The sequence below is a fragment of the Aptenodytes forsteri genome, unplaced genomic scaffold, assembly GCF_000699145.1.
Source record: "Aptenodytes forsteri isolate BGI_AS27 unplaced genomic scaffold, ASM69914v1 Scaffold289, whole genome shotgun sequence".
NCBI lineage: Eukaryota > Metazoa > Chordata > Aves > Sphenisciformes > Spheniscidae > Aptenodytes > Aptenodytes forsteri.
The window spans coordinates 3,470,619-3,589,713 of NW_008795025.1; the positions used below are offsets into that span (position 1 = coordinate 3,470,619).

At 42.1% G+C, this 119,095-nt stretch overlaps 1 protein-coding gene across 1 annotated transcript; it reads left to right on the forward strand.

Annotated features, from left to right (window-relative positions):
* The first annotated feature begins 7,365 nt into the window (after positions 1 to 7,365).
* XPR1 (xenotropic and polytropic retrovirus receptor 1) lies at positions 7,366 to 112,713 on the forward strand. Its single transcript, XM_009275882.1, has 14 exons — positions 7,366 to 7,413; positions 74,547 to 74,648; positions 81,006 to 81,229; positions 85,250 to 85,399; positions 85,821 to 85,904; positions 86,402 to 86,483; positions 90,046 to 90,233; positions 90,465 to 90,644; positions 94,995 to 95,160; positions 96,813 to 97,004; positions 109,360 to 109,526; positions 109,809 to 109,948; positions 110,745 to 110,966; positions 112,382 to 112,713. The coding sequence occupies exons 1-14, from the start codon at positions 7,374 to 7,376 to the stop codon at positions 112,440 to 112,442; spliced, it is 1,998 nt and encodes a 665-aa protein (XP_009274157.1). The 5' UTR covers positions 7,366 to 7,373; the 3' UTR covers positions 112,443 to 112,713.
* Positions 112,714 to 119,095: the final 6,382 nt, after the last annotated feature.

The window sequence follows — 119,095 nt, forward strand, 5'->3', positions numbered from 1 at the left end:
TAAGAGCGACGTGTTTATCCATCGGGGGGAGAGGTTACGGCCGTCCCCCAAAGCTTGGGACCGCTCAGAGGAAAAGCGCTGGGTGGCCAATTAATTGATTAGTTGTCGCCTGTAACCTTTTGGTGTGGGACAAAGGTCAGAAGAGATGCGAAGGCAGCGGGACCGCAGTCCGGGGCTGTGCGGCGCTCTGCTCCCGGGCATCCCCTGCGGACCCGGCCCGGAGTCCGGCCGCAGCCCTCGGCGCAGCCCTGCCGTCGGTAGCAGTCGTTTTTCAGCACCACCGCCAGTTCTCCGCACAGGCAGGCAGAGGAGGGGTGACTTTGAGAGGCGGCTCTCGGCCTCCGTCCGCGGCTCCCAAGAGCGAGATCGACGGGCGAGCTGGCTGGGCAGCACCCTCCACCTTCTAGCTGGAGGCCAAGCCTTCCCTTCCTGCGAGCCTTGCCCTGCGAAGGGCCACGGTCTGGTTTGGTAATGCTAACAGCTTACCCGAGTGACTCGAAACAGGACACTAAACCTGGCATCGATTGCCCTTTTTTTTTTTTTTAAAATAAGGCTAGTGAGGCTTTGTATCTCGCTGTTTCATACTTGATTTCAGGTGAACCGCTTGAATTGGGACATCTATGAACGCTGTTTACACAAAGTTCTGCTGCATTAATCATGAATTATTTGCAGAATACAGCTTTTCAGTTTTTATTATGCCAGCTTTCTAAAGGACACACTGATTGATTAGTTTCAGATTTATCATAGTGGTGCTTGACTTCAGTTTAACTAGATGAAGCTGAAGGTGGTTATTTGTAGTAAAACCATTTCCTATTTCAGTGTTAGCAGTAAAAGTGGTCGGTGCCAGTGATGTCAGTCTTTTCCACAAGTAATAATTAAGCTTAGACAACGGAAAGCTGATTATAGGAGAGCCATGATCAGCAAAACTTATTGACTGATTGAGTCAGTCAAAACCATACAACGTTTGTTATCATTTGAAGGCCTGTATTTTCTCTCTAGGACTATAACAGCAATTTATTTCTAGTATCCCTATTAATCTGTCTGCATTTGCAAGGAAAATCACATTTATCTTAGCTTGCTTTGTTATAATGTTGAACTTGAAAAGTTTTATATCTGCCCTTTTGACTGTTCCTTTGTTTTCCTTTACCTGAATAAAATAAAAACTGCAGTCGGATTTTACTTTAGAACAAAATCGTGATCTCCTTGAATTATGTGGAGAACTAGATGACCGAATAACACATCAGTCTTTGAGAAGGAGGAAATCCATTGTCTGGATAGAATAAAGTACCAGCTTAGTTCTCCATCATGTCTCCGGTGGGTTATCCATGCAAGAGTTGTTTTCTGTTCCTGGAAACAGAAAACTTGCATATCTTCCTAAGAGAAAGTTTGGAGGTGTGTTGGAGGGGAAGGCAAGGAAGAAGTAGAAGGGCAAAAGATTTGGCTGCGTGCTGACCAGACAGATGTAGAGGGAGGGTAAAGGAGACTCAGTGAACTATGACACCTTGATTAATGTGTGAAGAACTCTGCTGCTTATCGGCCACTGTTTTCATTATAGGAGGTTAATTTTCAGATGTTTTAACTAGGACGGTATTATTAATATTGTTCTCCCTTCCCCCATCCCAATTTAAAATAAAGGTAGATTTCAGTAAAAACTTCCTTCGAGTTGGTACTCTTTCTAGACTCCAAGTAATCTTCTCCTTGGATAGATAGCTTAATGTAGAGTGAATTAAAATAAAAACGCCACCCTCGTTTTTAGTAATAAGTTTCAAAACTCTTTGTTTCCCTTGTTGCAGCTGGCTGAATGTGAGTCAGCCTCCCGCTCATGCATATTACAGTAATGGAATAGTCTGGCATTTATTATTCAGTAACTGGTGGTCGTGTGGGTGCGGTGCATAAAAGGCCTGCACTACCTCGGTTTACTTGTTGATTGTACTTGAGGCAAAAAGCATACAGCCCTCCTTTGTCAAGAAAAATTCTGAGTTGTTGATTAGCAAACGTAAGGCCAAATGCTGCTTGTGTTACTTGCGTGCAATATTGCTTACAGCACGAATCATAGTAAAATTTTAAAAAATTATTTGTATATTTAATAGTATTATAATGTTTCTTCATCTGACAGTTTATATCTCTTCCTTCTTAATCAAAACAGTAATCAAGCACTGTTTTGGAGTGAGAGATCTTGTCGTGTAGGTTTTTAACTCTGAAAAGATTATTCCTGTTTCCAGGGACTTCCCGTGTCAAGTTCATGATGCTGATGAAAGGACTAGAAGATGGTATAGAAATTGCTTTCTTTAAGTCATGCTGTATCATAAAGCTTACATGTAGTCATCTTATTTTTCTACTCTGATATTTGTAGTTATTTCCATTGGAGAGCAGGTGACTCATGCAGTCAGGCATTCCCGAAGTGTGGTAGGACCCAGGTAACTTGAGATCCTCACCAGGTGACGTGTCTCTGGTTTGATGGGATGCACAGTGAATATGGCTGTGAGGAGCTTTGCCTCGCATAAATTGCCAGTCAAACTAGGAGGAGGGTGTAACCTATTGCTGATAAGGTCAGGAAGAAGAATGAGACTGTTGTGTTTGAATACCTAAAAAAGTAGTTTCACTTTCAGATGGTCTTTAACAATTTACAGTCCTCAAAGTTCTTACCATTAGCGTAATCTTTTCCCTCCAGCAAAAATCTGTTTAAGTATTATAACTGCTTGTAGGAAGTATGGAAGTTGCCCGGGCTTAGGGCAGATACTTGGTCAGTGGAAGAGCTTTGGAGAGAGAAAAATCCATTCGCTTTCTTTAAACAGGCAAAAAGAAGTTATATGTTGATAGCTATGGCTTAGATTCTTCTTTTCTTTCAGCGAAAGCTCTGCAGTGACCATTACCATCCATCTGCTTTTTAAGAAAGAACACTTGGCTTGTAGAAAAGAGGAAAAATGATGACATACGCTATTCTGTTTCATTCAGCTTTTCACAAAGACATTTGCCATGACTAGGTCAACATCAACATGGAGCTTTACGCAAACCTTGGTTGACTTGATTTGACTTTTCATTACAAATTTCCATTCTAAAGATTGCATGAAAGCATGCAAATTTTATGTCACATTTACTACGCAAACTGCATTCCCAACCAATGGTTTACCATAGAATCATTGAGGTTGGAAAAGACCTCTAAGATCATCGAGTCCAACCGTCGACCCAACACCACCATGTCCACTAAACCATGTCCCTAAGTGCCTCATCTACTCGTCTTTTAAATACCTCCAGGGATGGGGACTCCACCACTTCCCTGGGCAGCCTGTTCCAATGTTTCACCACTCTTTCAGTAAAGAAATTTTTCCTTATATCCAATCTAAACCTCCCCTGGCGCAACTTGAGGCCATTTCCTCTCGTCCTTCCTCTCGAGTCCACTAGTCCACTATGACCACCTGGTCATAGAAGGAGATCATGGTTCTTGAAACCTAAGTCAGTGCAAATTATCAGGAGGGCTTTATGTGAGGACCAGTGGCAATAACGTAATACACAATCCCAATGTCAAGGGGCATTTTTACTGTTGAAGTACCGAGTGTCATTATCAGGGTACTCCCTGGATGCGATTGAGTTTAAAACAATATATTGACAAACGCTTAATTTGTGGAAATGTTTGTTAATTATGTTAAACACTAAATATGCCAAAGTTTTAAACAACTTTGGTCCTGATTTCAACGGCTGTCGTCCAAAAACTTCCTATTTGTTAAAAATAATGCTTCAAGTTTCTGTACCCCTGCATTCTCTGTTGAAAGACCGCAGCAGAGGGGAGAGGCAGTTTTAGGGGGGTGTGCCAAGTCCGTGGGGTGCTGGCTGCCTCGCACACGTACCTGGGCACTCGGCTCCCGCAGCTGCTGCATCTGCAGTGGTTCTCACCGTGCAACTGTGCAGTGACCTGTGGATGTGCCCTGACCCTGGCAGTGGCAGTGAAAAGGTTTGCTCACCTTGTTTGAGGGGATCTGGCAGCATATCTTCTTATGTGAAGTTAGTAGCCTTTTCTCAGCCGGTTAAACGATTGCTGCGGCGTGCACTGCTTCAGTGCACTGCTTGTTTTAAAACCTTAAGTTTTGAACCATTCATTTACTTTCAGTTCCTTTGGTGTAAAGATAAAATATGAAAACAAACAAAATCCCATCTTTTCATGTGAGACAACAGAATTCTCTTTTTCACATAGTCAGTACTGAACAAATTAAGGTAACTCTTTGATGAATTTCAGCTGATGCTTTTTTGCTAAGAGTGTGCTTCACTGCATTTAATGCGCATTTTTTGATGCAGTGAAATTGTTGGGTTACTAGTCCTCTGTTTATCCACAAATCATGCTGCAGGTTTCCTTTGCTCTTGTGTCCGTCTCTGGAGTGCTTTTAAGAGAAATAGGGGAGTGTTGCTCTGTTTGCTCAGACTTCTAAAGGTAAGTGTATGTCTGGCTGATGGAAATTCGGTTAAGTTTTACAGTTGCCAGATGGCAGTTTTGTTTCAGTTAATCTGGCCTGAATTTGTTTATCTGGATGCAGAAGTCTGATGGTATTTTTAAAGAAAAAGTGCTTAATACCTTTGAAATTGCAGCATTTGGGGAAGAAGAAGAATCGGCACAGTTACTACAGGTACAAAGTTCATGGGAGAGATGGGTAAAAGGTATGAGCAGGTGACTTCCCTTTTTAAGGAGACTCTAGGTTTTAAGTACTTTTGCCTTTGGAGAAGAGAAACAGGTTGCTAAGTTTTAGAAATCATTTTTCCGAGACACAACCTCCAGCAGGAAGTAGGTGGGGAAAATGAAACTGATAGCTGAGGTAGCCTGCTTGCCTTCAGGGTCTCTCTTCCAGAAACAGGCTTTCAGTTTTTGGGAGGTGGCCAATTCTGCTCTTCAAACCCTGCTTCATGATAGGCAGTTCACACCCAGGCTTGCCACCTCCTGACACAAATCTGTTGTGCTATTTCACTATTTGTCCTTCTGGGTGTTAGCGGACGAGCTTAGAAGAGCGTAAGCAGTTTGAATGCTACTTGTTTAAAACAACAGTTTTGTTTGAGCATTTTAAGGTTTTTGTCCTTGAATTTGTTCACTGTTAAGGTTTGACAGTTGCATTTTTAAGTGTGTTTTCTTTCTGGTGCAAGGTGTATCACTAGCACAATTTAAAGTAAGGAAATAACCCTTTTTGTCTAGTTTGAGGGCAGAACGAGTAATTCTTAAACGTTTGAAGTTGACAGTGATGGATAACTTTTGGAAACAATCATTTCTAAAATTCTGTAATCTGGGGGACTAAATACTTCAGGTGTGAAGGCGCACTGAGCCTTTCACTTTCAGGTTATTGGTTTACTTATATAGGTCAGGTAAGCAGTAACAAAATCTGCTGCCCTGCAGCTGCCAGATTGTAATATGTCAGTCTGCATGGGGAGAGGTCTGTGGGATGATCGATACCTTCAGCTTTCAAGATTGTTTAGTGCAGGACCATTGGGTGTTGTGGTCCTTTTTAATTTGTTTTTTAAAATGACTGCTAAAACCAGAGGTAGGAAATACACTGCAGGTTTACCTTTGGGTGGGTTAAGGGATGGAGTTCTTACTACAGTGACTTTCAATTTGCTGTCTCTTCAGGTTTGTTTATGCTATGGCGTGTGGTTGTGGTTCATGGAAAAAGTTACAGCTAGGCAAGGATGACGAGTGGGATGAAAAAGGGGGAAGGCTTTTTGACTACTTAGTGTATGGAGGCAGATCATGCGCTGCTGGCCAGTGACTCATGGGGGGAAAAAGGACTGAAGCGGCCAGTGTTTGGGAGGAATTTAAAGAAAGCACTGAGTGTAGAGGAGAGCTGTGCTGCTGGAACGATGATCATTCAGCAATGGCTCCATTGGGAAAACATTTATGCAAGTGAACTTTGTTGAGACCTCTGTGGACTTGGGAATCAGACCTTTGAGAGATGTCTGAGCTGCCGGTGTAGCCTGCCACCTAGGATATCTTGTGATAAACAGACATGTCCTTTAGACCTTATATTTACTTAACAGGATCATAACCACCATGTTAGAACAGTGCTGAGTTTCCAGCTGCTGAGCTTGTGGTTTTTGCCTTGAGGGTATTAGGGAATTTGTTATTTAGGCTGTGATGTTTTGTCTGGGGGGGATGGGAAATGGACGGACACACAAGATGGTAAATGCAAAGGTGTAGGATTATAGAAGTACAGGATGTGTTGGGAAGCAGGCAGAAGAGACAGGAACTCGAAAGACCTGAATGACTTTTGTGTGTTAGACTTCTGTGAGTTCAAAAGTGAGGGAATAAAATCTAGTTTTTGCAGCAGCTGTGTGTGAAGCACACTCACATTCAGTATGTGCATTAAGATGCCCATCTTTATCAGGTGATGTGCGGTGTGTGTAAACAAATCACTCAGCAGTAGGAATGGGCCCTTCCTGGTGGCTTCTAGTTCCAAAATTGTGGTTCAACCTATTCCTTCAGCCATTGATCTGAATTCAGTTTATTTGATTCTTGCTTGCGCTTGTGATGTGAGAGCGAGCAAATCTTTAGTCTATGGCTGGAATAATACCAGCATCTTAATAACTGTCTTAAGAGGTCTTCTGAAAAGGAGCTGCAGGTGATGAGGTTTCTGATGTGGTGCCTCCCTCTGGCTCTGGTAATGGAAGGGGTTACTGCTGGGGTGCTTGGTATTTAGCTGTAAGACCACCTTGCCTCCTGGTCCTGCTCCCTGCACTGTTCATCTCTTGCACCAGCAGTCTGAGCGTGGGTGAGCGGCTTGGTCTGTGGTCTCTGGGAGGCAGCTCACGGTGCCTCTAGGCTGCGAAGACCTGGTAATAATTCTGGCTGGTGTTAATATTGTCCTTCAGTTTCTACCTCAAGAGAAGGCCATCACCCCTGGTTCCCTAATCTCCTTCGTCATGTTGTCTTCAGCTTTTAGAATGTACATGTATTTCTGTACTCCTATATAACAGTGATAAGAAATCCCTGAGGCTGCTTTTCCTCCATTTGCCTTGACAAACTCCTTTCTGTGTCATGCAACAGTTTTGTGGTTTGTTTGTTGTTCTTTTTAAATGTAAAACTTTTAACATTCTACCAACTGGGAAACATTTTTCCAAAGGAAGATGTTGAAAAATACAGTTGGAAGAATTTTTATAGATTAGTAAGGTAACAGGCTTTAGACAAAGCAGTCAGTAAAAGTGAACTTGTTTCTCTTGTTAACAGAAATACAGGTGATAGTGTTGACATCATGTTCCATAGCTTTCTGTGTCAGTCTGGAGGATAAAAGGGCTTTAATTGCTTTTGTTTTCAAACAGGCGTATCAAAACAATGTAACTTTTTTTTTTTTTAATACTAACTGTATTCCTTGTTCTCTCCCTCTCCCTTGCAGGCTTTGAAAGAGATGCTATATGCAGCTGTGGACCAGGCCCCTTCTATAGAAGGTAAGCAAATTGTAACTGAGAATCATGTTTTTCTTGGCATTGGGTGCTGGACACATAGTCCTGCTACTTTTCTGTCCTCAGTCCTCCTAAATTGGTAAACTTAATACACTGATGGGCAAATGCCTGGCCTTTCACAGCCTGCGTGCTATTTTTGATTGTTAGAACTCTTTGTCCTCTGTCATTAGGACAATAAATGTCTTTGTATAGTTTGGGACTTCAACAGCTGGATTTCTCTTGCTTATAAGGGCATTCACTGGTGGAAGTACTTTCTTCATCGCTTGAGAATAGATCTTTGTTTTCCTGTGACAGCTAGCCACTTCGGGAGATAATTGTGCTAGAGAGATACTTGTTCCTGGTTTGTTACTGGTAATTTGAACTGGAAGAGTCTCATCCTTTCGTTCCATGTCCTTCCTGAATGCTGTGCTGCCTCTTGTATGTGGAGATGAGTATATTTTCTTGTTTGCATGTGTTTATTGCCACTGAGTGTTCTAGATTATTTTAGTACAGCATTTGGTTTTAAGCTCACTGAATTCTGAATAGTTTGTTTAATTAAGTGATGATCTGTGCAAAATTTCTCAATAGAACCTTTTACTTTATCTTTCTTCTTTCTTTGGTTGTCTTTGAAGTTCTGAAAAGTTTTTGCCTTTATGTTGCTTCACTCCCTACTTTCTTGCCCTTCATGTGGATTTCAAACTGTTTTTTAACCTCCTTACCTTTATTATTTTCACTTTGGTTGCAGTACAATGTTAATTTCACTAACCTCTCTGAATGCAGCTCTGGGCTTCTTTCTTGCATATTTATAGAGCGGAAGAACAACTGCTGCTTCTAGTGTAGTCAGTTGGCTAACATGAATAATGCTAGTCACTATTAATGTTAGCTTATTAACTACTTTCTTTGTGTTGATTAGATTTGGGAAATGAGGTATGACATTGTTAAAACAATATGGAATATTAGTTTTTTGGATTTAACTCTACTTACCTGCTCTTTGATTAGAATTTTAAAACAAAACCTGCAATAGTTAATAGACTAAATGTGTGTGATGGGGCAATCTTCAGTTATACTCTTAAGAGGTGCAGTCTGAGCTGAAAACTTCATTGAAGCAATGCTCAGACAGGTATAATATTTAGGTGCAACCTGACACTTGGTTGCTCACTTGACTCAGCCTGCTAATTTTGTTAGATCAATCACCCTTTTCTTTAAAATGCAGGTCCTAGAACTAGATTTCTAAAGGTTATGGTCCTAGCATCATCTAAAATTTATGGGTTATCTTTGGAAAACTGAGGAAAACTTGCCAGCAGTACACTGGCAAAAGAGGAAAGTCTCGCTTTATTTTTTTTTTTTTGAGTGGCAAAATTGCTTAAAAACACCCGCAAACCTAGAGGACCTTTCTCCCCAACAGCATAAAACTAGTTTTCTAGCTAAGAGGAACTAAAGTGTTTTGTGTAGGCCAAATTAACTATCTTTATTAACTTCTATAGGCAACTTAGTAATGTTGTTCAAAGTCCAGCATTAGTTTTATGGAAGACCTGAGCATTTACAAGACTTTTTTTCTTCTTCTATCCATTAGTTTATTATTGACAATGGGAGCAAATGGTGTCTGTGCTAATAAAATTTTGTAGTCTAATGTTTGAATGTGACTTACTGGCTTTTGCTTGTGATACCTAGAATTTCAAGGTGCGCTTTGAGTTGCTAGCTGTAAAACTCCGAATTGTTGTAATTCAGAATTTTGATTTCTTTTTTTCAGTGGTTGCAGTATCTTGATTTCTGTAATGTGCTGTGATGTTTGTGTGTAAACTTATTTGGCAAAGGAAGAGAAGGTGAAGCATAAAATGGTACAATATTATATTTATGCTCTTCCAAATGTTAAAAGAATTTTAACTTGTGCTTCTGCCTCCTTTGATGCTTTCAAAACCTCAACCAAAGGAAAGTAATGACTTAACATTGTTCTACCTAGGAAAAGTGTCTTCTGTTCATTTTTTTTGGGATCAGGTCTCTTCCTCTGTACTGTAGAGAACAAAGTAATCCAAACTATTTTGAACCACTCATATTTAACTCTGTCTTGCCTGACCTACTTTTAAGTAGAGAGCAGCTATACTAATTCCTTCACATTTTGTTCATTAAGTGAATGTGAATATGTGCATGGTGGTTGGATTTTTTTAACGTTTGTTGTCAGTGTGTTCTCTCCCTCCCTTCTCTCTGTTCAGGGTCCGTTTTGCTTCTTAGTCTCTGGGTTCCTCTCTGAAAATTGTGTGTGGCTCAGGATGGGGCCAGGCTATTTGCGCTGGAGTGACTGAGCTGTCTGTACCGGCAGGTGTATTTGAGCCAGTGGATTCTTCTGCCGTTGCCCGTAGGAGTGCAGAGGTGACAGAGGGAAGGCAGGTGTCTTTCCATGAGCTGCAGCTTTAGGAAAGGCTTGTACTGGAAATGGATCAAGACCAGGCATTTCTCCGTCCCTGTTGCTTACTTCCTTCTCCTTTAAGACCTTGCTGCCTTTGTTTATAGAAACCTTAGGCCAGGGTTAGTGTGTGACTGCATACAAACTGTGCCCAAAACACTGCTCTAGTCCCTGTCAGAGGAGATAGAGCAAGTTCCTTGAACTTCGGGGGGGCGTGTAGCAGCTATTGTCAGGGGCTGGCTGTTGGCCTGTGTGTTTTCAGTTTAATATGGATTTTGTGATGGATACTTCTGTGTTATTTTGAGCTTAGCACAGAAACTACAGGAGTGTGCTTCTGAAACCCAGCTTCCCAGTATGAGCCTAATGTAATCTCATTTTAGACTGGTTAACTAAAATCTATTTTCTGATTGATCTAGTTGATCACAGACACACTGTAGAGGTGCACAGTTGGTTTTGATTTACCTTATACGTATTGTAAAGCTAATCTTCAGTTAATACATTGGACTAAAGAAAAGGGAGTTTTGTATGCCAAAGCTGAGGCTATTTCTAGTCCTTATTCTGCTTGGCTGGATGTGTAATTCAGGATTTGTGAATGAGTTTCTTAGATTTCTGCTGCAGGCTGCTTACCATATCAGTTGGTAAAATTTGTATACATACAGAAATGCTTTGTATTGCTTAGTAGCATGCTGGAAGCATTTTGGAAACTCTTAAAAAAAAAAAAAAAAAGTGCTGCCTAACCAAAGCATGTTGTAAGTAATAGGCAAGGCAGGTAATAGGTGAACCATCCATCATTAATAGCTTTTATTGGGTTTGTATTTAGGTAAACAAAGCTAACTTCAGAATGACTCTTAAGCTCTGCAACTGTGGTCCTAGTGCTATTTTAGTGGACAAAGTGTTGCTGGGAAGAGGATCTTGGATCTAAATTGTGCAGTTTTTACTCTACTGGTTATCTAGTTATATGGTGACCCTTCTCATTGTGCTACATTGAATCATACCTATGTCCATCTGCTTTTTCCCATTTTCAGGTAACAAACACAGACTGTTATGTTAAACAAAAAAACCTATAGATGTGAATAAGCAAAACCTGTCAAGGCAGAATGATAGGAGGACAATGTTTATAGCTGTCCCCTGACACTGTTGCAGGGTGCTTTGGATCCCTGTATTTCATGAGAGTTATACCAGACTGTATGCATGTCTCTTTTGGCAGCTGCTAGCTGTACACATGGATTTCTTTAATCTGTTCAAAGATAAAATTTTCTTCCCCTTGTCTGCCTACTTTGTAACAACGGTTTTCTTTATGCCAATGTTATTCCTCTAGATTCTTAATTTTTTTTTACAAGGCTTTCCCCTGATGAAACTGCACCATCCTTCCACCTGAACATCATCTGTACAAAATCAGTGTTTAGTCTGTTAATTCAATCTCATACGCATCACTGGAAAAAGTATCAAATGATGCTTGATTCCCAGGCATGACTTGCTTGAGTTTCTGGAAAATTCTTTGATGTGTGTTTGCTTTGTTAGCTGTTTGTTGCGTGATGCTTGCTGTCACTGGAGCAATCTGGATGAATTGGTGCTGCCATGATGTTCTCAGCTTTTGAGTCCTTGTGGCATGGCAGGAAGGCCTGCATGCAAGTGTGCCAGGTCATTGTGAGCAGGCAGCCTTTCTCTACCCTAAGCTACCTTTAGGAAGAAGCTGTGACAATTTAGAGGTGAAAGTCTAGTGTAGCGCTTGTTTTCTACGAGGCAGAATGTGCAGTATCGCAAAAGCATGAAATGCTGACCTCACCATGAGCATGCTGATTTATTTTTTTATATTCCTTGTTCCTACCACTGCTTCCTGTCCGATTTGTCACCTAAGTAAAACAGGTTACTGGACCACAGTTGCTTGGAGTCCTCCCGATTATTCTACTTGGTGAGCAGATGTGTCGGCATCTCCCCAAGCTCTTTACGATGCAGCTCTTCTCAGCTGCAGTGGAGATGAAAGTGTGGCTGTAAATTATTCATTCTGATTATCTGCTCGAATGGACAGGGTCCACTGTAAATATTATTTCCTAGAATATTTGTCTTTCAGATATTGAAATTTAACCTCCCTTTAGTACTTGCGTAAACAAACGTTGTTGTTGTAATATCAGATGGTACAAGAGTGTTCTGTTGTATCCTGTTATTATGGAGATTACTTATTCCGTTTAATCCCAATCCTGAATTCCAGTGGCACCTTTTGAATGAGAATCGCTGCTTGTTGAAGGGCTGTGTGGGGCTGGAATGGTGTAACAGCATAGGAGTGGGAAGTAGGGGTGCTTTGAGATAGAACTCAAACCCAAAATTAATAGATGATGTTAAAATAACATTTGATTGGTAGGGGCAAAGCTTTACTGGTAATGGAGATCCTCTGCTAGTACTTGTAATCTGTATGTTCACCTATTTACTTGTGCTAGATTAGAAAAGCAAGAGGTCCAAGTTTGGGACGTTTGGAGAGTGCTAGCACTGGCAGCGGGTCCCGTGTGGTTACACCCTTGTTTCTGCTTTCATTTGTAATGCAGTTACCATGTTAACTGACAGCTACAAATCTTTAGTTTAGATTTATTTCTGTTACTAAATAAATAAAATAGTATTCTTTAGGGTGATAAGTAATATTAGTGAATAAGCAGGGTGTGGGAAATCACATTCTTTTTTTCCAAAGGAAGCTATGAGGCTGACAATTTTTTGTTATATGCAGACATGCTTTGTAGGGTTGATCAAAGGCTTATGGTTTATATACAGATGTCTTCTTTTTATTTCAAAATAAACATTTATTTCCAATTGCATAAGCTTACCTTGGTAGTGGGTTGGGGTTTTGTTTACATGGGAATGCTTAGGCTTAAAGGAGTCTTCAACAGAACTGCTTCATGTCAACTACCATGAAGCAGCGACAAGCAGATGAATGCTTTCTTTATTTCACTATGTTGTTGCACACCCATAAAGGACATGGGGATCGGTGTCCTTCTGAAGGACGCATGCGACTGAAGGTTGGGGTCCTACACCCTAGATGCTGGCCCTTGATTCTGTGCAGATTGTAATTCAGTCTGGAGGCCTCCGTATTTATAAGTAGTGTGTAAACTAAAAAAAAAAAAAAAAAAAAAAAAATTCCCATGGCAGTCCTCTTCTCAGTTGGAGACCTGATGCCTGGTATTGGACTAGCTATAGAAAAATAGGTTATTGGGCTTGTTGAAAATGTTAGCTTCCAGAGCATGCAAACGGTGGACAGGAGGAGAAGCTGGCTGCGTACCAGCATTTAGAGAAGGGGGTGATGTCTGGTTTCTCTTACCCTAGGTCAATAAAATTTGAAAGGTAAACAGTGCATATGGTTGGAGCAGGGTGCAGAGTAGTGTGAGAGAACAGCTGGATGATCACTAAATATTTGGAGCACAGATGTCTAGATGAAAATGTAGTGTACCGCCTTCTCACGTAAAAGTCATTTTGCTGTCAAAAGCAGTACAGTGTTTACAGCAAGTCAGCATTGAGACTGACCGCGGTGCTTGCTTTGTACCAACGCATGCCACTTTGTTGATTCAGAGTAATGCAGACCCACCTACGCTGTTGATATAGTGACTTCCTCAGAGCTACAGAGGACCAAGTGATTGAATTCTGCTTAACCATTAATTAGTGTAACGTGGGTGTGGAATAAAGGTCAGGTAAGGTACAGAGCTGGAATGATTGAGAGCAACTTGTTGATAGTGCAGTCAACTGGCCAATATAAGTTTTGGTTCTATTATGTCGCATAGGCCACAAGTTCTCAAGTTGTGGCACTGGAGTATGTTCAGAGCTCTCTTGGCAGCAGGGAGCAGCCCTTGCTGCTGCCCCTGGGGCCTGGTGTGCTCAGGGTCCTGGCCTGCATGCAGGTGCTGGTTCTTGTGGGCTGCAAGTTCGTTTGTATTTTTGCACCTGGCTGTGAACCCTTTCAGCTGTTAGAAACCACTTGCTCCAGAAAGTCCATGGGCGAGTACCCCTGGTCCTCTCTGGGCTGGTGTGGGACCATGCAGGGTAACAAAGAAGGTTGTGGTGGAAAGTAGTTTAGCACACTGATTGTGTAGATTACTGATTCTTTCTGAAGGAAGCTTGTGATTGCAGTTGGTGGAAACACTGGACTTCCTCACACTTTCCATTTGCTCCATTCCCAGCTCCTGGGCTGATATGCTGCTTCATCTGTGCGCACAAACCGGGAAGCTCATGTTGTTGCTGAGCAAGCCTTTTTTTCCTTTTCCTCTGTCTTCTGATGCATTCTGGGTAACTTCCTCGGCAGCTCAAAGAGCTTTGAGGCATTCACGCTGGGTGAAGAACTTGAGTTCTAAGTGTACCAAAGCATATAGGTTCAAGGCAGGACAGTTAATTGCTTTGTAATTTTGTTCTGTACCCTTTTTTTTCTTTACTTAAGCATCCTTTGGTATTGAATACTAAGAACAATTAAACCTGGGATAATCAAAGAGCTGTATGTAGCTCAGGAGGCAATAGTGAAAGCTGGACCTGGTAGTCAAGGCTGGCCTATATGAAAGGGCTGCACCTAGAGGCAGGTTTCTTTTGCAAGTCTGCAAACTGCTTATCAGTTCAGCTGCAGAAGGGCTGTAGACGATTCCTTAATGATGTATGTAGGGTAACAGCAACATCAGAAATGCTCAACGGTGCCTTTTTTCGTCTTTTTTCCTTCCTGCATTTGCTTTCCAGTAACTTAAAAATGCCAATCTGTTACCTTTTTAGTGGTTACAGGAATTAACAGTGCTTGTAATTTAACTGGTATGTGCCAGGTTTCATGTTAGTGGTCAAAACTTGAGGGTTGGAAAGTAGAAAAAGATTCGCAAAGCTGGACGATTGACAGACAGCCAGGCCTTCAATGAAGCACTCCTGAGACAACAGCGAAACATCAAACGGCATTTTGGCTGGAGACGTGAAGAAGCACTGCACATGTATATACAAGAGGCCAGTATATATTGCTTTGTTTCAAAAAAAGACTGCACTAGACATCTTATCAGCAAGATTTAATGTGCGTGTAGGAGGAAGCCTCTGGGTTTCTAGTCATTCCTTTGGAGCTGTATTTGAAATAGGTGATTTGAATTATTAGACAATTAAGATTTTGGATGAGACTATAGCTACTTGGTGAATAATGCAATAGGAATTAAATTTGATTGGTTTCTCTATCTCTTTAAAAATGCATGCTGTGGGCAAGGGAATGAGCAGAATATCCCTGGAAGGAAATCTCATTCTTCTACATCGTAGCTATTTGTAAGATGCCTTAGAAAAATGGCCAACCCGCCAATACCCCATGGAGTCCTGACGTCTGTGTGATGCGGTGGAGGAGCAAAGGCTGTCCCTGGGCACCCTCCTGCTGGAGTGGTCCTTTCAGTTGTGTTACCTTAATCTGCTGTAAGGCCGCACCATGCAGTGGCTATCACTATAATCGTCGCTGAATGTGAGAAGGTCTGTCTGTTTGATTAAGTAATTTTAAAATTCGCAAGGATGTGGTGAAAAGTCAACCCACTCCTGGTCATGTTTCTTCTTCCGGAGTCCTGAAGTAAAAATGAAGGCTAGTTGCGTATTTCACCTGTTTTTTTGAGGGTGTTTTTTTTACGGTGTATCTGTAGCCTTGCAGCTTGACCCCTTTTTAGTAAAAGTAGATAATGAATTAATTTTAAAATGTAATTGTGCTTTTTGTAAATACATAATCTCTAGTTACAGCAGAAAACTGCAAAATTACAGCATCTTAATTTTACAAAGCCACAGTTCAAAAAAAATTGAGTTTAAAAATATGTATTTTATTCCATTTATTATATGGCCATTTAGTTAATATATTTTAGATTGTTTTATGCTACTTTTGTTGAGTGTGGTAACCCTTTTCCCCTGAATTATTACAGCCTAAATATAAAAGTCCGATCCTATGGTTCTGTTCCCCTGTGAACTGAGAAGGGATGTAGCTTCAAGAAAACTGCAGAGAGGTATAAAGGATATTTTACTAACGCGTAGTATGTCAGAGTACCTAAAGCTCCTTGGTTGTAAGGCAGCAGCACTGTGAATCAGTTGTGTATGTTCAGCTAAAAAATCACAGAGAAAACTGCATGAAAATACACAAATCTACTTTTTAGTAGTTACTGCTCTGTCTAGAAAGGTGACTGGCATTGCAGCGGGCACAGAGTGCCACTGGGATGGTGCAAAGCCCGCGGGCGAACACACCCCAGCCTGCCTGTTTGCGGGCACTGGCTCTTGCGTTGTGCACTCAGCAGCTCAACTTCCCCTCTGCAGAGGGGGAAGCCTTGTTTATCTCCTAGGAGACGGAAAACCAATTTCTACTTCCTGATGAGAAGCTGACAGGCTATTTGACTTAACAAGAGAGGCAGGCAGTGTGATTGGGAAGAGGGAAATTGCATGCCATAACATACCAATATAAATGCAATTTATTTTGCATGTGCTATATAGCTCCAGGCACACATTTTGAGGTGCGTGAGAATTTTTTGCATGCTGAAATGTGGGCTCTAAATAGCAAAAAGAGGCAAATTTGGCATCCAGACTGTGTTTATAATCTTGGTTTTATTTTTACTGTAATTCCTTAGCACGCTTTTATAAATGCTTCTAATATATTTGTGGGGCAAAGTGCAGAGAAGCTGAAAAGATCAGCACGAGTGAGCTGTTAACTCGGGATCGATCTTGTCCCACAGTTGCAGGCTTGTTCTGACATGTGGCCAAGGCTGCTATTCTGGTACCGCCTTTGCTGGTGTCCTGTCCCTGCGCAGCTCTCCAGGACAGCTCTGCTGAGCTCCTCGCTTCTGCTGAGACGGAGCAGTTCGGTACCAACTAACCTGCCTAGTTGTCAGTCCCATAATGTGTCAGCTATAGGGAAAAACGGGCATCATTGGTCTAAACCCCCATTCTTTGTTCTCATTGTTTCCTATTCCAGCTGATTGATCATTTATATGAGTTCATTGTGAATATCTTTGTATTTTTAATGCTGTGTATCAGGGCATCGGCAGCATTTACAGCGTGGTTGCTAACCTGTGAACCCAGGTATGCTTTTTAAAGGCAGCTCCCTTATGAGCACAGCTGTAGGAGTGAGTCACAGGCAATGTAGTAAAATGGGGTAATCATGAGCAGGATTGGCTGATGTACCTATAAAGTAAATTCTATAAATAGGTTAATGGAATTTGGCTTGTACTTCAGTGTTTTGGTATGACTTTGTCTTCCCTAATCAGAAGTAGCAATTAGAAAGCAAGGAAATAATCTGAGAGCCTGATATGGCATTCCATGTTACTTCATAATCTTTCACATAGGCCAAATGGTCCTCGAGCTCTGTGGCAATCCAAGGCAAAGGTTCAGTTTCTCCCCTGCCCAGCCACAGGAGAACATGCTTCTCTGTTAGAAGCCTGGGTCAAGGCTTGGTTCTGCTTGGACCTTGGTAAACACAGGTGCAGAAAAACATTTCTTTGAAGTTTTTTGTCTTTTTGAAGCCTTTAAGAGGTTACAATTCACTGAATTGCCTAGAGATAAGAAAGCTTCCCAGAGAGGGTAAAGGAAAAACAAAAGTCAGAATGCCTTTTGCGTGATCAAACTGGATTAACATCAGTGCTCACAAGTGATAATTGTGTATATAGAAGCTGCATTTGTGGGTTTCAGATGCTGTAGGTGATGCTCTTAACACACAATGTTCATTTATGGTGTAGTTTTAATTAGTAGGACGTCGATAAGACTTGTTTATTAAAATTTCATGTTTCACAGGGTAAGTCGGTAAAATATGGATTGTGAATTAAATTTTGAGCAGTTGGAGGCAGAAGGGTTAGAGACAGGATGCTGAGCTTGTAGGGTTTGCCACACCTGATCAGCCCCATCTGCTGTAATGATCCTGGCTGTAAGGTGACTGCTGTTTCTGGTGAGCACTTCAGATCCTGCAAAAATACCCCGTATCAGGTGTGAGTTTTAGCAATACATCAAGCAGTGGGGAGCCTGCCACAGCTTTAATACTGTTCTTTTCAGCAGATGTCTTCTTCGCGGTGAAGCCTTGGAAAGTGAAGGACCAAGAAGGATAGTGAAGGGAAAAGGTGAACAGGTTCATCTGTGTGCAGCCAACCTGCCAGGAGCTGGGTCAGGGCTCGGCCCCCGGCTCTTGGAGGGGCTGCAGTACATAGTGGAGCTTGCCAGGCTGCTTTTGGTTCCTGGCTCATGTTTCTGTGTATATGTGGACACTGTTCTTCCCCAGCTGGTGTCTTTGGCTCTGGTGTTAGCTGCACCCATGTCGTCTTGCAGTGGAAGATTAGTTTGCTGCTGTCGGTGTTAAATAGGACTTTGAGCTCGAGTTTCAAAGGCTCCGAAGGTACTGACAAAAGAGCTTTCAAATCTGCCCCTCCAGTTTTAGAAATCCAAATGCAGCTCAGCTAGAATTGATCTGTACCAATTTCCCTTTCAGTTTCTTCTGCTTTCAGCCAGCTCCTACAGATTCAATTCTGGCTTTTGTTCTCAGCTGATTGAGCTGGGTTGATGTGGCCGCATGCTAATGCAGCGTTCTAGATGGAGCAGATGTGCACCCGCTAGCTTTCCGGTTGAGGAGGAATTCAGCGTTGGAAGGTGCGTGATCTGGGCTTGGACTTGCCTAAGCACAAATCCGAGTAATGAATTAGTCATCAGACGTGGAATTCATTTCCCTGGGGACATGGAGAGGGAGGCTGGTACAGCCCAGCTGTCAGTCAGGAATTGCTGATGCAGGAACTCTCGCCAGCTGAGAAGGTTCCCCCACCCATGCTAATATAGTAAGGCTAGGTTGCCAAATCCTTTAGTTTGGTATTTCAGTAGTAGCAGGAATGCTTTATAGCATGTGCTTAAACACTTTGGTCTCTTTACCTAACTTACATAAAACTGTTAACTGCCTATTTTGAAACCAAAGGCAGCAGGCCTTAATTGTGGCAACTCTGCAGTCTCCTACACACGAGGCAATTTTACTGAATCCGATTTATGTGGTAAGCAGGGTATGCCGGAGGGGTTTGCCATCCTCCATCCATTTCAGGAGTGATTTCATGGTTATTGAGGTATATGGGTGATAATGGGGTGAGTTTGGGAAGAGATGTTTCTGCTCCATCACCTTCTTTTCCTTGGCCGCAATTCTCCTTTTGTTTTTTTTCCCCCTCTCTTGTTAGGGTTCAACTGTAGCATGTGGCTCGTGGTGGCTGGTCTTATGTACGATAATTATTTTCTAAGATGTTTGGAAGCTTTACCTATCGAGTATGGAAGAGAAATTATGACATTGTGTGCTCTTTTGTACATAACTAGATCGATGTCTGTTTGAGATTTTCACTTACTGTTTTACTCTTCAGAGTGGGTAAAAAAAGGCTAGTGTCGGTATTCTCTTCCTGCCTTATGAATTTCCCCAGCATAACTTCCACCTATGCTGATCCTTTGGAGAGCTGCCGTTATGCCTCCTAGCCAGTGCGTCAATTTTTCTGTTACTTTTGCTGGACAAACACCATATGCAATAGCAGATAAATGAGTGATTCTCTGCTATAGTGAGGGAAAGTGGCACAAGAACCTCAAGATTACGGTTGATACTGTGGGCTTTTGAATGTGGTTGGTTTTTTTTTTTTTTTTTAAATACTGAATAACGACGCCAAAGCCTTCCAAATACTAGCTTCCAGTTTGCCTTAGCTTTCTGGTACCTGAAGGGCTTGATTTTTATTAACTCCTATACTGAATTGTGCTGGAAGTGCAAAATTAAAATAACGCAGGGAGATTTATTCTAAATATTGTAAGAAGCTGGGATTTACGTGAAACTGCACTTTATACTTGCACTCTTTTTTCAGAATTTTTTGCAGTTACTTCAGCAAAATCATGTTGGAGTTTGAAAAAGGTCTTTTTTGTCAAAGCGTAGTCTGGAGAATGGAAGTGTTCAGCTTCTGGTGCTGTATTATCCCTTTATACCAATTATAGGAGATCCCACTTGAAATATTCTAATTTAAAAAAAAAAAATAGAAGGGAAGAAGCTTAGACATAGTGTTAAATACCACAACTTCCTTGAGTTCTCTTGCAAATACCCATCAGACCTTGCAGTCTTCACGTGGTTCTGCTGTTGTGAGATTTTTAAACGGAGGAAGTAAACCCCAAACCTCTCAGAGTATTAACCAATGTCAGTACAGGTTTTCATCTTTTAGGAGTAGCTTGTAACTGTAACCCAAAGAGATGGTATTATTTCAATTATTTTTTTTTCAGATGACAATATTTGGCTGTAATGGAATGGAGAACACTGCCACTTGAGTTCTCTTCCCATTCTTATGTTTACTTTTTCTAGCCCTTTGGCTAGGCTAAGCCAATATGTCTTGGACTGCTTGAGAACTGGCATTTTGTTATTCTCTGTTTTTCAATTTTAAATTTATTTACAGAAATTAGCAAAAATGAGGAAGTGCTTGAAGTACTATGCTTATTGCTTGAGTGTTGTGTTGTGCATGGTCAGAGTTGGCAACTTCTCTATTTAAAGTGTTTGAGTCTTAGTTGTGGGTTCAGATTTGGTTTGGGTCATCGTTTGGTCATGCTGTTCTGTTTTTAATCTTTCAAGACTTACACTGGTAAGAGTTTTTAACACTAAGTTAGACTTCAGTTCTGCTACTGTGTCAGAAGTGAGTGCAGCTGCTTTGCACTTCCAGCTTCTGGATTACACAGCATTAATTCCTTCTGTTTTGCATAGCGTTGCACTGGTCTTTGTTGGAAAGTTAATTTATCTAGATCTTCAGTTTTACATGTTGGAGCGTGACAGGAGGGTATTTGAACTGAAAACAAAGGCTCAAATGGCTATTTGAAACCTAAACAAAGCAGGGAGCATGCTGTCTGAGAGCAACTTGACCGGTTTTTATCCGGTGCCTCTCTTGTACACCATGCTTGGTGGAATTATTTGTTGATGGAGAGTTCAAAGTTCTGTTGCAAAGACTGTGGCTGTTTCTGAGAAAAGGTGGAAGAGAGGAGGCAGTGTCCTCTCCCTAGTTACGTAGCTCTGTGGTACACCGCATCTGCCCACTGACCTTAAATTAGTCTTCTGTGCTTTCCTTCAGTGTGTGGGAGAAAAATTATCTGTTCGGATCCTAATAAAAAGTGGCCTATTTAATAAGCGTTCTGTACATATATTTATTTACAAATATTCTTGATCTTTAATTAAGGAATCCAGCTCTGTTACTTGCTGCTTGGTGCTCACTTCCAGGCTGGGAAGTCTGCAAGAAGATCACCGACTGCAGAATTTGACTGCTCCATGCATCTGTCTGTTTAAAACAAGCAGTTTTGCAGCTGATCAAAGCGGGAGGATTATGCTGCTGCCGTGGAACTAAACTGGTGAGGGGGGATAAATGGCAGCTCTGAAGCAGGCCTACTTGAACTGACGGGCTCTTTGCTGTCGACAGGATAATGTGAATATTTTTTTTTTAACAGAGGTGTTGTTCATTCTGTTGGAATACTTACTCTCGCATTTCAAAGCTCAAACAACTGGGTTACTTTTAACAGAAAGCTGTATTGCATATAGCTCTATATGCAGTGCAAAGTTTATCTTCACCTAGCTGTAAGGAATATAGGGCATCCTCTGTGGATGTGGGTTTTCAGAACACTTTTCTTATAAAGAAAAGAGGGATTTTGTTTTGCACACATGTATTAATAGTCTGAATGTAAAACCTGCATGGAGACTGTTATGTCTGTCTTATTAAGCAGTATATTTATCCCAGAAGTGGAGAAGTATATGAAATTAGCAATATGTTATGGATTACAGTTGCCTCTTGTGCTATAGGTAGGCAGTCAGGTTGTGTCTTTTGTCCCCATATGTTTCTGGTTTTATAATTTACCAGATATTCTCACCTAAATGGTATTTATTTAGGTAGCTATATTCAAAGGCGGTCTTTTTGCTTTCTCTCTAATACTGCTTTTTATTCAACCACGGTGCACCTATATGTAGAGTAAGTATTTGTTATCAGCCAATATAATTTTCTTAAGGTAAAAAGAAATAGCTTTTAGAGCAAATAATTTTTTTTCACGTTCTGCACTTAAGCATTTTCATTTGTCATTTGTTTACAATTAACTTATGGATGCAAGTTTAAATTTATTTGCAAAAACCTAATTTTCCTAGGTTGAATTGAAACTCATGCAAGTCTTGAAGTTTCTGTGACTTGTTAATAATAAAATAAGTAAATGAATAGCACAAACTTTGATCTAGTGTTTTAAGAATTCAATCTGCTGAAATGCTGGCTGTCCCTGTCCAGAAAGAGCCAGCTGAAGAACTAAACCAGCTGCTATTAGCTGTGGGCTCTTCTTTGTGGACAGTGAGGTTCTCGTCTCTTCTTTTTCACTGTTATTTTATTTCAAGTTAGGAAACCAGTAAAAAGTTGAAGACTTTCCTGTTAAATCAAGAAATACGTCAACGTGTCAACTACAATCTGTATTCAGTTACTGCTCCTGTCAAATTGGTTACATTCATAAAGTACAAGTAGCATGTGTGACATTGGATCATTTTTAAAGGCAGATTTTGTTTAATAGTGTTCTCTTGTCATTTCATTTTTATTCAAGCTTTCTCCTTGCTGCATAGTGAGGAATTTTGACTGAAACAGGAGTTGGTGTCTGATTCTTTGGCAACCTGATTTTGAGTCTGGCTGTGTCTTCTTTTATAGACTACAATATTTCTTTTATATTTTTGGGGTAGCTAATTTAGTGTCTGGTAACTGAAGACGCTTGTATATTCCGTAAAACTTTAGTGCAAGAGTTTGAACTTGGATTATATGCAACTGCCGGGGAGCCGAGGAAGAAGAGGAAGAAGCAGAAAACCGTGGTTTCGTTTCTGGGCAAGGAGTGAGTTCCTGCAGAAGGCATGGTGCTTGGCAAGGGGAAAAACCAAGATTGATGGTGTTGAGCTGTTTCACTCGTGTTCATTAAATCTTGTAAAACTGTTGGAACCATGCCTCTTCCTCTTATAGAGGAAAATAAGAGAACGTGAGTAAGCTCAGAGCCTTTACTGCTCCTCCGGTACACTGTTTATATATGACATTGTTTTCCTTAGAATTGTTAAAATGGGTCTGCCGGATTACCTTAAAGGTATCTTGACTTGCTTATCTCCTAAGCACAAGTCTCATATCTGGAATAAGGTCTGTCCTGCCTTGCCTCTGAGGTTAAGTTAGCTAGTTTGGTGGATGGGCTGCTTCTTGTATCTCTTTTTACAGAATTTTATTGAAGTGTTGTTGGAAGTCTGGATATGGCTCTGTAGTACTGAAAAATGTAGGCTTTGACGTGTGCCTAATTAGGCGGTCGTCATTCTTAGCCCATTGCCTGTAAGTGGAAGCTATCGAAAGGGTGCACGTATGCTGGTGTATATTCTCTTAGAAACCACGAACCAAGACTGTAGAAAATGGATTGTGATTTTTGTCGTGATTGAGAAGCATGAAGAGATTTGCTGGTGGGTTCTGAGTGACTTGGAGGTTGTTCTCTTCTTAAATTTTTTCTGCTTCGTGATCATCTTCTGTGGCACTTGATCAGTTAAGCCACCAGTGTTCTCTGTTTTCCATGAGCTGCTCTCTCACAAGCTTTCCTCTTTGTTTTTTTTTCCCCCTGAAATTATCCTTTCAGTGTAGCAATTGGACTAATTTTGTTTTGTGAGCATCTTATGCTCGTCATCAGAATGACTGTTCCAGTTGTGAAGAGCATCTCTTAAATTATAGCCAGATTGCACCTCATTCCCCGATCCACTGCTGTAGCTGGTTTTGGTGTCAAAATTTACTTATGAACTTCATTTTAAGCTTCCCTAGCGGTTGGTGTTGGCAGACAGCAAGGACATGGTAGTCTGCTTATTAGAGATAGCAAGAGGGGAGTTTTGTCCTCCTGCCACTTCGTGCTCTGTATTGCCTGTTGGCAGCGGTGCGAGGCCTCTAGGTTTTGCATCTCCTGCTCTGCCGTGGGTCCAATGGAATTTCAGACATTTCACTGCATATTAGGATCTTAATTTTTTATATTTAAGCTGTTTAAGGTTCTATTTTACGTATTTAAAGCATTTCCTTTTGGGAGAGAGGTGTTGTTAGTTTGATTTGGACTCGGTGGTTAGCTTTAATCAGCAGCGTGGCATTAAGAACTTTATCTGAGTACAAGCTTGAGTATGGGAAAAAAAAATCTTTCTGGCTTCTCTCTGTTCTTGCTGTTTGTGTATGAAAGTGTGTTGGAGCTTTCCCTGGTGATACTGGTACTTCATCTGAGTATCTTGGAAGTGATTTCTTATAATAAGTAAATTTATCCTGTGGAAGAAACTTTAATCATCTAGACTTTTTTTTTTCATTACTTCCCCATACCCAGTTGGAAATTCATGAAATCTGGTAGAGGTTCCAAGACGCCCTTAAGGACTTGCAATGTTAAAATGATTCATTAACTGTTCTAATTATGTGACTTCTAGGGCATGCCTGTGTGCTTCAGGGCAAATAGGTATAATGACAAATACATGATACCTGGCCTAAATGAAGCTTCTCCTTACATGCATCTGGGCAGCTGGTGTGACTGTTAAGAATTTTAGCCCCCCAAAAATGCAAAATATAATGATTGATCAGATGATAATATATGGCCACTATACATGGGTGTCTTTATTTATTTGGCAGCTACTTATTTGAAGGGCTGAAAAGCTTGCCACAGGACCTTCTCCCAAGGGTTAATGGAGGATTTGGTTTGTTGATGTTCTGAGTGCTCCTTACTCTTGTTAAAATCGATAATCGATTTTTTTTTTTTTTTTTTTTTTTTACAGCTACAAAGGCAAAAATCTTTTCTCTGTGAAGCAAACAGAAGTAAACAGATCTATATTTTGATGTGGTTGATGTGGGCTGATACGAGCTGCTTTTGAAATTCAAACTGCAGGCAACTTCTGACATCTGTATTGCAGGTAGCTTCTCTGAGGTGGACTTGTAGATAAGGCTGTTGTGTAGGCCTCTTGCAATGTTTAATGTCAGAAAGCTGAGCTAAGATGTGTTATTTTTATTAACTTGAGTAAATTGAAGCGGTGATAAAAGGAGGTGATAATTTGTAAAAGTGTATTTTAAAGAGCAGTAGACCTGAGTCTTTCCATTTTAACTTCAGTTTCTGTTCAGGAGGGGTAAAATGTCATTAGCTGAAACCAAGAATAACAAAAGTTTAATTTCCTCACAGTAGAAGAGAAGCTCTTAATCTAATGAAAGCCATAATGTCAGGAGCAGAGAAACCAGCTGCTTGGGAGAAGTTGTATTTGATGGTTTGTCTTGTTGGTAATCATGCCAGAGTAGGCTGCTCATTGCTATTGCCAAACAGTGGTGGAGTAAACTTCTGTTAGGCTTGGGTGGTAAATGGCTTTCAGCTGTGCTTTGTCACTGAGTGCTGAAAGAAAGGCATGCTGGCAATTTAGAGTTTGTTTAGATTTGCTAAAATTGAGTTTTAGTGTATGTTAATTTGTTGTAGTATCAAGCATGTCTTTTGAAAATACTTGTTGGAAGGTTTCCTTTTAAGTCTGAGTGAGGAGGGAGAAGTTAAGTTGTTGATACATCTGTAAACTGAAAATAAACCTAAAATTGAACCTAAAAGTAACTGTTACTCTGTCTGGAAGTGATCATTTGGAGTCTTGAATGGTACCTACAGGGAGTAAAAGAACTGGTCCCATTGGAATTAGTATGAAATTAGAGCTTTACATGCAAATAAGATCTGAGGACTAAACACTGCACCACTACCACCCCATGCTAGTGGGTTATTTTTTTTTGTTGCTTTTTGTCCTCTTGTCACCCTGGAATAGAGAAGTCCCCGGTGACATTTTTCACAAATGCAGAGTGCTCTTAGGAAAAATGCTGCTGTTGGAGGCTGTAGGATTCTGGAGTGAGCCATGTGTTGTTGCGGTTTAGTAACCACAGGATACTTGAACAATAGAGAGAGGTATGTGGAAGACAACACACGTTCTCCAGTTGTAGGCCAGAACGGTTTTTCTTGCATTTCCTTTAGAGAAACAATCAGGCTCATTAAGATGATTAATTAATGCAGTTTACTGCCATTAATCTTTCTGAACACCAATATATGTAGCATGCAGTAAAATCCCTTAACATGCTGTGACCCTGTGCTAATTGTTAAACTCTGCTCTTCTTTGAGCAGCTTAGTACTGAGGTAGATGCACACAGATTACAATGGGGTAAGAATGGCTCCCTCATAAATTAAAATATTTAATTTGATAAAACAGATAATAATGCTAGCGCGCTCGCTCTTTGGTTGTTGAATGACTTAAGTGGAGTAGAGTGTCGTTAATGGCATTAAATGTTATTAAATAGGAGTGAGGAAGACATGATATGGGAAGGGAGAAAATTGGTGCATCATGTACAACCTTGGCCCTGTGTCAGGTTGATCCATAAGAGAACTCATTTAAAACTTGTTTATTTAAACTATTTATCATACAGTTCACTGGCTTCAGAAAATGAAGATGAGGGAAAAATGAGCACAGTCAAGGTTTCAGATAAACCACGGGTTTCATGTGACTGTGATTTGAGTGACCCAGTACAATGGAAATAAGTGCCCAACTAGACTTGCTAACTTAAGGCAGTCTTTCAAAACCTAGTCAAAATGCTAGTGAGAGCTACATACAAAGAAATTTTACAGAACCTTTTTTTTTTTTAAACTGTTTTACAGTGGTAGTGTGAATACCTACTTGAAGTAAAAATATGATGTGCCTAAAAAGATAGACAGTACCTGAACTTCAGGAAGAATAAGATGGAAGGTTAAGATGACTGCATTGACTAAAACATTGATGGAAGGCAATGCTCATCTCCAGAATGATGGATAAAATCCCATGCAGCTATGTTTTAGAGAAGTATGTGATTATTTTCATACTCCTAGTTGTATCAAAAGTGATTATTTACATCTTGTAAATTGATGTTTCTTGTTTAAATCTGCAGGGTATTCTTGATGCTGTTCTTCAGTTGATTGTAGAAACTAATTGGGGGAGAAAGATTTATGGCTACAATTTACTCATAATCTCAATATGTTTTCATTTGAGTCAATCTAGAGAAAGAGGTTGGCATCCTCTTGTAAGAAATCTATGTGAGCTCATAATTCAGGCCAAAAACCCAAACTAACCAACCAACCAACCAAAAAAAACCCCAAACCACCAAACCCAAAACCTCACTGTTTTAACATGTCTGTTTTAGACAAAAGGATATGAATTGTAGATTAACTTTTCAAAATCCTTTACTAAGGGAAGATTTCTGTTTTTAAGCAGATGCTATTTAGAGTGTGCAGTAGTGGTGAATTCTTCTTAGGGTGATGGCAAAGCTCTGAGTTACTTCAAGACTCAATAAATCTCTCCTTGAAGTAGTGCTGGTGTTGTATGTACTGTAACCATCTGGGTCATGTTGCTGGACATCCATGAGGACAGAGATCTGCTCTTGCCATGGCAGGAAGCCTGATGCTGCGATACAGTACTCTGTTTGAATCTGTCTGATGTTCCTTTGGAGGCTTTTGGTCTCTCTAACTTTCAGAAAACTTTTTTGAAACTTCTTCACACAGCTCCAGTTTCAATAGATATTGAATATTATTTGTCCAATGAAAGCCATCTGTTATCTGTTTTGGCACTCTTCAGTTAGTAGCGTTCAAAGAAAAAAAAATGCTTCCCTCAGTGCTGCGTTTTTTTGCTTTAACGTCTTCAAACAAGTTAATTTTGTGGTGTTCATCCATTTGCCCAAGTTTCTTATCTCTGCAATCCAGGCTTGAGGATTCACTTGCAGACCTAGTATTTGGGGATTTGGAAGGGAGAGGTTTGGAGGTAGGAAGTAGTGTTATCTCAATTATTGGTTACTTTTGCATTTCTTCCATTAATCTTTGTTTATATGATAAAACAGCTTAAAACTATATTCATTTCAATTGGCTGAATTGTGGAAATTGATTTTTGTGCTGTCACAAATGATGGCATTCTTATGCCACTTGGATCTGGTTGGAAGAGCTGGTACTTGTGATGGTGACGTAGGCTATAAGCAGACCTAATGGTTCTGTTCTTTGGACCCCTGCAATTGTGACTAGGCTTATTTGGTCAAAATTTCACCCTGTGCTGGTACTTCTCAACTCCTAGCATGCATTCACACAGTAAAGAATACTCTTGGGAGAATAACTTCCTGGTGAGACCCCCAGAACATGCTCAGTTGTAGGAGGGTACTGCATGTTCATAATATCTCTGCTGCCGTTATATTTTTGCTTAGTTTTTTTTTAACCAGAATTTAGTTACTCGCAGCTGTGATGATAGCATGAAAGTCTCACACTGGTATCAACATATGAGTAATTTTTTTACCACTTGTAAATAGATGCTGTCCGTGGTGGGGGATGGTGTTGCTTACACCAGGTCTCAGCTGCATTAAACTGTGTTAATGTTGTACATGGACTTATTCTTCACTAGATTCATCACAGGTATTTGTTCAGAACTTTTAGACTGTTTAATAATGTAAGTATGGAAGTATGGCTAATTCCAGGGTTCCCTTCCCTCAAATCACTGCTTTCTGTAACCCTTGGCTTTTAAGGCAATCTGATTAAAAATTGAGTCTGGTGGAGAGCAAGCTGATCTCCCTGGTGCTCCACCTGTGTGATATCGGTGAGCGTGGGCCAACAATGAGGAGGTTTTTTGTCTTATGACCACACTTGCAGCCAAAGTGAGTTATTTGAAACTAATAAGAAATGTTACCATCAAGAAGAGGATGTCAGGTCTTTTAACTTAAGGTATTTTCAGATTGGCATGAAATAATTGAGGTTTCTGTTAGGGGTGTGGGCAGTTTTTGGCAAAAGCCCTCAGAAATACTTGGGTGGTGCTGTTGTGCATTTGCAAACAACTTGAACTGGATACTTGTAACTTCGGGGCGGGGGGGGTGAAGTTAAAAATTATTTGGCTTCTGTGAAAGTGTTATTTGAGAATGCAAAAACTCTTCCCAGTCTAGAAAAATGTAGGATTTTTCTGCACTCTGCACAGTTACAAGTGAAGGGACCTTGTTCGTACTTTGAAAACATGGTTTGTTAAAAAAATTATTTGGCTTCTGTGAAAGTGTTATTTGAGAATGCAAAGACTCTTTCCCAGTCTAGAAAAATGTAGGATTTTTCTGCACTCTGCACAGTTACAAGTGAAGGGACTTTGTTCGTACTTTGAAAACATGGTTTGTATTAGCAACAGAGCATAGGAATCTCTGAAACTTTCTGAAAGTTTGGATCATGTGAGAATTTTCTGTGAGAAAAGAGTAAAACTGTTATTTTCTACTAGCAATTGAAACATCTTTCACTGAAAGATGAGTTTTAAAAACTGAAATGAACAACACTTCCAATGGGTTGCCTGAAATTTTAGTAACCTACTCTTATTGCTAGATTATTTTTTTATAGGTTGCAGGGGAAAAAGAAATCAAGAATAAATTGAAGAGCACTCTACACACTTTTTTGGTGTCTTAATTCCAGCATTTAAACTTAGAATTGAGGTTAAAGTAAGAATCCAGTTTGTTTTTACATGTGGACCATATGTGCTACTGTCTCTACAAAATGAGAGTGAAGCTAATTAACTACAGATGAAATACAGCACTGCTTGGGTAGGGGTTTATTGCCTGCTTTCTTGACAGCGTGAGGCTCATGATTGTACTCTCTCTTCTTCAGTTTTTGAGCATATGATCCTGTTTCCATAGAAGGGTGGAAGGCCTTAGTATTGCTAATTTCCTATATTTTTTTCTACAGAAAGAGGTGGTTGAGAGACTCAGACTATTTTTTTGTTTGTTTGCTGATAGCTGGGCCCACATGAGAAATCAGAAGTAACCTGTGGTAGTTCTGGAAGATGAGTTTTGTTTATTGCATTGTGGTGCTGGAGGGGTAATAGATATCCATGAGGAACCCGTTTCCATTTTTTTTTTTCTTCCCCCCCTATGTAACAGCGTATTTACTACTGAATAATTGCATAAATATGGGGGTAAGATATGTTCTGAAAATGTCACTGGAGTTTCCAATTCCTCTGTGATTTTTCTTGGTGGTTATTCACATATTCAGTAAGTTTTCTGAGCATCAGCAGGCTAATCCTACTGGAGATTAATCACCTCTGTGAAGTGCTGTATAGTCAGAGAATAAATTTGTTTCTGAGATATTTGGGCTGTTTAGAGTTGCCCACCGTATGCTCAAAGAGGAGTATTTGGTCATAGGTCTGGTGCAGGCAGACCCACAGGCTGTTTGTAGCCTGGGAGTTTGGGACTGATTATTTAGTGTAGTTTCAAACGCAGGGAACTTTAAATCTAAATTTGATTCCTACATAGAAATTAGACGTCTTTAGAAGTTGGAATGCATTCTTATGACAACTTTCATCTTATTTTAGATTAACATCTCATGAGGTCACTCCTCTTTCTGTTTTGAAGCTCATACTGCTGCAACATCATAATTAAATGGGATGCATTTTCTAACTTTAACATATATTGTTTGATGGGGTTTTTTTGAGACATCAGAAACTGGAATAGCTTAACATAGAACGGTAAGAGAAGAACAGATTACTCTTCATTGAAGAACAGAGGGAATTGAACCAATATTTATTCCATTTTTATAGCTGGTAATTTGTTTCAGGTCCATGTCTGTGAGCGATCAGCTGTATCTATCTGTCTTCTAGTTAAGGAAAGCTGCTGACATGATCTCCAGTTAATCACTGTGATCATTTGAGACTTGATAGCTGCTGAAATATTGAGAACATATCCTCTTTGTTATAACATTTGTAGTGATTTTTAGCATATATCAAATATTGCACAAGATACTAAAATCTCATAACTCTTTAAAGGAAGCCTCTCTACCTGGTTGATCACTTGGATTGGCTGGATAATGCAAGATAATTTGAAACGTATCTCTTTTTCCATCAAAAAGGATTATTTGAAAATTGGTCTTTTCTAGCCTACAGTGTCTGAACAGTTCTGATGCTTGAGATCTCCTCTTTGGTGATCAGACAGCACCTTCTTCAGTAACTTCTAGAAAACCAAGAAACAGTTGTGCCAAATACTGTTAAACCCCTTGTAAGAGGGGTCTTTGCCCTAGCTATCCTGCTTGGAGATAAAATTCCTACTCTAGGTGGGATGTATTGATGTTAATTATGGAGTGAAAGGAAGGAGGAGAAGGGAGAACATGTGCTATGGTCTGAAAATCTACCAAGTCTCGCCTCCTTTCCCATTTTTGAGATTTTTTGATAGTAGTTAGACCCCGTGTACCTGAAAAGGAGTAGACAAGAATTTCTCTAAACCCTTGGCATTTCTTGGTTCAGACTCTGAAGAAAGCTTTGGATTCTTTGTCTGGAGGTTCAGCATTTCGCATTTCTCGGGTGCCTAAGAGGTAAGGAGCTGAAAGCTGTTTTGGAGCCTTGGTGTCTTATTTTAGTATACTAGCTTGGTTACCACCCCTGCTATCCGACAGCCTTAATCCATCATGGAAACCTACCTGCCTCTTGGTTTTCAGCTATGCTGTCTTGTTATGAAGGATTATTTCTACTTGCCTGTGCCTTTGAATGTGGTGGCTTATGCTTTTTTTTCTGAACTTGAGTCACCCTGAGTCTTTTATTAGCTAAAAGTACTAACTGGTTTGGCTGGTGATACTGGATTGTGTGAATACCTGTGCTTCAACTGTTGTTATCTTAGTAGGCTACGGATGGCCTTTCATGCAATGTCTGTCAGAAAATGGATCGTGTGTATTTGAATCTGACTATACAGCCATTATTCTCCAGTTTCTAAATATTGATAGCTTATTACACAAGTCTTAAAAAAAGATACCTATTTCAGGAGCGAGCTGTTTCCTGAACTCTGGAACTGAGATTTTTTTTCCCCATGTTTCTCAAGGTGCGATTTTGGTGTCTGAGACCAGTGCAAGCTCAGACCAAAAGTTTTTCTTTAGAAGTACCTTCACGAAAGAAACTCATCTAAACAGGCTTCCAGCAAGTTTCATTCTCTCCCCTCTGCCTACTGCTTTGTCTTATTTGGGGAAGCTGCTGATGGGTTCAGAGACTTTGGGGCCAGGGGCGAGAGAGGTAGCATGGGAAGGCAGACATGCAGAAACTGGGCTCAAACGGTCACGCTCCCTGGGGGAAAAAAAAATCTCATTTAGACTCTTGGACAGTTGTTCGTTCAGTATCTGCATACTAGCTTATCTTCAGATCTGTCTGCCTGCATGTTATGGTACACCTTACTAATTGCTGTATTGATTGATTTCTAACAGCTAAGATAGCTGAAGTAGCTTGGTCAGCAAGGAAACGGGGTGTTGAATTTGAGACTTGCTGAAGCGGTAAGCATTGGTATGTCATCACCTATAGATGCCTACATTTCTCTAAGGAGATATCACTAGTGATACAAGGTGCATTATGTGTTAGTGACAATCACCCAATTAGGTTTGGCTTTGTCAAAAGGATACCTCGTCTGGAGAAATCTGCACAATTAGGAGTTTTTCAGAAAGATCCTATTTTATTTTTTTACGTAACAGATGATTCTGTAACATATTTTTGCAAGCATTTCTTTTTCAGGTCTAAGACAAATAACATTTTAAACAGTTTTAAACCTCATGAAGTTGAGTTTGGACAGTTCTGCAAAGTGAGCTGTTACTTTCCTGTAGTAATTAAGAAGAGGTCTCTGAACTAGAGAATAAAGGCATTTTGCGGGAGGCCTGTTAGCGTCATCTGAAGTTTTCTGTCTTCCCCATTTACCTCCTCTTCAGGGTTTTCTTTATTCTTTATTTTTCTTGTTCCAACCTCACAAACGCTCTCACAGAATAAAAAGTACCTGTGTGTTTTCATGGGGAATTCTTTCTTTAAAGAATTAAGAAGAGGCCTCTGAACTAGAGAATAAAGGCGTTTTGCGGGAGGCCTGTTAGCGTCATCTGAAGTTTTCTGTCTTCCCCATTTACCTCCTCTTCAGGGTTTTCTTTATTCTTTATTTTTCTTGTTCCAACCTCACAAACGCTCTCACAGAATAAAAAGTACCTGTGTGTTTTCATGGGGAATTCTTTCTTTAAAGAGCTGACACAGATGAGTGAGCATCACCCAGATCTGTCTCCTGCTTTTATGTACTTTTCTGATGGGTCACTGGAGCCTGACCTCACTTATGCTGGCCACTCGTGCTTTTAAAAAAAAATAAATGGAGGAATCTGAGGCAGTAGCTCATTCTCCAGGGAACTGGTATGACTTGGAGGATGAAATGAGATTTGGGTACGAGGTTGTGGCGTTCTTTAAACACTACAACTAGGCATAAAATAGTTCTAGCAGTCAGGATTTAAGAACAATTCACTTAGGAGAAAAGTGCAGAACAAAAGACTTATAGAGGCTTTGTTTAAGCAGATTAGTCAAACATTTTGTAGACATTTCCCCCTTTTTCAAGCACTGGCTGTTAATGTAGTAACCTCCCAAGCCAGGCCTGTATTTGAGGCTAGTTGTGAATCTGCCTCAGATTACGGTGGGGAAACATTCCCACTTATTCAGACTTGCATATTCAAGGTGATGGTCTTGACCGTGTTGTTTGATACGCCAGGCAGTGCAACACAACATAAAACAACAAAATGTGAGGTTCACTATGAGGGAGATCCGTGATGAAAACTCAGGTTTTTTTATTAAATTGTGTTTTTGTGCATAGTACAACACAATGTAAAATCATTAGTGTGACAGTGCAGCATATTAAGAAAGTTTATAGCTTTTTTCCCCAATCTTGCAGAGGTTTCTGCAAGACTGGAACACAGCATTTCTGAACCGATGCCGTGAGACCAGATGCTGTCAGAGTTCCTGATGTGGAGCAGTCTCTCCTGGCTTACTGCAGTTTTTCTTCTTATTGCCTGAAGACGTCTGATGCTGAAAAACTTTATGTAGAGTTTTATAATTGTTACCCCTTAGAAGTTGGTGACCTTCTACACTTGTGTCAAGATATACACGCACTGCTGTTTTTTTCTTATGAGCCTCTAAGGAGTGGGTTATGAATAATAATAAATTTAATATTCTAACCAAGAACTGCTTGTTGGTCAGTATTTAACTATCTCTTCTTGATACTTTCTTTATAATACTACTTTAGAGGATTTTCTTAAATAGTTGTGAAATAGAAGTGGAAAAAGAAAAGGTAATTTTCCTTTAACTTACAATGATGTTGTGCAAACTGAGCTACTTCAGAAGATCTGTGTGCTTATTTCTGAGAAGCAGCTGGTAAAATTCCAGGTTGAGCGAGTGAATAGAGAGCAGACATCGCTGCTGGTGTATTTATTGCAAAGTTGTTTCTCTGGCCTGGTGTGGTCTTTAACTTCTGAACATCTCTGGCCCTGTAATGTTGTCGTCTTGTCTCTGGTGCCAGCTTCAAAACTGCAACTGCCCAGTTTGTCCACCTAAGTCTCCCACCTAGTAATTTTGCTTCACTTAATTGGTAGAACAGAGTAAAAGTTCTCTATATTTGACTCCTGTTTACTTTAATTATAGTAAATTTTGTCAGAAATAAAATACCGCTGTGCTTCACATGTTATGAAGCTCATCACAGTGAGCTTCATGTTCTTCTATGGATATAAGTCACTGTTCTCCATATCAGCTATGAAACTGAATGAAGTCTTCTGAAGTCTGCACCTGCGTTAGTGCTGGAACTAGGAACCAAGATGTTGCCTTGAGAATTGGCAGCGCAACGTGGTTTTCATCTGCAAGATGTGACTGTTTACAGCACCTGTGAAAGCTGTTAGATTTGGTTATGAACCATGATCTTTTTGAGCCCAGATCTATGTACTTGAACCAAGCAGTGCTGTTCTTGAAGTTTGCCTTCTCTGTGTTTATCTGCTTTGTGTCTTAAGCCCTTGGTGTTTATGACACAGGAATTTCTTTAGCTCTTCAGGGAGTCCTTAACTGTCAAGTCAGCATTGTTGTAGAGAAACTGTGGACATGGGTTTGATAGCCTTTGTAAAGGATGGGGGTTGCTGTCTTAATTTCAGTTCCTTAAGGTTTTTTTGCTCACAGCTACAATCAGTTTGTTGCTCTACTTGTGCGTGCTGTGTACTTTTAACGGTTGATTCAGTAATGAATGCCATTTGTATCGCTGTTCTGGGGTATTTTTGTATTGTCTCTGTGCCTTTGGGCAGTGTGCCAGGTTGTCTTCAGAAGTGCTAGCATAGCAGGCCAGGCAGGCACCGCTTCTCCAGAACACCATTACCCTGAGTTACTCTTCCATGTAGTAACTGGAGGGATGATATTCCCAAGTTCCACCTGCAAAATATGAGCGTGTAGCAGATATAAGCATGCCTCTTATGATCCACTAAATGTGAAGAGCTCCAAGCAGGCTGTTTGTCTTGTAGCCCTCCACTTTGACACAGCTATTACTGCTACTGGCTTTGGCTAGTTATATAATTTTGTAATGCTGTTGTGGCTGGCTGTCTCACCTCCGTAACCAAAATGAAGGTAAATTATAGCATTCAGCACAGAAATGGATCAGAAGTTAACAATGCTTGTGTTTATAATGCAGTTTGAAATTTATCGTAGAGTCATAGAATGGTTTGGGTTGGAAGTGACCTTAAAGATCATCTAGTTCCAAGCCCCCTGCCATAGGCAGAGACACCTTTCACTAGACTGGGTTGCTCAAAGCCCATGCAACCGGCCTGGAACACTTCCAGGGATGGGGCATCCACAACTTCTCTGGGCAGCCTGTTCCAATGCCTCACCATCCTCATAGTGAATAATTTCTTCCTTATATCTAATCTAAATCTACCTTCTTTCAGTTTAAAGCCATTACCCCTTGTCCTATCACTACATGCCCTTGTAAAAGGCCCCTCTCCAGCTTTCTTGTAGGCCCCCTTCAGGTACTGAAAGGCTGCAATAAGGTCTCCCTGAAGCCTTTTCTTCTCCAGGCTGAACAACCCCAACTCTCTCAGCCTGTCTTCATAGGAGAGGTGCTCCAGCCCTCTGATCATCTTCATGGCCCTCCTCTGGACTTGCTCCAACAGGTCCGTATCCTTCTTATGTTGGGGGCCCCAGAGCTGAACACAGTACTCCAGGTGGTGTCTTCTATTTGAGATGTCGTGGTCCTAGTGTGTCGTATTGTTCTAGCTTGTTTGTGCTTATCCTGTGATCTAGGGATTCAGTAACACCAGTGTTTGGTATTGTACTAAAAGAAAAGTGAGGCAGGAGGCTTTTAAAATGGAAAACATTTAATCATTAACTATTGGAGTGGAAATGGATTGTGGCTCTAGTGGGAACTTTGTTGGTTCTTTTGCACATCATTACAGTGATCGTGGGTACAGCTCCTTGGGGAGATAGCAATTTAAAAAAAATTTTTTTTTCTCTGCATGGTAAGCTAGGAATAGCTGTGTCCTTGAAGCACATCTTGACTCTGTATGTCTGTTTTTCCCTAAAGCTTTTAGATCTTTGGTTCAGCAGCAAGAAAATATAGCTGCAGAAAAGGAACCCCTTAAGTTTGGGTTTATTAAATCTGTAATACTGGAGGGATGGAGAGGCAGACCAAATGAATGTGCAAGGGATTTGGCTATAATGAGGCCCTGGCAGCAGTGCGTAGCTTTCTTGCTGTCCTTCAGCTGTCCTTTGTGGACAGATGAGAGGGGCATGGCTTTTAGGTACAGATGGAAAAGCAATGTCTCATTTCTTGTTTTAAACTATTTCCCCATGACTATTGAATCAAGTGCTGTTTAGCCTTGAGTCACTCAGTAAATTCCACAGTGAATAAGACTGAGGCAAATAGCTACGGCATACTGCTGCTATTTATAACGTTATCTCATTGTCTGTGGGTTACATGAAGCCGTGTGGTATGAGGATTTGAAGGACATGGGTGCATGGAGACCCTTTAGAGTGTGCAGCATTTCAAAAGTTTGTGTTTATTATTCCAGCATAACAGCAGGTGTAGTTCCCCTTGCAGATTGCTGCCTGATGTCCAGGGCTGATGGGTAGGCAGTGAAGTGGTGACTTTGAAGATCTTTAAGTAATTTTGTCAAGGCTGAGATACTAATATCTTGAGGTGAAAAGACTGTTTCCCTCCACTCTCTGTAAACCTCAAAATTGGGAAGAAAGGTAAGGGGGTATCCAGAAAGGATGTTAGACTGTGACCTTTGGAAGTAGACCTTCACCAGACATTTCTTCATAAATATTTTTTAGTAAATTGTAAAGTGAACGGGCTCAGATATTCATCCAGCTCGTGGTACCAAGCTCCTGAGGGCTTCCACAGAGCATGGAAGAGGGTCCTCAAAATTTGGTAGTCTTTTTTTTTTTTTCTTTGAAACCACCTTAGGGAGTATTATGATGGACTTCCATCATCCAAATAAGTTCCCAGAAACCCAAAATGGAGTGGTGCTGGAGATGGAGTCTAATGCAGGTAAGTATCTGAATTGCCCTGAGAAAAAGTGTGTGGAGCTTTCCCTTTTGCTTTAAGGCTTTTTCTTTAATTCAGATAAGAGCTCCTTTCTGGCTTCTCCTACCTCTGCTCTGGCTGATGTAAGTCAAGCCAGAAATGGATGGCCACACTTGTGTCCAGAACTTCAGGCTTCGCGCTGTTCAGGATGCATCACGTTTGCTGTGTATCATCAGAGCACGTGGGTAGTAAAATTGGTGAGTCCATTGTTTTTGGGAAGTATCCTACACATTGGCTGCAACTTCTTTTGAGACTGCCGAAGAACCTGGACAAATGCATCTTCTTTCTACCTGGACAGGTTTTCTAGGGTAGGGGGGAAAACCCTTTGAGAAACATGGCATGTATCCATGGTGCTGTTCAAGCATCAAAATAGTTTGTCTTGAGAACCTTCTTCCTGAAACATCCTACTGGTGGTCTTATTGGGAGCTGCTTCTTTTCAAACACCCTGAGCTTTACATGAGGAACCATTAGTTAAAACTGTCACATCAGCTCTCCTATTGACCTGGAAAAGTCAAGTTCTCAAAAAAATGTTGTATGTAATTGTAAATATGTCCATGGCCAGGACATCCCATCGCTGTTGATACAGCTGTCACTGAAACCTTTTGTAAAAGCAGATGTGAAATCAATACCTGCAAGATGCCTTCAACTCAGAAGCAAACAAAGCTTATTTCTGGATCTCAGTCTTTTGAATTGGCTCCAAAATACCGGAAAGGGTTGGGAATGGGGAATTCCCAACTAAGTAAGTTTCACTGGAAAAAGAAACAGAAGAAATACCTTAAGAAACCAGTCTGTCTTATGCTACCGAGCATGACTATTAATTACTTCAGTGTGATGGTGTTTTCCAGATATTAGCCAAAAAAAAAAAAGTCAGAATTCCAGAGGCCTGCTGGAAGCCAGCATCAAGAATAGAGAAATGCCTTTCAATGAACTCTTCTATTGGAAAGGAATGGAAGAATATATACTTTTGTTTGGCTATGTTCCTAGAAAATGCAGGCTTTATTGGTGAAGACATAGCAGGGATGACCTTAGCAGTGGTTTTAAATATGCTATGAGGATTTAATCCATTGCATTCTTTGGAGGAAAGCATGTGCGTGCATGTATGCGTGTGCATGTATGTGCGTGCACAAAACTGTGTGTTTAAGCCCTCTGATACTGTCAGAGGGCAGAAGCATAGTTTGAGGATAAACCCAAAGAACAGGAAAACTTGTTCTCTTTCTTTCAGTGAGGCTGCAAATGCAAGTTCTCTAGCATGAGAATTCAAGGTCCAAGGGAGGCCTTAGACTTGCATTCCTTCACGCTTTGTGGGTATGCTTGCTGGTAACTGGCTGAAATTTGCAGAGCAGCTGGAGTAGGTGGTGTTTAAAAAAAAAAAAAAAAGATCTAATAATGTTTTTTTCTGCCCCTTCATAATTATACTGTTTTTCAATTTGGAACATATGAACTCTGAATGCCTTTTCTTGACTCTTTCGTCCAGCTAGGTGGTAGGAAGCTAGGTAGCTTTGTGGCCCTGAGAAGTCATCAGATGCTTCCTTTTTCTTCTGTTACTGGTTGTAGAAGAGGGTGACTATATTTAACTGCTCCAACAACCAAAACCAATTAATGCTGTAAAGTGAAGAGACTGACTTCAGATGTAAAATTTTGCAGCTAGTTATCTGAGAGAAGGGAAGAGGGAAATTCTGGGTTTTTACATACTGGGATGTGAATCCTATGTAAGTTGGGGGGAAAGGACATCTAATAGAAATGCAGAGAACAGTTCACGGTACCGGAGATAATTTTGTGAAGGGGGTTGGGCAGAGGTGCGAGTAGCTAATTGTCTTGTCCTTTGCAGACACGAATGACAAATGTCTTTCAGAGAGGCTGTCTTTTCACCTGAATGCTTGCAGGAACATGGTCTGTTGGGAGAGCAATTTTGTTGGAGTTGACATCGGAGCAAAAAATCTTTTTACCCTTAACGTGTGCTAAGTGTTTGGATTTCCTCTTTTGCAGTAAAGAATTGAGTTAATGCCTTGGCTTTCTCACTTTACTTTCGTTTTTGCAAGTGAAATGTGAAAGCGTTCACCGTAGTCGTCTTGTTATCAATCCTTAAGGAAGAGGAGGTAGGAAATCTTTTAATGGCAGCTGGATTCCAGGCACAGGTAGATTGTGAGGATGATGTTTGTGTGGGTTGAAGTTGCAGTTTATTTTTTCCTTTTTTGATGTGTCTTTTGTTACAGATCTGCTCCCATCTCCCTGGAAACTGAGGAATTAGAACAGCAGTCACAAAAGTAAGAGAGGAGCAGGTTTTAGGAAAAGGAAAAGCTTATTGAGGGCTGGGAGAGTTACCTGACCATATAGCTAGTATACACCTGAAAAGGAATATACATTAACCATGCATTAAATACAGCACTTGGTGCTGCATTTTTTCAGCTCTGAGATCATGGTGAAACTTTTTACCTTGAGCTTTACAGCTAGCTGATGGCAGAGTTCTGCTTTGCCTCCCACCCGTGTGAGAGCCTGCCTCTGTCTGCCGTGTCCTTGAATTCTCCTTGCTGTCTGAATACACTAGCAACACTTTACTGAAAGATCCAGGCTTATTGCAATTGAGATGCGAAAATGCATGTTCGGTGGAGACATTGAATGTTGTGGTGTATTGGTTATTTGAATACATTTTTTGAACAACTCTGAATGTTGTTGTTCTTATATACCAGACGAAGCTGTGTCAGAAAAGACATGAACTCCACTTGGAGCTGAGTGTTTAATGGCAGACTTGGGAGGATGCTACAGCTTTGTAATGCATAAGCGCTTTGTATTGATGTGCTGAATGTTCAAGGTGTGTGTGTGTGTATGGGGAATCTGTGAATAATTAACAAAATCTGTGTTTCATTTTCTTCTGATTGACTAAACATGAGGATTCAAAGTGGGTTCAGCACTCTGTCTGCTTGCTTTATGTTGATTTATCGCTTTGATTATTAATCTTACTAAGCTGAATTTTATGCGAGTTGTCTTTTGCATCCCCATGAAAGAACAAAATGTTGCTATAATAGCTACCCAACTGTGGAAATTAAGATCAAGAAATGATAACAACTTTCCTGCATATTATTTTCACAGTTTTGGCTGATGTTTTATCAAGGACAGCACACTCAAATGATTGACGAGACCCCTAGAAACTGACAGTACATGAAGATGGATACCAAACAAGTCCCTCCTGGTTTATCTACAGTCTTTTTTTTTTTTTTTTTTTTTTTTTTTTTTTTTTTTTTTTTTTTTTTTTTTTTTTTTTTTTTTTTTTTTTTTTTTTTTTTTTTTTTTTTTTTTTGGCTGATTGGCTGACAGTATTTTGTATCAAGCTGTGTGTTGCATGTATGGTGTAGGGTTGTAGTGAAGTGTGGAAATGCACAGCTGTGGATGTACCCGAGCTCTGATCAGGAGCTAGCCTTGATGCACAGGCCTTTATTTTGTACCTGAAGCAGAACCAGCTGGTGGAAGGGTTGGAAAAGTGAGTGTGGGAAGAACTTTACCATGTGAAAGCAAGGCTGCTAGGAAAAGATGGTGCAGTTGTGGTGTTGCTGCTCCTCCCCATCTGCATATCCTGCTTCAGACGGCTTATAGCAAAGATGGAGGAGGTGCAAAGAAGGACAGTGAAGATGAATGGAGGTGTAGAATGGCTTCTGCGTGATTGTGTTCATTAGCACTATTCAGCCTTGAATAAGAGATCTGATAGAGGTCTATGTGATTAAAAAGATGAAAGGTTTACTCTTTCTTCCAAAACAAGAACTAGGGGACATCAAATGGAAGTAGCAGATGCCAGATGCAAAGCAAAAGGAGGAGTAACAAACTTCTTTTCACAGGTCTAGAAGACGCTAGGAGTTTGTGAGCTCAAAAAATTCAACAAATTCCATAGGAGACAAATATATTTAAGTTCTAAACACAAAGTCAGGAAGCCCCTTAACCACAAATAGCTACTTCTGGAGAGGTTATTTAGAGGAAACTTCATTTACATAGTTGTCTTTCTTTGCATTCTGCCCTGGATAACCGCTTTTGGGTGGTGTTGGGGATGAGCTACTGGGCTAATGCACCTTTTTGCCTAACTTGGTATGGCAGTTCTTATAATACAGCTGGCAAAATGGGCATAACTTTTATAAGCAAAAGTGCTTCGTTGAAGAAGTTATTTTCTTAGGACATTAGAATAGATCTTGAAACATATCCACTCTGGATTTTTCATTTAGACACACTATTGGACAGAATTGTCTTGTTGCAGTGGAAGAGCAGGATTGCTTATCCTTTGAGTTCCTGTCTGAAGCCAGTGTTTTCCTGTTTTCTCAAGTCAAAGCATAATAGTTGTAAGAAGTCTTAATTATTGTAAAATGAGTTGTAGCAATCTTTGAGCATTTAGTCCAATGTTACTTTATTAGTGCACCTATCACTGTATGAAATGTAAAATTTGCTTGTTAATGCAGTGTCCTGGCAATACAAACCTCTGAAGATGTCCCTTTTTGCACGTTTTAATTTATACCTAGTCTTCCTTTTACACCTCAAAAAGGGGTTTAACTGCATCTGTTTGTTCAAAACAAAAAAAAAGTTGTGTAGTCAGATCTCTCTTAGAGTTACTGGAAGTTATTAATGAAAAGGGTGGGATGGTTACACCCCTTCTGCTTGCTTTAATTTAAAGAGAAGTATGGTGGGGCAGGTGTCAGTCCCTGCTTCTGTGAACGGTGCATTAATTCTACCGTCTTTTGGAAAAGCAACCAAGTAAATAAAGGCATAGGATTTGTCTGCAGACACAGGGAGGTTTACTCTGGGATAGGTTGTGGTCTGCATTTAGTATGCCTTCTGAAATCAGAAACTAGAAATTGCGTCTTTTAAAAGGTATGTTAAATACTATAGAAACTCTCTGATAAAGGTCACTTGACATGGCAAGCTTTCCTACCTTATGGACATGCGAAATTTGTCAGTCATTGTGGTTTGTTTTTTTCTTTTAAATTTTATTCTTTTAGCCTGAGCTGAAATTTCTTTGATAAAGTTTTATTTTACCAAGTAATCTTTCTACTGGCAACTAACTCAGGCAAACAGGATGTTTCTTAACAACAATCCTTTGTTAACAACAATCCATTTGTGTTTCACCTCTGAGGATGAACTTCAAAATCTAGTTTTGAATCAGCAGGTGAAAATGACTGCAGTGCTGGGCTGTGCTGGAGATGTGATACTGGGACAAGGATGATGGTCAGCTATGCGAAGCAGTAGTGAACAGTGCATATGTAGCGCCTTCCTCCCTTGGTTTTGAGTTGACCTAGATTGTGTGTGAAGAAAAGAACAAGGACCCTGTCATGAACCCTTATCCATGCTTTATGACAGCTATTTCTTAAGAGGATTATCTGTCTTTGTCATCTGTACTGAAAAGAATCTGTCCAAGTGTTTTGTTGTTTCCTGATCTCTGTAAATACTGCTCAGAAATCAAATGCACCCGTTTCCTCAAATAAATCCCTGTATTTTAGGAGTTGCTTAATGCGTGCTATCAGAAGTTCTTTGCTTCTGGAGAACAGTGAATTATTTTATTACAACATCTGGTAAGTGAGACATTGTCTATCATTTGAAGTAGTGCAGTTGTCCCAACTGGCTCTTCAGCTCCTTTCCATCCCCAAAGCAGGTCTTACTAGCCAGCCATTCTGCGTGTCATCTTACATGTTAAACAGCGAAGGGCTGCTGATAGTCTTTGTCTGGTCTGATTACATATATCTGATAATACAAAAGCTCTCTCTTAATGCATTGAGCAAGATGTAGGAGAGATGGCATGCCTGGCTTTAAATATTTAAAATATGCCCAAGTTTGTCCCTAACAGCTGTTACAGCTCTCCGTTTTAATGATGTAAGCCTGGGTGCTTCTGGCTTGTCTAATCAGCCACTTGTTAAAAAGCTGACTGCAATCAGGATAGCAGTGGCTGGCTTTGGGGAGCATCTTTCTTGATGCTGACTTACATGGATTAGGTAGTTATAATTCAGTGGCGCTTGCACAAAGAGATTAATGCGTGCTCATGTCTCCTGCCCAGCCTTTCGCAGCTGTTTGTCAGGTGGGAAGCTGCACTGGGTGAGGATGGTCTCTAGGGCTGCAGTGCACCTGCGTGTCGATTAGGATGTTGGCTTAACTGTTTAAAAGCTCATTAAAGTTGCATCTCCTGTTCTTAGTTCTTTCCTTACCCCCCTCTGGCTAGCTGTCCAGGCTTTTGTGAACAAACCAGAATTGATCATACCAATTAGCTAAGCCCAGGGGAGATTTTGAAATGTTAATGTATATATTTTTTCTTTGTTATTAGATAGCTCTTTGCTACTGCTAATGATTTGTGCTTCCTCGCTTTGATGCATTTGCTCTTCCCTTTAATAGTTCTCAGTAGACTGTTATTTAGGTAACATAGTGGACCTCAATGTTTGTTTAGCTTTAAATTTCTAACTCAGTATTAAACTGGTGATATTTTCAGCTGCTGTTAAAGTTCTGCTTGCCTTTTTCCCCCTGAATTTGTATGCACTTACCCAAAAGATGAATTAAATGTCACTTGCTATGCTTCTAAAAGTTGAATGGTCCAAATAAAGACTTTGTATACTCAGAAATAAGTCAAACTCCAAGCTTCTACAGGCTTTTAAAGGAGTCAGGTTGTTTGAGCTGTTTCTTGGTTATAACTTCCTTACCTTGAAACAAATCCAGTAAAAAAGAAAAACGTGAAGATTTGGTTAAGAGGCAGTGGGAAACTATAGTCTGAACCTTAAAGCTATGACTGTTACGTGTGTCTTACCAAACGCAATGCATGCTACAGCACGTAGCTTACCTCTTCTTGAAAAATATTTGTCTTTTTCCTACAGAATAAGCATTTGGTGTCCTTTTCTGACTGATTTCCTCTTTCTTGACCAAAGTTCAGCAATAACCTTGGCTCTGAAGAAATGGAAACTCAACAGAAAGTTGTGGCTTGACAATTGAGAATCTCAACTGATGTGGTGGTTTTGTAGTATTGACTCAATATAGCAGTTGTAATCAAAATAAACACATCTCACCCTGTGAAATGGATGCTTGCCTTGGAAAAGAGGATAGCAGAAATCAAAGCGTTGGTATTTTAGTCTTTACAATGCAGTCACACAGCACCTGAACAGTGATGTCATTATGTATTCAGTTTTCCTCTCCTGGGTATCACAAGTAAGCACATCTTATTTTAGGCTAATCTGACTTTTTCCTGTAAGATTATTAAGTATTAAAGTTCTTACCCATTTCTGGTGTTGGCAAAAGTCCCCAAATTCTGCATACTTAAGCATGTAGGGTCATCTTGTACCAATACCCTTCATAGGTTATTTTTGTTTGTTTTGGAAAAATACCAAACCAGTGTGGTATATTCCCAGTTCACACCTATAACATCATGGTGCTCTGATAGCTAGTTTGCTGAACTGCTGTATGTGTTTGTAATGTGAATCTGTGGATATCCAGGGTTTAATCCATTCTACCTTGATAACCAGGCGTCTTTTTAGACTATTAGTTTTTTATAGCAAAATGAGAAGGAAGGTGTTTCTGCTCTCTCTCTCAGTATAGTACTAATTCTGGAATAACCTCTGTACCTAGTTCCTTGGTGCTTTTTTTTGGGCTGCATGTTTTTGATGCGAGAGCAGATATTTTAACTGGTGAACTTTTCTTTTATCACTTAGGTCATGGCTTAGGTAGGTGGCTTGCCTAACTTAAATTTTCAAGGCACCCCCGGTCTTGTACTCTTTGCTTCATCCAAATGCACAAGTACTGCACGCAGTGCAGCTGACAGGTTGGCCAGGAAAAGACCCTGCCCGTGTTGCCCCTTGAATCATTCCAGAGCGACGCTGGATTCTGGAGGAAAGGTCCCTCCGTGCATGCACACTCATGCCTTCTGCTCCCTTCTCAGTATTAGGCAGACTTCCCATGTGCCAGCCCTTCTTTGGAGGTTAAAAGAGCAGCAATGTGTAGTAAAACTATCACAAGTTTGAGTGAATGTGTTAAAGGCCAAACCAATGGTGGGGGAGGAGGTGGTGGTGACCTTTATATTCCTAGGACCTAGCCCTTATGTTGCTCCTTGTATCTAAGTGTGGTGGGTTTTTTTTGATTTTTCGCTCATCCCCCAGATGAATTTTAGGTCTTTCTTCTATTCTGACTATTAACCTGGGTCATTCTACTGTTCAAACACATACACAAATACCAAATTTTGTGTTTGTGTATGGGGTGCAGTCTTTGATGGGAATACCACTTCCTGTGTTGCCACAGGATTAGGACCATAAAAAGTACTCTGAAAGCATCAGAAGCTTTCTCCATAATATATTTAATTAAACCCATAGTTTCCAGTATGCCTTAAACACACAGAGAGTTCCAACTTGTGACATTGTGATAATAAGATGACAGCTTTAATGTAGTGCTTTGGCTAAGCCTTCTCCTTCCCATCTTCCTTTTTGGTTTTAGGGGCTCTTGATGTTACAGCCTTCATATGGCACATGAATTCTTGGCAGAGTTTGCTCTGCTTGCAGTCCAGACTTCTACTGCTGTTCCTCTCACACATTAAAATGTTGGGGGGTTTATATTCAGTTTCTGTAGCCTTGTTGTCCCTTGTTAACCACAAGGGATAAATAGTTCTTGTTTTACAAATTTGCAAGGCTCTAACATAATTCTTGCATTAATACTGCTTGGTCGTGTCTCTCTTCTCCTTCAGTGATCTCTGGACATCTCCTCTTCACCGTAAGTGAGGCCCTCAACTCAACTCTGCATCTTTCTTCCCTTCCACCCCACCTTCCTGCAAATGGCTACCAATTTTTTTCCCAAAAAGTAAAGACCTCCTCATTGGTTGAAGATGCAAAGATTAACTCCAGAAGAGCCTTAGTTTTGCTAGTAGAAATGTGGAGTGTTTTCTCTGCTGTAGGGCAGAAATGGAGGTCACAAGGTGGCCATGAGATGAAAGTGCCCATCTTCCACGTTAACTAATTTAATTGGCAGTCTTGTTCTTTGGTTGTGATATCGCAGGCACCAGATGAGTTCGGTGCACTTTCTTCTGCCCCTGACACCTCCAGCCGTCAGGATTGGTGCCACATGCCTTGCTGGCCCTGCGCGGCGGGTGCGGGGGGTCTGAAAATACCTCCGGCAGAACAGTTCATCGTGTGTGGGGGTAACAAATGCATTAAAAAAAAATGCACAACATAAGGATTACTTTGGGGTTGGCAACTGTCAAGCAACTTGTGGAAGACTAATCAGGTTTGGGACACGTAAGTGTGGAAGTGATTACAGCTTTTTTTTTTTAAGCTCTGAGGCCCTCTTGATTTCACCTCCCGCCGGTAGGTCACAGGATTAGTTTGTCATCAAACACAATTCTACTCAAACTTGCTTTTTGCAAAAATGAAAGCAAGATCGGAGACTAAATTTCCTCCCTTTTGCTTGCTTCCACCAATGATTTTGTAGCTTGTAAAAATCTTCGTTGCCCTCAACGGTAGTTGAACAGCCCCCGATGTAGAATTGGCAGCGACTTGCCAGTGAAGTAAGCCTGTGCCATGCATACCTGCTGAAATGTTGATCCCTGCTTCAAAGCAGAGGTTTGTAAACCTGCAGAGGAGGCGGCTTTGCCTACTTCTAAAATGTGCTTGTATGTGGATTGACCTGCTGCTCTCAATTTTAGATGGAGGTTAAGGGATTTTTTTTTTTGAGACACCCCTCATCATTGGGTAGTGCCAGGCTAAGGGAGAGACATACTCCTCATTCCTCTTGGTGGGACTTGAGCTAGAATTTCAGTTAACAAAGCAGATTACTCCTTATCAAACCAGTTTTGTAACAGAAAAATAACATGGACAAGGAGGTCTCAGATGGAGATTGGTGCGATGTGCTGAGCCGGATCGGAGCTCTTCTCTGCAGCAGTGGGTTTATATGCATGCATGGGTTCACTCTCGGCTGTGTGGTGCAGCCCTGAGCAGGGATAGGGCTGTAATTTTAGGCTTTGAGAGATGGACTTAGCCAGGATTGCCATAGGTACTGTTTTAAGGCTGAGTACCATAAATATAGGCTTAAGGATAATAAAGTATTTCATGATCATTCATCTAGATAATTATTTAAAATATATGGGGGGTTTATTTCTGTAAATTAAAGCAATTAGATTGTGATTTTCTGTACAGCCTTGCAAATAGGCTGGTGAAGCCTGTCCAGTTCCACACACACTTATCTCAATACCACGTGTGTTATTTCAGTGTCATGGCAAAGCTTTTCTGTCCTGGAGATCTGCAGGCGGTGAGAATTCAGCCTTGCCAGGAGCACGGTGAAGTACTCTGCCTTCAGCTCTGGCTAACGCTGCCCACGGACGAAGCGCCTTAACGCTTTCCCTTACAAGAAACTACACTTCCATACAAGGGGTTTTTATTTGTTTCAAGTGTTGTGCTGGCTTTTTTCTTTATGACATAGATAAACATTCTTAATCATTAGAGTGATTATGATTTAAAACCTTCGGCTTAGATTTCTGAGCTGCAAGTTTTGATCTTAAATGAACCAATTTTTCTTCCCCTGTGGTATTCCCATGTTTGGGCAAGACACTTTGAAGTCAAGCAAATGCAATTTAACTTTGAAAACAACAATGATGTACTGTTCATGACTACAGTGGTACTCCAAATTCTTTTTTGATAAACAGAATGACATTAATAAAGGTGGTTTGCTGCTTTTCTTTCTGCAGGTACTGTGATACGTAGAGAAGCTTCTGTGGAGGGGAGATTGGGGAAAAAGAGAAGTATACAGTTTGCCTTTCTGCTTTAAGCATCTTTGAGACCTCCCAAATGATACCTTTTCTCCTTTTTTCTTCTGTTTCTTCACATTGAGAGAAGTCATAGAGCATGAGGCATATCCCTTTTTTTTTTTCCAAACCTTGACATAAAGACAGTATCTTCTCAGCAGAATAAAACTAGAGTATCAAGCCTATATTCACAGACCATTGCATCTATTAGGTTTCTTTGACATAACTAAAAGGCCAATGAGTAGTCTATCCAACGTCCAGGAATGATTTTTTTTTTTTAAGTTTCATTTTGAAATTTTGCATGTGACACTTCCCATGATGAAAGATGCTCCTTGCAGCTTCATAGAATAATGTAGGTGAAGAACCCTCTGGAGGTCTTTCGTCCAAGGCCATGCTCAAAGCAGGTCTAACTAGATCAAGTTGGTGAGGGCCTCATCTAATGGGGTTTTGAATATCTCCAATGATGGAGATGCCACCACCTCTCTGGACTCACACTCAGCTCTTGACCGTTGTGGTGAAAACATTTTCTCTAGTTGGGTTTTCCTGTGTTGCAGCTCTGTGTTACTTCTTGTCCTTTTACCTCCAAGCAGAGTCTGTCTCTGTTTTCTCTGTACCCTCTGATTACATAGCTGCAGACAGCAGTAAGACTTTTTTGCCATTCATCATCTTAATACTGAACAAACTCAGTCTTCTTGGTCTCTCTCAGCTTAGTTATCATGGACATTTTTGTAAGAGATGCAGATGATCTAGAGGACTTTTGGCCTTTCAGCTGCTTTCTTGCTTTTTGAGGTGAAATGAAATACTTGCTGGAATAGTACCAATTGGTGAAAGACTGCTGAGACTTTCTTGCTTGTTCCAGATTACAAGTCTCAACAGCTTTCCTTTGCAGACGTTGTATACCTTGTGTCAGACTTGCTTTGTTTGTAAACAAGTCCAACTCAAGAGGAACTCACTGACCTGCCAGACAGGTGGTTTGTATCCAAAATGACTGATTATTGCCACTTGATTTAGGCTGTACAGTTGGAAACAAGAGTTCTGCTGAAAGAAAAGGGTGTTCCGTGTAAGTTCAGACAGATTTTAGAGTTTTTTCTTTTTAGACTTGTATTGTTTTGACTGTATACTAATGTGTCTTTCAGGAGTAAAAGGGGAATGTTGAACAGCCAAAAATCTTCCCTCTTTATCCTCTCCTGACAGATGAGGCGTGCTTATTTATTTGTTAGGGCACTAGACAGCTGCTGAAGTGACTCCCATTGCCAGTGTGTGGGTCACTGTTCATGTGAGCTTAAGAAAACCCAAGTACTTAAGGATGCATTGTCCAGTCTGATATGCTTGCCATCAGAGAGCCCATTTTTATTGTAAGCACTGGAAGCTGGAGCCACAGTTTCACAGTACAAAGCAACAGCAACACTGACTTCAGGAAAGCTTTTCCCCCTCTACTCTGCTTGGGTCCGGTTATTCCCACTACTGCGTTTTGGCACAGCAGTCTGTGCAGCTGTGCTATGCACTGGAGCAAAGGATTTGATCTGGCTTAAAACCTTTAAAAAAAAAAAAAAAGACAGTAGTTCTGGTTTTGAATCTTTCTCTGCAGGAGCAGGGGAAGAGGGGAAGGAGGAGTTCAAGGGCGGTATGTGCTTGCTTTCTTAAAGTTGGGTCGGTTCCCTGATTCAGAGCTCAGCCCTGCAAATGGCTGGGCTGAAGTAACAGAAGGGCAGACACTGGACTGCAAGGAGGAAGGACTGGGGCAAAGACCTGGGGTGTAGAGGCTGGAAGGTCAAACTGGTGGTTATACCAGCTTCTTTGTAATGGTTGCATTTTCAGAAATAACCAGTTCAGACATCTGCCTACCTAGAGCTCCTTGCCAGTTGTGGTGTTAATTATATTTGCTTAAAGTTTATAATACAAGTTTATATGCAAACAAGGTGTGGGAGTTCTAGTATTTGCTCATGGTATGTTTTCCAGTTCAGAGCACTGTGTGCTTTTTTTTTGTAAACCTACATCTTTTTTCTTTTTGAGTACTTGACCTTAAATAATACTACTTTAAGAAAACAAAAACAAAACCCCAAGGCAAATCTTGTTAAATTTTGTAATTGCATCAATTGGATGCCAGCTTTTCATAATTTTTACACTGACGTACAACACTGCCATGGAAGAGACCTGCTCTAGCATAAATTCTTTCATAAATAAGCATTTCTGTCCCTGTGTCCATTTTCCTCCATTGCTTAATATCAAGAAACTGGTGTCACTTCCTAGGGGGTCCTGGTTTTGCTTCAGACTGCCTTGCAGCATGCTTTGTTCTTCTTGTTGCAAAAGCATAATAATTGGCTAATCTTACCATTATACTCCTATAGTCTAATGTCCTGCTTTTCTACTGTTTAACGTGCTTAGTAATGTCAACTTAGCTTTGAACTTATTAAAACACTGTGGCTTTTTTTTTCTAACCTTTTTTCCTCTCACTGTGATGTTAGTATATGCTCAGTATCCACGATACTTTCTCATAGTCCTGGTAACTCTCATCTATTCCCTTCCATAGAGGATTGGTCTAAACTATTCTCAGAGTTTTTAGTTAAAAAAAAAAGTGTTATATGTCTGTATGTGTATCTATCTATCTTTAGGAATTTATTCTAAGTGGTCTTTTACTCCTCATACATTTTCTTGATTGGGATACCGAAAAGATATTGAATGGTATTGAAAAGATTATTTGGCTTATTTCAAAATCAAACCTATTTAACTGAAGAAACCCCTGTTTCCAATGGGACACTCGCTCTTGCATCTATAATTTAAGAGTACAGGTGTCAAAGATAGAGGCGACTGGCTTAAGTACTTATCTTGAAACATGGATAACAAGACTGTTGTAGGTTTTTTTCCCTCAGTTGTCTGGCAGAAAAAAATCTGCACATAGTTACTGTAGATAAACTAGGCTTTTTAGTCATATCTGTAGATTTGGTTAGTCAATTTGGATGGCCGAACTAAATTGCAGTATCATTGGTCTGCTTCCTTCCCAGGTTTGAGAATGCATCAGATAAATGCTCCTGATAGCAGAGGAGGCTGTCGCTTCCATTTTTGAGATGGTCTGGTATCCTGTGATATGCGGCAAAACATGATTAGGGTGTCACAGGGGATTTCCACCTTTCCAGCCCTTTCCTGATCCCCATTTTCCTTTTCTCCTCTGTTGGTGCCATGTTTCCAGCTCACGGTGAAAACTAACAACTTCTCTTTCAGCTTTATTCAGGTGGCTTGAGATGTGAAATTCAAAATCAAATGAGGTCTCTGTAGTTAGTACTGAATGTTGTTTCTTTTCTCATCCCTGTAGGTTTAAATTTCTGCCATTGAGTATTTTACAGAATAAACAAATGGTACTGGCCTCATCTGACGTCTTTGGTTTTGTAAAGCTTTGTAGAAATGACTCTTTGAAGAAAGAACAATTCTGCAATTAGTAGGATTTTGCTCCGTGTTAGAGGTTGAAAATCTTGCTGGCAAGGAAACTGGGTCTGTGCCAGAACATGCTTTTTAAATATCCATATTCTGATCCTGTTTCCAAAGGCAATACTAAGAAAGCCCAACCCCTTTACTTGGCTGCTGGGAAGAAAGCGCGTGCTGGAAGGCATCCATCTTATCAGCTTGTGCCGTTTTCCTTTGAAGAGGCGTTCTTTGTCCTTTGCCTTTGAGAGCCTCCTGCCTCTCTCTTACGAGTGATGTTTCTTGCTTATTGTACCCCTCTTTGAGCTGCCTTGTTAGTGCACGGCTGAGGTGGCCTTTATGCAGGGGTGAGCCGGCGTCAATAGCTCCCTCCTTCCTCTGGTACATGAGAGCACTTCCTACTCATGCCCACTCCCGGTCCTCCCTTGTTCAGCTTTCAGAGCCTCCACGTGGCCTTCTCATCCACAGGGATGGATCATCTTTGCCTAATCATGGACCAGCCATCGTCACAGGCATGGAAACTACGTCCCTGGTTTTCCTTTGTCAACCCCGATTCTCACCAATGATCTTATGTGTGATCACCAGGTAAAGAGCTGCATGAATTCATAGCTTCCCCCCCTAGATGTTTATGGTACATGTAAGTATGTACAGCCATTGATAGTTTCTGAGAAACAGATGGACATAAAATGGCATCATGGGACTGGAATTTTATTAGTTATCATTGTTCTTGTTGTGCTTTGGAAAATGCATTAAATTTGAGATAACTAATGAGAAAGTGGTAGGAGAGCCTTTCCAGTGGCGGCTTTGCTGCCTGACTCCTGGCTGCGGCTGTGCCTCTGCAATTTGCTAGGCATGTTGGCCTTAATATATCCATTAATGTGATCTCCTCTTGGACAGAGCAAGCTGCTGGCTGCCAGTGTGCTCTGTCTACTGCTGTCACTTTCCGATTTTGAGGAGCATGAACCTGTGAGCCATTATGTCAGTAATAACCGTAGTCCTCTTTTTGAATGCTTTTTCCTGGTGAGCAGCCAGTTTTTCTGCAGACTTGGAGGATAGAAACAACATGGAGGGATTAGCTAGGTTGCTTGCACTTGCAGGAGGTATTTTTTCTGCTCTGTAGGACACATGCAAGAATGTGTAGTCTGCACGTGTTTATTTTCAGCCATACAGTAGCAATCCTTGCCATGTTTTAAAAGCTGAGTTGGAGTTGCTATATATTATAATATTGATGTCTTTCAAAGAAAGCTGCTAACTTGATCAAAGTAGAGCAAAGAGAAAACACAAGCTTGGAGCATTTGAGTTTACTGACCTCATTACCTTCTCTCCAGCACTTAAAATTAAGCTGTTCAGACAACAAACTTCCATCTTACTGAGATTGAGAACCGGTTTTGATAGCACGCTAAATTTGTAGTGTCTGCTACCTTCGGCCCTTACTGCATAAATCATAATGGCATCTTTACCTAAGCCTTAATTAAACCTCCAGATAAGCTGTTTTTTAGTGCTATTTACACATTCTGACCAGAAGAGCCTTACTTTCGTGCCAGTGTCACTGTTTCCCACAGATTTCTGAGCAGGGAGCAAATGTATCAGCTCATGTCCTTTCATGTCTCTGTCTATTTGCCATATGATTTTTTTCATTGTTACCAAGGCAACCCCTCCTACCCACCCCCCACAGGCAAGGTCTCAATACAATGTAAGTTATTGTCTGGAGCAATTATTAGGCTATTATTAAAGCACCATTGAAATATGTCAGTATCCCATAGGAATTTTAAACAAGTGGGAGCAAAGACAATAGCGAGCATTAGAGGGCTGTGAATGCATCGTGCTGCTGGTAGCTTGGGGAGGATGCTTGTAACCCTCCTAAAAGCATCTCATAAAAAGTATGAGCAGTCTTCCCAAATTGACAGAAGTCAGGACTTGCCAATGTGGAATAACATTGAAAGGTAAAAGAGGGGAAATTGTTACATCAGTGCTCTTTAGCCACGTGCCGCTCCTTCTCACATGGCTGCCGTGCACGCAAAACATCTTTGTGTGAGTTAAGTACAGCCCACTGGAAGATTCTGGAAATGGTAGTAAAATATCCGCATCCTACGTGGATGGGAGCATGTTCTTCGTTAGAAAGTCTTCTGCATTCGCAATCCTATTTGCGTGTCGTGAGTTTAGCAGTGAATTACCCATCATCAGTGATGGGATGTGCGAGAACTGTGCAGCGAGCAGGTAAAATAAGAGAAGAAAGTGAACCTTAAACTTATATATTTATTGATTGATTGATTATAGTATAGCTTTTCTTTTCAAAAAACCCCCTCTTTGCCCATTTCCCAACTGTGGGAATTCAGGAGATCTAGGAGCAGGGCTTGCCTTGCAGTCTCCTCTTACAGTACATGTTTCCTGCAGGTGCCACTGGGGTTGTATTCCTGAAGCCACTGCCGCTCATGCAGCCGTAACAGTCCAGCCTTTTCCATACCTTCCCTTGTCCTGTCACTGAATTTTCTTGTCACTTTTGTCTTGCTGATGCAGTCCTTCTGTTGAGCAATAGCAAAACTGACAGGGTTTTATAGCACCGTATTGATTTCATCCAGGAATTTCCTTCCAAGAACCTGCAGTGCTGTCATGGGTCAAAGATGTCACCAGCCTGATTTGGCATTTCATTTCTGAAAGTTGCCAGAAGAGGACTGCAGCTCACCGAGAACATCTTTGTTTCGGGCTGTGCAAATGTTAAGAGTAATTGTGAGTGCAGATGGAGAATCCATTAAGATTCTGCATATGCAGAAAAAGCAGGAAAGTTTGCAAGAACCTTATTTCTTGCTGTTGGAAAGTGAGACTGTTTCTGATTCTTTAGAAACTAATTTCTCTGGAAAGATTACTTTAAACTCATGTACATAAGATCCACCTCCATGATTTCCCCTTCCCACCTCTTGGGAAAGGTCTTTTCGTCCATCCCAGGCTTACCGCAGAAGTAGAGAGGTTTGCCTCATTCCTCAGCACTGTAATGTGTCACAATAGATACTTGGGGATGTCTTTGTCTGTTGTTTGGTGTTTCTCTTAGACTAGCGCTCAATATGATAAGGCTGTAATGCTTAGCCTGATGTATAACATGTTTCTCGGTTCTCTTTTATGGCTTTTCTGCCGTTTACTTCTCACATAGATTTTGTGTCCGTGGATAGCAGCAGTGAGGGATTCCCAGCTAGCAGAGACCCCAGTGCATCTGAATTCATCTGCTGGCAGCTGTCAGGTAAAGCCAGCGGTGGGGTTCAGTTTTACAGTTCCTGAGTCGTTTCAGTGCTTGCTTCAGCGCCACTTGCTGTTTTCCTGACCTCTGGTGAAATAAGTGATGTGAATTTTGTGAGCTCTGTGGTGGAGACCAGCAAAGAAAACAGATGCAGACACTTCCACTACAGCTGCTCAGAGCTTTTCTGTATTTTAGTGGTGTTGGAGGCAGCTCACCACTGTCTCCTTAATGAACGCTGCGGTGATGTTGAAGTTGTTTCACTGAGAATTTGTTAAAGACTTGTTAAAGGAAGTCAGACTTAATAGTTGATGGCACTGGATTCTGTATCAGCATATGTCTTTTGACGGCATTACAATTTCAGGCTCTGAAAATGATGTAACTATTTTACTATAATAAAATAATTACAATTTTCAGAGAGGAATCTAGGGCACTAGGCTATGGTTCATGAGAAACACTTGTTTTGGCAAACATTTTACCACTCAAAATAAAAAGCAACTATTTAAAATTACAAAATCTCTTTTTTGCAACACTATAAACCTTTTTTCAGTACTGACAGCATTCCTAAATGCGTATAGCTTGCCTGAAAACACCATCACCTCTATAGAACATCGTTTAATTCTTGTCAAATTTGCCTACTTGGAACCTTACGTTGTGAATATTTGAAATACATGCACATGGGCTGTTGCTGTTAAATCTTCGTTACTAGTGGTTGTAGAGGTGGCGCGTATTTATACTACATTTGCAGGGAGTTTATTTTCTGTCTTTCAGTGCTAATGAATCTGCTCATGAGGAGAGATACATAGTCTATGGGTATCCAAAGAACAATTCACAGATCATTTCTTTAGTATTAAACAACATGCTAATAAGGCATGCCAGGTTAGTGAATCCTTGTGTTTGCTTTTGCATTTTGAAATTAAAATGATAAAATTATTTAAAGTTGGCTGCAAAGATACTTTCTCATAAAATGTTACTTGCTATAAATTTCCTAGATTTGCTCTTGTACAATAAACACAAAAGCAAATATATCCATTAGTTCAGCAGCAGCCACTCAGATTGGTCTTTTCAAGCTTGTTCTTAAAAAGCAAGATTGATTCAATGATCAGTGACTTTTTGTATAGAGGCTGCCTGTGTGTAGTTGTATTTTGTGCCTTGTGGGTGTTCTCCTGTCCCTCAAAACAATCCAGTGTAATTGATACTGTCAGCTGAGCTGTGTGCTCGATGGCCGCAGCGCCAGGGCTGCTCAAATGCTGCCAACAGAGGACTCGGCTTGTGGGTTAGGTGTGGCTTACCTTGATTTTAAGGACAGGTACCCATGCAGCCCTTAGAAAGGGAAGGCTATTTTTTTTCAATAAATTATTACAGCTCCCTTTAAATATGTTTACGTTTTATTGTGTGCCTTTTGTCCTCACTGCCTTTGATACCTTGTGTTCTTGTGGTCTCTTGTAGTCATGCGATACAAAGCCTGTAGGTCTCGTGAATATCTGTGCTTTTTGGCTGTTTAGTATATTAGCACCAAATGGACCTTTCAGATGATAGGGCGATTGTAGCAGATGCTCAGCTTGGTCCTGGCTGCAAATTTGAAATGTTATTTAGACCCCTCCTCGGTATGAAGACTTTAATTCCATCCTAGAGGGTTTTTTTCATACTCACTTCTGCTGTTCAGCGTTAGGTGCATGTGACAGCCTGTAAATGCTTCTTAGGTAAACTCCAAAGTTGGACTCTTTCCCCAGAATGAACTGGGTGTGCTGTCTGAGTCTATCCGTTACAGAAAACGTGCTGTCTTTGCCTCCGGTGCAGGCTCTTTCCTTTGTGTCAGCAGTTCCTCTTCTAATAGTCTCAAAATTCATGGTGATGTTTTTCTGCATCTGGGAGGTTACGGCAGACACATCAACAGATACTTGGGTATGTTTGCATCTGAGACCCGGGACCCTCCTTTAGTCTTAAATGCATTTCTCCTTTACTCAACTGAATTAGAGATTACAACAATTGTGGAAGTTATCAGCTCTGGAGAGCAAAGATATGCCAAAGCTTTTGTTGCAGCAGGTATCAGTATATTTTTTGACAAAGAGTTGTTGGCATCCTTCTGGCAACCCCATCTTGTATTTCTGCTGAATTCTGACTGTTTTGTCATCTGCATGCTACCTGCCATGTGGCACGTTTCATATGCTTGTTTGGCAAACGAGAGGAAAATACATCCATGTTCTGCTTTAAAAATAGTGCAGCTGTCTGTAAGACCAGTTGTGTTGTGTTGTGGGATTGCCGTGATAACACTGTCTCTTAAGGCAGATTGATAGCTACAGAATTGCAGTTTCAGGGTGTGCGTGTGAATCAAGTGATAAAACAGCAAAGAAACCCGAAAATTAATTCATATGTTATATGTGAGTTTGCTTTAATCTTTTGGATTACTTTTTGGTTAAAAGTTACCATTATTTCAGGACTACAGCAAGAGAAGCTTTATGAAAAGCTGAGTTGACTCCAGTGGGTCAAAGAGGTGGCTGAGACCTGGCAGTCCTCAGGCAGGTTTAGCAGGAATAGAGGCCGTGTTTCTAATTCGGGGTGATGGAAACCAAACCAGAAGCAAATAGCTCTTGTCAGGGGTAGGAATAAGTGCAGCATCAGCAGCTTCCCTTTGTATTGCCGCAGAGTGTGGGCGTACAAGTGGTATTACTATCATGTGTACATTTTTCTGTATATTCAAAGCCATAGTGTTTTAGTGTTGGCAAACTTTAAGGTTTTTCAGTTTGAGAAATTTCTTTGAGGCTAGTTCTGTATCTCTCCTTCAGGAAGCTCTGTGTGCATGGATATGGACACTTTGCTTGTGTCTCTGGCTTAAATTTTTGCTTCATTCATTCCATCCTGTTCCTCCTAACCCATCCCTCTTTTCTTTCATGACTGTAATGAATTAATGATTTTATGTAAATCTGGTGTTTGATGGACTTAAGAGGTGTGCCCTGGGACTTGTTTAAGCTATCACATAAGAAATGCATCATCTGCTTTGTGTTTTCTGCAATTGCAGTCAGTTTTATTTTTCCTTTATTCCTTCTCCCTATTTTCAAATCTTTTTTTTTTTCTTAAAGCAGTTCTTTAAGCATGTTTAGACCATTTGCCAGGGTTTAAGGATTTAATTCTTTTTTCATCCTATCTCTCTGCCCCCCCCCCTTATTTTCCACCTTAAATATGAAGGAAAAAAAAGCAACCATCCCTGCATTACATACCTGATTGCTATTCAGTTCCCAAGGGAGAGGCACTGAGAGCTAAATGGAGGGGCTGGAGGTCTAGGCTCTCTGGTTAGATTCACTGAATATCACTAATTAGAGTGGAGTAGCCACTTACATATTTATTCATGTTTCAGAACAGTTGGTGAATCAATTGAGTGAATGAACTGGGGCAGCTTCAATGCTTCTCATGTGTGAATATGCTTAAAAGAAACCCCCAAACCTACTGAAGTTGGTTCCTTGTGGCTCGCTGGTGTAGACGAGCATGGCTGTAGCAGAACTTCATTTCCATGTGACTCAAGTCATGCTTTTTCCACTCCCCCTGTCTTCTGCTGTTGAAGAGGAACTGATTCCATCCTCCGAAATATTTGCCAAAAAACCCCCACTTCTTTTCTGGTGAGAAGAAAATAATGTCACTTTTAAGGCCATCCTCACTCTACTTGTAGTTAATGGATTAATTTGCCTAAAGCTTAAATTAAAATCCTTGCAGGAAATAAAATCAGGACAACAACAACTTGTGCCGATGCATTGCTGACAGATATAACAGCGCAGAATAACCTTGCAATACGTGGTGGGTTTTTTTTTAAATGGAGCAGATTGATTTCCCCGTAAACACCTTGAAGTGTTGCCTTTCACCAAAATTCTGTCTGAATTTAGCTCCTAATTGATAATAGCTCATTTACGTTTTCGGAGCAGGATGGTGACAGCCTCCTGGTCTCCCCTTGCTGGGAGATTTGCATTCCATCTGCTCTGGCTTTGATTAGCGGCATGCCGGCTACATGAGCAGTGTTTCTGGACGCTACGGTCATCTGTTGTGTTAAAATTTTTCTGTGAGGACATGACCACAAAGCTAAAATCACAGTTAGGGGAGCGAGAATAATGAGGTTTGGGTTTTGCTGCTGTTAGGAGAGTGCCTTATGGGCAGTGTGGCTTGAACGAGCATCGTTGGGTCCAGATTTCCCGGAGCACAGCAGAAGTTTTCAAACACTTGGTGGAAAAAGCTCCGAGTTCCTCCCTGCTTGCTGCTACTGCTGTTTTGAGTGCTTGCGCCTCTATTCCAGTTGTATCACCCATACTTTAAATAAGGAGCAGTCTTGTCTTTAACAGGTTTTGCAAAGAACAAGGTTTCAAGCCAACCATAACTTCAAAGTGGGCAGTATCTTGTTAACTGCTGCTTGGTAAAGTTGCTCTGTACAGCAGGGTCAGGCAAGGGACTGCCAGGGTTTTTTTACAGCAAAGCATGCTTAAATTCATTTACCCTTAACAGAGAAAGTGCTGGTGTGTAAGGTGATGCAAGTATGTTTAAAGGTCGGCAAATGTAAAGGTAGGATGGAGAGGGAAATGGGTCCCTGATACCTGAAATGTATTGTATAACTCTCCCCTCTCCCCAGCATCTTTAAAAGCGAGTCCAGCTTTTAATCTAGAACAGTGACACACTAAAATGTTCTAATTTAATTGTTTTTTGTTTGGGATACTACAGAGTAAAGCTGAGGTTGGTCATCCTAATCCTGAACTTGTGCTGTAACTTGGCTACTTTGGCTGGTTTATAACCTCTGTTGCAGAGTGTTTTAGTGTGCATCTGCCTTGTATCACTGGTGAGTGTGCCAACTTGAAGGTAAAGCAGGTTTCTTAGGGAAGATATCCATTGACAATTTATTCAAGTTTATAGAAAATACTGTTGTTCTGTCCATTTGCACAGCTGATACTGCAACTGGGACTTAAAATTCAGGGTTTTTGACACTGTCACAAATAGGGGTAAAATAGAATTAATTCTGGTGGCTCTGTAATGCGTTCTTTGAAATGTAAATAAGAGGTGACTTAGGAAGTTGGGCCATTTGGTTTTGTTGTTTTTTGTGGGGGGTTTTTTGTGTTTTTTTTTTACCCTCAGCACACTTAAAATTTGTGTTTGGATGCAAAACCTTTCTGTTGGCAGTTACTTCTGCAGTTTGTGTATTCCCTTCCCACCAGGTTTTGTTCTGTAAGCAATAGAAAATACTGAATAGTTTCTTTTGCCGTTTTATTTACCAAGTGCCAGCAGTGCTGTGCATTGAGCCTGGGGGAAATGTCGGGGGGAATCACATGCCTTTAAATCTTTCTTCTCATTTGGGGTGTAAAAATCCTTTTGAAAAGGATTCCAGTTCCAGTCTGGCAGGGATGCTCCAAGCGGAGATACCCAGCCCTTGTGGTTTCTGGCTAGGGACTTGTGCTGTGCAAAAAGAGAGAGATTAGCTTGGAAGACAGACAAACAAACAAGTGCAGTCCTGGTCTCTGTTGCATTTTAATCTTAAACTAAAATTACCCCTTGAACACAGTAGCTCTGTTGAAGAGTTGAAGTGGGCATAGGCTTTCAAATGAATCCCTTTGAAAGACCATCTTCTGTCCCCTTGAAGGAAGGACATTTGAACTGTAGCTTATTCCTTCCATGTACTTAAATCATAGCAAAACTTCCAATTGCAAAGTGGCGTCTGAGGAATGCTACTTTTACTTGAATTGGATTTAAACAAGCCCTTTAAGCGCAGGATTGAGAATAAGGGAAGGCAAGGGATGCTGCTTGAAAGTGTTTTTGAAAGAAACTAACTCTGACTTGTGGAGACCTGCACTGGAGAACTTCTGCTTATCTTGAATTTCCCGCAGTGTCTCCGGGCATGCTTCAATACATATTTTTTAATGAGTAGCAGGGTGGGGTTCAGCTGGGTGGCTGTGCTCATGTGTGAGGAATATAACCTTGGGTAGACTTTGTAATGCTGTGAGGATCCTACAATGTCTGTTGCTATAATAATGTAAGAATTAAAACAGAAGAATTACTGCCTTGAGTAGATAAGCAGCTACCTTAATGCTCATTTACTGGTGTTTGAACTAGGCGTGTATCATTTAAAAAGAAAAATGTTGTTTTAAATTGTGCAAAACGTTTAGGAAGACACTGATGTAAACACTGAGAATTAAAAAGCTGTTATGTTTCCTCCTTCCTAGGAAGTCGGAAAGAGCTGAACATGGTCTGACTGTAAAGGTCCCCTGGTAAAATCTTGCACAGAGCCACTCTCAAGCCCCATGTCATTTCTCTGAGATACCTCAGAAACATGTTTTTCTTCATCTGATAATTGCTTGCTTATTATCTTCTTGCTAACTGTTTGCTTTTAATAGCTGGTAAAATAAAAAAGGAAAAATGAATTTGAGTAGTGTTAACTCCCTGGGGAGAAATTAAGCCATCGATAGCATGTTTAAAGTAGGCTTGTCTTTGTACTGTGCGTTCGCTGTCCTCCATATGGGGAGCCTGTAGTTGGTTCTGCATCATTTCTTTTGTCTTTCTGGTTGCTCTTAATATTAATTGAAGTCTTTCCCAAGACACAGTTTTGCTAATCTTCCTTTTGTCGTTTCTCTCCTTCCCCCCCCGACATCCCCAACAAAAATGCTCTCATGTGTCTGTAAAGAACTTTAAAAGTAGCATTGTAATGTTGGTGGTCCATTTATTCACCTTTTTTTTTTTACCACCAGTATTAATGTTTCTACTTCTTCTCTTAACTTCTGAATTTTGTATGTGCTGTAATTGTTATAAGGATGCAAATAGTTTCCTGGAGTGATGGGGATAGGTCTCTTATCAGCTCCGATTATGCAAAATGTTTTCAATTAGCTGTAATTCCCTTTTCTGCCTCCCTCCAGACAAACACAACCAAGCAGGGCCCTCCTGGGACACCGGTGTGCTGCACAGGGGCAGGCTTTCCCCGTCTAAATTGTGTCCTGTCCCAGGAGCGTTAGGATCAGAAAGCACGCTCTGCTACTCCCTGTATTTTTAAAAAGTTGTAATGTTCTTAATTACACCATTTCCCTAAAGATTTTCAGTATCACTGCTGGCTACCACCAGTATTAATGTTTCTACTTCTTCTCTTAACTTCTGAATTTTGTATGTGCTGTAATTGTTATAAGGATGCAAATAGTTTCCTGGAGTGATGGGGATAGGTCTCTTATCAGCTCCGATTATGCAAAATGTTTTCAATTAGCTGTAATTCCCTTTTCTGCCTCCCTCCAGACAAACACAACCAAGCAGGGCCCTCCTGGGACACCGGTGTGCTGCACAGGGGCAGGCTTTCCCCGTCTAAATTGTGTCCTGTCCCAGGAGCGTTAGGATCAGAAAGCACGCTCTGCTACTCCCTGTATTTTTAAAAAGTTGTAATGTTCTTAATTACACCATTTCCCTAAAGATTTTCAGTATCACTGCTGGCAACCTACGGGAGGAGGTAGTAGCTCCATCTTGAGATTCTCACAATTTTGTCAGCAGCAATGGAAAACAAATGACTGTCCTGGACTGCAAAGCTTTTTCTCCCTTACTGTGCAAAGTCATAGCAGGTAGTAAAGTGCTTTGTCCAATACTGATAACTACCAAAGTGGGATGCTTTGTTGGATGGACTGACGGCTAAATGTGGAATGGCAATTTCTGTGGTGCTGGATGAGGCAGAGAACAGATGTCAGTAACTGAGCAAAACTTTCCTGTAAGCTTTGAGGTGGTTCAGGCTCTGAGGTTACCACCTCCATGTGCAGCAGCAAAGGAGAACAAGGAGAAAGCAGAGGAGTTTCCTGACAGAAATACTGGTCATATGGAGGATTTATTGAAAAAGGTTGAAGCCCTGTGAGTGTGGATGATGTTTGCTTAGGTAATGCAGAGAAGAGGTATGTGCCTTCTATGTAGTATGGAGAAGATTCCCCTGTTCAAAACAGTGTTGACTCTGTTTTGCCAAAGTACGTACTGAATTATCTGCAGCAGGATGAAATAACTCTGGGTTTAAATAGCTTGGTTCTTCAAAAGAAATATTTTGAGGCCCTCTAAACACTACCTCTGTAGTTGGAGCTTACCTTTCTCCCTGTTCTGCCTTAAACTGACCTTGCTGCTTGTTTTAAGCCTTATCTTGGCTCCTCATTCATACTCCTGCTGCTGTTTTCACAGCTGCCTGACAGAGTCCATCAGGGAACCGAGGAGGGTTGAGAATAACCTTTTCCAGCACATCGCTGTTAGATTGCACAGTTGCACCAGAGCAGCTGAGATTGCTGGGTGCAAGGACTGGCTCTCAAAGAAGTGTTTGAGTCCAAAGTGAGGTTTTGTAAAAACTAATTTGATGCCTCTTTTTCTGTGTTACTTATCAATCCAGAAGAATTGATGTGGATCCAGTTTCTGCAGCTATTTAAGCACTCCCGGAAGCCAGCAGCCTTTCTCGGGGGGCAGGCTGTTGGACTGCTGGGCTTGCTCTTGGGGCATATGGTTTTAATGCTGAAAGATGGCATTTCCTAAAGCTCCTGGAGTATGTATCCTGCTGGTGGCCACCTGCAAATCCTGATGAAGAGCAGAACTGTTTAGGTTACATGAGCCTCGATTCGGGCGAGTGTGGTAAGGGTGCACTGGCTGGCGGTGCAGCACAGGTGATGTGCTTGTCAGGCTGCATTTTCAGTGATGGTTTTATCACTGTGAAAATGTTGATAGTTTCTGGGCCTCTTATTTCAGCATGAATTAGCACTTTTCTTGTAGGACTTGCTCATGCACAACCTAATTTTTGCCAGCAATTTAAAAAGAAAAATAAAAAGTATATATACATACACACTGTAGAAACTGATATTTGGTGGAGGGAGGGAGAAAGAAAGCAGGGGAGAAAGCACTGAAAGAACAAGACTGAAATTACATTTCAAGATGATTCTGCCCTGCATTTATCTTTTTCTTCAGATGAGTGGGTGACAGGTTAAGTCTGCCGTGGCATGCATGCATGAACCTTGTTCAACCTTTTCAGTTCTTTTCTGGGGAGATTTTCTTTCTAGTTTGTACACCACCGTCATACCGAATGTCGTCTGCACCGTGGGGGCTGTGGACAAAGGAAAATGTCCACAGGGGAACGTATGGAAACTTGGACCCGTTGCACAGCCAGTGATGTGCAGAGCATCTTTGGTACAGATAAAACCTGTGAGCACAGGTGTCTTGGGAAGGCTCATCAGACCCAGCAGAAGACCTCCCTGTAAGGACACACATGGAGGGGACAGTGACCGGCCATCATGCCCAAGAGTACTTTGATCAAGGCATTGCCTATTTCAAAGGTCCCAGTACAGCCTGCATAGCAAAATGTTGCTGCAGTTGCTTGTGTAACACCATGTTGCAGTGAATTCTTACGTTACTTTGTTTTCCAACTTATTTCCTCTTTTAAGGATTTTACCTTTTTACGCTAAAATAACTATTTTTATTCCTATTCAAAATAGTTAAAACTATACTAAAATATCTCAAAAATGTTTTAACATCAGTTATGCTGGTGTACATTGAACTAGCCAGTTTGTATCCAAGGTAAGGAAGGCTTTTCCCCATAAATGCATCATTATAGAGTTTGAGAAGAAGGGAAGACTAGAGGCACACGTGCTGCTGGAGCGTTGGCAGGAGGTTAGGTGCTGTTGAGAAAAAGACCAAAGCTTGAACATGTTCAATCTGTTTAACTAATAATTGAGACGTTTGCTGTGTTCATATCAAGGGTACGGGCATGTGATTTCAACTCAAGTGACTTGTGTTGGCTTTACCAGCGTCTCCTTGTCAGCTGAGCTGTGGGGTAATGTTTTTAGTCATCTCTCATCACAAGATAGATGTGAGTTGAAGGGGGGTGATTTGATATTCCAGTTAAATCAGTCTAAGAGGTAGCTGCTGCCAGAGGGGTAATCTCCTTCTCACTGCCTCCTCCCTACCTGTGATGAGCTGTTTCAGAGGACTAAACCACAAGAAACTAGTTCATTGATCAATTAGGTTTTTAATACTTTTTAGTTCTAACGCTGAGTAGTTCTCTAAATAACAGATTAAATTCCTGAACTGGTTCACTGTGGGCTTGGATGAGCAGCAGTACCAGGGCAAGGGCAGGGGCATCGGGTGCGTGTCTGAGCTAGGACATAAAGGGCCACTTGCACTGCCTCCGAAATTCCCCATCACTCCATCTACATGCGATTTTAATGGGAAGGAAAAACAAGACTTTAAAAGTACACTTTATCACCATTCCTTTAACAGGATGTAATTGCTCAGTTTTGTTTTAATTTCTGTCTTGTGTTTTTGGTTATGTCAGATGTTCTGAAGGTTTTTGTGCAGTTTTAATGAGAAGGTAATTGTTATTGCTTAGTAAAATTCTGGAAATAAGACTATTAAAACTGGAGGCTCAATAAAAGGAGCATAAACAGTCATTTTATTATGAAGCTTTATCTCCTGGCAGAAACCTTTCTTGGTTGATTAAAATATTCAAAAGATTTAACTTAGGTCTTTCTTGATAAATATGAATACACATTAAAACAGATTGGAAAGTTTCCTCTTATTTCTCTTTCCATGCGATGAAGTACGACCTTCATTCAGGAGGTGGGGCAGGGAAAGAGTATTTGTGGGTTTTAGGGTGAGAGATCTCTTACTATATTCAGCACTAGAGTATTTGAGTTTCCTTTAATTGCCCCTTGCTGCTGCATTTCTAGTCCCCATGGTAGTTTTTTCTATCACTGATTTGGGGGCTGGCCCAAAGGCCCAAATCTATAGGACGGGGATGATCTTCCCCTCCCCTTTCTGGAGCATACATATGTATTTGTTTAAATGTCACTTGGCTAAAAGGTCAGGAGCTCTAGTATTTGTACTGATATCAGCAGAGGATTTGCTGAATTAATTGAGTTTTGCCAGGCTGAAGGGAAACGTGGGGTAGGTGAATATAAGGAAAAACTTCAGTTTGAACTCTGAGCACCTGATTTTAAATCAACAGTTCTGGTCTTGGTTTTCCATGTTGCTGTGTGCTTTTGTGACTTCTTTTGTTTTGCATTTGTCTATTTGGGTTAAGGACCAAGTTGGGCAACTTAGGGAAGTATCCTTTATTTCCATCCATGTGAATTAGCAGAAGGAAGGCTTTTCAGATTGTCTTGTACCTGTACAAAACACAGCTGTGCTTATTTACTTGAGGTCCATTCAGTGGATCTTAAAAGCATGAACAGATACTTCTAATTTTTTAGCTTGGTGGCCCCATCATTGAGGAGGGCGGAAAACTATAATTTCGGATGCAATGTTGCTCAGATTAAAGGCTAATGAAGATCTCTCTTTGCAGAAGGAATGGATGGCAGTGCTGAACTCGTCTCATGTAGCATCTGTCAGAGGTGTATGGGCTAGTTCAGACCTCTTGTCCATAAGAGGCTGGAATATCTCTGCATTACTTAACCTCAAACGTGTAAACTGTGATAGGGTTTTTCTGTGCAACCATAATTGCTGCTGTCTTGTCTTGTTTAAATGAAAGGCAGAACTCAAGGCAGCAGATCAGCAGCTTGAGGAACATGCAGGTGCGTTGTGTAACCATGGATCGTCCCAGTGTGATCCTGGTAATTCCACAAAGCTGCGGTATCTCCATTTGCATCGCCAGTTACTTGTCTAAACTGAGCACACGTGACCATTGTGTCTGGACAAGTTCTAGTATGCACTGAGTAACTCAACCCTGGTATTCTCCCTTCTTTGTCCTGGAGTCTGGTAATGGTCAATGTGAAATTTCATCTGGAGTTTTAGCTCTTGTTGACCGTCTTTTCTTGACCCTTAAGCGTGGCAGTATTTCTGGTCTAGCTTATTGGGAAACTTGCAAAAACACATGGTGAATCTTTACTTTCCTTCTTGAAAAGAATAAGAATTTAAAGGTTGTTCTTAACCAGGGAAGGCAGGTATTGAGAGTCCTGTCACTGAATGATGTCTCCTGGCATCCAGGTCTGTCATACTGTATTAACAATATTTTTATGGTAGGTTTTGAAATATTATTAGGCATTTGTGCTGCTTCTCAATTTATTTTTTTTTTCTGTCACAAGTTTCTGCCTAGCTGTCCTTCAAATTTGAGGTACCACATAGCCTCGGTTTTGTTATTCTACTGGGAATACTGATTTTCCTAATGGTACAGAAGTGAAGTATCGTAAAAAAGTTGAAGCATTGTGGTATAAGGACAGAGGGCAGAATGGAGGTATAATCCTAAAGCTGAGGCAGCACTGGCAGTTCCCAAATTCAGACAACGATCTAATAATGGTCAATTACAACAGCAAAACTGGGGACAGCTGGAATGTAAGCTTACAGAGCCTTGGGGTCTTCTCTACTCCAAAGCTGTGCCAACCTAGTTGGGTTTTTGCACCCCTCTTGTCTCCCCCCACCCCAGCTACTTGGGAAGTAGTTACTTAGACCCTCTTTCAGATGCACAGGGTTAAACTAGCCATGCTTTTTACATGTTTGCTGAAGGGTTAGAATCTTTTTCCTTCGAAATAAGAGAATTTGAAAAAGGTCAGCTGTGAAGCATCATTGCACAGATGGCTTTGCGGAGCCGTTGTCACAGTAATATGCATGTAGCAGCGCTTGTACCAGGAGAATCCAGCGACGGCACCACCACGCTCTCGCCTTAGTGACTTCCCTCTAATAGCTGACAAAGACTATTGCCGCCTTCTTTGTTTGCAAAATGACTTCTTATGAGTGCTAGAGACTTGTTTAAAGAAGTGAACCTGTAGAACAGCTGTGCAGCTACCCTGTAGACTGCAAAACCTCTGCGCTACAAAGCTTGTAGCCAGCCAGCTGGGCAACATCTGGCTACTGCATTGCCTGTTTTTTCTGCACCTGAAGTTCATACCAGGATGCTGTCATTGCTTTAGAATCTATGTTTACAGAGTCACAAATATAAATAATTTATAGTAGACACTTGTTCAGATATCTAGCTTGTAGGCACATTGTGGAAGTTGCTGCTTCTTTCCAGCTAAATAAACCATCTACAAGAATCTGGCTGGTTTCCCTGTAAGATTTCAGTGATACAATCTAAAAATAAGGAAGCAGAATTTCTACCAACATGAAAATAATAATTTCTAAAGGTATTTTGAAATAGATTCCATTCATTCTGGGTTAATTGGTAAAAACAACAAAATGGTGAACCAAACCTGAGAGAACTTGTGTTGGTGACCTGCAGCAGTTCTTCCCTCCTCCTTTCCCTACCCACACATAAAGACTGCGTGTGCAGGCAATACCAACCTCATTTGCTACCTGAGTGGTCATTTTTTTATTACTAGGTTTAGGGAAATAATTTAATAACCAAATCTAATTTGGGCTGAAGTATTCATTAAGTGGAGAGCTGACCAGCTCATCTGTGAGGGTTTAGAAAAGTAGGTATAGCCTGCTATGAATTTTCTTAGTGGATGTTTTTTAATTTTAACTAGTGCATGAAGCTTCTTTCTTGCTGACTTTATAGTATTTTAATTCGAGGTCCACTTTTTAGTTGATGGAATAAATTCCAAGAGAGATGCACTCCATTACATGTGTATGTACAATTTGCAGCTCAGAAGTTAAGGTGGAATAACACGAATGCAAATGTTCCTTATTTGCAAGCAGAGTTGGCTTCCTTCCTCTTCCTATAGCAAGAATATGTCCTAGGAAGAAATTTCTGTATCTGTACTTTAAGCACTTAAAAGTTTTCTCATACAGAATTTCATTTGCCACAAGGTTGGATGTGAAAATGCATGGTGAGTAATTTATTGGAAGCTTTCAGTGAGTGATACAATTTGCAACTGACCCAAGCGTAGCTTTCTGTTGTGAGGAAAGGAGTTGCTTTGTGGAATAACCTTTCCTTTGGAAAGGTTACCCCAATAAACATGAGGATGATGCATTAGAGGTGTAAAGGTAATCTTTGTCCTTGCATTTATGAACTACACAGTTTGATTTTTAGTTGTAAATTTTTTCACTGTACTGTATAAAAGGTTGGGAAACTGTACAATCCTGGTGCTGTAGAACTGTCAAGGCTATTAGAAAATTGTGATGATTGAGTAGATGGACAAGGCTGATGGGGGCAGTTTGGAGGCAGGTACATGTTTTCATTAGTGACCCACTTTTTTAGAATTTTGAGAGTGATAATAAAAGTGGCCTTTTTCTTTTTTCCCTAATGTGCCACTGAGCCTAGAAGTATAAGCAGTTACTGTCTTCATAGACCTGGGAACAAGAAAACTGTCTTTTAAATCTTGTTAATTTTTCAGAGCACAGTTCTGTTGTTGCAGACCTATTTGAGCCCTGCGTACAGGGCTTTTAGTTAGTAAGAGGCCAAGGACAGGGTGTGGAAAATGTTAAAAAGTTTAGTGTATTCAAAATGGTGCTGATGTTAAACTTGTGATCACCTGTTCAGTATGATTTGATGTGTTTAATGCCAATGTTGAGGGTTGTTTTTTTTTTTTTACTGAATAGATGGCAGAGTCCTCCAAATAAACAAAATTGCCTCCTCTCTGCCTGAAGTGTTGAACTACTCAGTTAAAACTTGTTTGTGGCAAACAGAAGGTGATTCAGAGAACTACACCTGTGCTGATCTCATAACAAAGCTAATTAATCTTTTTAAATTAAATGTCCCTTAAAATTCAGCATGATAAAGACTGAAGGATTTTTTTTTTAATGATTACTTTTAGAGGGCACTGCTCTAACAAAGAAAACTTTTACTGTCTGTTTTCTTGCATGGCAGTGAGTAAGCGGAGCTGCCTGGGATGCTGATTGCTTGTTTATATACTCCAGCTGCAGAAAATGAGAAATTAAATGAACAGTTCACAGATGCACTGAGAAATGAGTGCTTGGGACAGTGCAGAAATGTAATGTGCATGTTAATTTTCCAACTTCAGGTTCTTTTTCAGATATGCCAGCATCTGAACTCTCTGCAAACTAGAAAGTGTGGCGACGGGAGTACATCCAGACTGCTGCTGGTTTACCACTTGGCTTTGCAAGTAAAAGCAAGAGCCTTTCAGGCTTACTGTGTTTTTTATTCACAGCAGGCCATTGCATAGGAAGATGAGGTCGGGAAGCTGCAATATTGATCAGCCTGTCTTCTTGGCAACCTTGTTCATGGCAACTTCGTGGAGCTTAGGGTAAATGGAGTATTAGGGCTATAGAAGAAGAACAAAAGGAAGGTTACTGATGGCCCTTCTTGGCAGCAATAGCTGGATGCTTTTTAAAAACAGCATCTGTTGTCATGGAGCTTCTGAATCCAAGGCCGGTTTCCAGCACCGTGATTTTCTCATGGCAAAAAATGTTGTCCTGTCCTAGCCTTGGGGGGGAAATAAATAAATAAAGGCAATAGCCTTGGCAGCACTTGTCTATTATTGCAGCTAAATGACTGAACTGCAGTGGGAATGGGACCAAGGGAAACCTTTTCTTCACAGAGAATCCTGGTTTTTAAGGCTGGCATCCATCATGGTCTCCAAAATATCTTTTATAAGAAGGTGTTTGACATTCGGAGAAGGATTTTGAATAGTTTATATAGAACTTGCTTTCCTCTTGAGTCAGCGATGTTTTCTGGTTGAAATAGAGACCTGAATTCCTAATCTCAAGGTTTTTGGAAGGTCTTCCAGTAGTGGTTTGTTTGTGTTTTAAAGCCCATCTCCTTCTTCTAAACTTCAGATACAGTCAAACAGTTTAACACACTTATTTCCTGAAGTAGTGGTCAGTAATGTACAAAATAAGATATTTATTAATTTATTTGGCATTGATTATGTTCGTTTAACACTACGTTGCTTTGCTGAGCTTTTTGCTATCTTAAAAGGTGATACTTTGATTGTGTAGAAGTATTCATGCTTGACTTCATGGACAAAAAGTATACTCCGCTTCCCGATGAGATTTTTTTGTTCTTGGATAGTTCCAGTGATTGAAGTGTAAAAACTTGCTTGGTTTTACTTTTGCTTTGTGAACTTACTGAAACCTTCAGGTCCTTCCTTAAGAGTCAGCTCTGTTTTGATACTGCCTGATTACTGTTATTTGAAGAGTTTCAGGCAGCTAGTGAATAAAATCTCTGCATATTAAGTATCGCATAATAATTTCTGTTGCTTCACTCGCCTGTTTGTGTTTTGTCCGCCTGCGCTAGTCCTAGATCCTGTTGGATCAAGGATTAGGGCTCTCGCAGGCAAGTTCAGATTGGCCTTGCTGGTAGGGCCTCAGGGTAGGATGTTGCAACTGCTGTGACTCCACTGTAAGAAATTACCAGCCCCAAAGCAGAGTTATTTTCTGTCCTTCTGGTGTTTTAGGCTGCCTGCAAAGAGGGATCTGTGTTGAGGCACTGAGCCGAGCAGGAGCAGTTGAGGCATGCGCGCGTGTGGTTCTGCAAAGTCTGTATCAGGCCAGTGATCTCGAGCAGGGGTGTAATGACACCTCGGGGCTGCTGAGGCTTTTCTTCAGCAAAGAAGAGTCAGAGCCCTGTCATTTCAGGGTTTCTTTGCACAAGGGAGGGAGCCCTCATCCTTGGGAGTAGCCACGGATCTGCAAGTATAATCATCAGATAATAAAAGGACCCCGGGAGCCAAAACTTGGAGTTTGGAACAGCCTTTGGAGCCCTTGTGAATTCTTTTCTACAAGCCCTTGGATGGTGGAGTTATAAACACCAGTCATCTGTGCAGGACTGTTTTTTGTTTGTTTGTTTTTTTCCCCTCTGTTTTAGTCTTTAAAGTGTTGTCAAACTCCAAAAGAAAACAGACTTCTTCCAATGTTGCCCCTGCAGGCTTGCATTGTGTTATTTGCTCTTTCTGTACAACCCCCCTAAAATGTTAATATAGTGTCTGTAGGTTTATGGTGTTTAATATCAGTGCCACAAACATAAAAATCAGGAAATTCTAAATGTTAAAAGTTTATATTTAATATATATTAATACTACTTTGAGGTAGTTTTTACCTAGAAATTAATACTAAAAGAAAAAGATATTTTTTGTTACGACAGTCCAGAGTGTTTATCTGCTAGTGAGTAAAACTTTTCTGTAGATACTCGTCATCTCAATTTAATAACATGTATTTCAAAATCTAGTGGTCAGTACAAAATAAGATATTTATTAATTTATTTGGCATTGATTATGTTCGTTTAACACTACGTTGCTTTGCTGAGCTTTTTGCTATCTTAAAAGGTGATACTTTGATTGTGTAGAAGTATTCATGCTTGACTTCATGGACAAAAAGTATACTCCGCTTCCCGATGAGATTTTTTTGTTCTTGGATAGTTCCAGTGATTGAAGTGTAAAAACTTGCTTGGTTTTACTTTTGCTTTGTGAACTTACTGAAACCTTCAGGTCCTTCCTTAAGAGTCAGCTCTGTTTTGATACTGCCTGATTACTGTTATTTGAAGAGTTTCAGGCAGCTAGTGAATAAAATCTCTGCATATTAAGTATCGCATAATAATTTCTGTTGCTTCACTCGCCTGTTTGTGTTTTGTCCGCCTGCGCTAGTCCTAGATCCTGTTGGATCAAGGATTAGGGCTCTCGCAGGCAAGTTCAGATTGGCCTTGCTGGTAGGGCCTCAGGGTAGGATGTTGCAACTGCTGTGACTCCACTGTAAGAAATTACCAGCCCCAAAGCAGAGTTATTTTCTGTCCTTCTGGTGTTTTAGGCTGCCTGCAAAGAGGGATCTGTGTTGAGGCACTGAGCCGAGCAGGAGCAGTTGAGGCATGCGCGCGTGTGGTTCTGCAAAGTCTGTATCAGGCCAGTGATCTCGAGCAGGGGTGTAATGACACCTCGGGGCTGCTGAGGCTTTTCTTCAGCAAAGAAGAGTCAGAGCCCTGTCATTTCAGGGTTTCTTTGCACAAGGGAGGGAGCCCTCATCCTTGGGAGTAGCCACGGATCTGCAAGTATAATCATCAGATAATAAAAGGACCCCGGGAGCCAAAACTTGGAGTTTGGAACAGCCTTTGGAGCCCTTGTGAATTCTTTTCTACAAGCCCTTGGATGGTGGAGTTATAAACACCAGTCATCTGTGCAGGACTGTTTTTTGTTTGTTTGTTTTTTTCCCCTCTGTTTTAGTCTTTAAAGTGTTGTCAAACTCCAAAAGAAAACAGACTTCTTCCAATGTTGCCCCTGCAGGCTTGCATTGTGTTATTTGCTCTTTCTGTACAACCCCCCTAAAATGTTAATATAGTGTCTGTAGGTTTATGGTGTTTAATATCAGTGCCACAAACATAAAAATCAGGAAATTCTAAATGTTAAAAGTTTATATTTAATATATATTAATACTACTTTGAGGTAGTTTTTACCTAGAAATTAATACTAAAAGAAAAAGATATTTTTTGTTATCACAGTCAAGAGTGTTTATCTGCTAGTGCCTTATCAAGACTGTAATAAAATTTTAATTTTTCCTCTTCGTAGTAATACTAACCTTTTTAGTTTATAGGACTGCATGAGAATTCAGAAACTGTAACTATGGGGGGTATGAAGAGTCTGCTTTACTTCAGCATTAGGACCATCTGGGACAGATGATTGACAGTGCTAAAATATGTAATTATAGTGTGGATTCCTTAATTTTTACTCATTAAACTACTTTCTTAATTATTAGAAAATTCATTCTGTCTTTGAAATTCTGCACTTCTGGAGATGCTGCACTGTATTCCTTATAATAACGAAGTGACTGAACTGCTGCTTTAATTGCAAAATTTGACTTGAATTACAGAATTGTACTTAGCTCTTCCAAAAGAGTTAAGAGTCCCAGAGCAGTGTGGGAGAAGTGCAGATCTGATCACAATCGCCATAATTCAGGCCTCTTCCTTTAAACTTTGCTTCCGAGAGAAAGTTTTTATTTTCCCGGAAGGAAGAAGGTCGTTTCCACGCAGTTTCCCATTTACTCGCTGGGCAGATTTTAGTTTGCTGTGGTGCTACATTTGTATTTGAAGGGTTATAGTGATGAGAATGGTGGCTCATTCATGTAGGGAATGATGGCTGAAGCCAGTGAGTCCTCCTGGCAGGTCAAATGAAGCCTTCAGTTAAAAGCTTGGCACTTTCCTTCTAAATAAATACAATAGCTTGCTAATCTGGGATGAATACTTTTCATGGCCAGCTTTGTTCTTCAAGAGCAAGACCAGTGCCTGTGGTAGGTTGCATACCTGTATACCATTCCCAGCACAAAGCACGCTGCAATGGTGGGAGTGGTGGAGAAGCTCTGGGGGAAATGACTGACAAGCTGGAAAGGGCATGGCATGAACACACAGCACTGATGGTACTTTTGGCTTTCTGCTATGGTAAACCCAGGGAAGAAAAAGCAAACCCCCATGATAAACCCCAATCTTTGTTAAAGAGGTTTGCTCTCACTAAAGTTTGTATTGGAGAACTTGCCAGTGCCCAAGACCGGAGAGCAGAACAACTTCTGGGTGGATAAAGGTAAGAATTTAACCCTGACATAGAGCGATGGTAGCGTGTCGAGGGTGGTTATGCTGCTACTTAACCTACTCTTGTTTTGGCTGGAATATCTTTTCCTGATCTGGCTCACCACATGGTTGCAGAAGTGATGTGTGAGGGAGGAAGGCAACCACCCCTGCAGTGGCTGTGGGGCTTTGTGGTGGGTAGACATGGCAGCAGAGAGGTGGCTTCAGGGTGCTGTAGGCAGCGGAGTGGGCAGGCGGGGATGGAGCGTGGTCTTCCCTTTCCACTGGTGTGCAGCTTTAGGGTGGCTGGCTTTGTGATGGTAGGTGAGATGCCTTTTCAGAAAAATTCCTGTAGGTATAAAGAGCAGTCTTGATCCAGGATGGCTCTACAGGTGCAGTCACGCAAGCTGGGTTAGGAAGTGGAAATGAAGCATGGGAGATCTGCAGTAGCACTTGGAGGATCAAAAAAGATGATGGAAACTTTGGTCAAGGTGCAGTTCTGCTTATGTGGGTTTTTCCTTCTCTATCTTGGTGCAATTCCTTTTACAGCCAAGTATGTGTTCCCTCGGACTCCTTTGGACTTGATTGTTCTTTTTTTCTCTGCATGACAAAGAAGGTGGATTTACTCTGAAAAAATATTTCCATGGCAGCCACTTAGAAAATTGTTCCTATGTTCTTCTGTTACAACTTTTTTTGTTCTATTTTGTTTTATAGACACAGATGAGGACACAGTGAAAAGGTGTTTTGCCACGTTTGAAGAGAAGTTCTTCCAGACCTGTGAGAAAGAACTTGCCAAAATCAACATTTTCTATTCAGGTATGGTGCTTATTTGTGTATATTTGTGGAAAATACAGCAACACAAAAAGAGTCTGAAGCTCCCAAACTTTCAGAATAACCACAATGGTCATGCAGGTCTACCATCAGGTGATTGTAGGGCAGGTTTATATGGGAAACCGCTCTGGTTTTATCACAAACGTGGAGCTAAACCATGGTATTTGAATGGAGGGAGAATGAAGGGCAGGTGACTTCACCGCTTTGCAATAGCATCCTGCTGAACTTTATGAAGATGCTCTTAAACTTAAGTGGCAGCCTACATATAGGGCACAGTTTCTTAGCTTATCTATGGTGACAGTCTCCTGTGCATGTTTTAGGTGTGTAAAGCTCCCTAGCTGGTGTTTCCTGAGCTTGTGCAGGAATAGCTATCATGGACTTGCCTGTGTGTGGTAGCTTGACTGTCTTGATGTATCCAACAAGTTTTTAAGCACTTAGCTCTTACTTAAACTCTTGCAACTTTCTGGAGTACATCAGCCAGTAGCAATTTGTCATTGGCTGTGTATAAAATCCTGTTTAGTAAATTGAGTAAAAATGTAATGGTGGTAAGAGTAGGAATTCCTAGGGGTCATATGTCAAAGTGCTATAGTTTGTTGTTTTCCCTGAGAAAATTTGCTTTCCCACCCTCTGTTTTGAAAATAAACTTTAGAATGGGATAATTGGAAAGTCACCCTGTAATATTGCTACAAAAGGCTTAGTAACTGTGTGCTCTGGTTCCACCCACCATTACACTTCAGCTGGTTTTCAGCCTCTTTTGGTAAGGTTTAAAATGGGTTTTCAACTAGGAAAGTGTTTAAATATGGATACAGTGATGCATTGACTTCTGCTATATTTCTCTTAACACATTGATTTATTAACCTGATGCTATAAACAGGCTTTTGCAGCACAATATGGTAGCCTTTTCTATTTCTGGTTTTAATCTGGTAACAAAGACAAAGTTGAATTGTGCAAAATATTTTAATAACCATCAGGCGATGACTTTATTGCTAGCTATTTTATTGCTAGCAGAATCTGGGTTGTGAACATGAGAATAGCTGAAAGCATAATAGATGCAATAAACTGTGCACTGCAGCTTGCCTCTGTTCAGCTTCCATGTAGGGAAGTAAACATCTCTTGGGCTGGCTGTGCCTGCTCTTCTGGCTCCCTGGAGTAGTGGTGTTTTGCTATAGCCAGTGGGTGTCAGGACAAGGGCAAGGGGCAGTCTGTAGGTCGAAGCGATAATGTTTAGGCTAGCTGGGTTTTACACTTTTATAGGTATTTTTCTACATGCAATTCATATGTATCTAACTGTCGTGGTTTAACCTCAGCTGGCAACTGAGCACCACACAGCCGCTTGCTCACTCTCCCCTGCCCCGGTGGGATGGGGGAGAGAATCGGAAGAGTAAAAGTGAGAAAACCCGTGGGTTGAGATAAAGACAGTTTAATAATTGAAATAAAATAAAATACTACTACTGATAGTAATAATAAGAAGAGTACATAAAGCAAGTGATGCACAATGCAATTGCTCACCACCCGCCAACTGATGCCCAGCCAGTCCCCGAGCAGCGGCCCCCCCGGCCAGCTTTCCCCAGTTTATGTACTGAGCATGATGTCACACGGTATGGAATGTCCCTTTGGCCAGTTTGGGTCAGCTGTCCTGGCTGTGCCCCCTCCCAGCTTCTTGTGCACCTCCAGCCTTCTCAGTCGGTAGAGCATGGGAAGCTGAAAAGTCCCTGACTAGTGTAAGCACTGCTCAGCAACAACTAAAACATTGGTGTGTCATCAACAGTATTCTCATCCTAAATCCAAAACACAGCACTGTACCAGCTACTCGGAAGAAAATTAACTCTTACCGCAGCCAAAACCAGGACACTCACTCAGAACAATTGTTCTCAGTTTTGTTTCCCTGTGAGACCTTCTGTTTCTCTCCCAGGTCTGAGGTAAGGCTTTTATGCTCAGAAACTTGTCTTACTTTTCTAGTTATATCAGATCCTGTGTACTACAAGCTCAACTCTGTGGAGGAAGTTCTGTCAATTCAGATGCACAGATTATAATTTTCCCTAATGAGGACCTGCTAGCACACATGCACCCACATATATGCGCCCATTCCAGCATTGTTTAAAATGGCATTAATATTATAGGGTAGGGTTTTTTCAACTTGCTGTCATTTCAAGAAGTTATAGGAGAGAATACGTGTAATTTGAAAATCTCTTGTGATAAGATTAAAATAAGTCTTTTATTTGCAGAAGAGCGACATGACTTTAATAGCATGGAAACCCTTTATTAGGGTTATTAATGTTAAGCTACATCAAGAAATGTTCCATCAGTGGTTCCTCTTCTTGATCACGTCAGAAATATGTCACATCGGACCCTATTGTAACTCCAGGTGTGTGTTGGCTTGGATTATGACCTGGTACATCCTATTCATTATAGGCTAATTATATGCCTTATTACACACTTGTCTTTATGACAATAAATACTGTCCATTTTTAAGAAAGCAAAGCTTTCTGTTGATCTCCTCTTCATTTCCTTGTTGTCTTTCCCTTTGCTGAGGGATCCTCAATGAGTGTTGTCAGGGATTGCCACAGCATGGACAGCCCTGTCCTCTTGGGATGGGCTGCTCCCGGACCCCAGCTCCTCCCTGGCTCCCTGAAGCACTGGGGGTTGGAGTGCCTGCTGCAAAATGTCTCTGCCTTTTGCTGTGTGCTCAGGTTGTCGGCTCTCATCAAACGTAGTCTTAATTCCCCAGACCATTATCCCAGCTCAAGAGGAAGGAAAACTGCCATTAACTAAATCTGATTTGATAAACAGTTTGTGATTATTTGGACTACGCTCAAGAAAATCTATACTCAATTGAAAGAAAAAAGAATAGCAGTAAAGTTTTCAGATGGTTCTAGTAGAGGAATGCCTGTTCAAGTGCTGAAGTTTTATTTGTGGACAGTTTTGGTTTGTGTTTGGGATTTTCTAGAGGGGAGGTTTGTTATATTTTAAATTAACATCATCATCTGCCTGGGCTACTGTTTAGCTAGTAACGTTTTTGTGGTTAATTTGGGAGCTGGTTTTATTATTTGTAGGAAGCCGCAGCTTTAACTTGGTAAGCAAAATATTGAACATAATATGTACAAGTAGGAAAAGGAAGGAGTGCTAAAAGAGCCTGCCTAAAACGCCCAGAGCCCTGAGCCAGGTAACTGCGAGGAGGTATGGGCTGTTCGATTACCTCCTGTCTGGTGAAACAGGTTTTGATCACAACCATGACCATGTAAACTGGAACTTGAGGGGAAATTTTACTAGCTCCTTGGTGTGATAGTTTTTTTTTCATGATCCTTATGTGTGAACTTTTCTTTAAACTTGGAAAACAGAGTCAAAACCAACTTGGAATTGCATAGTTGAGGTGGTAACTCTTTAGACGGTGGTTTTTAGTCAGGATCTAGAAGCATTTTTTGGGCAAAGCTCCTTCTTTATTGCAAGCACTTTTGTGGAAGTCTGCCTCTGGTTTTAGATTTCTCCTTAGTCTTTGCTGTGAGATTACACTAGAGCTGAGGACTCAGTGGGCATCAGGTAATGCAAAATGCTGCAACGCAAGAAGAGTGGTTCCAGTTTCTAAGTGTATGCTGCTTTTTTCTAACTCTTTTGAGTGGCATATTTTTTAAAAAATCACTTTTCAGAGTGCTAAATTAGTGATAGCAGTAAATGTCTTTTCAAGTGTCTCTTTATTTTGGAGTATGTTGCAAACTGAGAAATTAATTTCTACTCTGCTTTGTCATTTCCCTAGGCAATTCCCTAGGAGGTTTTAAGAATAGCAGCGCACGTTTTGTCTTATTTTGCTTCTGCAACGAATCTTGATGATAAAATAATACCTTAACAAGATGAAATGATTTGTGGACTGGATAACTGGAGTCAGTGCAAGAGAGAGGGCAGGAGGGAGAAGAAGGTGGCAGGATTGCCGTTTGTTGGGAGTGGCTGTCAGGAGTGGCAGGTCGTTATAGGACTGGGTCAGTTGCCTTTAAAGGCTCATCCTCAGAGGGCTGTGGTCCTCCCCGATGGACCACTTTCTGCTGTATAGAAGACAGCACATGACTCGTTTTCAGCAGTGCATAATTAAGAAGAAAGTTTGTATTTGGCGATGATGCTTTTTTATGGATGTTGCTTTGTAAACAGATAGGAAAATTGCAGCAGCAGTTTTGTAACTATTTCAAAGCGTTGACTTTTCTTTAAATAGTGTGTTACTAGGCTGACGGATTTTAAGATTTTTCTGTACATAGGGATAATGGAACAATCAATTGAAAGATGTAAATTTAAGCTCTTCCATATTTAATAATTTGATCCAAAAGAAAGCTCAGTGTATCACAGATGGTTTAGTATGATGTTTTGAATATAGAGAGTGAACTTGTGAGTTTTATTTATATGAAGGCTTTTGATTCTAACAGATATCTGTTACTTCTTCCCGAGAGAGTTCCTAAAGTGAGGAGAGATTATTGTTTTTGCAGTCTGACCTTGTGTGTGTTAAATATTATGTGGTTGTAGGCTGTGAGCAGACAATTCTCACTGTGGGCTGCATTGCCTCTGTTCAGTGGAGTCCTTGCAGCTGTAGAAGTTGTCAGAGAGGAGCTGTCCTTTCCTTTTTAAAACCTCTTTAATGAAGTTTATGATCAAGAAAGCTATAGACAGTTTCAGGCTCTTCCGTACTTGATTTTTCTGTATCGATCCCCGTTTTCTGTTTGGAAAGGCATTTTCCTTCTGGGAAATATCTTATGCAGAGCACTATAAAATTATTTACAGAGGAATTTTGCTCTTCAAATTAACCAGAATTGAATAAGACTGAGGAAAAGGTCAGAATTGCTCCCATAAGAGTAAATCTTACTTCGGGGGGGGAACGACTGAGAATTACCGTTAAGTTGTAATGTAAGATACTAATGAAGAGAATTAAATTGACAGCCAGGAAACTGTCAGGCAGAGCTTTGGGTCGTGGTTTCTGGTGCAGTGGTGTGTGTCCTGCTGGGAGGAGGTGGCTCCAGCTCCCAGCCGTCTGCTCCAATACTGTGAACCTGCTCGGCATCTTCCTTGCCAACGCCAGTGCCCATGGTCTGCAATGGTGCTTATCAACAGAGATGCCAAAGCTGTGACTGAAGCTGTAGGGGGGGGGGGAAGCCTGGAAGGAGCTAGTTGTACAGAACAAAGAGAAAGATAATTATGTCAGTTATGTTGTTTTTAGCATAAACAGATTGTTATTTAGCCAAAAAGGTTATTTTCTGAAAGTATATAAAGCCGCATGTTTAAAGAAACACCTTTTTCATACTTGAGATGTGAGGAAGAGAGACCGACTTGTTCTGAAAACACATCAAAATGATATTTAAATTCAGGTTGACTGTTCCTTTAATCAGTAAATAGTGAGACAGTGCTTCTAACCTGCGTGAGCCTAAACTGAGGAAAAGAGGGATAAATTATTACAGCGGATCATGTACAGCAGCAAGTAGTGTTGTAACTCCTGATCAAAGCAGAAGCTGTGTTTGTCTGTCACCGGGAGCTTGGCAGAGGGGTTGCGTTGCTCTCTGAGCAACAAAATTCAGCGTCACATTTGAAGTGTAGGGTTTTTTTTTTCTTTGATTTCCTTACTGTCATATAAAAAGATAGTAAACACATAGTCGGTAGTGGGTGCACAGATATGAAAAGTGCTTTGCTTACTAACTGTCAAGTTTCATAATATTGTCTAACAGGTTTTTTTTCTAATGCCTTTTGTGCATTTTCTTTATTTGAGAAAGGTGAGCAGCTTTCCTTTGCGCGCAGAGTAGACGTGTGGTCACTGCTTTGGTATTTGGATGAGACCCTATCTGCCTGGCTGCCTCCAGCTACAGCTCTGCCAGTGTGGGGAGGCCTGACCCTGCGTCCCTGTGCTGGTTTATAGCCCCTAGGTACAGGCAGCAGCTGCTCAGGTTGGGCTTGTTCCATCCATAACAGATATTCGTACAGTCCTGGAACAAGCATCCTCTAGAAATCAGATCTGGGGTGGAAGTCGAGAGGTCTGAGTTCATGTCTAATACTGCTTTAGTCTGTGCTGAAGGGACAGCCCCTTGATTTTGACTATATTAATTAAGACCTGTCTGATGTGACAGCTTTTTTTTTGCAGAACATGTGTGTTTTACATAGGAGTGCATTAAAACCCTTAACGAGAAGGAGCTTCATAAAAAAGAAATATGCAGAGTGTTGAATTTAATGCTTAGTGGGGGAAGGCCACGCAGTAGGTTATTCAATGCAGTGCTTTCTACCTACAGGCACATTATTTGAGGAAAAGGTATAGTGCTTTTTACCGGCTCGCTAGGCAAATTGCTATCCTCTCATCTGACTTTTCCCTTGCCTTGCTAACAGAAAAGCTTGCAGAAGCTCAGCGCAGGTTTACTACTCTTCGGACTGAGTTACAGTCAACTTTGGATGCACAGAAAGAAGCCAGTGGGGCTTCCACACTGCAGCGGCGCAGAAAGCCGGTCTTCCACCTGTCCCATGAAGAGCGTGTCCAGCATAGGAATATCAAAGATCTGAAATTGGCCTTCAGCGAGCTCTACCTCAGCCTCATCTTACTGCAGAACTATCAGGTACCTGCAAAAAGAGGTGGTTTTACATAGCCCCGTGTGTAAATGTCTCTGTGCTTTGTGTATCCTTGAGTTGCCTCATTCAAGCCAGTTTTTTATTTTTTTATTTTGGGGTTCTAAACATTTTTAAAGAAAAGGCAGATAGCTAGCAGCGTATGTCTTGTTGCTTTTTGTTGAGCTAGAAACGCTAAGCTGACCTGCAGAAGGACCTTCCTTCTTCCTTTTCTGGGTTGGCTGAACCCAGCACCCTTGGCCCCAGGCACGGTCAGGACACGAAGTCACATCGGGGCCTCCTTCTTCTGTAGTCTGTTGTTCTGTGCAGGGGTGGAGCTGGCAAGTTGGGGAAGAAGCTCTTTTATCTAATATTTGTAATGAAACTTGAAATACTAACGTACTGTTTCCTCTTGGTGTTACCATGGTAGTGACTGTGACCTTGCTGTATCAGAATTTCTTGTTAAAACATCCATTTAAAAACAAAAAAAAGTTTTTAATTCTGTAGGATACAGGCTAGTTTGCCTTGAAGTATGAAAAAACAAATCTTTAGTTGTACTTGGATTTCTGGCATGAAAGGGCATGGTAAATACTGCAGATGTTGATTTTGTTCCAAAAATCTTGAAACAAAAACCTGAAACTGTTAAGATCTTTTTTTGCTGGGCTAGCTCTTCTGGTGTTAAATACTCTGAAATGCTTTTATATGTCTTATTGTGGGGGTTTTTAGCTTGTTAAATAAGAATGTTTGAACTTAAATTCTTTAACTTAAACTTGCTACATCTGTATTTAGATCTTTACCAGCCTTGTACTGGAGAATTTTACTAAACAAAATTCACCATCAGAATTACTTGAAATCCACTCTGCAGTATGGACAAAACTTAATTTTTCCAAAATTCTGAGTGTTTGTACCTCTCCTAAAATGATGTTATATCCTTGAGCACATGCACATATGCTGCAAACACTTACTCACTCCAGTTGCCTCAACTGGAATTACCTTGCTTTAATACTGGGTTTCCAGGTTGGAAAATCTTGGTCCAACTTTTATTGGAAAAAGCATCAGACTGCCTTCAAGGGAAGCTCTCGGGGATATGTTCAGACCACCTCTTATGAACATTATAACTACTTATTTTCATTGGTTGAACAGACACCCCTCTGTGAGTCCTGAACACAGGTTTTATAGTTGCAGAAACTATTTATGGCTTTCTCAATAAAGCCCTTTAACTACTAGAGATAGTTTCTAGTTCAAAATCCTGGGAAAGGTAGAGTATCCTTTGCTTTTCAGGTATGGAACGAGGCAGTATTACCTGCTGTGATTTCTACACTCTTAAAAAAAGAAAGCTTTTACTGTTGGTTACAAAAATCACTTCTGAAGCTTGATGAAGAATTTAAATAGGGGATGACATAGATCATTCCTTTGAAAAATCTTTTCCTACTCTGCATCAGTGAAGAAAGGCATCTTGCACGCTTATATTTTTACTTTTTGCTACCACAACTCCAGGTCCTCTGTATGTATACTAAATGTTGATGTAAAACCCATCTGGATTTGATAGCTTTCACAGTTTTCAAAAGGAGCAGAGCTTCTTTCTACAGCATAACTTCAAAGAGAGAATGAGAAAAATTAGTTCAAATTGGTTTTGAAGTTGAGGACAAGGAATGCAAGTACTAAACCAAACATAAACCTAAATCCCAGAGTACTACTCTTAATAACTTTTGAGCTTAGAATATAGGAACTAGGACTATTCAAGGTCTTGCAGTTTCGGAGAGGGAAAAACAGTAACCTAGTGGGAAGATGACATAGCTGAGGCCTTCGTGTAGGAGATAAAGTGAACTCACCAGCAAATTCCTCAGTCTGTTAGGACTGAAGCAAGAGCAAAAGTTGCATGCGTTCATTCCTAAGGTACGCAAACCAAACATCAAGTGAAACTATAACTTGTCTCCAGAGCAGCTGTTACTTTTTTAACTTACCAATGATTAAACTTCTGATAACATTGACTTCTTGTTAACAGTAATATATAATTCTAGAGTATGTACATATATAAATAAATAAATCTATTTGAAATACTGTGTTTTAGAACAAACAAATCTTGAGAAATTAACTAATAGTATATACTTATATATAATATAGTACACTTGTGGGGCAAATAATGGAGGCTGAATCAGTCTTGTTAAACTGCTGTGCATTTGCCTTGCTGGTGCATTTCCTGATACGCTTGTATATGAGCAAAGATTTTTGAGTCCACTGTTTGATCCTACTTGATCTTGGCGTAATATTATTGTGTAAGTTGTGCTGTTTGTTTTTTTTCACCTTTAGTGATAAAGCATACCATTGGTTGATTCACTTCAATGGCTTCGATTAGTATCCAGCGGAAATGGAAGTCAGGCTTAGAGAAAGCCCCTTGCGAAATAAAAGCATCACAAATAACAGGAAATACAAAACAACTGACTGCGTAAACGATGTGTGACTGTTTTGTTTCACAGTTCCATCACTGTGTGTTCCTTGTCAGAGCACCACCATAACCAACAGTGTTTTTATCACACACTTTGGGGTTGCAGAATTTTTGCAGCCAGAGGATGGAACGCCACTGGAGAGGTTCTAGGGTGTCTGGTGTAACTGTGACTGACCTGCCAAGGCACACCAGAGTTACGCTGTGATTGCACACGTGGCAGATAAAGCGATGTTAGTTCAGGCTACAGAAAAATCTCTGACCAAAATCATCATTTTGTTGCATCTTTTTAATTTCAAATTTCCGACATAGTGATCTGCTCTCCCTGGGGTGGAATGCTGGCTTTTCCAATAGAAAGTAATTAAAGTCTCTTGTCTGCAATAATGCAGATCATTAATGCATTGGCTTCCTGCTCCTGTCTCCCTAGCCTCATTTCCCCACCTAAATGGTAGGGGTCTGGTATTAAATCACTCTAAGCATAATTAGATTGAAAATAATTTCAGTGAGTAATTGGCGCCTCTCCCCAGGGCATTGGATTTTGCCATTTTCTCTGTTTTTCTTTCCAAGCTATTTTCTAAGCTTTTTTAGAAGTGAATCTTGCCATGGTCCGTCTGCATTCCTGCTGTTGCTTGAATGAAACGTTGAGTCTTTCAAGTGGCGTTTTCTGTATAATGAAACACAGGATTTCAAATGCATCTTGTCACAGCAGTTGCCTGCAGTGTGATGAGCTTTGCCTATCTTAGTTACTGTGCGTTAGAAGAGTGTTGGGTCAGGGCTCATATATAACTTGGAAATCAACTGTTATTTCGTGTTTTAATGAACAGACTAGAGAGTTACATCTCCCACGTCTGCAAGCCTAAACTAGTTTTGCAGTCATCGCGCAATGTACTCTGTGGAAAAGGATGCTGTTATGGGGATGCACTTGTCTCAATTTAATCGGCAGCATCTAAAACTTTCACAAGTTTTCTGTTGTGCAAGGGTTTTCCTTCTATAATGCACTTATCTGGAGAACTTGATTTGAAGCCAATGTAAAGTTTAAAGAAACTGGAAATCGGTAGCCTAGTTTCAGAAGGGAAAACACCTTGAAGGACTGGCAATGACTGTGGGAGTTGGGGCAAAATATAGTCTTTTTGAAGCTTTGTATTTTTAAGAGCTCACTACAACTGCTGCTAATCCAGAGGCCAGTTGCCAAGTTGCAGTACCTGGGACGTATGCAGTAAGGTATACCCAGATAGAGGGAGTGTGTCTTGATACAACTTTAAGCATACAAGTTTTGAGTATGTCGCTTCCTGCATTAAGGAGGAAAGTGGCAGTGATTTGGCTTTTCAGGGAATATGAGGTTTAGGTAGTTCCCTGCAAATAAGTTACCTCTCTTTATGCCCTTGAGTCCCACATTTTTTCTGTTATTTGCAACGGATATATATTGCTTCTAATAAACTAATAACTCAAACTTCCTGTCAATAGATGCAATAATTTTGATTCTTCTTATTAACTATTCCTTTTTTGCTAGTGCTGGAAATAGAGCCATTTAACTTTCTTGGGAGCTGACTGAGGTTAAAAGCCAGTAACTGTTTTGCCTTGTCTGCAGAACCTGAACTTCACCGGCTTCCGCAAGATCTTAAAGAAGCATGACAAGAACCTGGAGACGGCGCGGGGGGCAGAATGGCGGGTGGCCGAGGTGGAGGTGGCACCCTTCTACACCTGCAAGAAGATCAACCAGCTTATCTCCGAAACAGAGGTAAAGATGCTAGTCTGGGCACTGCTCCTCTTTTAACTAGAAAACAATGTTTTCTTGTTCACTACTGATTCCTATAAAGTTTTGCCCTCTCTATTGCTTGTATTCACCACCAAGCCAACTATTATTTGATTTTGAAACGCCACTGATTTCTGGCACTGCTTACATGAATTTGGGTATGTTCTCTTCAGCTGGTAACTTTTCACTCTGAAAACCTCACGCAGTGTTAGCTTGTGCTATGTAATAACTTGATGCAGCGTGGTGAGCTTTTTGTATCTTTGTTACCGTGTATTAGAAGAGTATTTGGCCAGGGCTCAAATGTAACTTGGAAATCAACTGCTTTTTTTTGTTTGTTTGTTTTAATGCAGTACTGTGTACTTATCATTAGAATGAACTTCTGTGATGTATATCTTTATCTCCTTAGGAAGTGGTGACCAATGAGTTAGAAGATGGAGACAGACAGAAGGCTATGAAACGTTTGCGTGTTCCACCCTTAGGAGCAGCTCAGGTGAGAGATCGAAGCGAAGCGAAGCTGCTTCTCCAGCTTGTCAAGGAGCCAAATTAGATTCAACATTTGAACAAAGTAGTGAAAATGATTGATGTTGAGCATGCTCCACAAGTTGTGAGGGGGGCACGGTCACATAATCTGCTTTAGTTCTGGAAGATGTGGAAATAGCTTACTTACTATTCCTAATGCATGCAGACAAGGGATGAGATAAATAGCAAAAGGAAATTTGTGCTGCTAATAACATATGCTTAGTGCTTGTGTGGTCTGGAATATTTTTCAAAGGGCATTGAGATGCCCAAGCTCTGTTTCAACATGGCAACAATATAGGCAAGAATATTATGCAGCATTTTCAGTTAAAAAAACCTTACTTGAAGAGCAAGAGTGTGATCAGAGATCAGAACATTGTATCCCTGATTTTAAATTTACTCTGCAAATTAATCTGACTTTGCTGATAACCTATTTACTCCGCCTTAATTCCACCGTTGCTTTGTTCACAGCCTGTACCAGCCTGGACTACATTCAGGGTTGGATTGTTCTGTGGGTTGTTCATTGCACTGAACGTCACTGTCATACTTTCAGGTGGGTATCCTTGGCTGGGCCCAGCTGGCTGCCATACCTTGGTTTGGATATTTTCTCGTCACTTAGTGAGCGCCTGGATCTGAACTGGGTTGGTCAGGATGTTCTGGGTTAAATCAGCCTGAGTCAGATCACACTTTTGTGAATTATTAGTTCTGCTCAGTAACAGGCTGTGGCTTTTCTCGTGTTATATATGTGGATTTTGGACTTTGAACTTATTATGGTTTGTTCTCCTGGTTTCCTCCTTGGTCTTGGAGGGATATTCTGGAGGTGCAACATCCATGTATAAAGACAGATTTCTGTTATCGTTCTGTGAACACACAGCCCTCGCCCACCTTGAGAAAGGTGCTCGTAGAATTTTAAGTTTTGCATGGCACTGACTCCATACAGAGAATGAGACCAGGCATAGAGCCATGTGATCACCATGCCACTTGGGACATTTTCATGTAGAAATTTCTAGGATTTCAATGCCTGGTGCCTATTAATGGAATTAATTGAATTTTTCTTGTTGGCAGATTTTGGCAAGATTGTTTAAAAGCTACAATAAATGATTGCCTATCTTGGGTCTTGGTTTTATTCTGCTTTGTGTCTTCTGCGTTTGGACTCTGATTAGAGTAAAAGCCATGTTAGTACTGTAGATCCAGATACAGTGCTTAATCACAAGCAGCTTTACTAATTGTGTGTGTGATTTCAGTAGTGTTGTAACTTGCTTAAGCAGTACAAAGGAAAAGGCTTAACAAATCAGCGTATGAGTTCTTGCATTAGGGAAAGCCCCTGTCTGTGTTTTTGACTTAAAAGAATTTTTAATCAGATGTTTCTGTAACTGGACCCAGTCATCTCTTGGGATAAAATTTCTCTGTTTGAGAAGTTGTTTGCAGTCCTTCCCGTTTGGTGTTGCAGTGGTAGAGGCAGAAAGTTGACCCATCTGTGTGAAGGGTCCATTTAATGTGTAGAAGCTGTTTTTTATTCATCGTATCTTTTTTTTTTCCTGTAACTTACATGCTTGATCTGTGTGAGATGTAAACATGATTGAAACCAGTTGTTTGCTTTATCTCTCAGTATTAAGAATGAAAAAGTGAAACAGTTGTGAGAATGAATTCATAAAAATTATTATATCTCTAAAGCAGAATTTACAAAACTAGTGTGAATAATAGGTACGTTTGTATCAGCAGACATGATCTGATATCTGTACGTTACTTCACATATTGGACAAAAACTGTATTCTAACTGCAAAGTGTTTTGTTTTTAATTGGATATTCCTTTGCTAACCTCTATGCTACTTTTGCCAAATTGTTTTTATGATTTGATTGAGTAAGATAGGGTTTTAGTGTTGTATGTGTAGAATCCATGAAACAGCATTAGAATGTGACTTCTGATAGTAAACCACTTCTGTATTGCCTGATTTTAAAACTAGAACAGCAACATTTTACAGAGGTGAGTTCATAGTAACTTGGGGTCTGTTAAAGGCCGCAAATGCTACAGGTGGATCCCAGGAGGGCGTCACCCTAAAGAGGACGAATTTTGAGGCCTCACTGTTTCTGTATCAGCTTTCCTAGGTGCCAAGCTAGTGTGTAATTGAGGTTGAAAGTTCATGGAAATGGGCGTGTGTTCTATTAACCAGAAACTTGTAAGATTTCATGCAAAATCTCAAGACTATTGCTGCAGCAGTGCCCTGTCTCTTGTTTGAGAATTAGGCTGCGATGCCATTGGGCTTGTCACCAGGAGCATCTTCTTCTCTAAGCACCTTGTTCAGAGCCTGCGCTTGCTGAAGGGATGAGCTGATTGAGTGTCATGTACTTGCTTGACTCTAGGAGGTGACTTCGCTTGTATTGGAGATAGGTGGAAACAGTATATGAATGGAAAATCTCTTTGCCTCGGGGCTGTAGTACAGAGCCCTGGACTGGGTCGCACCATTTTGAGACCTCATACACCTTTGCTGGGCACTTCCCTGCAAGCGGGGTCCTTGAGGGTCTTCAGTCAAACTGCTCGGCTGTAGTGAAGAAAATGGTGCAGTTAGGAAACATGAAAAGGGAATCAAATCTAGCCTTTACACTGCGGAAGCTAAACTAGATAGGGTCTTCATATCAGAGGAGAGAATATACAGAAATACTCTTAGCTTCTGTGTGTTAGTATCTCAGCTGCTTGTACTGTTCAGTGTCTGCTTTTTCTCCAGAACCAGCTGCTGTTCCACACTGCGATTATGGTCCTCTACCACCCTGGGAGTCCAGAAATAAGATTAGCGGGCATTAACTTTGGAAGTCATATGCTATACTGTCATATTGAACTGTGTTCACCTCAGGATGAACCTTTGCTTGGGTGTTCTGTCTCGAATAGCGCACAGCACATCTGTCCTATTCTGTCTGGTCAATTCTTATTCAGCATTTTTGGGGCTACTCTGTCCTGTTTGGAAGCACCTCCCTTGGTTTTGTCTGCAGGCATTTCAGATTAAAATTTGAAATACTGCTTTTGCAATTCCATATTTAAGAGTCATTTCTTTCAGCTTCTTCAGGGTGTCTGTCGTTTCTGTCCAAAATTTGACTCTATTTTGCCTGAATCCAATAGTCTCTTTAAGTTTTAAATTTAAAGCAACCATTCTTGAGTCATTGTTGCTTGCACAATTTTCCTCCATAATTTTATGTAGTATAAAGTACAGATGCTGAACACATGAAACTTCTTATGGATATGCTTTCTCTGAAGAAAAGTTTGAAAAACTTGGGGCTGTAATTTAGACAGGAAGGTTTGTGGGAATAAATTCTCAACATCAATTCTGTAAAACTGCGTGTTCTTTTTTTTCCCCTCTTAAAAAGCATGTGGGTGAGAAACATTCAATGAAATAGAAAATGAGGATTCAAATAACTGTACTTTATTTGTGCTTTTCTCATAAAACCCATATTGGGCAACCGGGGGACAGTATTTTGCAGAGACGCTTGTGCTAGAGAAAGCTTCTGCTGTATAAGGCTGCTCACTGTTTGCAATTAAGCAAATTTGTTTCCAAAACCCTGAAGACTGAACAAAGGAAGCAACAGGCTTTCCAGTATTGCTGCCTTATGTTGGGTTTTCTGTTTGGGTGCGGCTGGATATTATATTGCTAGTTATGAATATGTATTACATTACAGTTGTATTGAGTTCAGTGATTAGGCGCAGTTTAGCATTGTTTTAAATGCTGTAAATGGTGCTTCTTGGTTTTGTGGGGAGCTGAAGTATTTGTGTATCTGTCTGTTGGGATTTCATCTCCATTAAACCAGAACATTTAAGTGCATATAGTCACAATTTATGCTAGTGCTGAACCTTGTGCCTGTAGTGTGACACAGGGGACTTAAGATGCTGCTAATGACCCGACTACACCAGCTGGAGAGTGCATTTTCCCCAGAATACTCCTAAATCCTCTGACAGGCTAGGCAAAAAGCCCTCCACTTGCTGCAATACACAGGTGTGTACGAGCGCACCCTGTTTTCATGGGGTACAGCCGAGCATCTGAGAGCCAGCATAAAGCAGCAGAGCGCAGCTTTGCTTTGTGACAGGACTTGTGCTATCACTAAGGTCGTTTCATTTTTGTCTTTGCCAGGTGTGGCTTTTATAGATGGACCAAATGTGTGGCCACTGGTAAGAATCTATCGAGGTGGCTTTCTCCTGATAGAATTCCTCTTTCTCCTGGGTATCAACACATATGGCTGGAGACAGGCTGGAGTGAATCACGTCCTCATCTTCGAACTCAATCCTCGCAGCAACTTGTCCCATCAACATCTCTTTGAGGTAAACAGAATAGACTGTAGGAGTGGTTGAGCAGTGCAGTGTATCGGGAGGATAAACCCTGCGCCGTTTCCTGGCAAGGAGTTCTAACACAATTAGAAGAGGAAGTTGCGGAAGTCTGATTAGATTACAGCATTGAGCACTGCTCTCCCTTTTCTTATAATGAGAATTCATTGTAGGTTTCGGGGCTATATTTTCATAAGGTATCTATGTGTTTTTTCTATCTTTCTGTAGATTGCTGGTTTCCTGGGGGTTTTGTGGTGCCTGAGCCTGCTGGCATGTATATATGGTAAATTCACCTACATCCCTATGCAGGTGAATCCACTCATCTTGTACGGCTTCATGTTGCTTTTTCTCATCAACCCTACCAAAACCTTATATTACAAGTCCCGTTTTTGGCTGCTCAAACTATTGGTAAGTCTCAAACCTGATTTAAATCAATAAATTTTTAAAAATGCCGTAGCTGAGCAGTAGCAGTTAAGTATATACAAGTGTCACTAATCTTCAGGAAAGAGGGATGCTTATACCACTGTGTATTCATCTTTTCTTATTGAGAATTCATTGTAGGTTTCATTGTAGGGGCTATATTTTCATAAGGTATCTATGTGTTTTTTCTATCTTTCTGTAGATTGCTGGTTTCCTGGGGGTTTTGTGGTGCCTGAGCCTGCTGGCATGTATATATGGTAAATTCACCTACATCCCTATGCAGGTGAATCCACTCATCTTGTACGGCTTCATGTTGCTTTTTCTCATCAACCCTACCAAAACCTTATATTACAAGTCCCGTTTTTGGCTGCTCAAACTATTGGTAAGTCTCAAACCTGATTTAAATCAATAAATTTTTAAAAATGCCGTAGCTGAGCAGTAGCAGTTAAGTATATACAAGTGTCACTAATCTTCAGGAAAGAGGGATGCTTATACCACTGTGTATTCATAGAGCAGACCAGATAAGGTATTGACTGCAAATGGTTGTTGAGTATGGGTTTACAGAAGCAACTTCTGCTTGTCTGTACCAGTCTGTCATTACTTTCCTATTGCAGGTAGCTACTTGTTAATCTTCCTATAGACAGCTGTATACATACTTTTGCACATACAGAAACACTCATATCTTTGCTTGTTTGTTCCTGAATGCAGCGGAACAGTTTGGTTAGGGTTACAGTGCTCTAAGGCAAAGCTGTATGGATGCTCCTCAGCCCAAACTGGGAGAGCACCGACATTGAGAGGGTTCACTGGTGGAGAGGGAACCTTTGCAAAGGTTACTGCTTATGAAATTATGTTCATAGGTGTGTGGGGGGGATGTGGTTCAGCAAACCTTTTTGTGGTCTTAAGCAGAACTATTTATTTTTGACCCAGCTCCTCTTTTCCTGGTAAGATAAATCTGGTAAATGGAATGTAAATACATGTGCTACTTCAGTGTTCCAGCTATAGGTGGGAGCTCCAAAAGAACAGTTTTCAAACTTGTTGGATGGCTCATCAGTTTCTTTCCAAATGGCTATTTCACACGTTCATCCCCACCCTGTATGCCCTTTAAATTGACTTTAATCAAGATGGTTCCCTCGATACCTTGTTCTTGCTGGAACTCCTCTGAGAGCATCAACCAGAAGAGGGTTTGGCTGGCTGATGTTATTCGTAGAATCATTTTAATGCCAATTAAAACAATTAACTTTATCTGGAACATGACAAAGATGTAGAATCACGCTTCAAGCGTGTGCGTGCAGGTATGCACGCAGCTAGTTAACCTCAGTGCGCTTACCTCTTATTTGATTCGCTAGCTTACTACTATTTCGGTTTCTTCCTTTTTTGCCTTCCAGCATTCAGCCATCTCTCATAGATGTACCTTTAGTCCCAAGCCTCATTAGTCTTACTGCTGTCCTTTGGTGCTAGGGGAAGCACTGGAAGTGCTCTAACCATGTGAGCAGTATCTGTGCTAATTTACTTTAATGTCTTAACCGAGTAAGATTCTCAGTCTTCACAGGGCTCTTAACTTCCAGTACCTGCTCTATCCCAGCTATCTCTAGACTGTGCTGCAGTCTGTGATACAGACATATCTTTGAGCGTGCATAGGCCAATTCATCCCAGGGTCTCCTGGGGAAAAAAGCTTCATCAAAATGCAAGATCACCTTAATGGTGGAAAATGACACAGTACATCTGACTGTGTGTTATGCGGAAGGGGGAAGGGTTAAAAAAAGGCCATTAGAACCACATAAAGAGTAGCTGTTAGGCTTTTCTAATTTTTATTGCATGTAATTGGCCGGCTGGGTGTATTTTATTTCTCCTTGCAGTCGCCAGCAGCTATCTGGGTGAAAGGAGGTTTAAATAGTGCAATTCTTAGAACTGTGCTGTTCACACCAATTTTGGTTTGGTGAGCGCTTTTCTTCGCATGCTTGATATGTTTCATTTCCAGCCAAAATGAAGTCTGATATATCGGGTGTAGCAGAACATTACTGGCACCTTCAATTTTTCTAGAACCAAATCAGGAGTGTACTTCAGTGTGTTTTAGCATTTCCTGATGGATCTAGGAGGTTTACTGCATCCATCTGTGATCATCGCCAACTGCTTGTTGGTACTCATGAGAGGGATCTCTTTTGATAATCCCTGAGGGACTGCAAGTTGCACCTGAATTGATCTTCCTCTGAATGAAAAAAATGTTATTTAGCCAGTAGTAAGTTTAATTCCCATGCCAGGCTCTTCTTTCTTGCCTACGTGGCATCCTTCTTTGCCCTTTTGCTGCTGGATGAGAAGCCCACAAGTGCACTTGTGTAGGCAGAGGAGAGCAGCTCACCGGGAGGAATTGGATCCAAGCACAGGGGATAGCACAGCGTCTGCATGCCCACGCTCTCTGCAGGGCGCCGAAATGGCAAAACAACTGTACGGAGCCTGTTTGCGAGAGGTAAAAATCTAGGAAGTGTTTAGCTCCAGCTCAAATATCTGCTATCTCAGCACCTATTAAAACTGCAGTAATCAGCACCAGGAAGTTTGTGCTTGGATTGTGGAACTCTTGATATATAATTGCAACTAATTACTTGAAACTGAGGTTCAACTCCAGCTTTTGGTGTTTTATGACTTTATTCTTGCGGTCCATCTTCACTGGAGGATGTTGCAGACACTTCTCAACTGGGAAGTGAGGAGTTGCCTGTGGTACCTGCCAGCAGGCAGAGCCCTCCACTGCCAGCATCCTCTGGTAGCTGGGCTGCAACTCCAGCTGTGCCGGGGCAGCGTGCGGCAGCAGTCGGAAACCACGGTGTCTGACGTGTGGGGTTAGGAGGGTTCAAATGGCAGCTTAGGTTCTTGAGGATAGTTGACTGAGATACCAGTGCCTTAGCTAGGTTGTGGACATATCTGCTGACTCGTCGTCTGCTGTAACCTTTAGGTGGAAAGCTTCTACTCTCTTAAAAGTTTTATGCTGTCATCTAGCAGTGCCTAAGCGTCTCTCCCTAAATTAAGTAACAACATGGATTTTATTAATTTCTTCTTTTTTCAGGGAGATCTATCTGAAAAGCTGTTTTCACATTTCTTTCGTTTTAGTTAGTCTTTGTTTCCAGAAAAAAAAGGTCTATGATGAAACAGGTAAAGATAGTATCAGGGAGTGTTGGTAAAACTGAGGAAGGACCTTTTGAAAAGGAAGGTTGGCGTGGCTTCTCTGACCTCTGCAGAAGCTGTTCTGCAGCTGGACTGCTTTGACTGAGGACAGACCTCCCAAACGGCTGGCCCTGTTCGAGCCTTTGTAATAGGTGCTGTCCTACCTGAGTGTAGTGCTTTCTGAGTCAAGATCCACATTTGCTGTTTAGTGCCACTAAGTCTTAATCCCCTATTTGGCTTTGAAATTTAGGACCAGAGCCTTAAATTGGCATTACAAGCTGATGGGAATGTGTCAGTCCCTTCCTGGGTTTCTGTAACTGTGTACTCTTTAGGTTCATAAGGAGAACAATATAAAAGATCGGTGTTAGCCTGTGTTTTCATTAATTTAAAGGTTCATAAATCTCTGAACTACAGGGTGGTGCTGGTGCTGTCTCTCTGAGAAATTGGCCGTTAGTACCTATAACTAACCAGGTAGAAAGAGTTGTAATCAAAGGTAATGGACCATGAAAACTGTCTGGTTTGAAAGTAGCAAAACTGCTATTAAGGCTTAGAGGGAGGGTGGACTGGGATTGAGAGGGAGTCTAATTGACAGTCAATAGGATTTCTTCTGCCCTTTCTTTAACTCTTTCCCTGCTAGAGGGCTTGGGAGATCCAGGAGTAACAACCTTCACTCTTACAACTTCTAACACAAAAGAACAGCTAATGTGTTAAGTAAACCAAGCCAGGATCAGATTAATGGCCATGCTGAGGGTCTATAATCTAAGTGACATTAAGTGTGAGGGAGAAGGTAAGTGTGGAAGACGTCAATAGACATGACATAAATGCCTGAAAGAAAGCGTTGATCAAAAAGGAGCAATGGGAGAAATGGAACTGTGTAGAGCTCTTACGCAGAGACTGGGAGTTTCTGGGAAAGAGCTTGGTTGGAGGAGACTGCGCTCTTCTGCCAGTAAAAAAACCAAAAAGATGGGGAGGGGACATGAATAGTTGCATACAGGAGGAGGAAAGCAGGAATGTATTTGTACTAAAAGTGAGCAGACTTTTTTTGTCAGCAGGAGTGAAAGGTCAGCAATAAATCTTCAAGCATTTCTGTTATTTCCGTATTTGTTCAATGCTGTGATGTCCTGCCACTGCATTTAGATGTCTTTGACGCTATGTCATGAATTATTCCTTTTTTTTTCCTGACAGTTTCGAGTGTTCACTGCTCCCTTCCACAAGGTAGGCTTCGCAGATTTCTGGCTGGCTGATCAGCTCAACAGCCTGGTCGTGATACTCATGGATCTGGAATACATGATCTGCTTCTACAGCTTTGAGGTTCAGTGGGAGGACAATGCTGGACTTCTGGCAAATACAGGTGAAGTAATGCTGATGACCCATGCGAATGTGGTCAAAATGACCTGAAAAACACTGAGCAAGGCAACTTCATAATCATCTATCTGTTTTGAAGAGGGCTACCAATGACATAGGAAACTAAAATAATTGGCGTGTCTTGTAAACACAGCATTAGAGAGATTCTCCCCTTTCTTACTTCCATCCAGAGAAATGGAATTTCACATCAGTGTTTATTTCCTAATCCAGTCATTTGGTCTGACTTGTATATTCAGCAAAGAATTTAGTCACAGCACTTCTTGATTGGAAAGAGAAATCAATTTTCCTGGCATTGTTGTTTTATTTCATAGTGGTTTAACCATGTATTTGCTTTTAGCCTGTTCCTGTTGCTCAGCATGAAAATGAGTTGCATGAGCTTGGTAACCACAATTTTCTGTGTTGTAGCCTGCTTCTTACAGGCTCTGTTACAGTACCCTAAAGCAAGAGAGGATGGAGAAACTTCCTCAGAGCTTGTTAGTGCCACCCCTTATTCAATTAGAGTTGATGCTGTGGCGCCAGTGTTGTGCGTGCTCTGCCTCTTCTCTCCTTTCTAGCCAGAAGAGCCGCAGAGTTGGCATATGAATTTTGACTTTGGCCTTCCCAATGGCAAAATAGTACCTGTCTTCTCCTGGATTGGGCTGTTTTCTTTCCATTTTAAGCAGTGACTGCTGGCAAATCGTGTTGTCTGATGGTTTTGACACTGTCTGAAAGAATTTGCAGTATGCTTCAATAAGCATCAGTGTTCACTTTGTTCTTCCAATCTGTCTGATCTTTCTTTTCCCTTTAAGACAGTGTTGCAAGTAACTTTATTTTTAATGAATAAATATATATAAAATAAATAAAGCAACTGAGTGGATAACAACTTGTCCTCCTACAGTCCAAACAGTGGAATGATAGTGCTGTGCTTTGGGATAAATATCAGCTAATAACTTGTCTCCATTAGTCTGAATAAGAAACAAATGTTTGTTAGTCAGTGGGGTGTTTGGTTTAGATGTGCTGAGCGAGACAGCATAAGAATATGGCATGCTTGGAGGTTCCAGGCAAAGCTGGGGTTTTCCTGGTCATTTCCTCAATAAAAGGCTTTCAAACATCAGGGATGTGACACAATGTCATGCTGATGTAATTGTCTCTCACCCCAGCTGTTGAAGCTAGGGCTATGCCCTGGCTTTGCTTTTTATTTTTTAAGCCTTTTTGAGCTGTCCTGCAGAGTTTGGAAATGCTCTCCCATTTATGCACAAAAATTCAGTGTCAAAGGCCTTTTGTAATTCCATCCTTAATTCGATTGTTCACAGTACTGCCAACAGCACAAAATAAATTTAATAATAGACTATTTCTAATCTTCTTGCATGTTAATTATACTGGCAGCAGTGAAAGAGTTAGATGATGATCTGTCTGGATCTGTTATTGATGTCATGTCACCTGAATACCTCCTTAATGGAGTAAAGGGAGTCAGGATACTTTGTGGTGATGAGCTTCTCGCTGTTCTGGATACGTGTGTGTGCATACATGTGTGTGCCTAAGTACAAGACATTGATGGGGAATTGCTTTCACGTCAAGTGATATTACTCTTGCAGAAAGGAAGACGACAGGAGTTCTTAAACTTACTGACTCTGTGTCCCTGAAACTTTTTTCTTGCAGATAATCAGATTTGTTACAGCTACTCCTACGGAGTGAGAGCAGTTGTCCAGTGCATCCCTGCTTGGTTGCGGTTCATCCAGTGCCTGCGCCGTTACCGTGATAACAAACGGGCCTTTCATCTGGTTAATGCTGGAAAATATTCCACCACCTTCTTTGTGGTGACATTTGCAGCCCTCTACAGCACTCACAAAGGTATTGGTTATTTTGGAAAATCCTTTGCAAGTCATGGGATTTGCTTCTTACATGGCAGAAGCTCAGAATTTGGCATCCCATTGGAGCATGAACTTTCGTCTTTTGGCACCTGTGAAACATCTCAGTGGAAAGGCAAAGGCCTGCCTAGCTTGCAAAGAGTATTTTAAGATCTTCTTTTAGGTATTTTTCACGTATGTGGTCTGCTTAGAACTGCATTTCAGGAGTGTGAGAAAGAATTTCCAGGTTTCTCTCTCAAAAAGAAAAAACTGAAATACCTCTCAGTTTTTGCCGTGAAGGGAGGTGGAATGGGAGATATATGAGGAAAGGAATAACATAGGAAATGCTTCTCCCTTGGCATTCGTGAATAGCTAACCTGGATCATCTGAATGAAGTCGGTCCATCATTCCTGAACAGGGGGAGATGTGCACAGTGCCAGGAAAATGCTCTCTCTGGATTTTTCTGTGTTTATCCATGTTTTTTCTGCAGCTGGTAGGGAGTTGTTTCCAATCCATTTAACTGCAGATTGAGCTCTGATCCCTCAAGTTCCCCATCTCCCTGGAAACGACAATTACTCGATTCTGCTCTTGTTCTGAAGAAAAAAGCTTTTAGTTTCTGCACTTCAGGCAGTCACCCTGCCTTTCATTGTTCTGAAGTCCTAAAAGCTGTATTCTTTTATTTGAAAATATATGCCTTCTATATCTCCAGAACTTAGCAACCACACATGCTCGTGAGCAATTACTTATCCTGAAATATGATTGTGGTGGGGCAGGGAGAAGTGTTCAAGGCATGCTTCTAGTTAACATGCTGTTTTTATGGAGGGGTGGCAGGGTTATTAGAAACCTTCCTGTGGCCAAGAAATGGCTGATTTGACATAGCTGGGCCTGAAGTCACACCAATAATGCTTGTCAAGCCTTGCATTTGAATGGCAGGGAAGTGCACTGGTGCAAGCTGGCTGAAGGCTGGAAGTCAGGCGCTCTGTATCTGGAGGTACATGCAAACTGGTGTGGGAGCATCAGTGCCGGATGCAGCGCCTGGCCCCTCTGTGCATCTCCTCCCCGCTGCCGTGTCCCCAGAGCTTGCTCCCGTTTTAATTTGTTTGCTCAGTGACATTCTGCAGCTCTTCAGTTCCAGCCCTGCAGTCCAGTTAGTCACCGCTGCCAAACCCTGAGATGAGACACATACAGATTGCCTGGCAATAGTCACTGCTTATAAGCTTTTATATACAGTGCTTGCTTTGGGAAGGCTGACTGATGCTTCTCCTTCCCGGGGGGGGACACTCTGGCAGAGCCTTCTGCAGGAAGGTTGGGGTAGGTTTGGAACCAAGAGGAAAACCAGCATCTGTCAAAATGTCCTGCTGAAGAACTTGATCTCTTCCTACTCCCCTTGAAGTTTGCATCTGCGCCAGTACTGCTGACCCTTGTTCTCGTTGCTGCCATACATAACTGTTGTCTGCTCTTCAAGTCTGGCAGGGAGTGGGTTGTAATGAGGTGTTTATGAGCCAGGCATGGGGCTTGTTCCAATTGCTGAGGGATGTTCGTGACTCCCAGCTTTTGTCTGTCCGGTTTTGTTAGTGGGAGTCAATAGCACATAGTTGTTGGTATCATACAAAAAAATTTGGAAGCTTCACGGCCTTTGGAAATTACATGTTAGCACCGATTTTGTAAATGTCACAGTGTTTGGTTAGGGTTACAGGCTTGTAGCGATTTTTCAGAGGGCTGCCTAAGACCTTGCTGTGTCTTCTCAGCCCTGTAGGCCTATTCCCATCCTGCCATAAATGCACTTTCTAATATGCTGTACCTGTTAAGAATCCAGTTTTATCTATGTGCTTTACATAGATTCCCAGTTCTTTTTTAACTTGGAATGAGATGGTCTATCATCAAGTTGTTGTGATGTTACTGTTGAAAATAGACACACTGCTCGCCCACACCTTCTCTGTGTCTGCCTAAGGATGGTAGAGACAATCACCGATCTCTTACCTACAAAATATCTGTTGGGGGCTAGCTGCTTGCTATTGAGAAAGCAAGCACTGCCCAAAACAAGGGTCAAATTGGTAAAGATCCTTGCTCCTTAGACCTGCTCTAAATTGCAGTAAGTAACGAACCTGTTAATTGCTGTGGTAACAAGAGTTTTATTTAAACAGTCTTTCATGCCTGTGTTTGTAAGCCTATGACTTATACCTCTGGAATGACAGCTTTTGGCTGCCAGGACAAGAGGGTAATTGGTGGCCTTTTCTTGGAAGGTCAGGTAATGTACACCAGTGCCTGTTCTCCACTTGGGTGTCCTGGGGACATCTCAGCCCTCTGTAAAGGCTCATCTTCCTCCCTTGATTTGAACGTTGAATAATTTGTAGTGGCTCTGTAGGTTTTTAGCTTGTGTCTGCCAGCTGTGTGAAGATGGACTGTGTGGCTAGGGGGGTTTGCTGGTGTTGAAAGCCAGCTAATTCATACAGAGTGCACTTACGGTGTTGTTGTGCTGTGTTTTCATAAGCTTGTTGGAAAACAGCTCTAATTAAAGAAATGTTCAAATGCTACCTTATTATGTTTAAGTGATGTATGCTGCTTCTAGTCAGATGTGGTACTCCCTTCTCCAAACCTGCTGTAGCAAAGGATCACCCCCAGTAACACAGGGTACTGTTGGCTCTTGACTAGTATCTCAGTTTCCCCAAAATACCACTGTTTAATAATTCATATTGCTCAGGCAGTGCATGATTCTGATTCTTTCTTCCCTTAGAGAAGCTGTTTCTTTATTTTTTTTCCGTTTGATTTAGATGCAGAATGCAATTTTCTCTAGTTGCAGTTGGGATGTTGGACTGGTAAGATCTGTTAGATTTTCTCTTCCAAACTGGCAATCCTGTTGTCCCGGGACTTAGACCAGTTTTACAGAGTTAACACCAAGCTATCATCTCCTGAATTAGTGAAGCTGAAGCGAGAGACACTACCCCTTAACATAAAACCGGAGCAGGCAGCAGTTGCGTGGATGAGTGCCGACTCAAGCTGCCCACTTCACCATGGCTCAGAAACACGGCCATGTTTCAGGGACAACAGCAGCAACCCAAGGGCAACTGTTGCTGAGCTCCCAATGGAAGAATTCTCAGTATTTTTATATCGCTCAAAGGAATGGGAAGCAAAGGCCGCGTTCTGTAAATATAGTCCTGCAGAGTATATTTGCACAGGCAAATGAGGCATATCTGTAACTCTAAGCTACCTAGCAACTGGAGTGTGTGCCGCCAGTCCCTGCTCGCTCGCAGCACGGCCGAGCAGAAGCCTCTGCCCCCGGGTCTTTCCTACCCTTGCTTTAATTTCCCTGGTAGTGCTGAGCAGCCTTGCCCCAGAGCTAGCCAACTGAGTATTATATTGCCTTATTTAATCCCTATGGAAACCTAAGTGGTGCTGGGGAAACAAATGATTAAGCCCGAGTCTGCAGCAGAATATTTGCCCCAAGTGCAGTGTTATTTTGACACACAACTACTTTTTGCCGTGTTTTCACTCTGCCAAAAGCAGATGCGCTTTCCTTGACAAATGCACCAGTACAGCTATTTCCACTTCAGTCCAGCTTCTGGTAGCATTCCACGGGGATCCCCTCTTGTATAAAGTGTGCTTGCATTTAACAGGATATGCTGACATATCTAAAATAGCCAGCCTGGGTTTCATTCCTCACTCAAACCTGGTTCGCCTTTGTAAGACAGGATTGTTGTATTTAGGTGTTCGGCTCTTAAGAGAAACCGTGCAACTGGAGTTGTGTTGTACTACTCTGAGTGCTGGTCACTTCTTAAGCTTTATGTGTGATTTATGCTCCAGTTTCATTCTTTGTAGAATGAGATGCTTCTTGGGTTTGCTACTGTCTCAATTTTCTCTTACCTTGATGCCTTTGGCTCCCATGGTGTCATCAAAAGTATCTGGCTCACACAGAATATAGATCTGGCTTCTGTGCTTGAAGAACTGAGGTTCTCAACTCAACTCTTCCATCATTTTCTTGTTTTGTGGGATTTGCTGTTTCAGCGTAAGTATTTATGTGTTTACCTTGGTTTTTTCAGGAACGTGTTACTGAGCTTAAGTACAAGTACTGGGTTAAAACTGGCTATGCGGGATTTTATCCTTTAACTGAAGGGAAAGATGGTTTATGCAAGCTTTCATTGTCTGTCTGATTTACACACCTTATTCAATGAAATCACTGTGGTCTGGGTAGTATCCAGCTATTTATTAACCTCTAAATTATTCCAAAGTTAATCCGTGTGGCCAGGAAACTTGAGCAAGTGTCTCTTCTTCAGTACTGCTCCCACGCCCTTTCCAGGTGCTCCAAGTGAGACTGCTGAACACTAGCTGTCATCAGCTTGGAAGTGCCGTGGAGAGTCTTAGGTTGGTCTAAGATAGTATAACTGCCACATGCTTTCTCATTAAACAGCCCAGGAAATTGACAGTAATTAAAAATACAGAAGTTAACTAAATAGGGCTGTCTCTAGAGTAGTGCTTCTGTCTGTGTTCTCACCATCCCTTCAGAAACAGGTTTCTCCTGATTAAGTGAGGCATAATTTGTTTGTTTTTTTTAAAGGCTGAGAAAACTGTGAAACTCCTTGCTTTGCCAAGGAATAGAGATGTGAACTGTCAAGGCAAGAGTCATTCTTCGATTAATGGGCTTTTGCAGGAAGGTGTTGGACCATCCCTTACTAATAGAGAGGTTTGACCAGGTCTGACCAGATGAAGATGAATGGGAAATGTGCTGCTTTTTGAAAATATAGTGGAAGATTTCCGGGTCTTGTAACTGCTGCTCACTCCTCATTAATCACGATGGCTTCAGCTGTTACCGGTGGTGATACCGGCTGGCGTAGCCGACTTCACGCTGGAACGGATCGCTGGTTCTCCCATGGTCTGGCCCACCGCAGCTCTGCTGGGGAGGGGTATGACTTCCAGGTGGAGGAGGATGATGCACGGCAGGAAGGAGGAGAGGGTGGTGGTAACATCAAACTGTTGCACTGAGAGCTGCAGGAGGATACATGACTGCACCTTAGCTCGGCTCTTCTCTGCCGGCTGAAGTACTGAACAGTGGGTTGTGTCACTTAGCCCTTGTTGCTACCTTATTAGAAACTGCAGGGTGCAACCCCTGTGGAGCGAATTTGTTGGTAGGTGGAACAAAATTAACTGCGATCCTAAATGGTTACAGTAGGAGACAAGAACAACTTGAGTCCCAGTTCCCAGTGAGAACTGGGACTAAAATGACTTTCACAGAAATCAGACGTTGGTGCAGCAGCTTATAATACCTCAACTGAGAAATGTCATTTCATTTCTAGAGCACGGGGCAAGGCAAAATAAGTGGACATATAGAATTCAAGTACAAATTTTTTTTTTAGAAACGAAATTAAAAAAAAAAATTCATGAAAGAATGAAACAAGTAGCATTTGTGAGATCCTGTTCCCTAGTTTATCCCTTGTGTGTCGGTACAAGATCTCCCATCTCTCCCTCTCTTTCTCAGCACTGGAAGAGCTGTCAGTACTGTGGCAAGCCAGATCATTTGATTTAGGTGTCACAAGAACCTTAGAGAGTGCTTGGATTGACCTCTTGAAGTAAAACAAAGTTTGTAATGGGATTAACTGGCTTCTTTCTTAATACTTGCATTTTTCGTGTGGCTTGCCTTAGCACAGCATCCTGGCAACTCCATCAGGATGATTATTTGGAGCCAAAACGTGCAAAGTCTGTCACATTGCTGTGAGCTAGGATGAATTTTTGTCTGAAACCCTGTCATCCCATGCCCAGGAGGCCTTCAGTAATGAGTTGTGTTCATTAGCCAGTCTTTCTGATCCTTTCCGTCAGAGCAGCGGCGGTGTCATTAGTGAAGAATTGGAGGCATTGCCATGGGCAAACGTTTCCATCCTGGCCTCTGACCTCCTCCCAGCTTTGACGTGGGTCTCTGCGGCACCCTGAGCGAGTCTGGCTTCTCCACACTGGCTTGTTAGCTCCTCTAATTGCTTAGACACCTGTCCAGGTGATGATGCTTCGGGGTCGAGCCGGGAAGGGTGAGGAGCACCCCAGCAGGGCTGCGGCAGGACCACCCTGGCTGGGCTGGATCAGCCAGCAGGAGCTCGCTTGCTGGCAGCCTGTGGTAAGTGAGCATGTAAGGTGAGATGAGACAGCAGAGATGAGACAGCAGCCTGTGCTTGGCGGGGGGCCTGGGAGGAGGGGTTGTTAGGCAGAGTGATTTCGGGAACTGCCACACCACACCCAACGTCAGCACAAATGAGGCATAAAATCCCACAGGGAAATCTTCCCATGCTTTGTAGGTCTCAAATGTCAAGCGGGACATTCCCAGTGCTGGCAGCCGCGCCGTGGAGGAGGGAAGATGAGACAGCAGCCTGTGCTTGGCGGGGGGCCTGGGAGGAGGGGTTGTTAGGCAGAGTGATTTCGGGAACTGCCACCACACCCTGAACGTCAGCACAAATGAGGCATAAAATCCCACAGGGAAATCTTCCCATGCTTTGTAGGTCTACAAATGTCAAGCGGGACATTCCCAGTGCTGGCAGCCGCGCCGTGGAGGAGAAGCAACCTTAGCAGCCTGTGCTTGGCGGGGGGCCTGGGAGGAGGGGTTGTTAGGCAGAGTGATTTCGGGAACTGCCACCACACCCTGAACGTCAGCACAAATGAGGCATAAAATCCCACAGGGAAATCTTCCCATGCTTTGTAGGTCTACAAATGTCAAGCGGGACATTCCCAGTGCTGGCAGCCGCGCCGTGGAGGAGAAGCAACCTTGGCACCCTGCCGCTGAGTGATTCATGCATTCAGTTCTCAAGACTGCAGCTAAGAGAGATGGATTTTAATAGCTGGGATTTGGAAAGTGGACTAATAGGTTTTAATACACTTTTGTGTTAAAGGTGACTGGAGAAGTGGGAACACTAATGAATAAGGTGTAAGTAAAAACGGTGGCCTACCGATACCTCATTTCATGGGCACTTAAGAGGGGTAAGCCTGACCTTTTTTAATGGAACATTTTAAGAAAAGCAACTGACTACATCGCAAGCGATTTTCCTTTCAAATGTATGCAGGTCTGGAGCTCTCTGGTGCTGCAGAAATCTAGGAGATGCAATCATCCAACAATATTTTTTTTAATTTTGATTTTTTGTGGTTGCTATTATATTTTGAAGGAATCTGCTCTGGGATCTCAAAGCACTATAGAGGTAGTAGATGACATTGTGTGCCAATCCCTAAATTGTCCAATGAAGGCCTTGATTACCATGCTATTTATTTCATATTGTGAATCCACATGTTCTTATTAGTGAGACTGCTGGCAAACGCTTAGATTGGAAACCCCATCCTTCTCAAGGTAGCAGTTAAACATACCCCAAGAATATTTCTCAAATGCTAGAGAAGCCACCAGAAGAAGAATCAGATCAAATCTCAGTTATGACTGATATGCTTCCTCCTGTTTGCAATTAAATCACATTTGTTTGTGAGATACGAGTAATGAGATTGCTGCAATGTCTTGAAATTAGACACAGTTGTATCATCCTACAAACCAAATGCAAACCTGCAGAGTGTTTTTACTCAAAACACGATTTGGGGATTTCCCTGCTCTACAAATGTAGAATCTAACTAGAAGAAGAAACGAGATGTTGCCTCCTGACAGTTCTTCACTGCGCTGTGTCTTGCTGCTTCGCTTTAAATTGTGCCCAGAGGCTATAGCAGAGGTTTGCAGAATCTAACGGGAAGGTTGTTCATACGAAATGGTTGGTATTTGACAAAGCCCATCAGTGCACGATGGCAAGTCCTCCGTGTGCTCCGCTGGGTTATTTGCCTTTTTACTGCATTAAGTCCACTGTCATGTCATGGCTTTGCCATTGATCAGTATTAAATAGTGGTACGTGCTGGCTGAGCAGAAAGGCAATGCTGCTGCTATTCCCTCATTAAGATGTACAATTACTGAGGGAGCGGTAATACTGCACTTCGATCAGTAAGGTGTTAGACAAATGCTTTGGGATGTCATTCTGATGGCAGTTCTTATGTAGATAAGTCACTTCTGGCTGTCACCCCCCTCCTGTTGTGTGCTGGAATGGAGTTACTGGGCACATGTCATCCCTGGGCTAACTGGGTGCCAGAAAGTATATGCTCGGTTCTCTAGTATCTGTGCTTGGCTAGCACACTGTAAATATATACTTCTTTGTTTTGGTTCCACTTAAATCTGTGATTGAAAAGCTGGTCATCAAAGGAGACTGAATTTGGTGTGCCTTGATCAAGAGGGTTTTTATTGATGCTGGAGGCAGAACTGCTCGGGCTGGGTCAGTTTTGTCTCGTAGCAGGGCTTACCTGACTGTGTTTCCTGATAACCTCATGCTTCTTACAGCTTGTATCACAGCTTTCACCATCAGCAGAAACCACAGCCAGCTGCAGTGGCTGACACACCAGGAGTGCTTATCGAGGGCCATTGTGCTCTTATCCAGACCTTCAATAATACATGGCATTGATTTTTGCTGTGTTGAATACTGTATAGTGTTTACATTCCCCAGAATAATTCAGCAGGGTAAACAGATAGTATTCTTTGGAAGTAAAGTCAATATTAACAGCGTTCAGGATAGTATTTGCTGTCTATCCTTGATGGAAAGCAACCTTTCTCTTGCCTGTGTTTAGAAGGGGCTATAATTTCTGCAGAGTATTATTCTCTCAGAATGCTAGTCAGATATTGTGTCCCCTGGGGCTGGGTTTGGGATCCAAGATATTTTTGCAGGCAGTAAATTCTGCTGCTGCAAGTGCCTTTGGCTATTTTCTGGGACTGTGGCCATTCACAGCTTCAGTTCAAAGGTGGAAGCCCTCCATTATTTATCTAGTTGACCTTCTGGGGCAATTTGTAGGTGTATTTGTGCAGAGTATCTACTAGAATTGCATTTTATAGGGTAAACTGAGGATGCTAATAGAAATTCTGTGGTGAAGGTTGCAAACGGCCCCTGTGGTACGCTGCTTCCCATCAACTTTGCAGCAAGTGGAGATAGCATGGCACTGCGAACTCGAATAGCCTCTGATGTAGCTGAACACCTCCACGTTGCAGACTTGCTAAGGTACTGAAATCTGCCCATCGGCAGGGAGGGTAAAGCTGCGCCTGCAACTTTACATGTCGAGTTTTGTGCTGACGATGTTTTGTCCTGCGCGTGCTGTTTTGAATAACTGTAGCTTAGGAAGTTGCTACATGGTGGTGCCCTTTGGAGCATCGAGTAGAAAGGTCCTTCACCCACCTCTGGCTGGGTGGACTGGCAGTTGTGTGCCAAAGGGTTGCTGCAGTCCATGGGATGTTGAAGACTTGGTCTTTTTTCCCTCTTGGAGAGGTTGAGATCTATCAGGTGTCCAGAGTGCTTCTCTCATCCTGAGACTATCGCTCTCTAATGGTTTTTGGTGGTTTCTAGCACATCATTAAACAAAGAAAAAACACAGGATGAAACAGTTCCTGCTTAAATAGACCCTGACATCATCATACATATGCACAGCTATGTATTGCTACTGGAAAAACTGGCAGGCGAGGAATAGATGGAGCCTCTGGGCAGAATATGAATGCCTTGATTTTCTAGCCCCCTGAGCAGCAGTGAAGAAGGCCACTAGGACCAGCCAGTGGAGATTGAGATATAATTGCTTGCCTAGAGCAGTAACATGTTTCTGTACAGCAGCTGAATACCAATGAGGACAGAAGGAAGGAAGGTATCAAACAATTGCAGGCAGGAGGAAAAGGAGGATAAGAGATTAAAGGAAGGGACTCAAAGGCCAAGGCTAAAGACAATAGGCTAGTTCTAATTAGAGCATTTTACCAGGGAGTGATTTGTTTTTTTAATGAATTTTTTCAGGAGCTGAATGCATTGCAGAGCCAGTCGCTGAGAAAGCGAGCAGGAGCAAGGGGCAAGCAGCGTGACCCCAGGTGCCACTGAAAAGACTGCTGCAAAGATAGGGGCAGGGAAAGGGAGCTGAGGCCATGATAACCTAACTAGAAGCAAGCACATCCTTTTGAGGTTGATGAGGTTAATGCCACAAGTTTTCTTACTTGGGCCTTTTTCTTCCCGGTACTCCTCCTTTTTGTAATTGCACACAATAACCTTTAAGGCAATTTAGGTTTAAGCAGCATGAACCTTTGAAATCACCTTCCTATGTAATTGCCAACTTAGGATACAGTTTTGTTAGCCCCTTACGTGGTTTGACATGGTAGTCCGGGGCCAGGCTGTCCCCTCCATAACCAGAGAACTCCAAAGGAGCGCCCAGCAATGCCGCTTTGCTGCTCTTCAGCCCTGCACCTGCAGGGCATGGCTCATGCCAGGGATGTGGCCGAAGGCGTGGCAATGGATGGTACTGTCTGCACTGCCTTCTCCATGTCTGCTCCATGAAGATGTGGAGTAAGACTCAGTTTATTTGAATTCTGTCCTTAAGGAAGACAAAAAAGGTAGCATGACCTAACCTTCAAGCCTAAGCTACTGATAGGAAGCATGCAGCCTCACAGGGTAGTTTGGAGTGTTTTAGATGCTTTGAAAGCACTTAACCCATTAACTACCTCCTGAATTACTGTTTAGGATCTGGTAGTGGGAACTAAACATGGAGATGTAATGAGCTAAAAATAATGTTGGAAAGAACAGGCTTAGTGTCTCTGAGTCACTGAATGTCAGCATCTGCCTTTTCTTCCTGAAATAATGTAGTTGAGGCTTCAGAGGAGCTGGTGGGGGAGAATAAAATCTTGCAGTAGAGCCCAATTAATTGCTAAGCTCTAAAAAGCTCACCTGTGTCCCGTTTAGTGGCAGCTGCACTTTAAAAATGGATGGGAGAGGTGGTTTCAAAGCAGCAGGATTAATGTACCTGGGCATCAGAGCACGTATTTTGCAGGACTTCTGTGCCTGCTCCTGGGTGACGTCGTGGCTCTCTGCAGTGGCAGGTGATGCGATGCTAGACCTGTCCCTGGGTAAAGCCAAGCCTTGGGAGGATGTGGGTTACTGCTCAAAGGCTTCTAACCTTGCACAAAAGCAGGGAAGCTAGTCAAACCTGAGAGCTGCAGCAGATCTCGTGTCCTTTTCCTCTGCTGATGTGAAGCTTCACTGCAGACAGGCTTTGCTGCCTAAGTGGCTTTAATAGGTTTGCTTTAGGGGGTGTGTTTTGAAAGGAGAATGAGTGTGTGTATTTGACCTATATCCTGCACATCATGTCCAGGAAGCCTGAAAGGCGTAATGGGAGGAATGTACTCTTACACGATGCCTCTCATTTTCACCGTCATTAATTTTATCAGATTGCTGCATTACACTTATATTGTAAATGTTAGAAACAAAAAGGGAAGGAGAGGGCAAATTGCCCGGTTGCTCCCTCTGTGATCAGCTTCAGGGATTCTGTTGTTTTAAGGCCACATATATGGAAAACAGTGCTGTCACTTAGCGTGGCATTGGGTTTGGACTGGAAACATTATGGCTTTTTTGTACTAGAAGTGTTATTGGCTTTGTTAGAAAGAATCAGTGAATGAGCAATTACAGTGGCTGCACAGAAAGGAGGAAAGAATCCTGACAGCAGGGACATGCAAAGCGTCTCAGCCTTGCAAAGCATTATAACGTGTTTTATTTTTATGAACTTTATGACCCAGATTTGCTAATTAAAAGCAAACAGAATTATCAGATGTTTGTTTTTACCCAGCTGACTGATGTAGGGAAATCTAGCTGAATTGAGAGAGCAGCATAACCTTTTCAGGGGAGACTGGGAAACAACTTAGTTGCAAAAACATATCTGCAAGTGAGCAGACTTTGGTCCCACAGTCCTGTGTTTCACAAAGAGGAGTTCTGTATAGGCATTTAAAACTCTGTACTGAGCCTTCTTCAGGATTTGTACATACATGTTAATGTATTGCCACCTTTTTGCTTATTTTCCCCTGCCACCACAACCTCTGAAATGGCTAGTGGAAATTCCTGTACTGCCCATCCTCTTTCAGGCTTTTAGTGCACTAATTCACAGTTGTTTATATTTAGACAAACTAAAATATTCTCTTACAAAACCCTCCTAAATGAGCACTGCCTCAGTGCTTTTTTCCTTTGTACGAGCCTGTCTCTTTTGTGAAATATGACCCTCAGCTTCCACCTGCTGTTCAGAGTTAGAATGGCAGGACTACCACGAGTTTCAAGAAAATAAAAATATTACTGCAAATTTCAATCCCAAGTGCAAAACGTTGAACGAGATGAAAGTGGAATTTAAATGGCAATATAAAGCTGGTCCTGTTAAGGCTTTTGGTTTGGTTCAGATTAGCTAGCCTGATTTTCCCGGAACTTGAATAAAAGGGGTGTTATTTCCACTGATCAAGTCAGCCAATTTGTAGCTGTTTTAAGAAGCAATCTGCTTTAAGTTGTACAGAAGTATGCTGTTCTTCTCTTTTCCAGCTAAAAACCACAGTGACACCCAAGTGTTCTTCTACCTGTGGATTATCTTCTATTTCATCAGCTCTTGCTATACCCTTATTTGGGACCTGAAGATGGACTGGGGTCTCTTTGACAAAAATGCTGGTGAAAACACCTTTCTTCGAGAAGGAATTGTCTACCCACAGAAAGTGAGTATACAGTCTGCACTTACCTTAGGAAAGGCTTTTAATATTTTAACAAAACTTGCTGAGTTTAGAGCATGTTGAAATTGGCCACTGGTGCTTCCTGAATGCTATGTGCTGGGATTTTCTAGCAGTAGAGTTCATTTGTTTCAAAGAGATCATTTCATACTGTTCACTTTTCTAGTGGTTGAGCAGCAAATTCTCTATCTTCCTGAAGGCCTGAAGAGGTCTGTCTTCTGTGCAGAACATGTACGATCAGCTGTCCGGTTTGTCTGTCTTGTTCTTCAGGCATACTACTATTGTGCCATTGTAGAAGACGTGATCCTGCGTTTTGCGTGGACCATCCAGATCTCCCTCACTTCCATGCAAATCTTTCCGTATGCTGGGGACATCATTTCTACTGTATTTGCCCCACTTGAGGTATTCCGGTAAGGCTGCTTGACTGAACAGTTCCTTTCTCTTTTACATTTTGATTACTTGTATAACGTCAGCGTGGTGGGAAGTGCCTTGCTCTTTGGACGTGGAAGGTACCAGTCCTTGAAATGGAAGACTAGGTCTAACGGGAACATTTAATCCAAACAGGGTGCTGAGTGAAGAAAGCTGTAGAGGGCTCTGCAGCAGTGCGGGGCTGGGTCCTTCATGCTGCATTTGCAGTTTCTTCTGAACCTAGACCTGATCTTGAGGGTTTTGTTATTACTAAATTTCTCCTTAAAATCACCTTGTTGAAATTTCCAGATGAACTTTCACTTGATTCTCAGGCTTACAATTATTCTCAAATCTCCGCTGCTTTTCCAAACACTAATTTGGATCCTGCAAGGTTTCAGGGCTCTTTACACACTTGTACTCTAGCTGGAGACCTACCCCCACAACTTCTCAAGATGAGTAAAAGCCCTTGAAGCTGAACCTCACTCATGTAGATGGCGGAGGTTGCGTTTCGCTTGTAACGCCTGGTGCCTCCATGCTGTCCAGACTAGGGCTGTCATCGTTAGGACAGTGAATGAGCCTGACAGATCTGTTCTTCTCCAGAGAGTTGGAAAGATGTTGTAGCAGGTGCTGCTGTTAGTCATTTGCTGTTTCTCCGTACTCCCAGTGTGTTCCCAGAGGCACTTTGATCAGTGAGAACAGTCAGTGGTATCTAGGTGCGTGTGCCAGTGCTTTGCTAAACACAGGCAATGCCTGTAAAAGTGGAACCAAATTGATAATTTTCACTTTTTCTCCACCTAGACGGTTTGTGTGGAACTTCTTCCGTCTGGAGAACGAGCACCTGAACAACTGTGGTGAGTTCCGTGCCGTGAGGGACATCTCTGTGGCACCGCTCAACGCTGATGACCTGACGCTCTTGGATCAGATGATGGACCAGGAAGATGGTGTACGAAACCGCCGCAAGAACAAACAGTGGAAGCGCAGCCAGAGCGTGTCCTTGCGCAGACCTCGTCTTGCTTCACAGTATGTTTTGCCTCGCCTCTAGCGCAACAAACCAAATCATGTGTTAGAGCTGTTGTTAATGCTTGGTGGCCATTTATGGACTGGGTAGTCATGCGAAGATCTCAGCCAAAATAGTCATTCAAAGGGAGGACGTGTCCAATTAGTAGATGAATATTTCTCTGCTGGAGGGTTGATCCATCCTTTACATCATCTTGGGGTTCTGGTAAACCACTGGAAAAGGGAGTTCCCTTTACAAAACTTCCCTCCTGCAAAAAATAGCCTGTAGCAGTTGCCAGAGGTTGTAAATCCAAACCTGGAAGAGAGGTTCCCATAACTGTCCATTTCCAGGCTTCAGACCACTCCAAGATTTCAGTTATCATTTGGTTAAGATTTCCTATGTGAGATCTCAGACCCTTTCCTCTCCCAAATCTAAAACCATGCATTTTTTCTTTCCACCCCGCCTCCTTACAGCCTAGACGTTTCCCCACCTTGCACCCCAGCCCTGAACCTGTTGACTGCTTATCTTCACTGCAGTGCCCATGCTCTGAGCATCACAGGGTGCTCCAGTGTTCAGGCATCACTTCTGCTCCAGCAGCACAGCTGCTGAGCCCTGCCCTTTGGCCAGGAGGCAAGCTTTGGCTCCCTGGGGACGCTGAAGCACAGCATGTCAGGAGTGTTGTGCAATCCCTGCAGCACATCCCCCTGTTGCATCACGACATGGGAGGGGTGGATGGGAGGAAAGGAGGCCGTGGCTGTCACGCAAAGGGTGTGCTCTGGCCTGAGCCGCAGCCCTTGGGCCATGCTTGTCTCATATCCGTGTTGGCTCAGAGTACATGGATGTGACTGATACCAACAGTCTTTGTGCGGCCGCTAGAGACTGAAAAACTTCATGCAGAGAGGATGTGGGCCAAAGCCTGGTCGAATTCCCTACAACCATGTCCGTTTACCCCTCAGACATGCAGTGAACTGAGACATGTCAAGTGTATTCCAAAATAAGCTGCTGTATCTTTGTGCAGCCCAATTACAGATTGAGCAGGTACACTCCTTTGGATTTGCAGTGCCTGCTGCCATGGTTTTGTGGAGTTTTGTGCGGAGGGGTGGATGGATGCACTGCACCCAGCAGTGCCGCAGAGGTCCCCGGCTGTTTGTCGGCGCAGCCCGCAGAGGGCATTGTCCATGCGTGCAAGGTGGCCGGCGTGGTGTGGCGTGGGCAGAGCGGTGGGAGGAGGATGCTGAGGGACAGCTGGGGCATATTTATAAGGCTCTGCTATTCCCAGTGAGAGTGGGAGAGCGTGAAACAATTCCAGTGGAGGAAAACAATTCCTCTTTGTGGAAGAAAGATTTCCAAGTGCACTGCGGTTTTATTGTCTGCATGTAGTAATGGGAATTTCTTCTCCCAGAAACAGTGAGTGTCTTCTGTTTGGTTTTTTTTCCAGGTCCAAGGCTTGTGACACTAAGGTATTGATAGAGGACCTAGCGAATGAAGCGAACACATGAGATGGCCACGGTCTCTTATTCCGCATCCTTTGTTTTCTCGTTCTGTTCCCCTCTTCCCCAAGTAACCCGATCTCTGGTACAGTTCCAGCTGAAAACAGGAGAAAACACTGAACATGTTTTCCGAGCTCTTCCAGACCAGATCCTATGGACTCCAACAAGCTCACTGTGTTTCGTTTCTTTTCTTCTGGGTTAATTTTAATGTTCTATTTTAAAAAAAAAAATAAAATATTTTACTTTGTTTTGCCAATAAAGAGGACAGTTCAGGAAAGAAGGATTGTTTACAGTCTCAACAAGGACATACAAACCTATCTGGATAACGAAGCATCATAGGGACTCCCTCATGGGACAGTGCCGAGAGCACACTCAGTTTCTGCTTGGCCCGGTTTTGACTGGTTGAAACCGGACTTAAGTTTTTTAATCTGATTTTTTTGGTTTTGTTGTTTTTTTCTTCATATCCAGCGCTGAGGCACTGGCTGCACTTGCAGGGAAAGTGCACTTAGAGCAGTATCTTCATTCATGAAGCTACTTTTTAATTTGATGTAACTTTTCTTATAATTTTTTGGAAATATGATGTATCTGTTGCATATAGTTTTCACATTATTTATGAAACTTAACAACCATATGAGAGTGATTTTGAGTCCTGTGCAATGAAGGTTGTAACAGTAAAACAAAGCCGGGAATGTAGATCTAGATCTCCAGGGTTGTGGGGTTATGCCCTGCAAATACCCCTCTTGTGAGTCAACTTGCACCTGTGTTTACCTTTTCTCTCTTTCTTTCTTTTCAATTTTATTTTATTTTAAACCAAAGTTTCTCTTCCTGATTTTTTTTAGTTGCTGCTACTGCTTCTGGGCATGTCTCTTGTGCTGGTTCAACACCAACTTTCCATGCAGCTGTGTGAAAGTAGTGCAGATGATCCTAAGGCCCTTTTGAAAGGAGAGTTGGGTCCTACCAACGGTGCAAAAAGCTAGGCGAACAAAGGCTTCAGAACTTCATTCTCCAGATCAAAAAGTATTTTTCAAAGCCTTAATAATCCTTAGATGGCGTGCGGGCATCCCATACTGAGCCAGGGACCTTTCCTGGTGTTCTCCTGCAGCCCGGTGCAGCAAAAGTGGCACAAGGCAAGGAGGTGATGGTTCCTGTGGGCGGGGGGGTGTTTAGCAGACTGGGGTTCAGGAGTGGTGGTGTGTTGGAGAGCTGTCAGGGAGCAGGGAAAGGACTGTGTTGTGCCCACCTGATGGTGAAGGTGAAATTGAAAACAGGTCTCCTCGTGGCTTCTGGTTTGGCAAAAAGCCTCTGTCGGGCGCTATCCTGGTATGCTGCCCTGTGGCTCAGCTGTTACTCGTGCCCCTTGCCTCATCTTACTAACCCAGTTTGGGAAGTGCGATACCATTAAGCAGACTCGGGTAAAGGGCAGCTGTATTGCAGAGCAAATTATGTTGGAAGAGCGATGCTAACTCGATGGTCTCGTTCGTCTCTCCTCCTGTAGGAAAGAAAACATGGGGGCCCGCAGAGTCCCGCTGTCCTTCCCCTGGCATGCCATGTGCTCCCTGCTCTCTTGCAGCAGTGCCGGTGGGTGAGGGGAGCTGGAGCTGAACCTCGCAGCCAGGACTGCTGCCGCTGGGTCAGGTTGGCATGGCCGAGGTCCCTGGGACTGCTGCCTTCCCCCCTGCCCGGCTCGTGGGAAGCTGTGGTGCACAGCTAGGACCGCAAGGGGAGGGTGAAACTCCTGAAGTAGGATCCTCGCACTGATGTCTGTCTGTTGACTTGCCTCTAGTTTGGGCAATGGAATTGCAGGAATCCCTGCTCAGCTGCTGTTCGGTGGTTATTGTTTTTTAATTAGCTAATAGCATGGTTTCTCACACGACCAGTACATTGCATTTTTCTCAGTTTGCCTGCTGTGCCTCTTGCCCAGAGGAACTGAAGAAGGAAACTTAGTTCTCTTCATTTAATCTGAAATAGATTCAAATTCAGTGGTGGTGAACCCATGCCAGGCCAAGGGCAACAACCTGTAACTACCTACACTTCTATAATGTGCTCTCAACTTATAAAGAAACTATGATGGACCTGCCGGGAGATGCCTCTGCTCTGTCAGCGGTGTGCATGGTGGAGTAGCTGGTGTGTCTGTTGTGGTGCTCCTCCTCACAGCCCCTGCAGCATCGGTCTGCTCCAGCGGGAGGGCAGCTGGACTAGCAGGGGTTGTGCTGTTCATCCTTTCGGTGCCCAGGAGCCCGTTTTCCCATATTTAGCTCCCTTAGGTCTGTTCTTACTTAAACGGAGGGTTCCTGTTCGTATGGAAGTGGAGTCTGAGATATAAAGCCCCTTAAAATATTTCAGTTTCCTGATTTGCATTGCAGCAGTTGTTGCCGTGTCCAAACCTTGCGTAGGTGTTTCCAGTGAAAGCGGTGGGAGACGAGTGAAGCCATACCTACCTAGGGGTGTTTAGAGGAGGGCAGCCGCACCGGGGGGGCAATCCAAAATAAACCAGTACTGTTACTTAAGCAAGTGGTTCTTTACAAAAAGAAACAGAGTTTACTGGTAATTCATCCTTTCAGAGGGAAGGAAAAATACAGAGACACGTTTTGAAGTGATGCCAGTCCCCTGGGAGCACTCTGCCTTCCTCAGCTGGGCTGGGGAGAGCGGGGCATGGGCGGGTGGCCCGCGTCCTGCCTGTCTGCCTGCTGCTGCGCCATCCAACTGTCCACTTCCCAACCTGGAAGGGAGGGTCAAGTTGCGAGTAATTAAATTCTTATTCTGTAGTTAACCCAAATCCTTAGGGGAAGCAAGAAATTCAGTCTGTTCGCCTGCTCTGCTCCCTACCCTGCTCTTTCCCTTCCCTTTTTTTCTGTCTTTGTTGGCAGGAGAAATGAGAAAAAGGGGAGGTGGCGTGCTACAGCTAGCAAACGTTATCTCATAAAATAAAACATCGTCCCTTTTGGCAGTGAAGATGCTCTCTCGGGGGAAAGGAGCCTGAATTCCTAGAGGCATGGCTTTTAAAGGCTCCCAGCTCCCCAGCGCCACGTCTGCCCGTTCCCTCCCTCCCAGAGATTTCTGAGAAATGAGGCATGCAGATTCCTCCTGCGAGCGAGCGCTAAAGCCGGGATGGCTCCGCGTCTGTGAGAACATCTGGCCAATAAAGGGAGACCTAATGAAGCAGAGCAGATGGTGAGAGAAAATAGCCCCGTCGCTCCTTGTGAGCAGCCTGCGCAACGGGAGCAAGGGGAGCTGGGACAGTCCCCGGGTGGCTTCGTTTCATAAGCGGGCTTTGCTAATGGGTGCTTGGAAACGTTCCTGGAGGGAGGACAGCAGGGTGACAATCCAGAAGTATGGAGAGCAGAGTTAAAAGGAGCTGTGTTTTTTTTTTTTAATCTGGTGCTTTAGTTGTTGGGATGTAGCTGGATGGAAAGTGGAAGCTGAGACAGGTCTGTGCTCTGGCCACCACGAAGCAGTGCTGGCTTTTGGGAGTTGAGCTCTCCCTCTCCTTGCGATTCGGTGCAGAGGTTGTCGGAGGTTGCGGTTGTGTGCGGCTCTGAGGATGGTGTGGAAGCTGCTTTTGTCTCGCTGAAACCCTTGCAGATAGTCCCGTCTAAGGGGATGAGATGCCACAGTGTGGCTGGTCACTTTGGAGATTCCCTCTGAACTTGCTTCTCCATGCTGATTCTCTGCTGCTTTCCATCCTTCCTGCTCTTCCAGGGATTTTCGGGTTGCAGGGGGGTAGGATTTGCGGCATCCAGAGTTTATTTGCTAGCTGGAGTTCCCTGCATGGCTTTGGGACCGTGTCACCAGAAAGGCCAGGTCCCCCTGCTTGGGGAAGGCAATGCCGTGTGCTGTGGGTGTGCGCTCCTGAAAGGGCAGTGAGGCAGCGGCAGCAGGTTTGGGCTTTACAGGCTTGGCAAGCAGGAGTGGGAGCTGCTCCATCAACGGGAACAGATGCTGTGCCACCACATTTTAAGAGAAATGCGTTTGCAGCGCTCATGGCTGTGGCCTGTATGTATCAAATAAGCTCCTACCTCTCAAATCCAGGTGTGTTCCCAAAGTCAGCTGTTGCTTGTCCTATGCCTTTCCCTGCTCTGCTTCCCGCCCTCCTTGTGCTGTCGGTGTCTTTGCCATTTGTCTGAAGCCAATGATACGCAGGGCATGGGGGGACAACCGGCAGCAGCCTTCAGGATTAAAATCTTGAGGGGGGGGGGGGGGGGCTTTTGTGCTTCCCTTACCTTCTTGTGTTGCTTGTTATGCTTCCTCTCCGGCGCTCGGCCACCGCAGCCGTGTGGGGGCAGGGAGGGAAAGCACAGTCCAGGTTCAGGAGATAACAATTCCTGGGGGTTTTACTGCGAATCTTCCAAGGGGAGCAGAATTGGATCCTGCTGCTCCTGCTTCCCTAATACCTTCTTGTGTTGCTTGTTATGCTTCCTCTCCGGCGCTCGGCCACCGCAGCCGTGTGGGAGGCAGGGAGGGAAAGCACAGTCCAGGTTCAGGAGATAACAATTCCTGGGGATTTTACTGCGAATCTTCCAAGGAGCAAGAGAGACAGAACAAAGCCTTTAAGCTTTGCCTGCGTTTTGAACAGCCAAGTGAATTTGGCCTTATGCTGCAGGGATGCTGCTGCGTACTGCTTGCTGTGACTTCAGTGTGCGCCCCAGGCTTTTGGGGGGTTCATGGCCTCGACGTCAGGCTGTAGTGCTGGGGTGTGTCCTGGGACTAGGGCATGGCTTGGTTCCCACTGGGAATACAAAAGCCGCTTTGCTCATGTGCTCATGTGCTGTGTCCCAGCCCATAGCCCTCCCTCCTCTCCTCCACCATTCTGATTTGCACTCGTAGGGGGAAGATGATCTTCTGCCTTAAGCATAGGGGGTTTTTTAAATTTTAATTTTTATTCCAGAAGGTGATTGGATTGTTTCGTCTCCTTGGAAAAGAGGGGCTGGGGCTCCTGAGGGAAGAGTGGAAAATCCCTGCGGTAACTCTGCAGCAGTCACGGTTGGGCTTGGTGGCTGTCACCTCATTAAACCTTGCCTCCTTTACGTGACGCCATCCCAAATACCGTGCCTGGGGACGAGCTGTCGACCCACCACCACCGTGGGGTTAAACTGGTGTGTCGGCATGCCTCGGGGCCTTCAGTCCCTGCTGCAGCACCCTGGCTGCAAGAGAAATGCAGGTTTTGCAGGGGGAGGAGAGGAAAGGGCTGGTAATACTGGGTGTACAGAGAGGCTGATGCCCCAGCCCTGTTCCCGGTGGGAGTTGGAGGCTGCTCTGGCCCCAGCGCAGCCAGGCCATGGTGGGCAAGAGGCACCAACCCTGCCTGGGAAGACACCCCATGGCCTGACACTCCCTCAAGCTCTAGAAACCAAATTGCAAACTCTTTGCTCCAGAGGAGAAATTGGGCAGCCTGGTAGAACTTGTGACACCCTCCCCATCCCATAGGTCCTCCTGGTGAAGGATCGGCATTTGGAGGGGGCTCGGGGTAGAAATGCCAAAGTTTCCCCCCGGGTCCCACTGCCGCCTTCCTCTCCCCCTCCCCGCTGTGTTGGTCTAAATGAACTTTCTATGAAGCCCTGTAGATGTCAAAAGTAATTATGGAGTGTGATTAGTCCTCTGTGGGTGCTTTCTTTCTTTCCTCCTCCTTTCTCTTTTGCTATCCCCTTCTCCACTCTTCTTTTTTGGCTAAGTGGAAAAGGTGAGGACAAAGAATTGCCGCTTGCTTGGACTCATGATGTATCTGTGACTGCGCTATTAGCTGTCTCCTCTTTCCTCCCCAAATGGATATAATTTTTGAAGTGTGGAATACCCTTCTTGATAAGTAGGTTTTAAAAAAAAAAAAAAAAAAATGCACAATGTGATACTGTTTCATAGTTTCTAGGTGGTTGTATAAAGCAAAGTTACTGTGATTGTGTTTTTCAAAGGAAAAAGTGATTGGTTATGAAATCTGTCCTTTTTTCATTATTACAAGCTCTTTGTTTTCCAATGATCTGATGGCTCTTTTGTCCCCGGTCTGTGTCTTTCTTCCCATGTCCCACCCCTAGTGCTGCATCCACCCACGAAGTGTTTGCTTCTACCAGTCTGTAAAAAGGTGCTGCTCTTGCACCCTTGGGAGCTGTGGGCTGTCACTGGTGGCTGGAGGTGGAGGACATCTGTGTCCCGGGAGGAGGTGGAGGTGCTTGGAGGAAGGAGATGGGCAGGAGGGTTTCCCAGCCTTCCTGGGGTTCATGGGAAGGTGCCCAGGGCTCAAACCCGACACGCAGGGGGTGATGCTGGAGGAAACCTCCTGCACAGACTGTACTGTACCAACAAAAGGCTCTTGGTCCTTCTGGGAGCCTTTGGTTGCCTCTCTCCAGCTTGCCTCTGGTCCAAGGTGTTGTCTTGCCTGCACAGTGGATGACGAGAGGCTGAGCAGCCCAACCCTGGGTTGTCTGGGGTCTGTGCTTTCATTTTGCTCTCTTAAATCTCTCCATTGTCTCTTGCAATCAATCTTCCTCCAGAAGAGAGCCCAGCGCCTTGAAATCACTCGGCCTGTTGCTGCTCATGCCAGCCGCTTCCCAGAGGTTTAATCCCCGCGCCCCGGGTGCTCCCTGCCCGTGGCTCCCTGCCTGCACTGCCTGGCTGGTGGCAGGAGCCCGGCTGCTCTTGCTTTGGCACCTCACCAGGCGGTTTGTCCCCCGGTT

Excerpts from the sequence above, each read along its gene's own strand:
- XPR1 (XM_009275882.1), top strand. The coding sequence starts at position 7,374 with ATGCTATATGCAGCTGTGGACCAGGCCCCTTCTATAGAAG. Across the intron at positions 109,949-110,744 it reads GCCCCACTTGAGGTATTCCG|ACGGTTTGTGTGGAACTTCT; the intron begins GTAAGGCTGCTT and ends TTCTCCACCTAG. Across the intron at positions 110,967-112,381 it reads AGACCTCGTCTTGCTTCACA|GTCCAAGGCTTGTGACACTA; the intron begins GTATGTTTTGCC and ends TTTTTTTTCCAG.